A 144,179-nucleotide genomic window follows, 5' to 3' on the forward strand; every position below is an offset into this window, starting at 1 on the left:
TGGGCCTCTAAATAAGCCTGCTGCTGGGTGTGAAGACACAGTTTAATTCACGTTAGAAAAATTAGTTGATATTTCTTACTATGCTGTATACCCAAGATGCCAATGCTATTTTGCGGATTGCAAATGACCAGTTTAAATTTTTGTCGGATAATATTTGTAACTTATGTCATAAAATCTTTCCATAGAAGCTATTTAATGAATCAGTATATCAATGACTTATTTGCCAGAAACAGTGCATGTTCGAAATATGCACGTTGTAGGCTGTTTGCACTGCAAAAGTGGCACAAGTTCCCATACTGACAGGGGGACAACGAAACGACCGTAGGCTACTAGTCAATTGCATCAGCTACAGCTCATTGTAGTCTGAGATTTGAACAATAAAACAAAATAGTGCAAGCAAACCCACAATTTTAGACCCTAATCCGCTTTCGGTGCTTGGCATTAAGGAGAGCACAATTACGGGAGCACAATCAGCTGTGAAGATATCCAAACATTATATCAAAATGGGCTTCGTGGATATTCTCGCATATCGTCAAAGTTGCCTTGTAAAACAGAGACTGGACAGTTGTCATTCAATTTTAGTCGCCGCCATTCAAATGCATGTTAAAGGTTGCGAACCGATTGCGGAAAAATGCAAAAAATAAATTTAACAACAAGTTTGCTAACTGAAACACTTTTTTTGTAGTCTTTGTGCATTTCGACGCAATAAGAAAAATATGAACATATACGCTTGTTTAGACTTCCCCTCGCTGAAAGTTTCGGCTTCCTAAAAACTTTACGTTTCTAAACTTAGTGAGACACCAAGTTGCAGGTAATTGGTTTGCTATGTTATTACATTGGCCTCATAAACGAAATTCTTAAATTGAACATAGTCTATGCACGAATTGAGAAAACTACCAAAAAATGCTTAAAAAAAACATAGACGTTTGTAACTTTTTAGATCAATTTTTGTTTTCATTTATTTATGCTAAACAACATTAGGTGTACCGTGTAGGCTTGCATTGCATTTGATTTTTTTTTTTCAAATATTGTCTAAATGTCAAATTCAAGCTCTGGAAATCAAATGTTTATGTTTACAAATAGACGGATGAATTTCATTGCTCAAATGTTGCAGCAATAACACAGACAGCAAATTAGTAATTTACGTTGATTCAACGTTTACAAACGTTGAATCAATGTAAACAATGACTAATAATATCTTGAATGAAAAGCTTCAGGAAGTGTAAGTTTCAACAATACACATTTAGGTATATGCCGTTTGGTTGTGATTTATATGTTCAAGAATTTAGATACCTGGTTATTCTGCAGCTATGATGTTTGTCTATTTCTGTAGCCTACGGTGTAAACTTTATCTCCGTACGCTGTAGACTTTAGTAAATACAAAACAAAAACGTCTATCCTGTCAATCATAGCTTTTCCAAGATAAACTGTATTTTTATTGTTGTGATTCACGTCAGAACAGTTGACATAAACCATCTGGTTGTCAAAGATTTAAAAATGTCCAACTGATAGAGAAAAGATATTACTCAAAATTATCGTGCTTTTAACCATGTGTTTTATATTGAAACAGTTTAACCGGAATATTCAGATTTAGTATTAATGATGTTGACAAAAATCCAGTATCAGGATCAATTGAGAACAGTCTGGGTGACTGTTGAGTGTAGTAAATTTGAAAAAGTCTTGCAACTTTAACATTAACTAACATCAATTGCTGGATATTGTGATGACAATCTCTGTCACATCATGATATGTCATAACTTTCACAAAAGCATAAATATATCTGTTTGTGTGGCATAAACCCGTTACCTTGCGATAGACGTGTGAAAAACTGTAGGCTCTTTTATAATTTATTTATATAGATGCAGTGCTTTCAGCAAACCCTTTGGACCATAAGCTATTTATTCCATCCAAACCTCGCCAAAGCAGAAGTCACGGCAGAAACAAAAAGTGCAACAAAACAGATGAAAGCTTCCACCAATACAAAAGTGAATCACCTATACTTCTCCGTTTTTCCCCGTAAATGTTATGATTACAAATTTCTCAACTTCTAAAAAGGCACTGGGCAATATACAGTGAACAGTAGGCTATTTTTTGTTTTTTGCTTAAGCTACTTTTACATGTTTTTTTTTACTCTTACAGAATCTTTGCTAGTTTTAAAAAGATCTAAAAATAAGTTGAAAATTAAAAAAAAGGGTTAAATGCTACCTGGTCATTTTAGAAAAACAATACTTGGTGCAAACAACTCGTATTTAATAGATTGAGTTTCGCTTTTAGCAGCATGATCGTTGCTTACTTCACAATTTAGATATTAACGATCTGTTTTAACCTGATGCTGCGATTTTGCTGTGGTAATAGCGAATTGCACTAGCTTTTGGAACACTGTTCCTTAGTCATGTGCTGTGACAAACTCGCAGCATCAGGCTAAAACAGGTCGTTAAAATCTACATTGTGATGTATCGACAGGCAGTTGGCCAATAAACTTCAACTTAAGTTGCTTACTTCACAATGTAGATTCGACCTATTTTAGCCTGATGCTGTAAGTTTGCTGTGGTAATAGCTTTCGGAACACAGTTTCCTAGTCACGTGACTTGAAGCATCAGTCATTAGATCTTCTTGCTTTCCGTTTGGATTTCAAACTATTGAAGGATAGCTTTGTAATACTATCACGTTCATGTCGGTCAGTGGCCACGCTCTTGTTACCAAACACATAGCCGTAGGAAAGAAAAACATTTGGGGCGGACAAACACAATTTTCCAAAAAACAAATTTGTCCGCTGATGGGTGGCAGGCTATCGCCTTATAGCTCCATAAAAATTTGACAAAGAAAGCTACGCTTTATATGTTTGAAATGGTTTTAATGGTTTTGTATTAATATTGCAAAGGATAAAAAAACTATACAACTTTTTTCAACACTGCTCACTTTTGACAACGGTGGCCTTGGATGAGTCAAAAACATTGGAAATGATCTTCCTTTTTTTGATGAAATTTTATCTTTTAACCACACAACATCACAGAATGTCACAAAAACAACTTTTGTTTCACAATGTAAACTTTGCAACGTTTGTTTGCTTATCTTTTTTCACTTTGTTTAATATCTGTGTTGATGCACAAAAATACGCTCAACGGTGCACAGCTGCTCGTGGGGTAGTTTTTGTAGCTTTCCTCATGCACTTAATGTTGTTTTCTCCATTTGCATTGTTTACGAAAGCTTTTAAGAATCGGAATTGCGAAAACAAAAGATGCCAGTTTTGTGCGAAACAACTGCAGCTGGGCTTTTGTGAGTATTGCTAATTAATTTTTGCATAAAATCTTACTTCTGGTGTGTTTTTCCTTTCTAGATCCGTTTAATCTTTAAAGGTCTTAACAAAAGTAGAAAACATGGCTTACAATCAAAACGATATGTCCAATTTAGTTTTCTTATAACCCAGCTATTGTGCATGAGCGGATCTCAGTCTCAAGTCCAATATGGGCCTAGCTTCCCAATTTGCAACCTTATTTCATATAAACCATTTTTTCATAAACAATACAACACAATTTAATTGCTGAAGAAAACGTTTAGTAACCTAAAGTATTTTATCAGTCTGGTAAACAATTTAACCGCTGTATACAGTTAACTACTTAGTCCAAAATGGGGATGGTTGAATCAGGCGATTAAACCAACCCCCATCGAAATGTATATAATAAAAATATCTGTAACACGAACTTTCTACATGTGGAAGACATTTTCATGAGTTAATATGGTTATTGTGTTGTGACAAAAGCAGTCAAGTGCTTGTTTAAAAGCTGTTTGCCTAACGCCAAACAAAAAAAAATTAAAAACAAATTTGTTACTTATAACCCTAAAATATGGGAGTGCTTCATAACATGAAAAAAAATCCAGCTAAATGATTTTCTTTCAGCATCCAACAAAATGGCAATTTAATAAAGTGGAAACACCCACAATATTCAGGTTAGCTGTTTTAGTGTTGAAAAAAGTAGAGTAATTCAACCAACCCCACTTTTCCTACATTTGTTTAGTAGACCTTTTCAAACTTAATTTCTTACAGTTTTGATTTTAAAATAAAACACAAATTTTTCTTGAACGTTCTTTCCAATTGTTAAAAATACTATTTTTTCCATAAATAAAGTTTCTGCTAAAACACTGCACAATGCATGTGCTAGGCATGTATTGGTTTGTCTGCAACGCCGTTGATAGGCTATTTTGGGAAAGGTACTAATAAGAGGCCTGGGTCCTAGATGAAACAACTTGAGAAAATACATTACCCCAAAATGAGAAAAATATTAAAAAGTTTATCCAAGAAAGATGTGGTTTTGAAGCAAAAAAAAGTTGTCACTATAAAAAAAAATTGCGGCATGGATGCAAATTGCAAACGTGCTTTTTATGAGTAGCCTACGTTGACTAGGCGCTCTATTTTTGTCTTCAAATTTTCTTTGTTGCATATTTTATGCTGAACAGAAAAAAACATTTTCCTCTATTTTTCTTTGCTCATTATTTTCAATTCGACTCTCTTTCAATCACATAATGACAACTGAAAATTGTCCTACACCATGCCTACATTTATTTATGTGTTATTAATCACCACTTTTTTCTGATAAATCATTAAGCTATCGATTTTCGAGAAAAATTGAATAGTTTACACGGTCAATTTTATGAAATTTGTACAAGCTCAACTACTTCAATTTAAAATAGATGATCATTTTTCATTTTGGAAGACTGTTCTGTAAAGTTTTAAAATGTTGCTTTTCCCTACTGAAAACAAAAATGAAAACAAAAAAAACTTGTTTTAAAATATGACCACAAGACGATTTTGGTTAAGAACGGAATTCGAAACGAAACCATCAACGCGAAACAAACATAATTTTACTCTTACATCAACTGAATAAAGGCAAAAGTAGGAAGAAAATTCACTCAGATCGAAGGCCAACCAACAGCCGATGCGCAACTGCTCCTTTATAACTCCCAATGACGGGGTTGACGTCAGCAAACATTCATGACGTCAAAACTAAAATCGCAGAAAAGTTCAGCGGAGGAACACATACACATGTTTTTATTATTGAGTTGAGAAGGTCAGTGGAATCAATACAGAATTCTAGCAGGAACTCATGCACAATAAGTAATAAAGTTTTGTTTCTCTTGAATGAAATTAAGTATTTAGTTAGAATAAAGCATTTTATTAAAGTTGAAATAAATGGTAGTTAAGTTTTATTAGTCTAATGAACTTGATCTAGTTTATTTTTTTAACTGCTAGTTTGCAAAATAATTTGTATTTTTTTGTTTATTCTTCTTCGCTTTCCTCCAATTCGTAGCATAAAGGAAAGTAGCATTTGATCTAACGGAAAAGTGAGAAATGGATCAAAGATGAAAACGTTTTTACAACTCGAGACCATATACGCACTACGACGAGAGGTTATCTTTGCATTTTTGTTTAACAATCCTGAGCTGCATCTGATAATATTTGATAAGTTATTTCAAACACATTTCATTTTATTGCTTCACGATAAAAAGTACTTGAGATTTTATATATCTTTCAATTCAAGCCTTTGTCAATTGATTTCTCTGCCAAGTGTCAATACTTTGTTAAATAATTTATACAAAGCAAATAATCAATTGAACTTTATTTTCTAAACATCGCAAAACAAATTATAGTATTAAGTTTAGTCAATCAGGAATCAATTTAAATAATTTTAGATTTGTCAAGAATTTATTTTGTTTGACATCAGAGTTTAAAATTTTTAACACAAACATATTTTTGTTTCAAGTAATTCATGTCAACTATGTCAATTTTTGCGACTTTGAATAAAGCAAGAACACATTAAGGATAATAATTTGTAAAATTGCTTTGCTTGAATAAATTCCTTTTATTCAAGAATGAAAAATGGTCATAATCGTTCTCCTAACGTTCTCTCCTGAATAATAATCCAAGATGGAAGAAACAGAACGCGTTCAATTTCTTTTTATTTCAATTCACTGAACGCATTCAATTTCTCTATTTTATAAACAACGCACGATGATGATGACATTCCATAAGTTGACAGCCTAAAAAAGAATGACAAAAACGAAGCAACAAAACTGAAAACAAAATATGGCTGCCAAAATAAAACACAAGAAGGAAGATTAATATCATTATCCATTTGACTTAAAACCAAACTGTAAGCACCAACAGCCAACCAGATTTCTGCGTCAATTCTTCATTTGAATTTATAAATTTTCGGACATAAAATGCAAAAAAATGTTGATAATTAATTTTAACCTTCTTGAGCATGTTAGAATGATACTTAAAAATAAATCTTGCTAATAAGTTATAAATAACGTAATGACCCTGTTGTCTTGGTGCAATTGAATTACAATTTGTGTAAAAAAAAAAATTATTGTTGATCTAACGACAGCATTCAAAGTGAAAGTGATACAAACTTTCTACAAACTCTCAATAATGTTTGCAGTGGTTTTGATTCGATTTTGAGATGTGAAACCTCTAAATTTATTAAATATAAAAATATTCAAAAATATGAAAACAAATCACTGGCATAGCATGAAATTATTCAAATAATATAATAAACCGTGGCCATGAATAAACTAACGTAGATATTACATTGCAAACTTCTGTGTCATCATCAGGAAATAATCTAACACAACTAAACAAAAATATTAAACTCAGAAATATCTAGAATCATGGTATCGAGTACGGTATCGGCCTATAGCACCCTGTTGCAGGTTGTATGTTGGGGCTGATTTGCATTCTATTACATATCTTTACACTTGTTTTTCGTGAGTTCAGCTTGATTGATAGGGTGATTTATTATATTGATTTTCATGTCACACACGTTTTAAGGTGAATCAAACGTAACTCCCAACTGAATGCTAGTACAAGTGTTGAAGGTGTATAACTGATATCACATTCAGAGTAAATTGTGTAAAAAAGAACCGACTGTTTTGATTCTCGCTCATTTTTTCTCTCGCTTAGAAGGTATCTCTTTTAAACACCATTGATTTTAGGTGTGGAGTGCATTTTCCGAATGAGTATGTGAAGATGAGACATTTTAACCACGTTTTGGATGAGGACGTTGAAAATTTTCGGTTGTCAACATCTTTCCTTTTTTAAAACTCTGCCGAAGTGCCAATGATTTCATATAAGAGTCACTTTATGACAGAGCTGTAGCTGGTACAAGGTTTAGCCCGAGGATTCAGAAAAGTTTACAAATTCATAGTTCAGGTTTAGCTTAATTTTTCAGGGTCAAAGTTTTATTTTTAAATTTTTTAAATTCCTTAGATTTTTAAATTATAGCTTTTAAATTTTTTAGCAAGTTTGAATTCAGTGATTTTCCATCAGTTGCGATCTTGTGCTCACAAAATATGTGATAATCTAGTCAAAAAATCCCAACTAGTCTAAATAATACAACGTATTTTTTTATTGGATGGTACCACTAGGAAGGCAAGGAAATTTTTGCTAAATGTTTTGGTTCAAGGACAAAGATTATTTTTTGAATAGAAGTTCTCTGTTTTAAACCTAACAAGATGTGCAAACAAAAGACACAATAATAATAATTATCGCTCCTTCCTTGCTATTCACTTGGAAAAATTACAGAAGCCTATGAATCGAAATGATTTAAAGGCAAATAGGCTTACTTGTATAAAATGTATTTCATTACGTTTTCTGTAGTTGTTCAATTGGCATTTGCTGTCTTGTGTTGTCAATCAAGATGGTCAAATGAAATAGCCTATCTGTAATGATGTTTTTAATGATTGAGTTATATGAGCGGAAAATGATAAAAGAAAATTATTGATACACTATGATTTCCAGCATTATAATTTACCCTTCTTGCTAAAGACAAAGCACAAAACTCTTATGAATGTAGAATGACTAAAATAAAATCACTGTTAAGTGTTGACATTAAAGGATCATTTTTTATTTATGGCGAGATCTTGTCTTAAAACTATCTCTACCCCATTTTGCAATTTACCTCCCGTTTAACTTTCAACCTAACCAATTCGCATATTCCATTTGCAATGTCTCTCCTGATTTCAGTTCTAAATTAAAAAAAAAAAGTAAAAATAAAAGTGGCCTGTACCAGTAATATAACAGATTTGCTCAAAATGCTTTATTATGTCCAAGTCGAATGAGAAATGTTCCAGAAAAGCAAAGACATTTAAAATTGTATCCTGATCAAGCCAAGAGGTTAATAGATGAAAGTTAATGTAGTCAGTAGTGTTGACAGGGGGGTCCAAGGGGTACTTTTGTACTTGGGCCCGAGATGATTTTACGAGCCAGTAACCTTTGCAAGGGCCTGGGAAATTGAAGAAACCATCGCTTATTATTAGAATATAGTGTGCAATCTTCTTAGAAACGTCTTTATTTGACCCAAGGATCTCACTGGTACTGGGCCCAAATAATCCTCTCAACGGCCTTGAATGAAGTATAACTACGGGGTTGGAAACTCTGTGGAACTAAAACCACTTTTATATACTAGTAGGGTCAATGTTCTTTGTGCGCCGCTGCAATAAAGGTTTTCATAAATTGACCTCAAAGGGCAGTAAGTACGCTAGTAAACGGACAAGCAAAAGTGTAACAATCAAAGCACTCGCAATAAACTGTAAGGTCCGCGCTTGCCTTGCTTGTTTATTTGTTTGTATTCCATTGGTGCAGTCGTGTTGCATTTTGTTAGCTGTTTAAAAATATTTCAAAAAGACTAGGCTTATAGGTTTTAGTTCTCGTGATAATTTAAACGTATTGATTTCGTGATGGGTTGGTCTGTGAACAAGTTGATCACGATACGACAGCACATTTCACTGATTGCTGAACACTCCTCATTTACTTTTGATCCGGTTGGCAGTAAAATGCTACAGAACAACAGTAGGCGATAGATGGATTCGTTGCGTTCATTCTTTCTTTCGATTTGTGGTTTTGTCTAGCAGCGTATATACTCTTTCATGTATCAAGTAAGTTTTAATGAGAGTATACATTTTATATTATTATTATTGTAAAATTGAGTTTGATATATGTTTCAGTTTATTCAAACAGTATTTTGTTTTGTTGATTTAGTAATGTGATGACCCTACGGATGTAGGCTATAGCACTGAATAGAGTTTCCAACCCGCAGTTGATGTAAGTTTTGGTAACACTTTATGAATATTATTCTTATCTCTTGTACACCACTTAAGCAACTTGCAGAAATGAGGATCAATAATAATACTAATCACAGTAGTTTTACTCTTGCCCTGAATAAAATTATAGCCTACTGCTGTGAAATACGACACAATCCCTTGAATAAGAAATGAAACAACTCTCCATCAGTCGGCAACTAGTTGATGGAATTCCATGTATTGCAAATAACAAACTTTGAAAGGAAAAAGTACCACAGCTCTGCAGCAGTTACTCTCTACTTTTTTATTATATTTTCTCACACTACGCATCCTTTTGGATCGTTGGTGAAGTAAAAAGAAGATTATAATGAAAAGTTTAGTGACGAAATTGTATTTCGGAATTTGTAATGAAATTTGAGCTGTCAAGATCCGTTACCGAGCCTACGTCACTGACACAGATATTCTACGGGCATAAAACTACTGTGTCTACGATTCACTTTCAAAAAAGTAGTTTTCTACCTTAGGACGAAATTGTCCCTCAATCACAATTTATAAGTTGGGGCTAAAATTTGCGGAACCGTTTTCAAAACGATTCTTTCACCAATCGCCAGAAAAATGAAAATCCATCAAAGTGGCAGAAACGTTCAAAGGAGCAACTGTTTGTTTTTGCTTTGAATTTAATTGCTTGTGTTTCCAATAGGTTTTGCCCAAGTAATTTATAGATTCATTATAATCCTTGTTGAAAGCAAATTTAAGGTATTTCCATAAAATAGGTTTGTTTTAATTAGGAAAATGCATTCGTCATTTGGTACGGTATGTTGACGATCGGATGCTATCTGTCATAACTCACACCTGGGAAATATGTGCATTTATGAGGAAGAGGTTTTAATCGGATATAATTCCCAGTTTGACTGTCACTTTGCTTCTGAAGAATCTATCTCTAAATCTTGATCACAATGATGATAATGAAAAATTGATGTGGTTTATGAAAATTAGGAAGAAGTCCCGCTTTCGTGTTTGGGTGTGTTCAGTCAGCCTCAATAATCGGCATAACGGATTGGTCACAGAGAGTGAGTAGAAATACTGAAGGGTGGAATGATGAAAGTACGATGCCAAACATCAGTTAAAGTCGTTGTGATACTAATAAGCCATACCTGTCACCGTCCAGCTAAGGGATTCATAGAAGTAGAGGATCGCCAACTCGGCTGCAATATCTGACAAGTGGAGGTCAAAGTGCTGCCAGATATTTTTTAAAGTTTTAGAAAGCATATTATTTTGGCATTTTTAAAGTAGTGGTCTCCCATAACTTTTCCACAAACAACTATTCTAAAGCTAATCTAAGTAATTTTATTATTCACTTATCAAACTATTATGATTTTTGCAAATTTAACCTCTCCTGCGCATTAGGCTACACATAATAACTGAAAAATAATTACCAGCTTCAATACTTAACACACGAAGCTTTATATTCCTGAGATGTATTTTTAGTTTCTCAGTTTTTTTTTTTTGTTCATCAATACTTACTATATTTTTTAAATCTGTAAGTTTTATTCAATTTAAGCTTTGTATATAAATTTGAATTCTTATTGCAAAGTAACCCAACTACAAATTGCTTTAATCTTGTTTAAGTTTAAACTTCAGGTAAGACAGGCAAGTTTTGGGCGACCACTACTTTAAAAATGCCAAAATAATATGCTCTCTAAAAATTAAAAAAAAATCTGGCAGCACTTTTACCCCCACTTGTCAGATATCTCAGGCGAGTTGGTCATCCCGTTATTATATGAATCCCTGGCCCAGCTACCAAAAGGTGAAGAAGAATAGTTGAGTACGAAACAGGCTTTACATTTTAGAAATTCACGATGATTTCACTTAATATTTGATAAGGAAAAGGTTAGTCTAATAAAGAAGGGAAATCCCTCTTGTTGACGGTATCAGCTTCATTAGTCATAAATATAATTTCATTTTTAAAACACAATAGCTGTGTATCTGAAACACAGGGAAAGCAGAAATATCTCTCGCAAACTAATGTGTTAGCCAAAGTTCACATTTCTTAATACTTTCAAAACTTTCATAATTAGCATTGAGACAATAATTCGAACTACGACAAGTCACGGATGCTTCTCGAAAAATACTGCAATGACTGTAAGTATTTGGTGTTATCAAGTTAGAAAAACATACTACAGACCACACCATCGGCAACTGCGCCATTTATGATGAGCCAAACGGTGTATAGGTCTGCGCGAACTGGATGACGAATCAATTCAGTGGCTGCTCGACACCTGTCCCAATATGTAGCCCTAGTCAATTCCACTGCTCAATGTGGGTAAAAAGCAGAGCCCATCAATATATAGAGTGGCGAAGGGAAAGGTTCAAACGAATAGGAAGATCAGAGAGGATACTTGGTTGCAGATATTCATAGACTCAGCTGTGATTTGACCTCTTGTATGACAGCAGTAACGTTGGCAGGAGATCCAGGGGATATTTTTGGACCCGGGCCAAGAATATGTTTAATGGCCTGAAATTTTGTACTGAAAATACCACTTCTTTCTTTTTGGACAGTGCCTTTCCTTTTTGTTCGAGATGCGTGATAAACTACTTACGGTTTTATCTTTTGTTTTTTCGGTGATGTCTTATTTTTACAAATTAGCCTGTTTATTTGTTAGCTAGCCGGCCAAACTTGTTTCCTCCGCGACGTTGCATGGCGGAACCAATTTTCAATCAAAATTAAGCATGAGATTGATTGTTGGTAGTGTATTAGTTATCATGCTCCTCGAAGAACTGTTTATTGAAAACACGTGAGCATTAATTGAAACGCCATTTTGCGTAAAATCTTCAAGAAAACCTATGTAAAATTATTCCCATCCAAAAATAAGTTCCATTGGTCGTTCGATATATTGCCGGTCACAATGGCAAAGGTTAATCGGTAAAGGATACGATTAGAAACTATTTTAAAGTAGTTCAAAGTTTCATATGTCGATTTCACTGGCAATTTCATGGTAACAAAAGCTTCAAAGTAACAAGAGCTAAATCAGATTAAGCCACAAAAGTGTGACAAGTCTGACGTTAATTATTTATGACAGGACGTATTTTACGCCTAAGCATCACGACTGTATTGTCAATATTAAGAATTACATAACTATAATATTTTAGGCAGTCTAGCCTGGACCTACAGTTTATCTTTTTTACTTAATTTATTTTCTTGGTCAGCGCATCAACTTTTTGCGAAATTTTGCAATTTCAAGCATCTGACCAGAATTTCTCTAATAAAGATTTAAAATTAAAACACATGCTATAAAGTTTTCGCATGGAAGTTTCACAATTTTTCACAGTAGGCTACAACAAGATCCCTTCTATTTCAAAACTGATAAAATAGATAGGCCTATATGATATTTAAACTTTGTTGTTTTGGGTAAAGATCGAGACAGTCAAGGTTTCCTAATAGACCTTACTGTGAAAGCGTTTCGTGGAATCGACATCTCATCGTTGGTTTTAACTTAGTTTTTACTTTACTTTAGTTTTTACCTAGTTTTTTTTTATCGTTTCGTTCTCTTTACTTTACTTTGAAATGCTTGTAATTAAAATGTCATTAGGCCATTCCTTGCAGAAAGAAGAGAAGTCACATTGAAGTCGTTATGGTTATTTAAAAATAATTCCTCAGAGGCAAACTAAATACTGAAGGAAGGGGAGACAACAGTAAAGTTGGAAAAATTATAAAAGTAGTTTTTGAATCAAAAGTTACAACTAGGCTTAGCCCATTTTGTTTTCTTTACAACGGTTATTCACAACCTATAACAAAAGATAGTTTTCTTCCTCGCTGCAGGTTCAATGTTTTTTGCACTACTTTTATCTCTTTTTCTTCTTCCTGACCGCCGTACTGAGACCTGAGACTCTTCGATCTGGGCCGGATACCGGGTAGACGCCATATGATATCACCAATCACCATTCCTCTTCACTGGAGTTGGATATTCTCGGTCTTTTATGTATGAGGTCGCAAAGATCTCTCAATCACTGAGGACTACACGGATGCGACATAGCACAAACTGTGGTCCTTTGTGACGAGTATCATCTTCTTGATGACCCTGGTCTGTCATCAATCTTGTGTCGTTTACCAAGAAGATTATGCAATGTTAAGAGATTGAAACGAATCTGATAAAGAACGAGAAATGAAAATACGATTGCATACATGCAGCCAAGAAAATGAATTAAAACCACAGACTTATCACAAAAATTTGTTTCTAACGTGATTTTTTAAGTCTTAGTCTCTTGACAACAAATACTAAAATATTCAGTTAAACAAAGTAAAAAATCAGATAAATTTTATTTCTAAAAAGCAGTGTGCGTTTGGAAACAACAGTAATTTATCAATGTGAACGAAAATGCGAACATTATCGATTGGGTTGATTAAGTTATTTCGGCGTTCAACGGAAGTGACAGCCTGAATGACTCCTAATAAAATTGCATTTACGCAATCCATTGAAAACATTCTTTGCTAAATCAATTATTTTAATTCCTTTTGAAGTGAAGACATTGGATTTCATATACAACCAAACCACTAGCTGTCGACAGGTGCGCTATAGACTAACATGGTTAGGCTACACCTTATAGTCGGCTGCCTCCACAGCTGAGTGTGGTTAGGCTACACCTTATAGTCGGCTGCCTCCACAGCTGAGTGATGAGAACCTTGGTCGAGCACTTGAAAAAAGGCCAGTTCGACACCTCTTAAGAACATGCGGCTGTGTCTTTGGCAAGACACATAAAGGCATGCCTAAAAGTGGATATGAAGATCGGCTTCCTAGTCTTCCCGTCCTCTCAATCTAAATCTTCAACCACCGGGCGTATTTGAACTAAGCTTAAGCTTATTGAGGCTAATTTTCAAACTCTCTCTATCCACCAAGCCAGAAAAGTGAAAGATTTTTATTTAAGTTTTAGTTTAAAAAGTGTTTTTGTTTTTTTTTCAATTTCAAGTTTAGTGATATTCCATCAATTTCAACTTTTTGTCGAGAAAATTTACCTTGGAAAAGCTTTTACTTTCACTCGAGTTAAATTAATCACTCGAGTCAAATTAATAGAAGAAGAAAAAGAAGAATTGTGACAGGCTGTCTGTCAGAAAACGATTCTTTGTTTATCAGTCTTGAACATTTACTATTACGTTTTCAACAATAAATTTTTATTTTATTCTTTTCGCTCTTTATAAAAATATTTTTGTTTCAGCAAATCCAAAGCTTTTTTCTCTCTCTCCAAAATTTCTGATTTCAAAAAGTTGAAAATTCAAACTCAATTGACTTTTTTAGTTGAAGTTGATGTTAAGGTTGAATACTAAACTCCAAGTTTTTTATGAGTCTAATATAAAAACTTCATCTGGGAATAAAGTTTACACTGATCCTACGCCCACCTTTTCAAAGAAAAATATTTTTCCCTCCAAAGACTTTCAAAAATATCCAAATGCCCCTTTTTGCGTATTACACAATTAAAAGAAGTTTGAATGAAAAATATTATTATTGCAGTCTGTGGAGCCAGTTTTATGATATCGGCGGATGATTTCTCTTGAAAAACGTCAAGGTAGCCTAATGGCCAAGTATACGATAGAGAAAAGGTAAGATGAGTCCGATACTTGATCCAAGCATCAGGGGATGAGAAGATAAGATTCCCTGTATACTACGCATTCGGTACTAACGAGAGTAAAGTGGCCAGTTCCTTCTCGGCCGCCTTTCTTTCCGCAACTTCAACCACCCAATTTATTACACCCTGGCTAGAGGTGAGCGGTGTTTTTCAACAAGCTGAAGCCAGAATCGAACCAGGTTCGCATGATTGGAAAGCGAGCACCTTATCCGCTGTGCTTTCCAACCGCTGCATCGATAAATGAGCTAAATCAGATAACTTTTTTTTCATGCTTCTTCTGCAAAAACTTCATTGTCACTGAATTTATGCAATTGCCGCAATTTAGCGCATAAAAATTAGCTACAATGTTGTTGCGCTCATTTTTCTTGCGCAGTAGTCTGCACAAATTTTATCAAAGATTTTTCCTTTCTTTCGGCGATAAAAATATGGTAACTCTATATAGGTCACGAAATGTTCCCAATGGTCACAAGATTAAAAGCTCCTGCTTTTGCACATTACGTCGTTGCGCTGCTGACGTGGTATTTAAATAATACCATATCCATACCTGAGGCGATGTTACAAATTTCAACTAGTAGGCTAGACGTTTTGACGTGGGCCTACTATACAGAAGGTATAGGCTACTAAAAGGTCATTTTATGTCTCAACAGATATAAAGTGATTTTATTTTGCATAAATTTTTGAGAATTCGTTAATTACTATTGCAATTATTGACATGCTAAACATATAATTGCCCACTTTCTAGTACAGAATAGACAAACTACAACTTAAGGTTAGAAGGGGCTCTTTTCTCTGGATTACCAACCTCGCCAAACAAAGTCACACATGACTAGGGAACTGTGTTCCGAAAGCTAGTGTAATTTGATATTGCCAAAAAGAACCCGCAGCATCAGGCTATAACAGATCGTTTGAATCTACACTGTGAAAGTCACAAATCTACTTACCTGCTAATGAATTTAAAAGCAGGTTTAGCCTTTAGCTGTGTTCTTCCACCCTTGATTAACCGTTTTTTCTTCAAGCATAGATATTCCATCACATATTTTTAATCAACAAATTTTTATTATTGGTGTAAATGTCTTCTGAATGAAATTTACATTTTACTTTTAAATGGTTTGATTTAGTATTGTATGGTCGATAAGTGCCCAAACAGTTTTATTTTTCTGTCTGATTATTTATTTGAATAGCGGAATGCGTTTGCACAACCACAAAACCAAACAAAAAGTATTTGAAAACTTCTTTTCGGAATAGCAATTTTAACTCAGTCTATATTTATTGCAGAGACTGAAAATATTTTATGCAAATTGCATATTGTTTTTGCAAATTTTAGGCCTATTTATACTTACAGTATATTAGGTTTAGTTAATTCCAACGTTATTTTAAGACTTGTATTGACCATTGCAACCAACGTACAACTTCTGCATCTGCAATGAAATTAAGAACCATTTGTTCAAGATTCCATTTACTTGTCTTTGCGACTGTCTTCTTCGTACTCATCAATTTCTCTGAGGCATGCGTGTTAGGCAAATGCATTGGAATGCCTGAATGGGAAAGAAAAAGGGGTTCATCCGCTGCAAGTCTGCCGCCAAACTCATTAAAGTTTGAACAATCTTTTCCAATGGTTTTACAAGATGAAATTCATCAGGTAGGCTAAACTTCTTATATTTTATCCAGTCCTAGTTGGTTGATGCTGACGATTGGTAGTTGGAAAAATCAGAGTAGCCTACACTAAGTGGACGGACAGTTAAAAGCGCTAATCTTCGTGTCCACCTTAACCCTTTCTCTACTCTTGAGTTATTATGATCCCAAAGGTGTTACAATCACTACCATCACAACACTGTTATCAAAGTTTTGACTTATATCCAGTTGGGATGGAATTATTAAGATTTGGTGGATAGCTGCAACACGTGTCAGCATTTATTTATCCGCCAAACTTTGTCACGCTCCAATGAACATTAGCATATCTTCCTCTAGGCAAGCAGTAGGTCACATTTGGTGTCAAACCAACCTTTATTTGAATGTAAACTACATAGCCGAGTGGTGACAACCATGGTTCGACGTTTAAAGGCCTCCGGTTCGACACCGCTCAAGAGCATGTGGCTGTGTCTTTGGCAAGACACTTAAACGGCATGCCGTCGATTGCAGAGTGGCGCTGCTTCAACTATAGCCTTTGCTTTCTCTCATGCTTGTGAACAGTAGCTTGAAGGTAAACACAAAGATTGACTTCCTTGCCTTCCCATCAACTTAATCAAAATCTTCACCCACCGTGTAGGTAGCCAAGTAGGCTACGACAAACAAAAACAATACGCTGGTGTAGAAATGCTTACGGCCCTCCTTTCCTTAGGGCAATGGCCTGCCGAACTAATCTGATTTGAATGTTATTTCGTCGCTGTTGTTTTAATTTGATTTCATGTTCGAACGTTTGATTTAACGTGGTTTATTTCAATAAAAAAATTATGTTGATGTTAGCATAGGCTACTTTGAAGAACAAGAACACTCTATACAACAATACAATGATTTTAACTTTTAATACAGTGCTTGCCGGAAGTAAGTGACAGGGCATTGGAATCTGGAGTGTGCTGTGGATTTGGATACAATGGCGCCTTGAAATGTCGGCCAAAACTTCCACCAACACAAAACTCTTTTCTATGTCCAGCGATTAAAAATTCCCTTGCGTCACACTTGCGAGTCTTCATGCAAGGAGAAGGGTTTGGCCTTGGTTTGGAGGAATGTTGTCTTGGCGTCGACTACTGCACTAGAAATTGTGAGTAGGCTGGTTACAAAAACATAGACGACTACGGTCAAGTTAAAGTTTTTTAAGTGTTTGCTTTCAAGGGTTCTGTCAGCTTCAATATATAAATTATGAAAGAGATGATCATTTCACAATTTGTCAATTTAATTGCTTAAACATTTTTGTGCTTGTCTTAAAATTTGTTTCAAGATGATAAATTGCCTAATCGAGTGTTCAATCAGGATGTTATCTAAAATCAACTAAAATGTGATGCACAAGCTCATCAAGGCATTTCTGTGCAAGACAAGTCTTCACTATTATGTCTTTACTAACAGTCAAGCCTATCACAATGCAACTACATTGATTTTTAAGGTTGCAATAACAAAACACTGTAGACCTAATGCACCATTTTCCAGTTAGCCAAATCCTCTTTTTACATTTATTCAACGTTGAAGACTAAAAATTTTGCTAGTTAAGTTTAGGTTTGTTAAGAATATCTGTAAACCCTTTTTCTAAAAATTTTAGTCAGCAAATGTAACAGAAAATCGATCACCATGATGATATGTTGATGGTCTGCTAACCACAAACCAAAACCTAGTAAGCTGCCTATAGGCGGAATGTAACCAAACGGTAGAATGGAGGTAAAGACATCTTATACAAAATTCTAACATTTAAAAACGTTTGTTATATGTTCTGGAAGTAAGAAATAACCAAGAAACCGTTTTTTTTACATTGATTGTACGTTTACCGACTTTGAAACAACGTAAAAAAGAACTAAATGGTTTGTAATCATAGTGGAATCCCCTACTGCTGTATTTTTGATACAAAATCCCAAAATAAAACTTATACTTGGTCTAAACACAAAAAATATTTGAACTCCAAAACAGTTTCTAAAATTCAATGTTCTAAATAAATTAATGTGACAAAATAAGGCAGCCTAGGCTACAGTAGGGGAAGGCGGGAAAAGTTGAGCAGGTTTTTTTAAAATCCAATTTTTTTTTATTTCACTAACTTTTTCGAAGACTCAAGTATTGCATTTCAAACACATGCTAATAAGCCTAGTTTTAAGACAAAAACTGGTTGGTTTTGTTTATTATTTTGCACTGTATTCGAGTTTAAGTAACGATTGTACAACATGCCCCGGATTATTTTTCCGGGCAAGTTGTGCAGCACCATGGGCCCATGGGGTAAGTTGAGCAACACTAGGGGAAAATTAAGGAACATATTACGGCCAGCAAAAACACAAACAATTGTAACAAATCAGCTATTTTTACATCGACTAAACTTTTCCAAACTTTGAAACTATGTAAAAATGGCTAATAGGCAATTAACAAAGGCGGTTTACATATCCTTTCAGCAAAGTCAAAAAAAATTTGAGGCACTCAAAAATTTACAAAAATTCAATTCTCTGTAAAAAAAAAGTAGGTAAAAATAAATACATTGTTGTTGAAGCCGGGGCCTAGGATCACTTTCTGAATTAGGAGAGGGTGATTTTCAGTCAAGCAATGTGCCAAATGAGAGGGGAGGGTAATTTTGTATTAATCACCCTCCATTCAAGTGTGTGTGTGTGGGGGGGGAGTGAACACCCCATCACCCTAGATTCTAGCCCCTAGTGAAGCTTCCGGGAAGTTAAAAATTAGATCTAGCTTTAATCTGATCTGAAACCATTCGTCAACTTGAGTTCAATAAAAAACAAATAATGTTGTGCAGTTGCACAACTTGCCCCGTCATCAATTGCTCAACTTGCCCCATTCACACTTTTTTCAAAGAACAGAAAATTTCAAAAAAACTAGCAAGTGTACGAAAAAATTTTAACTGCGAAAATACAAGTACATCTTATGTCTACTGACCCATACTGCTAAAGTTTGACTAGTTCTACAGTACTATGCATCCAAAAAATCAAAATTTTGTTTGCATCCGATTTTAGATCCTAAGACCTAAACACCTTATGTTGTTGATCACGCCTAACCTGCCCAAAAAAATGATAACTGCGATTCACGTGCTTTAAAGGCATTATGGGTAGAATATAACAATGGCGATAAACATTCATTACGTTCTTTATTTCCTTTCAAACAGGGACTTGCACAACTTGCCCCGTTGCACAACTTGCCCCGCCTTCCCCTATACAAAAGTGTACTAAATATACAGAATGTCATGGCGCAAAGTGTTGTTCGGATATATACTGTGACTTGAGGCGACACACGCCTCGAAACTTACAGAAAAAATCAGATCTAAACAACTGCAATTTTTTATTATCCTTCTTTTTCATCAAGAAAAATAAACAATTGTCCTTAATTCTAAAACTTGATTTTTGTCAAAAATTGTCCTGTTACAGCCAGGTCTTCCTTTCTTTACAGTTGTCTGCAGAAGCAAGGTGCAGTGTGTGGGGCTTCCCGATGACAGAGAACAATACCAAGATTTGAAGCCGAAGAGAGTGCAGCCTTTTCGAACGTCAAATGACATCCCTTCATATAGGGAATACTAAAGCAAACACTAAACCTACGATACACCTTTCAAGCTAGTTTGAAGAAAAATCAGTAAAAGTGATTGTTTTTATTACAATTTTGACTTTACATATGTTGTTCTATTGTAGGCGTGAAACTTTATATATACTGCGGTACGGTAGCACAAGCCTACATACATTTTACTTGATTAGTGTGCAAGCTTAGTCTACATATTCTTGACGATTGTCGTGCAACATTAAATTCGTTTTGTGTGATTAGTGTCTTGGAGTAAAACTGTAGCTTTCCACTATGATTTTTCAGCCACACACTGTATGTTATGCTTACACTCACGCGACGACGACTGTTGACCGTAAAATAAACATTTCGTTTGGATGCAATCACTGACTACTGCAACATTCTGCATCAATTCTGCTTAGCCGTGTTAAATACAACACTATTTTATAAAATTGTGAAAAAAAGTCGATTTTTAAAATGCTTTTTGTGATGCTTGCAAAGAGGACATGTTCAAACTATGATCTTCTAAATCAGGGGTTCTTAACCTTTTTTCCCTTATTACCCATTTCTGTCCAGATCAAAGTCCCATTACCCAAAATCTAATTTTATCTATTTTACCATATTAAAAATATAAAACAGCGTTATTCAGCAAAAACAACATTTAACGTAAAGAACGGCATCAATAGTTTCAGTGAGACATTTGCGCTGTTTTTGTGTACAATCGATGCAATATTGGGTGCGATTTTGGATACTGCACAAAGCAAATCTGACTTCAGATCTAACAGCTTGTTTCGAAGTTTTGACTTCAAAGCAACAACACTTGAAAATGCTGATTCACAGAGATAAGTGGAATGGAACATAGTCAACAATGTTAGTGGTTTTGCACAACTTTTGGATATGCTTATTGCTTTCCCCATCATTCCCCAGAATTTTCTCAAGCTTTCATCTTCAAAAGAATATAGCTCGCTCGTCTCAACACTAACTCTAAATGTACACTTAGCTATATAAACTACTTCAAACAACTGCTAACAGCAACGCAGCCATCAAGCTTGCTCATAAAACAACTGTAACTGAACTGATTATACAAGAAAAATCTTACTAATATGTCACAAAAATGAAATACATAAAACCGGCAACAAAAATGATGCGAAAAATAAATCACTATGACGAAAGAATTCTAAAAATGATAAAATATCACTGTGCTTGTTTGGTTGTTTTGAACGGACTCAAAACATAAAAAAAGCATAAGTAATAAAGCAACTTTACCACTTACAGAGCTCTGTGACATTGTTTGTTACATCTATAATTCTAAATATTCTGGTTCAGCTGATTACCCACCTGCTATCCTGAAATTACCCACATGTGGGTAATTACCCATAGGTTAAGAACCACTGTTCTAAATGCATGCGGCCTTTCAACAATTCTGCAAACGTTATTTTCCATAGAATCGGCAACACATGGAGTAAGCTTAAAGCTCTCTTAAATCTTGGTAGATAGGCTATTTATCCAAAAACCACAAATTGGTTTGATGGGCTCCTTACCAAATGTGAAAAAGCGGCCAAAACATATTCACGAAGTGAAAGTAGGCTCTTTAAGTTGAATTAATCTCTATATTATGAGCAAAAAAATTATTTATATTCAAGGAAAATTTTTTTTTCTTTTCTTCTTTTCTTAAAATTTCCTTCAGTTTGCACAATGGAAGGGTTTGGTTATGAACCATTTATCAATCAAGTGTCGAAGCGCTTCATCAACAAGGGAGTAGCCCATTATTTTGTAGGAATTGTAGGCTAGTCGCTTTTTACAGAGGGTCCTTTTTCTTTCTACTGTGAAGTAAAAGTAGCCCACATAATTGTTATAGCCGGCCTACTTATTCCTATGCAAGGATATGAAATCTAAAATGCACCTTAATATTTTCACCGCCAGCACATCAACCATAACGTTGTGTTGACAATAAATTGGATGACACCAAGTCTTTTCACGGTTAAGATGAAAGTTGTAAAGCTCCGGCATGGAAAAATCATTTGGACGATTTAATCCATTAACTGATTGTTGATTAACACAACACATATTTATTTTCAAACTGCAAAAGCGTGTTATGAAGCTTAATCCTAGTGGAATTGTCGACGCAAAAAATGGGACCAATGACGTAAATTGTGACCTCAGTGTTGTGACCTCAGCACTTATTGATTGGACTGGACTCATGACCTTGGCTATGACTGGAGCGAATTGAGAGTTGACACAATTATACAGTTGGAAGGCACATTGAAGCTACATTCTTCCTAACCAAAGCTAATAAAACACAGCCTGTGAAGATGAAGTTTTACTTTAGTACAATTTTAAAAATATTATCAATTAGTTAAGTTGGTTGTTGGACCAGTGACGTCAGAATACACCACGCCTACGTTTCGTTTCTCCTGGTGACGCCCTTTAAAGTGGTGAGTGGGTTGTGTTGCCAAAGTGATTCATCCTGGACGCATTCCCTCTCACTCTCAGTCATTTTGACAATGTTAATCGTTACTTATTCAAAGAAATCAACAGCACAATTCACATTTTTATGGTTGAAAAACCGTAAGTATTGTTTCTGATGACATTAGCATCAAATAACACCCCAGCTAGCAAAAGTCAATGTGTGTAGCCACGACGTTAAATCAACATAAAAACGTTGACTTTTGGTAGCTGGGACAATGAATAATTTAGTTCGATGATTTTTGAAAATTAAAGACGAAATAATTTTTATTGTATAAAACTGCTACAGATTTTTTATGAGTTTAACATTTGTGTGCCATTGGATTGAGAGGTGCCAACTACAATTTAATCAAAAAATAATTTTAATCTAGACCTCAACCCACTGCGGAGAAATACTTTTATTACAAAGTATTTCAAGAAAGCCTGTAGGCTCAATTGATTTTCTGTAAACTATGAAGTATATAGGGCAGGGGTGCTCAAAGTTTTTTAGCCACTGGCCACATTTTGCTATTCTTAAGTCTTGGCGGGCCGCATTACATTTTTCACTGATTTTTGTCCACTTCGGCCTTGGCTTCAAGACTGTATATTGTAGGGAAGGCAGTCACGAAACGTTTTCAGTTATACAAACAACCCGCTTGATTGACCCACGTTTAATCGGACTACCAGCTTAATCGGACAATTTTTTGCTGGTCCCGAATCTACATTGATTTTTCTGTGCAATTTTCCTCACTTAATCGGACCATTACTTTGCTGACATTACTTAACTGACTACCCTTCCACTAAAAATAGGCTTTGTAATGTTTTTTCCACATGTTTTTGGCGAGATTACATTTCTTCGAAAAAATGATCATTTTCCCACCATGTTTGGAATTGTCTACACTAACTTACAAATTTTTGATTCTTGGGTGCTGCCATTTCTGGTGACTCGCGGTAAAAGTTTTTTGCTGCTTCATTTGTTTAGTAGCGGTAACAAAGCATTGTTTCTATGGCTGGCTCCATCTAGTGTTGAAACTGAGAAGTGCAACAGAGTGGAGCTTGAGCTTCTTGTGCAGGCCATATTCAATTATATTTTCAAAATTTGCCGTGGACCAATGAAAACTGGACCGCAGGCCGTCGTTTGGACACCCCTGATGTAGGGTAACAATATTATCGGCTGCGTGGTGAGAATGCCTGTTGTTCAACTCCTCTCCATAGCACGTGGCTGTGTCTTGGCAAGATACTTGAAAGAGGAGAAGGTTGACTTTCATGTAATTCTCGTCCATCAAATCTTTAACCATGGGTCATTAGTTTGGGCACGACAAGACAAAGCTAACTGGTCATATCCGGCTGTACAGCCAAGCGATTTGTGTTGCATCTGTGATTCTCAGGGTAAGCCTACTTTTTATTGGCGCAAAGAAGGCGAAATAAAAGATGATTACCCGGTATTGATATTTTATATACTATGGAAAATGTTGCACAAAATGCCGGCAAGGCAGTGGATAGAATAAATTGTGCCAAAAGAGAGAAGTTAATATCAAGTTCAATTCCAAACCTGATTTTCGGATGCAACAAAAGATCGCCACTCACTTTTTGTAAAAATTTGACCCACAACCCCTCAAATTTAAAACAAATGACAACAAACAGAGACGCATCAGGGTATTTCTGGGGTTGTAAAAAGATAAACCCTCGGCCCCAAAGAGCGAAAAAGTCAGAACCCAAACATTCTATGGCTTAATGTTGAAGGCCTCACAACAGCTAAAATCGACGTCGTACAAAGAATAACTCAACAACAAAAGGCCCTCATCAATATCCTTCAGGAGACCCACTGCTACAGCACAGACAGACTAGTGATCCCAAATTACTCACTAGCTGGATCCATCTTAAGTGGTTTCCAACCTTTTTAGGCTTACGGTACCCTACAGGAGAAAAATATTTTCTGGCACCTCGTGGCAGACCAACGATCTTCCACCTGGTATGCAGCAGTTCGTTGGAACAAACCACAAACATGTTTCATACTAAAAACTTTAAAAATGGTGTTCATAACTTCTCTGCTAGACTTTCAGCTCCAGTGCAGTGTGAAAAAGTTCGTGCGTTGGCTTGTGCCTTTACAAAATCCAATTAATAACACCTTCAGAAATCAAATAGTAACACAGCAGTTTTACTTAAGAGATGAAATGCCACTCTGAAACGGCATTTAAAAAGAAGCAAATAATTGGACATTTACTTCGAATTTTAATCCAAAACTCATGGAGCACCTTCAAGAGTAAGAGCTTTATATTTCCGATTTTCAGTTTTTCTTCCTCTTTGAGGTGCAAAATAACATGAGTCCGGTGATGGAACGTTGGAAAACAATTCTCAGTTTTTCTACAAAGATTGCAAATGCAGGGCAATCAGTGGAATAATTTCGTTGTTTTTTGTTTTCGGAAAATTTGAAGACAGATAAAAAGTGAATATAAGAAATAGTTTGCGGCACCCCGGAGTACTATTAATGGCACCCCATGGTGCCGCAGCACCTCGGTTGGGAACCACTGCTCTAAATCAATGAAAAATAGATTGATTTTCATAGCTAGGTAGTTACTAGTTAGTGTAGTATCCAGGCTTAAAAAAGATGTTTTCATAACGTAGGCGACATCTTTTAACGTGAAAAGTAAAGTCCTGATAAGCAGGCTCACATGTTTCTACGTCTCAATGACGTAGCCTCTTACATCTGAGTGAAGCTGACGTTAACACTTTTCACATCGGAAAAACAAGATAGGTTTTATTTTTGACATTGTGGGAAGCTCAATGTAATCAACCAGATAACAAAATCCGTCATTTTGACATTTATTCAACTTTAAATCAATGTAAAAATGACGGATTTTGTTGTTTGGGCATATCACAAGCTGGGGAGCCGAACATGCGAAAGGTCGCGTTGAAATAACTAGAAAGCAAATACATTCATAACAGTTTTCAGGATAAAACTTATACATTGACATCAGACTATAAGCTGTAAATATAAGGCAACATACAAGCTAAACTGAAGGTTGTAGTTTTAAAAGCGCCATTCACATTTTGCTAAATTGAAGTTAGTGTTGGAAAAAGTGCCTTTGGCAGTCGCCAAAAGGTTGTTGTAAGATTTCAGCACGAAAGAAGTGCCGAAGTCCATCTTTGAATGTCATTGATTTCACGTCACGCAAAACTTTTCGATTTAAAAGTAACTAAGTTCTGTCAAATTTAAGAATTTGATTTGAAAATTTTTCACTTAGGCACTTTTAAAATTACACTCTTCAACTTAAAATAAGCAACTAAAATAACAATAGGCCTATAGATAAACACAGGCTACCGAGTAGCGTAAAACTACCGAATAGCGTAAAAAAGTGAAGACTCGGAGTCTTCATTTTTTTGTTGACTATTCTTGAATAAGAAAATTCTAAACTCAATAACTCAATAACACTCTTTAACAAAATTGAAGCGTAAGACTGAAGTCACCTGACTCGATCAACCAATCAGAAACAGTTATTCACAGTCCTTTTCTACAGTTTAAACAGTTTTGAAGAAATAAATGACATCAGTATGTTGAAAAAAAATACAAAATAGATCGTGTACTAAATTATCTCGCTTATATGAAGAGACCAGCAAAAGAAAATGTTGTTTTAAGTACTTTGCATTGAAGGGAGTAGAACAAAGTTTTTCAAAAATAAAATCCCATTTGTTGCGTATATTCGACATCACAAACAATTAAATTGCGGCGTAAGCGACAATTGATAAATTGATGCCAAAGCAAGGTGAACGTCGTTGTGGTGTTTTTATTAAACCATCCCAGACAGCAAAGCAATCGTTTTTTATATTGATTTGCTGTCTGGACGATGACATGTTCCTTCGTCGGGTCTACAGCTGATAATTCCGCTACACTGAAACGGTGAAGCAATTTGTTGCGCTTGCTTGCTGAGATTGTTTTCATCAAACGTTGATGGACGTCAACTGACGTAGAATCCACGTCGTAAACTATTAAAGTTCAGTTAAAAACGTGCCATCGTTTGAGGATTCGTCTTGTGCAAATCATGTACGACAAATAACGTAAATGTAATCGATTGTATAAATAAGTTAATTCTATATCAATGTGATGAAAGAGACTGCTCTTTTGCCTGAACAATGAATGACAAAAAGAACAATCATTATAGTGAAATGTAAAAAGCAGTGAGCGATGCCCAAGTAATGATGAAGATTGCTCATAGTTTTTATTTAAGTGAAAAGTTTTTAAATTGAATAAACATTGTAAAAATAACGATAAAAATCCACCACTTTAGTAGAAGGGTCATCAAATCACACCCATACAATACAATTTGTGGAAATAAAGCGTGATATTGATTTAGAAAAAAACAACAGGTACATCTGGAAACGTAATATCAACGTACAAACAACATAATTCTAAACAAGAAAGCCCACACTATCTGCCATATTTTGGTAGCTGGAGACACATACCACAGTTGCTCGAAAGCAAAATTGTTCTAAAAAAAATGCAGAAGAGGCAAAGTTCTGTTATCCGACTTTGGAAACTCAAGATAAATACAATATGGAAGCTTTCACCAAGTCAAAGCATGATAAGTAAAGAACATACCATGAAATATTGAATTTAGTAGATGAGACCAAACAAAATCTTTAAAGCAATTGAGGAGAGAAGTCATTTCACAATACCGCAAATAATATAATTGACCATAAAGTAATGGGATTGAACACCATTATTGAAACAATACAAGAGACTACTCAGAGTGTAAATGTGATATCTCTCATAGTTAATATTATTCACAGACATGTCCCACACAGTAAAATCCATCATTTTTGCATTGATTTAACGTCAGTAGTTTTTTTCAAATGTATTGGAATAACTGCCTGATGAGGGCATAGAGTTTTGCCGGAAACGTTTGGATTATTATGTTTTGTTAGTTTTCTTCTATTGTTTAAATAATGTTTTCTGTTTGAAGCAACTTGATCACTAAAATGTTCAACTATTTTTGTTATTGAACAAAAAACTAAAGTTTGTTGAAGCTATGATCAACTGTCTGGAGCTGTTTTCTTCAGCCAATAATAAAAACGGTGTCGGTTTATGAATTACTTCAAACCATTGCAGATTAGCATCATAGTAACGTGAGGATTAGTGATGGTTCTCACTCTTGCACAACTTCCTGAATTACTTTACTTACCGAGATACTAAGCAAACTGGACTGGGAATAAGAAAAAAAAAATTGCGAAGCATTATATCATACAGTAACAAGCAGTATTTTAATGTTATAAAGACGAGTTTCACATAAAAAAACAAGACAGTGAACATCTTCGATTGGAAACAAAACAGGGACAATCTGTTGATTCCAGGCCTGCAGTTTGATTAGATCTTGGCAGCGTGCAAACTGTTTTGCCGTACCCATGCAACATACGAGCATTTAAATAGAAAGACGAGGAAATTGGAACTAAACAGTTTAATGTAAAAGCGAATTTCATGATTGGAATTGATTGATTACTATTAGACGTGAAAATAACAATATCGACTTCAGTCTAAAACAATTGGTATATTCTACTGGTATCTTTTAGTAGTCTTATGAAGATGTCACTCATGCTGAGTGGCAAAATGTAAGATATAATAATTTTAGACTGGTCTTATTTTAATGTTTCAAAACTTTCCGCGTGTTGCTCTTGTACAGTTGCAAAGTGGAGCAGCACAAAAAAACTATTTTTTTTCATGAGAGGTTTCTCTTTTAGCTTTCACCCAACAATCTCTTTCTTCAGGAGGATCATCAGCATCTCGAAGGATGCATTTATTTGGCTGGGACCAACATCCGTAAGTTGATGTGACCATCAACCCAACTTTCGGGATGATTCTTCATCCTCTTCCAAACATCCATCTCCTCCAGATTACTATCCATCCACGGAACAGGAGTATCAAAACTCATGCCTAAAAATGTTCAAAGGTGATTTGAAAACCAATATTATGCAAACACAACATGTGCATCAAAACAAACACTCAAAAACACTTTTCCTGTTTCATGAGAAAACACGAACCCTTGACATTTTTGCGTGAAAAGCAAAAAAGTAGTGAACTAGTATTTCAGATAATGAAGCTGACATGCCAAAGGTATGACCAAGTAGACGGTAGTTTAGATCAGATAACTCTTGTTCGCCACCTCGTAAAGCTAGAAACTAAATACAGTCGTTCACTTCACAATGTATAATATTTTAGCCAGGTAGAGTATGAAAGATAGAAAAAAAGACGGCCGATAAAAAGCATTTGATGGTCACTGTGCTAAACTGGTACCACAGGTTAGGGAAATGAGTAACGTCCATGTCAAAGTGCGTATGGGAACCACTTGCGCTTTCATCTGTGACGTATAATAAACGCAACTACACCATAGCAAAGAGGAGAGCACGATTAGGGGATGGCAGCTACCAAGCTATAGATAACCTCGTTGATGGATACAACAGTCAAAACCTCCGGTTTGCATCATACGGCGTTGATTTGCTGCATTCTCTCATTAAAACGAACAAAACCACAGACAAAAGTCAACGCAAAGTCAATACAATTGAATCTCACCGTTTCCGCAGCCGATTCTGACACCACCAATCAGTCGGTTGGCGCCGAACTTCTCTTTTTGCCAGACTGTCAGCTCCAAGCACCTCTCATCGAGCTCTTGAGCACGGACGTCAGTGTACATAAACAAATGGTCGAAGCTGATCTTGTCTTTCCCGATCATCAACGGGGTCTTTTGCTTGGTGGCGTGGGCCTTGTCAGGCAGAAAGTAGCTAGAAACACAGTGTTGGACGTTTATAAGAATATTTGTGGTGATTTGCAGGATATTATTAACTCAGCGTAAAATAGGATATTCATTCAAGGAGGTGTGAAGCTGCCTTGACTTGCGTTACAAATGGCACAAACTAAACTTTACTGTAACACGTGTCTTATATCGCCCTGTGTGCAAGTCGCTTATAAACAAACTGCTTTTATTCTTGTAAATAAAAACATGTAACTTAAGATGTTTAACCCTCACAGTTGCCGCAATGACCTTATAAGGATGTTCATAATTGCCAACGCTGCCACTAGACAGTGATGTGACCAAAAATATGTCGCTTACCTTTTCACATAAACCTCTGACGAATTATCGTTCTTGGAAAAGGCAACATTCTTTATACCCTTCAACACAATTTCCAATTCTCCTTCTGCGTTGGGCTGCAAATCATTAAGACGATAATTAACGTGCCGACAACGTCAAATTAAACGACCCGATGGGTATCAAGGTAGCATTGTTCGGCAACATCGACAGGGAATAACGAACACATTTAAAACTTTCCAGTGATAGAAAAAATAAATGTTCGGAAAGATGTGTTGCGAGGTGAGGGGGTTGGCAGAGAATGCCGATTGTGAGTGCTGTGAGGTGCGAATAATCAAGGCCTTCTCTCCGCACACATCTCCAGTGACGAAGACACCAGGCAGTGGCTAACTGACATGATCCTTAATATCTAAAACGACAACACGAGAGAAGCGAAATCTTTCAAGGTTAAACAAACCCTATGCGGAAATCATATACAAGCAATGCAACAGGTGTTTAACATTTGTTTGAGATGTTCAAATTTTCATGGGTTTCGTTGTAGGTCTTGGGTCTATGCACAGGCACAACTAATGCGCTCTAATTCACGACGACTTGTCGTTTTGTTTACATTGCACAGAGCTCCATATACAGTAGCAGTAAAGATTTATACTTCCTTTAACATACCGAGTTCATGTTTTGTCCATGCACGTTCAAGCGAAGAGCGATGTCTATCTCGCCGAGGTAGCGATCAAATGCATCCTTAGAGCTGTCAACCTGCAACAAAAAGCAGAAAGATAAAATGTATGTAGGTGGATAGCGACAGTATATCTTTGTTGGATGCTCTGCTTTGCTGTGCTCGCCTACAAGAAACCAGACAAGTCATTCTAAAATAGAGTGTCAAAAACAGTGCCATTATGAAGATGTTATTCTCAAGCAGATGGCACATGAATATGAATAATGTATTCCATCATCCTCTTTCTTCAAAACAACAATGAACTTTCTCTGATGGCTCTTTTTCGAAATACTCAGCAAGGAGATACTGCTAATTTATGTCAATTATATGAAGCAGTACCTTGGGTTCAAGATAATATTTCTTCTTTGTATCAGGAGCTTTAGAATCAAACATTCCCATGTCAATGTTGACTTCACCCAGGAAGATATTCACCCCGATCTTGTCATGCCACACGGCAACATTGAGAGTTCGGGTTTGCAGTTCTGACTCTGATATGACGTATCTGGATGTATTAAGATCGTTACTGCTGGTAAAACAATTGTTAGCGCTGGTAAAACCTTAACGTTTAAGGTAATTCTGTTTTATTATGATCAAGAGATCATTAATAAGAGACATATTTATTAACAGACGTTAAAATTAACGAAATCTAATCTATACCAAAAAAAAAACTGTATTACTTCAATTACTTCAACAAATTTTATGCCTTAAATTTGTTCGTTTTAAAAAATCTTAAAACATTATTAACTGATTGTAGGAAAGAACAGGACGATTGAATAGATGGGTGCGTGCAACAATCTTTGCCACATGTAGGCTACATTGGGGTAGTTCACTCTAATTGTTGAGGCACAAACAACCCAAGCAGTACTGGATAACCACTTCAACACACAAACAAGGACAGCAGTGCAAGGTACAGGTGGTCGGTTCGTATGAATCATTCCGTACTGAATCATCAAATAGCGACCTATCGGACTTTTAGTTGTTGATAGGTTTACCTTTTCAGCTGAACATTTCTAAACTTTGAATTGTAAAAACACAAAAAACGTTGACTCAATATTTCATTATTTCATTGATAGAATGTTTCTAAACTTTGAATTGTAAAAGTACAAAAAAACGATTTTATAATACATCGCTTTTATAATACATCGCTTATACATATTATGTCTAACTCTACGAGCAAAATAACCAACTTACTTCAACGTTTCGTTGTATTGAGGATTTATTGTCTTCTTCTTTGCTCGGGTCTTTCGTTTGCTGTGTTTGTCAGGAAGCAAATAAGTTTTCACATAACTGAAAGACAAAACATATTATTTTACTCCATCACTTGCGCAGAAACGTTTGCACTAGCCAAAAGTTAAGCAGTAGAAAAACGTAAAATGTATTGGGAAACTATCTTTGGTCGAGAATATACAAAGTTAGTAATCATTTCAAGCTGAGGAAGGTATAAAATAGTTCAAGAATAGGTTCTCAGGTTGTTGAGAACGTGGTTAGAAAAGTATAGGCCTACAGCTGTTGCGTTCGTATAATCAACAAATCAAACCAAACGGCTTATTGCTTGTCCAATGGTTCACTCATTGAGCTCGTTCGTTTGGTTCCAGGTTAAAAACGTACTGTCTTTCTATTGGATTTTTTATTGTCAAAGCTTAGACAGTATTTGTGAAATAATTTGTCTTTTTAAAAGGAGGTGCGCTGCTCATGCGAGGCCAATAGCGATTTACTTAAATCCGTAGTAAAACAAAATAAAACTAGATGCAGTAGGCTACTGAGGCTACATTAAGCATTTAAAATTAATTTATGATATTGATGAAGGTTGTGTAGAAAACAAAACGTTAGATGCACCTTTTTGTTCTATAAAAGCAACAAAGCTAAACTTTATATAGTAATAATGGGCTGCAAATTTCTTATTGTTGCATTTGAATGAGAGGGTTGATTATTCAAAATAAATGAGAGATCTTATCCTAATAAAACTGAAGTTTTGAACTTGATAGATTGATATTAAATTTGAAAAAACTTATCCATTCTAACACTCACGGGTTGCTGAGTTTTTTCTTATCAACAGCAGCTAGATTATCACAGTTCCAAACTTTGATGTCCAGAGTACCGGTTTTGTGGGAATAGTTGAAAGAAAGCTCGATCCACCCAGTGATCTCAATGTCACTGCGAATCGCACCACTAGCGGTGCTGTGCACACTCCAACTGCTTCCAAACTGAGGTTTTAATTTCTGGAAAACAAGGAAAAGTTGGTTAATTAAAGGACCAGAGACGTCATTTGGAAAGTAGTAAAGAAACGCAAAAGCACATTTTCTCAACGAACAAAACTCGCATTTTTATATCGTTCTAACATAATTCGAGATAGAAGCGACATATGAAATGCTTTTCATAGAATGAAGGTGACCAACCTGTGCTGTCCACCCAAAGGTGTCATGTTAGCCTAAGTATTTAAGAGAGAAAACTGGTATTCAAAAGATTACTACAACCATGACTATTAAAGTATAGTTAACATAACAAAAGGTTACAAAACCAGAAAAAGCATTCTTGCGTAAGATAATTTAAAGAAGTAGGCATCTTGGTGTCTGTCACAGTCTTACACCGGGGACCGGGGCTGGTTATAACTTATTGCAGATAGCCTGCATTAATTAAGAGTTCATACAAAAGGGAAAAAAGTATTGCTTTCTTGCATAAGCAATCACAGCGCAACCATACGTGAAGACGAAAACCATTTGACGGTTAAAAAACTGTAGTTGTGTAATGTGTTTCACGAAGACCTCTATCCAAAACAATTTATAAATATTTATGTCATGAGTTCAGGAATCAGCCACTTTCTATTTAGTTTTGGAAAATGCTCCTTTAGCACTGTAGAAAAGGCAATTAAACGTATAATCAACGTTGCTTTTTGTCATGAAACAACCAAATTTCATCTAACTAGAAGTAGAATTTAATCTTACCATCGAGAATCATATCAGTATTTAAATTGCTCTGTACAAATGCTTACCAATGATGAACTTAAGTTAGGTGTACTTCTTCCCAATGAACCTGCAAGAGAAAAAGATTACAGGCTCACGGCACCTGATGAGGTGGTATATCGATGCACTTGCTCAAATTTCAATGCCAAACCAGACAACGTCTTAGCGGCTAACGGCAACTAGGATTTCTTGATACACAAATTATCAAGTTTTAAATATTGCTTGACATCACATACTAGCAGTCTACGTTTACTATATCATTGTTCGTTTATTAGATTCAAACAGAACTGAACAAAAATTCAAAAGTGATCGTGAACTTCTTTAGAGTGAAAAAGAAAAGATTAAGTTTAGGTTTTGTAAAGTCAACTATTATGTGAAACAACACTGCATCATTCTACAATAGCCGAGAGCAATACTTTTGTACAAAACAGATAAATTTAAATTAGTAACTTTCAGTAAGCTTCATGACCTTGAAATTGCATAACACTCACATGATGCTACCATGCCATAATGCACTTATTGTGACGTGCAATACCACGACCACTCCAGTTAACCAACTGATGCTTCCAATGCCTTCTTCGGACGAAAAACGTTATGTACTTTTGAAACGTGACTCAACATAATGATTGTTGAAGTCACTTGCTTTCTCGCTGAATCTCGCATTGCGACAAATTGCACGAGAATGAGTTGTCACTTACAGTATTGAAAATCTTCTTAAATTTAAGTCTTTTGATTGGGCTTTGAACCAAAAAGAAACGAAGAAGGCAATGGAAACAGTCAGAGCTGATAAGGTTTCATGCAAAAAGTTAACAAATATTAAGTTTAAAATAGCAGTTAAAAAATCGCACTCTGCAACACAGCGCACTTATGTTGCAAAGTAAGGATTAAATAGCTGAAATATGATGCGTGGTACGTTCTCTACAAAACCCACAAGTCAAGCAAATACACCAACTGAACTTCACTTAACTCTGGCTGAATTAAAAAAAGTATCGGAGAAAAAAATAATAACATAACGTTAAACTTACCGCAGTGGTGGCAGCCAAAAGTGAAAATATACAGATTTAACAGAAAATCAGTGCTGGTTTGAAATTATAAACAAAAACAAACTGATTTTTGTGTACAAACAACAAGTATCATTATGAGCGCGTGCATTATTCAGACGCAAGATTAGCGCAATCCCAAAACGACAAAAATTTGAGAAGCCAAAACAATTGCTTGATTTTTTTCAATCAAGATTACTGGTGGTAAATTATTTAGTCGTGCTCTTTTACAAAGACTACCCCACTAGTAGTATCAAACCCAAACGCAAATCAACCGTTTTTTACATTGCAAAAATAAATGTAAAAAACGGTTGATTTGCTGTCTGGGAAATTACCGATACTACTGGTGCAGTAGTGCAGCAACACTTGCTTTGCTGCTGTGCTGCTGCAGCAAACTAATGCGGATGAGGAATGAATTCCCAACCAGCACATTCTGTCCTTTTTACATTGATTCAACGTCTGCAGGCGTTGAATCAATGTCAAAAGGACAGATTTTGTTAGCTGGTTTTTAATTAAAATTAAAACACTCTTGGTCAAAGTACATTAAGCCTACTTGTTAAGAATTAATGCAAAATAACTGATTTTCGACATCACTCCAATGCAGTGGAAAAGGTTAATAGAACGAAAAGAAATAAGAAAAGTCAAAATACAACATTAAATAGTTCATTCTACAAGACCACGCCGACACTTAGTCATGCAATCATGCATACAACAACCCCATCCAAAGTAGGAAGATTGAAATAAAAAAACACAAGCAGCACTGCGGTTGCTTCAATGATGCAATAAAAAAGTAACGCATGTTTGGTGGCAATTCAAACACAATTATAAATTTGTATTTGTGTTAAGGAAATAAAGCAATATAGCAATACTTGATTAATTTCCAACAAATTATGTTCCTATACAAAAACTTTTCCCATTCACAGAAACATCCCAGACAGCAAAAGCCGTCATTTTTACATTGATAAAAATAATGAATCAATGTAAAAATGACGGATTTTGCTATCTGGAAATGACAGAACAAAAATTTAAACTTTACCAAACATGAACCCATCACAGTGTGTGGTCAAGCACGAGTGGGAGTCTGTTGTTGCAAAAAAAAAAAAAAACTTTACTAACTTGAATTATTTTAATTGTATTTAGTTTAAATGAAAGTAATTCCATTTTGATCCAAAGATACTAATTGGTGACATCGGTTTAAACAGATTTGAGATTGCTTAAACAAACTTGCAAGTTTGAGCAGATGGGACAAAACTACAACTAATTTTTCATCAGAAAAAAAATCATCAAACGATGTCAGGTTACAAATGAAGAGAATTGTTTCTACTTGATTTGAATATTTCAACTGAAATTATTAGTATCTATCAAGGAAACAAAACAAAGAAAATCAATCAATCAAACGTTATCTAGTTAAACAGTGACCTTATCCAAACACAATAAAAAACGGATAAGAAAAACATTCTTATATTAATCTTTTAAATCTTGATCGTCTGCTATATGTTCTGAAAAAAAAAAAAAAATGTTTCAATCGCAACTAGCAACTAACATCAGCCAATTGTTTAGAAATAACATTGACACCATTTAACTATAGAGAAAGAGAATATTATATTATATTATACATCAAATAAGGATAACACAGGATAGCCTAAACATCAAATCAGTACTTTTGACAATTAATATATAAAAGTACTGGTTTGCTGACTGGGGCAAGTTTTGTCTATTAGTATTGGAAATCAAAAGGAGAAACGAAATAGCGGGCTTTGTTTAGAATGCTTGATGAAACAATGTTGGAAAGCCGACAAACAATAGGGAGAAATAAAAACAAACTGTCAACTAAACTCTCTACGCTGTATGACGCCACTATGTATTACTTGCAGACAAAATTTATTTTTTCAATTTATAAATGTGCAAAGACGGCCATAAAACGTAAAAGTAGATCGACATTTGTACCAATGCACCAACAACTGTTAAAAAAAATAACAACAGCCTTCAGAGCTCTTGTAATAACCCAACAGACATAGCCTACATTTTACTGTCATACAGTACATAAGTCGAAGAGCTATTTGTCTGCAAGCTACACCAAAAACGACTCGTCAAGGCAAATGAGACCACAATTAGAGTTTGTTGCATATTATTTTTCCTTGCTTCAATAGAGTAGATTAGAAAATAAAATAATTTATTGTTATTACACTTCGCAGTTCGCACGCACTAAACTAGATAGACACATGAAAAAGTTGTTATTGAACCAAATAAAACGATTTAATTAGGTGCAATTTTGTTTTTTATCCCGACCATCCAAACGAGAAATAATACGTGCTAAGAAATAGGAGGGGTCTAGAAAAAGGTAGAAGCGACAAAATGTGAGGCAACACCACAAAAAAGAACACAAATGCTACTCCAATATGTGCTATTTAACAAATAATGAATAGAAGGTAAGGAAAAGAATCACTGAAGATGCAACAAAAAGTACAAAGAGAAAATCTCAATCAAAGGTGAGTAACCTTTTTAACACAAGGGCCAGGTATGAAAAATGTATTGCTTACTCAGGAGCGCTTCTTACATATTTCCAGATATTGCTATAAAACCACTGTCAGTACATCCAGATATGAATCATCATTGCAAAATATATGCATGTGTGAACGTTCAAATAGAAGCTAATGAGAAGTGCGTGGTATGTTTGTACCTTTAAAAAAAATTAAAAAAGAAAAAATTCTGAAATGATAACACTCACACAACCTTATTTTGTAGAAAAATAGCTGTAAAAGAAAGGGCCACCCAAAAATTAAATAAGGACCGCACGTTACCCACCCCTGACCTAAATTCTAGGATCATATTTACTTGGCCCAAGTGAAAAGCTCAATAAGCAAAGGAAGTGAGAGCAGTAAAGCTTGAAGCTTCAGCGAGACCATCACTTTGTTGACAAGTGACAACATGATGGTTTAGTAATGTCACGCCAGTTGAAATCTTCAAGACGTCTTTCACATGATGAATTTAAAGCAAGATTGGAACTTATTGTACTACAGCCGTAATCTTAAAATTATCAGGTTATCAAAAGTAATAACAGGCTGAATAAATAATATTGAGCATATTCACAATGTATTACATTTATAAATAACACTGGTCCACTAAAAAAGATTTTTTTTTGCTCCATGAACTTTGAAAACTGATTTAGAGTAATTTTGGGGTACTGAATTCGAATCTGACCTCAAATTTATCCTATCACGTCAGGTTTGTGAGATATGATAATAACAAATTGTTAGTTTTGTCAAAAGTGGAAGATTTGGCGTTGCGTTTGCCACCAACATATGCAGTGCTATAACGAAACGTTACTGTTAGACAGGCCAAAACTACCTAAATAAGATTACTGGAAAAGCATTGCCATAGGCCTGCTTTAATCTTTATGGTTTCATGCAAAACATTGACGGGGGGAGGGGGTCAGTTATACTTTTAGCCTCCCTTTTAGCTTGTTTTTACTGTCTTGTTAATACTGTTGCTTAGAAAACAAATTGATATCACAATAGTTGGTGGGTGTATTTCAGCTACTTATGCACTACATGGCCTGGATTTCTGGATATACCACAATGTGTATGTGCAATAAACGCAACGTCAAATCTTCCACTTTTGACAAAACTAACAATTTGCTGTTATATCTCACAAACCTGACGTGATAGGATAAATCTGAGGTTAGATTCGGATTCAGCACCCCAAAATTACTCTAAATCAGTTTTTAAAGTTCATGGAGCAAAAATCGTGTAGACCAGTGTAATATAATCAAACAGGCAATTTAACTTTTGAGGTTAACAATAAACTTTGCTAACACCACAAATTAGGTCTCACAATAAACACATATATTAAGTTACTATACTCATACAAAAAACAACTAAATTCTCCAATTCACCTAGAGTTTGAAAATTTTTATTTCTTTTAAACTTTAATTTTTAAATTTGTCATTTTTTATATTATGTGTCCTTTATTCTGACACAAAAATGTATTTCAACGACTGTAGAGTATCTGCATTTACAATCAAACGAGTTGAAACTGTCAATACTTTGCAAGTGGCAAAATATAAAAACAATGATATTGAAGAATTTGTTTACGATCAGTGAAAACCGCTCTTGGCAGGGTTGCCAATCACGATGCTTCATGCACTACCTTTTCAACAATAATTCAAAAGAAATCCAAACGTTCAGTCCATTGTGTACGTATTGAATAAGCTCACAAAAAGCAAGTGTGGTTATTTTTAGAATTGATACTGGTGAAAAGCACCAACTTTATTGGCTGGGACAACAGCGTCACCAAATGAACATTTAAAACAAGACGTGTGATGCAGTAGAACTTCCTACATTGGCTTCGTAAGTCCACTCACACCTTTCATTTCAGTTGCAACCACAGCCGAAATAAACTGATAATCTAACTGGTTTGAGGGAGCAACACGTTTCCGTAACGCAGATGCTGGGCAATCTTTGTCTTTTTCAACCAATGCGCCGATGATTGTTTTAATTTGTTTACAGTTTTTAGGACATTGACGCAGTTTGTTTGTCTCGGATTCAAGATTGGTCAACTTGTTTTTACTCTTGACAGAAATCAGGGACAACCGCCTCTTGTGGCCTGGCGTGAAAGCTCCAACCGTCTTTGTGTCATTTTTCCCCAGAATGTTCAAAAGTATTTTCAACGATTCAGACTCGGACCTTATATTTTCAATGTTAATTTGAGTGTTTCGGCCCTGCACCACGCAAGAGCTTGGTCTTCGAAGTAATTCAATAATTTCTTCGTGATGAGACATTTCTGTAATAAACATGCAAGAGAGAGCAAATTGAACATGCTCTTACCCAGACTGCACAATCTGTCATTTTTTACACTGATTCAACGTCTGCAGACGTTGAATCAATGTAAAAGTGATGGATTTTGCTGTGACTACGGTCACTTAAAACACAGCTACAAAGCACAAAACAAATCCAGTAAAAAATTAAGTCGTTTTTGTTGTTTCAAAATCAAGAACCACTGCAAAAGTCACACCGGGTTAAGATAGAGAAGACGAGATAAGAAATTTGAAAATAAAATTTCTTCGTTTTCAACGACATGGCAGTGCTTCAAAATCAACATAATATTTTACTTTCAATGCGTTTTTCACATACGTATTCATACTGAGTACCAGCAAACTACAATGCTGATTGCTGCGGCTAGAATTAGAAAAAGAATTAATTGAAGAAAGCTTAAGCGCAAGCAATGTATTCACAAAGCCAAAGATATAGCTACAAACTACATTACAACACTGGCATGCAGTGGACATGCGAACCAGTCAATACCTTTTTTACTACCCCGTCCGACCGTTTGCAAAAAGTTAATTGAGCTTGACAGTTCTTCAACTTTATCTGTTAAAAAGAGATGAAAAATGATGTAACTAAATGTCTTCACTGCTCTTGAAATTGCGCTACTACATGCACAGTGCACACTGCACAGAAGGTGCGTTCACGTTTCATACATTGTATCAATGACCTTCTTCACAATAAGCTTTTGTATGATGACGAATGATGCAATACACTACGTTAACACCATACGCCAACTGCATATTATTATTTCACAATTGTGCACTGTGAAACACCACCTCTCAAGGACTATTAAAAAAACTAAGGAAAAAAGAAACGATCAAGAAACCGAAATTACACTTAAATCAAACAAAAACGAATTGTTGAGTTAGTGGGAACAAACAAAGTGGATTAAGTGACATTAGTTTCAAAAGTAAAATAAATATCACTGCTTAAAAAGTATTGGTAGCTATTGATAAATAATATGTAGAAAAATAACATGTTTTTATGGAGATGATAATTTCTAAAATCAACATACAATTGCAGGATATTTACGGTGGTGAATACCTGAAGTTTTTGAACTCACAATTACATCACAGGAAGTAGTTTCAAAGTTACGAATTTTTATTGACGATGAATACACTCTAAGTACATACAAGATAAAATCAAAAAGGTAAAACAATACAACACGTTTGTACAAGTGTGCAAGGTGTAGGCTGCTAACAGTGAGAGGCAACAACCCAATCGGTTACTGGAGTTGTAGACCAAAACCGCGCTTCGAAGATAAAAATTTCGAACTTTCGAACTAAATTAAACGATTTCAGACAAAGTATACTGACACGTTTAAATTTTACTACAGTGAATGCACGCACCAAGGGAATAGTCTAACAAGAGCTTTGCTCGAATTTAAGAAAATTTTACCGTAACACAAAGCAGTTGTAATGATATTGCACCTAAAAAAAATTGAAAACATCGGAAAAAATTTATTTGTGTTGGCAAGATGACAGTGGTACATAATAGCCTACCTCATGTTTACTATTATTGCTTATATATTATCAAAAACGTTCACATTTTAATAAATAGATTAGAGATGGCAGGCCAACTCAGTAATCAATGTAAACATCATGAGCTCGTCTCTAAATATGAAATTCAATATTTCCATTCGGCACCAATTAAAAATTTACATTAAATATACACAGCAGTAATAGAAAATTCACTCCATATCGTACCATTCCTTATTTGGTTTATTAAAACTCTTACATAGTCAATAGTCATTGGAAAACCGTTGCGATTTGATGGTATCACAAATTGAGGTAAAACACGTTATGCAGATAAGCGAACATTGTAATTGCAAGTTCAAACCATTCTTACAATAAAAAAATTATGACTAAAATGACACTGTGAAAAATTTGCCATAATTTTAGAATGCCCGCCCCGATAGCTCAGTTGGTTAGCGCGTAACTTCTGGAACGAAGAAGCTTCAAGATCAAGCGGCGCTGGTTCGACTCTCAGGGTGTGCGCTTGAGCAACGCACGTTAAGGACTGTTCTCCATTCAGTCAACACTTCAACAATCGGAAACTTCACTCTGTCAATCTCGGTGACTGGGCCAGCGTCAGTGATTCAAAGCCTCTCCAAGTATGCGAAACTGCCAGGATTAAGCTCTGCAAGAAGCTTTCTTAGTCCGAGAATAAAGATTCAATCAATCAATTTATCAGAAATAATTGAAGATAAATGCGAGCATCGTAATTTTGTGGAATCCAATTCTGGTCGTTCATCGCAAAAGAGGGCACCACAATAAAAACGAATCCGTTGCTTCCAGGAAAAACAGTTGGCAGTAAACTGTCTTCATTCTTTTATCGCAAACTGTTGTGATGTTTGGCATTTTTACATGAATCTATGCCGTAATTCTTTTCCTCTTCATTGGTAAGCTTAATAACATGCCGAATATATATTATAGACATAGAATTGGTAATCATTAAGCCTGAAGGTGGTCACGAAGATTGGCTTCCTTGCTTTCCCGTCCAATTAATCTAAATCTTCAACCACTGGGCGTAAGCCTGGATACGATAAACAAACAATTATCTTCATTGGTTCAACGTCAAAGAAAAATATTCAAACTAAACCGTCGTATCTAAAGTGCAATCAATAAAAAACTAGATGCGTTGAAAAATTTGCCTCATGCATTTGGCGACCATATTTTGTAAAACAATGAATAATTGGCATGGACATAATTCTAAAAAAGCCGTCATACAAAATAAAAAGTCACACACAAGCAGTGACAAACCTGAGTCGGAAAAGCTTTCACTAGACATACGCTCTTTGCCTGAAATAACAAAGTTGCCACAACCTGTCAGAGAAAAGAAGTCTACAACAACAAATATTCTATTTCAAAAAGTGATCTTACTGCACACCAATACCTGCCTCGATAACTCAGACAATTAAACACCGATTCAAATATGAATAAGATACTGAAGAAGCCGGTGGCGGTGGCGAAGCGAAAGCTTTATCAATTAATTACACAAGTTCCCGAATCTGAATATTTTGTTTAATTATTATGTTTAATCATTCAGTTGTATCCTAATGAAAGATCCTTTGATTACTTCTCATCCTCAATAACACCGAGGGACCAGAACAGAGGTTGAGAGACATCAGCTCCTATTTCATTACTTTTGATAACAAGGTACGTACAGTTTACAAATAACCTCCTTTCTATCGGCAAAAATTTTCTTTTCAGTCAAATCAATACTTAGCAGTGTCAGAGACTTGGCCAAAATCAAGAGGGAAATTTGTATCTTAAAATCATCCGGAAACTTAAGAGAAACTCAACACAAATAGAACGAAAGCTCTCCATTTTTGAGCCTTTGAGGATTTGCTAACTCCCATGTACACATTGCAGGTTTGTTGGTACAATATAAGAATGTTAATTCTCACCAAAGTCTAGTATTCACGAAGAAAGGAAAATGGCGCTTGCGAGAATCGATGGAACTAACCAGCTAAAAAAACTCTGCTGTTTTATGATTCAATGTAAATAAAATGAAAGTTTCCAGATGAGAAGCTAAACAGGTGGGATCCCATCCAACGAACAGAAGGATTTCTAAAGATCTCAGTGCTACGAAATCAGCAACGAGTCGTAACTCAATCAAGAGACTTGTCTGCAATGCCGGTGATATACTGTGAGCTGCACAGTAGGGTGATGACTAAAAAAAAAATGTTTTTGCCTGCTATGGGAATCGATGAACTTTTTTATGTGTACCAAGAATGTGAAATTTTTTTTTGAAAATTTTTCAAAAACTTTCCGCACCAATTGATATTTCTGACGTCACTTGGGTACATTTTTCTCCTTTTTTATTCCTTATGCATTGTTTAAACTTGTTACAGACTCCTTACCATACTAAAAAGGTGGCCCACAGTATGGTGAACATTTTGAAAAAAAAATTGTCGAAAAAAGTCAAGGGGGTTCTGAGATTTTACCCTTTTTGTCATTAATTTTCGCAACAGCGCCTCTAGCGGAAAATTTTTAATTAGTGTAACTTCAAGAATTCTTAAGCGATTTCGGTAAATTTTTTTGTCAATAAGCTCATTTTAAATGCTGAGGAGGTTTATTGTTACTTTATTTTGATATATTTTTGTCACTAGAGGGCACTAGTGCTTTATATCTGAACTGATAGCCTATAAAGCTAGACCAGACATGAGTTTTTAATAGCATTGGAAGTTGCTAATAATTTAAAAGAATAATTGAAATCATTTGATCTGTTAATTATTAGCAGCTTGTTGCACTGTACATAAAATCTTGAAAGTGTAGCCTAGTCTATTTAATGGGCCTATATCATGCAACTTATCATGCAATTGAATTCAAGTTAGCCTAGTTATCGGGTTAGTTTTTTAGTTACCAGTATTGGGTTTTGGAGTTGGGGCTGCTTAACTGGTTGTTTTGGATTGCATATCATGAGTCCAGCAAAGATGGCGATTCTGAAAGTGACAGGGCCTCCAGTTATTTCGAGAGCACAATATCAGAAGAAGAAGAAGATGGGTTTGAAAAGAAGATGAGATCGTCAACATTGTCAGCAACAAAAATGGTGGTTCGCCATTCTTTGTCCACGCACGAAGCATCGGGTGTGTGCTCCACTCTGAATGAAGAAGGGGTTACTCTCCCTACTCCATCGCAGTCTGGCGTGTGACGTAGTGTTATAAGAGCTGGAAACAACGAAAATGATAAAATAAAGTTGCTGTTGAAAGAAGGAAAATATTACTGTGTCCATTTTGATGAAAAAAGGTTGTCTGGGGAGGAGTTTCAGGTGGTTTGCCTCCAAAGAGAAACAAATGAGGTCAAACTTGGAATACTAAAGTGCAAAAGTGGATCTGCTCAAGATATTTATAATGAATTGGAACGAATTTTGAATGAATATGAAACCTGGTCCAGTATCAAAATGATTATTTGTGACACAACCGCTGTGAATACTGGTCGACTAAATGGTATAGTGGTGAAATTACAAACAAAAATGGTAGAGATGGGACTGGATCGACCACAATATATTGGATGTCAACACCATATACTGAACAGAATTCTGAAGCATGTCTTGGATTTCTTTGTCAGCAAACATTCCACCAAACCAACTCTGAATTACAAGTTTATTGATGATATTTCCGAAAGATATGAAGAATTGCAGAGAAATTACAGTGGAGAAGTTTGTGTCAACATCAATGAAAATCCTGGTTGGAGAGATGACTTTAAATTCTTATATGAGCTGCGTCGCTCTTTATAATTGTATAAGGTGAGCTAAAATTTGAACATGCTGTGCTGTAAGATTACTAAAGAATTTCTAATAAATCAATTTAAAATTCATAATTTTACAGTTGCATCATGTTTTTCCTCAAATAAAATGGAGAAAACTATCTTCTTTGCACAATGCTAGATGGAATTCACGAGCAATTTATACTTTAATTGCATACTTCTTGATCCCACAATGGAGAGGAAAATTAGAAATCCCATGTCACTTTATTGTTAATGGATGGCAAGAGCAATGGTTTTCTAACCAAAGATACTCAGAGGAGGCATACCCAAAATTGTTATTGGCTGTTGAAGGAATCAAAGTAGGTAAAACTAGTGTTTAACCTTATTGAACCGTGATATTTTGAAGTAACTTTGTGGTACCGGTACTATTTATATCATAAAAGCATCATCCTCGTCAAATTTGTAGCCTACTCTTGAATAGCCAAAACAATGTTTATGAAATAGTTCAAGGTTATACCGGACTACCAATACCAACAGTAAATTAGGCTTTAACAAATATGTTTTATGTTAAGTGTAACGGTGCACTGAAATGCTTGAAAACACATTGGAACCAGGATTGCTCTGTTCTCGACATCCTTCGCTCGAATATGATTGCTGAAAGAGCTGTTAAGCTGATAGAAGAACTCCATAAGTGCACCAAAGAAAAATATTTGAGTGTGAAATTTGTTGCATGCAACAAATTGTAAAGCTGTTAAGGACAAAGTATTGTGTGTATTAATACTTTGTGCACCTGTACTGCATCTAAATGATTTTGTCACAATAATACAATTTGCCATTCATATTACTAAGTAACTGATTGTGAGTCATGTGTAGTAGTGTAGTACATTAGGAAAATAAGTAGAGTAATTTTTACTGATTATATTGAAACATTGCAAAAGAACTTGGAAATATACGATAAATTTGGGTATCATGCAGTCGATTTGAGGATTTTGCAAGTTTTACACAAAAAAAACAAATTACTGCCATCTAGTGATAAAAATGCAACAACTAACAAACTACCAAGTCACCCAGTATCAAAAATAAACCATCTGACAAAAAAATTTGTCGAAATCGCTTAAGAATTCTTGAAGTTACACTAATTAAAAATTTTCCGCTAGAGGCGCTGTTGCGAAAAATAATGACAAAAAGGGTAAAATCTCTGGACCCCCTTGACTTTTTTCGACATTTTTTTTTTTAAATCTGCACCATACTGTGGGCCACCTTTTTAGTATGGTAAGGAGTCTGTAACAAGTTTAAACAATGCATGAGGAGTAAAAAAGGAGAAAAATGTACCCAAGTGAAGTCAGAAATATCAATTGGTGGGGAAGGTTTTTGAAAAATTTTCAAAAAAAAATTTCACATTCTTGGTACACATAAAAAAGTTCATCGTTTCCCATAGCAGGCGTTTTCGATTTCCTCAAAAAAAAATTTAGTCATCACCCTACTGCACAGCCCTCTTCTACTAACCGCCACCACCATCAAAAATAGTAATGGTCATTCAGTACTCTAATCACTAATTGCCAACCAAAATAGGGCAACATTATAGCATTTTTGAGCCATTAAAAAATCTAAAAAAAAATAACTTCAAAACATGAGCTGCAAGGCTATACAACAATACGTGCGGTAAATCTGTACGCCAATGTGCGGTAAGACGTAGCAACAGTAGGGAGTATAACAGCGTACCATGATATGTACGCGAATTAAAATAGGATAAAAAAACTGCTTTTTAGATAGGCCATCCGTCCATCAAACTTAACAGCATATCGACAAACAAATACAATAGAATTTTTTTACGATTTAACACTCACGTTGATGCAACTTCTGCTGACGTTGAATCGATGTAAAATAATTAATTTGCTGGCTAGGTCAGTATACTTAAAATTAAAACTGAGTTTGAGCAACATATCCACCTGGTTTTGTTTCTTTCACATTGGAATCATCAACTTCAAGGGACGGAATGCGGCCCGGCATACCGGGGGCTTTATGCGAGTGTCGAACCGGGCTCGGTGGGGCGTCTAAAGAAACAACTGCTCATAAGTTCCTATACGACAATTTACTAAAATAGTATTAGAACAAGCAACAAGACTAAGAACAAGCAACAGGATTAAGTTACTGAAAGTTATGGAAACAGTGCATACTTGCACCTCATCGCAAAATACATCTTACGGGTACGGCACAGTAGCAAACAATTGTTCGTAAACAGTTGTTCGTAAAAGTAATTCTTTGTAAAACAATTCTTCGTAAATCATTTCTTCGTATACATCAATTCTTCGTATAGGTGAATTGTTCGTAAACAGGTGATAGGTCAATTATTCAGTTGTTACTCAGGGGCGCCGGAAGCGGGGGGCATCATGGAGGGGAAGGGGGCAATGATGCTCTTTTAAGGTCATGTAAGCTACTGCACATTTTGCAATATAACAATTTCTGCTATGCGCTTTTAGCCTAATTATAATTTCATTTTTGCCTCAAAGTAATATTTACAGCTCAAAATTCTGCAACACAGTAGGTTAGCCTACATCATTATAAAATAGCATGATTGATGTCCTTCATTGTATACCAGACACTTGTATCATTACTCGATAGTGAGCTGATAGATGAGCATTATCGCTATATCTTATCTTAAAACTTTTTAAAAAATTGACCTTTCAGCAACAAAAGTGCCCGTTTTCATAATACTGCCCCCTAGCCAAAATCGTTTCGGCGCCCCTGTTGATACTCGTGCAGGACATTTCCTTTGAAAATCCTCAAATTTCCAATAGCCCAAGTAGTTTCTTGCCCTTGTGCGTTAAGTGCACTATAATCTTTGTAACAAAGCTGGCCACCATACAAAAGTTTTGGTTTTTCTTTTTCGCTGCGCACAAAGTGCAATGCTATTCTGAATCATGGAGTCTACACTATGTCTGCTCGTCTACAGTACGTCACATCTTTAGCATAGGCTATACGCTACCCTAATTATTATTGTAACTGTTTATTGTAACTAATTATTGTAACCGTTTTACGAACAACTAGTGTTACGGTCAATTGCATCCACGAAGAAATGCTTTACGAAGATTGTGTTACGAAGAATTAATTTTACGAACAAATGTTTACGAAAAAAACGTCGGACACCCAAAATAATGGAGCACAATACAAGCAGGCTGAAGTTTATGCATAGGTTTCGACTTGGCAGTTCTTAGTTGCGTCAAAACGTTTCAAAATTCCGTTGCAAGCAAAACAGAACAAGATACTGCCAAAGAAAAGGTGCATCTGCATGTGGAATTATGACCACTTGCTACGAGCACAATCGAATCATCGTAAACAGAAAGGATCAAAAAATCTTACTTAAGTTTTGGTAAAAAAGTGAGGTGCGCAAGCAGATTTCAGTGATGAACGATGGTTGTCAAATAATGGTGCCATCGTTCATTTAAAAAATTCTTTGTAATAGTTAAAGCTCTATGAGTTTCGTAGGCTATAGTGTATTAAATACATCACAAAAGCAGTCTCAAATATATTGCAACTTGTAAGGGTGTAGTTGGAAAACAAAAAAATAAATTCAACATAACAATAGTGATGTAAATTAGTCTCTGACAAGTCAAACTGCAGCCGAATCCTGATTGTTTGCTTAATTAAGCAGTTAATTAAGGCTAAAACAGGTCGTTAATATCTACATTGTGAAGTAAGCAGTTAATGTGCACAGCAGAAAGAGTTATTGGAGTTTTCTGTAAAGTAGGTCGTTGCTCAAACAATAAACAACGTCTTTTCTACATGCTTAAAGCGGAATGGTCCGATTCGGTGAGTCCAATCCTTTAACGGGGGATTTTTTTAATTTTTTTTTTAAATTATCGGGTACCGTAGCCTAATTATCATTGCCGTTTTAGAGTTAGGGGTTAGAGGTTAGGAACTCACCGAATCGGACTCACCGAATAGTAGCAGACTCTGTTTAAAGACTGTTTGTGTAAGCCTCACACCATAAAATAGTTAACAAATCAAAAAACTAACTTCATCTATCTCCTGATATATCAACCATCACCAACTGAGTGTGTGCAATCAAACGTTGTAATTACAAAACAAAAATTACAACAGCAGCACAAGTTAGTATAAATGACACAGTGATGAAAAAGCAAAAACGACACCACGAAAAAGAAACGAAAGCAACTTAACATAAGCCACTACCTAGACAGCAAATCAGTCAATTTTTACATTGATCCAAACAACGACGTCTGCAGACGTTGAATCAATGTAAAAAAACAACTGATTTGTGTCAGAGTAACTATAATGCTAACGATTGACGACAAATCTCAAATTGTAGCATTTCGTCTTTAAACCATCTTTGACCAAAACTTGCAAGTTAACGAGCAGCAAAAGTCTCTTCAAATATTCGGTGTGACACCTTAAGAAGCCACTTCCAATAATCCTTTTCAACACAAAAGAACCCCGCATCCAGGTCACCATCACCAAGGTACATGCAGAACTCAAGCATTTGTTACCAGTACCTGGCTCATTTAGTTGGGAAATGCTTTTTTCAGCATTGATCTGTGATTGCTCAAAATGGCTCTCTGCAACAGAGGAATCAATTTAGAGCACATCATCAAACTATTTCGTTTCTGAAAGAAAAATGTTTAAAAGCATGGGTTACTGAGAATAATTCAGATGATTGGAGGCAAACAAACCTAGTAAGAATTTGAATTGCAAGGAATAGCAATTCCTTAAGTCAAAGCGGCAAAAAATCAACATGACAACATACCTTGACTACATGCAGGTTCTGCTTGTATCGAATCATCGTAAATCTGTTGATAACTCTGTTGAGATTGAGATTTCTGCATGTATAGAAGGTGCGTCTTTTTAAACTCTTCTTTGGATACATTATTAACTGTTTTTTTGTTCTCTAAAAAGTGCCGAAAGAATTTCACTTTGCTTCTTACATTGTCTTGAGATGGAGCGTCCGAGTAAGCAACAGCTACAGAATGGCTGGAGCCAGTTGATCCCTTTCTGAACCTTTTTAGCATGTTTTTAGTATGTCTAATTCGATCATTCTCACTTTGAAATTGATTAATTGAATCAGCATCGGTTTGAGGTGGTTCTCGTTGAAAACTGTCAGATTGAGGTGTAACCACTTGACCTTCATCAGAGTGAGATGGACTGGCTTGAACATCATCAGAGTGAGATGAACTGGCTTGAATATCATCAGAGGGAAGTGGACTGACTTGAATACCATCAAATTGAAGTGGACTGACTTGAATACCATCAAAGTGAGGTGGACTGACTTGAATATCATCAGAATGAGGTGGACTGACTTGAATATCATCAGAGTGAGATAGACTGGCTTGAACATCATCAGAGTGAGATAAACTGGCTTGAATATCATCAGAGTGAAGTGGACTGACTTGAATATCATCAGACTGAGATGGACTGAATTGAACATCATCAGAGTGAAGTGGACTGAATTGAACATCACCAGAGTGAGATGAACTGGCTTGAATATCATCAGAGTGAGGTGAACTGGCTTGAATATCATCAGATTGAGATGGACTGACATGAATATCATCAAAGTAAGGTGGACTAACTTGAATATCACAATGAAATGAACTGGCTTGAATATCATCAGAGTGAAGTGGACTGACTTGAATATCATCAGAGTGAGGTGGACTTTGATTATCATCAGAGTGAGATGAACTGGCTTGAACATCATCAGAGTGAGATGGACTGACTTGGATATTATCAGAGTGAGATGAGCTGACTTGAATATCATCAGAGTGAGATGAACTAGCTTGAATACCATCATAGTGAAGTGAACTGGCTTGGTAACCTTCATGTGATGATGAATTGACTAGATATACTTCAGAGTGACTGTCATTGACTTTAGGGTTGACTTCAAATGCAATTTCTTGAAGATTTCTTAAATAACTTTCATCAAATGCGGTAGAGTGGCATTCGTCAACCTCAAACGAAGAAAGGGAATATCTTTCGAGTTCAAATGCAGCTGTGTTTCTTTCCTCATCTTTCCTTTGTTGATCTGAAGAACAGTACGTATAATGCGCACTTCCATGCGAGCGTTCAAATAAAACAGAGTCACAAGCAGATTCTTCATAATAACGAGCGACTGGAAATATATAATACTCACCATTTTCATTTGGAAGTGACTCATTTTGAACACCAACGGCTCGAGACCTTCCAGAGTTATTTGAAACATCCTGACTGAAACTACTTGGATTAGATCTTGCATCACTTGATTCAGTCACAGTATTTTCGTCCGTATGTGGGGTATTCATTTGGTTTAATGAAACGCCATTCAAAAGTACTTTTGGTAGATTAGTATCGTTTTCTAGTTGTTTAATGTCCATTGCGACTTGCAATTGCTTTTGCTGGGCAGCCTCCCTTGCAAGTTCATCTGAAATAAGAAGATATGGTTGACAGGATATTGTAGCTACAAGTTTGTTTAAATTGCTCAATTGATCAAAAATTTAGACACGACTGAAGCGATGACAAACTATCAAAAATAGCTCATTGTTTAGGAGAGAGCAGAAATAAAGACTTGACAAAAAAACTAACATAAACTGATTACAAATGAAAAGTATAATATAAGCTATTTACAGTATATAGGGATGCGTCATTGGTTCAAAGCCTCTACATAGATGAAAACTGCTACGACAAAGCTTTAGAAAGAAGAGAGGTTTTCGCAGTGAGAGCATACATATCTGTTCAACCAATCAATCACTAGTGCTAGAAATATCTCTATTAATAATAAGTTAAAATACTTGTCAAAAAAAAAACGTTTGAAAGTGCAATAAAACGATTTATGATGAAAATGACGTACAACGATAAGAAATCAAATTCAATCTTCGATGCTAAGTGAATAGAAGAAAGTTTATAGCACAGAAGCAATCAACTTTTCAAAGTAGGGAGTCAACTAAAAGTGTAAATTTTAGATATCAGATCAACCAAAAAATTCAAACCAACATGGTTAAAAGTTTTTCGTCAAAAATGTGCAAAGTAAATAAAACCTTGTTTGTAAGAACCATGGCGACCTTTTTACAAATGCCATGACAACGTGCAAGCTTCAAATATGACTGCAGGCCGATGAGCTCAAAGACAAAATCGCTAATATAAGTTGATAGTTTGAGTAGTAGTTAATAAATGTAGTCTTTTTGTATATTTTGTGTGATTTTGAGCTATTTTTGTGCTATTGTTACCAAACAAATAATGGACTGGATCTTGGCACTTGTGCTGAAAATCGAAAACGTATCTGGTAGCACTGATAATAAGAAAGGATTTGTCAGTTATAATGAAAATTAGGAGTTTTGCAGTGATTTGATATTTAGTGATCACACTTTCGCAATTTGGATTCTCAAAACTATCATTTCAAAAAGGTACACAGCAGCGGTTCTCAATCGGGCATCCGCAAAGCGTTTTCAGGGGGTCCGTGAAAGTATTCAAACTTCCGGCATGATTGATAAATTACAACATTTAAACATTGTTTGTTGTGTATTAAGCTACAGTGATTCTCAAACGTGCGTCTTGACGCTCTGGTGGGTCGTTTACAATTTCAAAGTGGGTCGCACAAAAGTTCAGTTTCCTAACTCACCAAAAATCATTCACATACAAGGAGTTACGGTAATTCTTTTCATAAGGCTATATTTATGTTCAACTTCATTCTGTTGAAGTAGCAGATTGTTGATCAACGTTAGTCAACAGCCTACTACCACTCACAGTTTTGCCATAACTGTGATTACAACGAAATATTGATCACAAATGAAAAAAGGAAAACTCTTTGTAAGGGTCACAAATTCTATCAAATTCCAAACTAATTTATAGAAAAACATTAAATCAGCATATAAATTACTAATTTTTGATTCTTTGTCCCAAATCAGAGTTCATAACTTTGTCAATGTCATCAATCATCAGAAGTGCGTCGCGAATTCAGCTAATTCTTCTCACTGTGTCGCTTCAAAGCTTATGAAAAAATTGTTTCCGTTAGGAGACGCAATGTACTAAGCTTTCAGACAATCTTTTTAGAGGTCCGCGAAATCAACGGCACTTAAAGGGGTCTGCCAAGACAAAAAGTTGAGAACCACTGACATAAAGTTAATTCAGCTTAGAGTTCAAAATCGAAGTTACAAGGGCCTGTTTTTTCTCAAAATGTCCCCAATTCGATTTTGGCAATTCAAAGTTAGGCTGTAAGAAGAGACATACCAGTCGTACGGGTGCCATAAATAATGCAGTCACGGGTTCCAATTTATGCAAAGACACCTGCCGCGTCTTCGTAATTGTAGCTACGTGGCAGCCATATTTGTTTGACCATATTCGTTTAACCAAAGATCATCATCATTTTCAGCTTGTGAGAGCCCACTGCAGAGCGTAAGCCTTCCCCTTTTCATGCCAATTTACATGATTATGTGCTAGTTGGTACCAATTGGTTGTATTGCATTGTTTGTCAATGTCGTCCCTACATCTCACTTTTGGTTTTCCTTTCTTTCTTTTGGCTTCTCGTGGTGTCCATGTTGTTAATTTTTTAGTCCATCTATTGTCCTGATATCTTGCTATATGACCTGCCCAGGACCATTTTAGTTTCTTGATTGTGCTTAATATATCTCGTAATTTCGTTTGGTTTCTGATCCATTCGGCAGTCTTTTTATCTCGCCATGTTAAACCCATCATGATTCGTTCATGTGCTCTCTGCATAGTTCTTAGTTTAAGTGTTAATTTCTTTGTAAGGTTCCAAGTTTCTGCACCATATGTAGCGGTTGGAAGGATGCATTGATCGTAGACTTGTTTCTTGAGAGAAAGGGGCAGTTTTGACTTAAATATCGAACTTGCTCTTCCGAAGGCTTGCCATCCAAGTGATATTCTTCTTTTGATTTCATTTTCTTTATTGGAGTTGGTTGCAATTTTTTGGCCAAGATATATATAGTGATCAACTTTTTCGATAGTCGCTCCGTCCACAAGAATATTGCTGCCGATGTCTGCCAGTTTGTTAAACATAACTTTCGTTTTGTTAAGGTTCATATGAAGGCCAATCTTTTTGCTTTCTGTATTGAGTTCACTTAGCATTGTTTGTAGTTGTTTAGGTTGCTCAGATATAAGGATGATGTCATCAGCAAAACGTAAATGGTTTATGTATTCACCATCAATTTTAATTCCTTTTTTTTCCCAGTTAAGTTGCTTAAAAATTTCTTCTAAGGTTGCTGTAAAGAGTTTTGGAGATATTGTGTCACCTTGACGTACCCCTTTTTTAATCTGAAATGGTTCAGAGTCTTTGTGCAGTCGAATTATAGATGTATTTTTCGCGTAAATGTTTTTGAGAAGTTGAGTGTATGATTGGTCAATTCCCTGTTTTTCCAGTGCTGAAATAACAGCTGATGTTTCAACAGAATCAAACGCTTTTTTATGATCTATTAGTCCAAGGCAGAGTGGGATGTTATATTCGTTTGTTTTTTCAATTAATTGGTTGATAGTATGCAAGTGGTCCATGGTTGAAAACCCTTTCCTAAAACCTGCTTGTTCTCTCGGTTGTTGGTAGTCCGAATCTTTAGCAATTCTGTTGGTAATTACTAGGGTAAAAAGTTTGTAAATTGTTGGAAGAAGACTAATCGGACGATAGTTTCCCAAGTCTTTTTGGTCTCCCTTCTTATGAAGAAGTATGATGATAGCATTCTTCCAGTTGGAAGGAATTTGTCTTGTTTTAATGCATTCCGTAAACAGATGGGCAAGAGGTGATGAAATTGTTTCTTCTGCATAACCAAAGACAGCAAGCCGAATATAAAATTAAAAACTTTTGAATCTGAAAATGTTTCAATGAAACCAAACCGCGCGTTTGTACGTTGTTGGAACGTTTTTTGAGGTTGATTCAAAGTTATGATCGTTAAAATTAAATATTTGTTTGAGCAGGATTCTCACCCTACTTTGTTGACTTTGGTGGGCCATGACAGAAAATTGTTGTTTTACAACGAATGGTTTTACATCATTGAAGAACCTTTTTACAATATTAACAAACATTGATTAAACATAAACTCAAGAATTTCATTGGCTGGCAACCACACACATCAGATAATGTTCTGGTTATTAATATTTCGAGTACTTTTACGTGACCACGCATCAATTACTCCGCGTTCCACAGGCTTCAATTAACAAGAAGAGAATTCCAATGTTATGTTTTGTCATTTTAATTCCTATTATTATGTGAAGTAAGGGGAAGGCCTTCACTCAGCAGTGGGCTACCACAGGCTGAATATGATGATGATTATGTGGAGAAGCTGTGCATTAAATAAAAAACACTAATGGGTGAAAATTTAGAGAAATGATCTTTAAGTTTAACGGCGCAATTCCAAGGGTTCGATTAATTTTTTTTACATGACAAAACTTTGAAAACGTTTGAGTTTCGCTGTACAATACTTGATTATTCCAGTAACCAGCATAATACTTTGTTTTTGTGGATAGTGTTAGTCCTTATACTTGGCTGTCTGCTCGAGGCTAAGGCCTTCTGAAAGTCTCCTGTAGCACCCCAGACAACAAAATCCATCATTTTTACATTGATTCAACGTCCATATACGTTGAATCAATGTAAAAATGACGGATTTTACTACCTGGGACACAAAGTATGACCGCATGATGCCCACCACACGTTTGAGAGGGCGTTTGTAAGAACGCTGGCTTCGACTGATCACACAGATTGTGGTCAAGAAGAAAGATTCGTACGACAAACCATTGTCATCAATGAAACCGTAGTTGGTTGAGTATAGGATGCATTGCCGATCAAACAGCAACAGTTTACCGGCCTCATTCTACTGCAACGAAGAGAAATCGATTTCGCTACAATAACATCTTCACTCTTCAGTCTCACAACGTAATAAAGTAGTTGGTTGACTTCGTAGCTTGTTTTTATGATTGTAATACCACAGACAAAAATTTCTCTTGTCTTAAGTTTAACCTTTAGTAAACCTTGTTGTTTGATATTTTTGCACTATTTATAAGACGTTCATGGCCGTCAAAAACAACTATCATAAAAGCAGAATCATTTTGAAAAAAAGCTCTAATGAAGAAAGCGGTTTTGTTACATAAGTTTCAAATGCAAAATACAGTATTGTATAGTCAAATATTACAAGACTCACTGGGTGAGCTGCCTGTTCACATAAATGAATACCGCGCCACTGACAACGCTTTAAAATTTCAAATATCGCCAACAAAGATCAGAGGTTTGATTAAGAGGCAAATGTTGTTGTAATTGAACAATGTGCGCTGACATCCATAAGAGTTGGACGACACAGCCAATCAATCCACTGTTAAGCTGAAGCCCAGCCAACAAGTCAGTCCTTTTTTACATTGATACAACGTTTACAAACGTTGAATTAATGTAAGAATGATGACCTATTAAACTGGAAGTGAATCGCTTCATGAGGCAATTGGGACATGTTGAAATGATGTTATTTTGTGTTAAAACATAAAGCGATACAATGGGCTAACTAAGCTAACACGCAACAGGCAAACGTATTATGTGATGCGCACTGAATAAATGGATATATGTCAATCACCTGAACGATTGTTATATTTAAACTTGAACCTTTAAGAAAACCTGTTTACCACACAGACGCGTCCTGACATATTAAGTGAAGGTAACGACCTTAGTGAAAGGCAATATAATTTATTTATGTTGAAACTATGTGATTTATTAAGCTGTGGAAAAATATACGGTTGAACGACCAAAACAAGAATAGCCGTTGTGATTGGCACGATGATAGGCCACACTGTTTGTTGGCAATGGAAAAAACTGTTTGCTTGCTTAAATTATAATGAACTTGCAAAATGAAGAGTAAATTTTTATTGGCTTAAGAATCTATAACAAAAATCCATTCCCGCAGCAAACTGAAGATATTGAAGTTATTTTCGTTTGTTGAAAGAAAGCCAAAGTGAGGTTTAATAACTAATATACAGTGTATGGTTGCCGTGGAATTTGCATCCCAGGCAGCAAAACTTGGCATTGTCTATGATTTGTAATGTATAGCAACGTCGAAACAACGCAAAATAATAAATTTTTCTGGCCAAGGTGAAACACCCATTGACTAAACAACACTTGAAAAGCGCAAACAAACAGTAAACGCTTTGAAATGTTTGACGTCTGGTAACGTTGAATACACGAAAACAACTTGTGCTGCCAACTTTGTCCGAACAACTACTACCGTGAATTAAACACAAAGTCATTGACTCCAACGAATTTCAAATCATTCCAGTGTTGTAAATTAATCAAAACTCACTAGGTGCCCGAAAGGTCAAAAATTATTCACTGACCAAACGGCCAGCAAATCAGTCCATTTTATATTAATTCAAAGTCTGCAGATATTGAAAAAATATCAAGAAGGAACTGGTTGTTGGTCAGGCAAACGACCAGTTCAACAAAGCGGATCAGTCTTCAAAGGTTCAGCTGCAAATGTTGAATTAGAAGTTTCGATGTGAGTTAAAAAAAATGGAAGTGATTGTTGGTTCTCGCGAGCATATTGATACTTCAATTCATTCTTTCCCCATAACATCAATTCATTTCAACCAAATTGTTTCAGCTGATAAAGCACAAAAGGATATTATACTATACCTATATCTTCCTCCTCTTCATTAGACTCTGTTGCGTCACTTTCAGATGAGCTACTGGAAACCACACCAATGTCTTGGGGTTCTTTTTTGTCAAATGTATCTACACATATCGTATCACGTGATAATTGATTTCGGTCCTCATGCTCTTGTTCATGAGATTGTTCGGCAGTATATCCCACTGCAGTGTCTCTGTTTGACGATAACCCTACAACAAGCAAAAGCGTCATTACACAAGTAATGCAATCTATCCATTAGTGTGAAGGTAAGTTTAAAATTAATACATTTTGAATTGATGTAATAACATTTCAGTGGTAAAAATCTATAAATCATTTAACAACCACAGCAGAGAAAGCTATACGTAAAATAAAATGTTGAAAACACACGAAGCATGTGCATGCGCGATCACACATTCAATCAAATAGAATCACTTCTTTAAACGTTGTTTGAATGTTTGGCAAGGATCGTATGACACCAAACAAGTGTTTGTTGGCTCCACAGGAAAGCATCTCGTGCAGAACTAGTTGCCATTTTTACGTCGTTTTAACATCTAGCAACGATGTAAAAACGGCAACTTTTTCTGGCTGAGATACAGACATCAAGCAAAAAATAGAATGAATCAAATAGGCGTAATCACTGATCAATCGACAGCGGAAATACAGCGCTATCCCACAACAGTGTTGCGGCGGCAACATGCTTGAAATTATGAGGATGTTGTGACATGCCCAGGCATAAATAAACCACTCTCTTGTGATGACCAAGCCAGCAAAAGCTTCCTTTTGTTAACTGGAAATGTACAAACACAAAATAACACGAAATTTTTAAGAAATCCGTCATTTTTACATTGATTCAGCGTCTGCAGAGGTCGAATCTATGTAAAATGACGAAACTTGCTGACTGGGTAACGGTTGTTATGAGGTCAAAGTATGGGTCGGAGCAACATAAACGAAAATGCAGTTTGTAAAAAAGATCTTACTTTATTATTTCGCCATTTTTGAATTCTTATGACGATGTAAAAATAAGCACTACATTTGAAAACACGGTTTTGTAGCGCTGGTTCAAACTTCGCCGTAAAGAAATTTTAACCAAGTTAGATACATAGATATATAAATAACCATTGCAATAATGCTTCTTCAGTGACTATAACCGAATATTAAAATGATGACCAAGGAACTCTTTTCTACTGAAAGAAACAACTTTGATTTACACAAAGGCAAACATGTTTGTGGTTACAACTTACAAGTATTGTGTAATATTATAACAACGTTATGGCGTCCGATTTGAACGCGCACAATCTCACAGTCCCAGGCAAGAGCAAACATTTAGCCACGAAATGTCGCACTAGTTGTGCATGTAATAATAGCAACACTTTTTTTAATTATCTTATGGTGATTCAAGATATTTTACAGTATGTTAACGCTAGACTTTACCAAAAATGAGCGTTTTGATGTGTTCATGCAACGTAAATGATGAACGTTTTACATGAAATACAATAAGCAACTCCCAATTAAACTGTTGAGAAGGAGCGATCTTCCTGGCGTCAGCACTACCTGACTACTCACTATAGAACAGCGAGCATTGTGTTTCGCTAACCATACCGGTGTAGCCTTCACACTAGCCAGTAAGATTTTTCCAAAAACATGTGTTTCTCGGCAGTTGAGTGTAGCATGGATTGACAGCGATAGACATGTGTTTCGCCCATGACGCTGAGCTCATCACCAGTATCGCACCACTAATTCATGCCATGTAGTTCTCAACCGCTGCTTTTGTCACTCAATTGAATCCTTACCTTTGTTGTTTTCTTTCCACAAAGGTAAGGATTCAATTGAGTGATTAAAGCAGCAATTGAGAACTAAGTGGTATGAATATTGGGGTCTGCTACTATTCGGTGAGTCCGATTCGGTTAGTCCGATTCGGTGAGTTCCTAACCTCTAACCCTAATACGGCAATGATAATTAGGCTAGGGTACCCGATAATTTAAAAAAAAAATTGAAAGAATCACCGAATAGGGATCGGACTCACCGAAACGGGCCATTCCGTGAATATTGAATAGTGGTGCGATACTGATAAACCCAGCCTCATGGGCGAAACACGTGTCTATCGCTGTCAATTCTTGCTACGCTCGACTGCCGAGAAACACTTCCAAATTAAACGATACAATCTTTACAAATTGAAATTGTTTGTGAAATAGAAAATAATATATATATACGGTACAGTAGATTTTGGAATAAACTTTTTTTTATCAGATGAACATTAGAACTATTGCTAAAAAAGTGCAACACCAATAGGAACCCAACAATGGTAAAATGAAACAAAGAGAAACACAAATGGCAAGTTGCAACATCTCAGCATATCTGTAGTTTTTTGCATTGGTTCTTCTGCAGACGTTGAATCAATGTAAAAAGTGACGGCTTTACTGTTTGGGATATCCTGCAGGTATGATGTTAGATTCTTAGTAGACGAATACCAATAGTTACAAATATATTAGGCTGGTACTTTTGTGAGTTTCTGAAAAAGCATTTAATGCCAGTGAAAGAAACGAGCAAAACTTTCAAGATAAAAACTGAAGATATCTTATTTCAACTTGTCAATCATATTTCAGTTTAGAAAGAGTTGATTTCAACTATTTAGCGATACCCGTAGCTTCAATATATGCGTAGTAAGCCTTGTCAGTAGGAATATTTTTGAGATCAACTGTCTCAGATTCTTTTGTGATTTGAAAAAATAGGAGATTTTCAAAACCAGTGCAGAACAATACTGTACATAGCACACTGCTTCCAAATGGCTTAACGATACAACAAACGCATAGCAGTGGAATAGTAAACAACACAAGCTTTACAAGTAATTGTCGGTATCTGGTGAATAGTCCAGGCTTAGTTTATAAGGTGTCGCAACGTTAAATTAGTCATTGCAAACTTATATATACTTGTTTAGTGGGATGCGTACCTTGTTGACGAAACCACCTCATCATAAATTTTTGGTTCGCAAACAAATGAAAATAAAACAATAGAAAAAATGGCTAAGTATGGCGATACGATGAAACGCGACAATCTTTAGCAAGATAAAAATATTATTACAAAGGATCTTTGTTTTTGTTTATTAATCTTGAAATTCTACAGCCAAAACATCAAGTACCGTAGTCCAATATAAGCTAAATGTATCAATTGACAGCTTGTCTCTTGTACATGAATGATACCTAATTCTGGAAGACAGGACAAAACCCTGATAGAAAACGACAAAAATTCACCTTTTTGGCACAATATAACCCAGCTAGCAAATCAGTCTTCGTACAACGTTTTCACGACTGCAGACATCGACGAGTTTCTCTAGTTGGAAAGTTACTACACTTGCATGTAGCAAATATGCTTCCTGGTGGCACTAAGCTACCAATTTCAATAATGGTTCAGCAGAGCAACAGATCAAGCATTAAGCTCAGTGCTTAAAAGCGCGGAATGGCCCGTTTCGGTGAGTCCGATTCGGTTAGTCCGATTCGGTGAGTCCGATCCCTTAGCGGGGGATTTTTTCAATTTTTTTTTTTAAATTATCGGGTACCGTAGCCTAATTATCATTGCCGTTTTAGGGTTAGGGGTTAGGAGTTAGGGTTAGAAGTTAGGAACTCACCGAATCGGACTCACCGAATAGTAGCAGACCCAAATGGAAAAGTTTTAAACCGTGTACATCAAGATAACGAACTATTGAGCAGCATAACTCAAGGCGACTCAAATTTTTTAGTCACGTCATCAGGAAAGAAAAAAATTGAAGATCTCCGTCTAAGCGGTCGCCTTCTCGAAAGACGAGCTCGTGGCAGACAACACATAACATTTCAATATAATTTCCAACAAAATAAACCAACCAACCAAAAAAGCTTTGGGACACTGCACAACATAGGGAACGCTGGAAAAATTTACTAACTCAGCCTCTGGCTCATGTAAGGCTGTATCGGCCAAGATACAAACACAGTTAAACTTTTTTACGACAGTGCATTCACTTTACAATGGTCGGGATAGATGAACCTAGCACTTGGCAGCTTGGTAGCGTCTAGCGTTAGTAGAAAAGACAAAGTCGTGGAAAAAAACTTCCTCTTCTCATGACCAATGACCATAGGAGGTTAATTACAGCACGAAAAGTACCGAGGGGACATGCACTGCAGAGCTATTTTAGATATCAAATACGAGAAGTTTCAAACCAACAAAACACAATCACACTCGCAGTACAAACACTTAAAAGGTTTTGATAGCAACGTCACTGCTTTGCAACTCATCGGAACAACGTTCGGCAAGTAAGTTTACAATTTAATGATGAAAGAAAAAAAAATATCACTACCGAGCACCATTCTTACGCAATGCAATGGTTGATGATGATAATGGAGAAACAATGCTGAACCCTCGCATACGACAACATTTGCATCAAAATCACTTTTCTCGTAATAGATAAAAGAAAACAGAGTAATAAAACAACAATAAAATACTCATAACATTAAAACCTTGATCGACAGTTGGGTGATGCAGGTGGACGGACATCTCCTTTCCGGGCACGTCACCATGATGTGATTCTACGTTTAAACAACCAACATAAACAACATGGAAGAAAGGTAAACAAATAAATTTGGTTGATAGTTGAAGAATATGCTGCATTTGTGCATGCATCACAGTCTGACGATAATATAACACACGCTTTGGTACAGCGAGAGCCGAGAGCGAGGCATCAAAGCTGAGCTAAACAAGCCAAACAAGGTCATAAAGTTGTAGTCGTTGTTGCCAATGACTGCTATTTATTTTAAATGGGGTAAATGTGAAAAAACACAGTGAATGACAACCAGGCAAAAGAATTTGAAATCTAGAAATGCCAACAATAAGGAAAAACGAAAGAGCAATCGCAGACAGTTCGTCGACCTTGATGTTTCAGGATGAAGACTATGCTTCAAGAAAATGACAAGACAGAGATGTTTTTGGAGCTCTCATGTATTTGAAATCCAACCTGACCATTGAGAACAAGCACGTACCGTGAGTATCTGACGAAGTAGTTGATGATTGACTGACTGATGACGAGATGACGGATGAATGTTTGACTGATGATGAGGACTCCTCCGGACCTTCTCCTGGTGGATCTGTAGAACAGCGAGGATAACATTTTTTTCGGAAGAGCAAATTAGAAGCAAGTTAATTTTCAAACAAATTTTATGATCCAAACGCTTCCTTATACTCAGTAAAAAATGATAATAACTTCTATGATACAGCAGCCTTACAGGCTGGAAGAATGTGTTATTTAGCATTTACCAAAAATGGCGCTGTTTATAAGATACGAATTGCTGGGTTGTTTCCATTTTTATACCAACAAGGTATATAGCTTAATAATTGACTTAGTAAAATTGTAATAACAAAAATAATTGAATTTTTTTAGGTGAAGCAAATTCATACAATAACACTGCAACACCAAAAGGTTGCTTTCAACGACACAAGCTTATTTACCTCGAGTATTTTTATGGTTATCTTTATAATTTTCCTGATTAGCAGAAGGAATATCGCTGCCGTTTTCGCTTGGCGTTGTATCAGGAACAATCTCTATGATCACACGCGCTGTGCTGTCTTCATTGTCGGATGATGAAGAATGGTCGGATTCAGCACTTTTCGTACCAACTTTTGCAGGGGAAACTTCTCTCTCTTCAACAATTTTTTCTAATTTTTGAGAGCTGGTGTCATCTAAAAAGCAATAAAATACTCACAATGATTAAAGTATTTAAAGTTTTGATACAGAGTTCGCTTTGTTAAACCATACGGACAAAACAGAGTAGCTTGAACGGGTTCAACATGTTTTATTACACAAAGAGACCTAACATAATTAAAATAAACTCAAACGTTTTCGACACGTACTTGTGTCCTCATCAGGAATTACTTTAAATCTGCAATATATTGCCAAAAAGTTTGAGTTTATTTTAATTATGTTAGGTCTCTTTATATAATAAAACATGTTGAACCAGTTGAAGTTACTTTGTTTTGTTTGTTTATTAAAGTATATTGCAACAAACCTGTTTGTGAAGTGACTTAAACTATTTGAAAATTTTTATACATTCCAAATAAACGATGGATTTCCCCATCACCTACTAAACTATGTCTGCATCAGTGATACAAAGTCACTGCAAACATGTCAAACTGCCAGGATCATGCATAAGAAAATACTTTCTTATATTTTACGAACAGTGAAGCTACCAAGGATGAAAAATGTGCAGAATGGGTGCAAAGCAAAAAAGTTTGTTAGCTCATAATGATGCATGTCAAACAGTTAGTGTTCTGCGCACAATGAGTGTGCACATGATGGAATAAGTACATCAAATATAGTTATTACTTTCTAAAACCTCTACAGCTTGTTGCACCCTAAAATGGGGATCATCAGAAGGTGATTATTCAAACAGAAGGATTCTATTATTCTGTTTGAATAATAACATCTGCTCTTACTAAGAGTTATAATGGTGAAAACCTAATGTCACCGAGCAAGTTTAGCAAAAGGTTCTACACTCCCTCACACGACTGGTTAAGCTACTGCATGCTTAAAGTGAATGCACGTTAGCAGTCCAAATTTCTAGGCTATAAGAAGTGAACTTTCAAGACTTGCTCAGGTATCTGCCGTTCTCCATTCATGTTAAGACTGCAGAAAATGAAGTGTACAGTAGTTCTGTGCCAGCATGTGTTCAATAGAGAAATGTACTTGCCTGTAATGGGACTACCAGTATTTAAAATACATCTCTACACTGCACAACCAATAAGTTATGTTTCACATTTGCATATGCTAGCTAGATCTATGATTAGCTGATTATGAATGACGCTAAACTAACTACAATGTTTTACTTCAAAACAACACAAATTTTTTGTTGAATTGAAGTAAGCTACGACTCTACAAGCAAAACTGTATCTTCAGCATCACCGTATCCATGCCAACAGAAGCAAAATTACTTTCTACCTGCATGGCTACATCGTTCACTAAATATGTGGGACTGTTGTTGTTCATGGAGTGAATTGAAAATTTTCATTAAGTGGAAAAACGGTGTGTATGATCTGTGTCAACGGGATGATCAATCAATACAATAGCTGGTCGATACTTGCCTAACATCTAGCCCGAGTTGCCGTCACTGCTCAAGAGTGGTAAGAGACAGAGCTCTTGGGCTCTTATATTACCAAAAAAAGATTCAAACGAAAAAGAAGAATAAAGTAGAAGGCGAAAATCTTGAACATTTACATTTATCTTCTAAAATGGTGAAAATTACAAATAATGATTAATGGTGGATGTTTGTATTCAATGAAGTCTATACTTCCGCATGCTTTTTTTAACTTAAACTAGACTACAAATTACATGGCAATAACAATGCAGAAATACAAAATGCACTACGCCACAATAAGACGTTACTTCAGCTCTATGAACGCTGAAATGAGAAATTAGTACAATAGGAAATTAATCTCCATAAATTCAATAGACAATTCTGACTTGATTCGCAGGGTTTAAAATCAAAAAGAAATTGTCGACACTAATTGCATGCCATGTTTTGTGAAGCAACCCTGCAATTTCATTCGATATTATGTTCTTCATTTTGAAAACAAATCAGCTTTCAGCGAATCATATAATAGGCTTTGAATAATCACTTGCTGACATAACACAAGCATAATTAGAACATGGCAAATTAAAGTTTTCAGTCACAAACCGATATCTAATATCCAGTCAAAGAGATTGCATATAATTACTGCGGACAGGCCATGCGTGCATTGAATTACACCATTGCATAGAATTAGCTGAGAGCGGATATTCAAAAAGCCACGACAGTGGAAATGTATCTCTTGCAAAGGTTTTGTTTTTGGGTAACGGTTAAGATGTGTTTATTTTTTTACAAAACACCTAATCCACAATATTTATAACTATACTATGCCAGTTAATAAACCTTTTCAAAGTTAATGGCGTGTCTCGATATATGTGATTTTAAACAATGTTGCTGAGTATTACGTAGATAAGACAGAGTTATAAGTTTCCTCTAGACTTAGAGCGAATGGCCTTAAACCGTGGCGTCTTAAACTCTAAATTAAACCTGTGTTGTTGCAGTGCGTGTGTATTCAGTTTTAATCAGATGTTTCCCCGTTACCGAGGCGACCGATTCTCAGGCTGATTGAAAGCGGAGAGTAGCAAAGGTCAAGCGGAGCAATGTCGCTACGATGATTGTTATTGGTGAAAAATAGACATGAAATTAGCTTTTTGATGAACTTATAATATCGAGTGATGATGTAATATCGCCGGATGAGCGATGAATAATCAAGAAATAAAAAAAAAACGACACATCTAAACAACACCGCTGCTGCAGACTTATAATGATATACCATGGCTTCACTATTGTCATCCATGATAAAGCACAGGACACCGGCTATTTTATGCAATTTTATTTCCATTACTAAATGTTAATAAACAGAAAAACAATTAACAGGCAAACGGTACATGCAAACAAAATCAGCTATTGATGCGACGGCAATGCAACGTTTGATTGCCCATGAAAGAACCAACACAAAATGATCAGAGTTGCTACAGGTCATATTACCAAAGGTGACCCGGTCATGGTAAAGAGGATGGAAGGAGAGGACTGGTCTATCAAATTGTCCACCATCCATTGTATGCATTTTGAGTTGTTGATCAACAGCAGCTGGAACGACAGTTGGCAAAATTACCGGCTTGCAAATTCAGTCTTTTTTACATTGATTCAACGTCTGGTGACTGTGAATCAATGTAAAGTGGACTTTTTGTTCGCTGGGTAGTCATTGCAAGAGTCCAGGAAGTAAACATAAAAATGTTTAGAAGTTGTGACTAAAACGACTACAAATTCCTTTGTTCCAGTGATCTTTTCACGAAAACGTATTCATACATAATGCTTCGGATCAAAGATACGCCCTTCTTGGCAAAGTTATCAACAGAAACAAATATTGTACGCATTGACAAAGCTCAATTGTCACTCAGCAAACAAATAAAGAAAAGGTAGGCCAGACAACTGTTGTAGAGTTACCTAATCTAATCGGTTCGGGACTTCGGGTGGTTTGTTCAAGCTAGTTTCTCAAAATGTTGCTAAAGCAAACCAAATTGCTAGTAAGGAAAAATGCCTCGTGACTCAATCGCTTTGTTATAAAAATAAATCTTCACACTAAAAACTTAACGCATTAAAAATAGAAACGTCAGAAAAAATAGGGCACTCACAATTAACAGTTGCCATTTCCACGATCTTTTCATCGATCACTTCTCCGTCATTATTCAAAGTCTTTTGTATCAACTCAAAAGTAAAATTCAAACTCAACACAGATTGCGGATCATCGTCTTGGCCATCTGCAATCATCACTATATTTCTGCCATCTAAAGACATGGTACGCCTATAACGTTGACACACAAGATATTGGCACAGTGAAGATGATGAACACGAACTTTTAGACCGATGATGACAGAAACTGTTAACAAACAAAATTGCTAAGATTCGTGACATGCGGTAACCATAGATCAACTGAAGCTGCAAAAGCCACGCATGGTAGATTTACAACCAGGATAATATAACACAAATTCAATGAAAAGCAATATATATAGTACACAGTAGAATGAAAGTCATAAACTCGAAAATAATTTTAAAAACAAAGTGTTTTTCTGGGTAAAGTAGTGAGACATACCAAAGGAGTGGACTATCTAGTGATATCAACAAAGGTGTTAAGCTTTTATAAACATGCGTTGTGTTAAGTCTTCAATAAAACGTAAAACTCACCCAAATAATGCACGTCAACAAATGTGTTGCACCCCGGTACTTGTTAGTAACAAATTCCTCAATGTTTATGCAAAAATTAGATGTTAGTGATCGTATTTTCTGCAAAAGTATCTGTCAAAACAAGGAAAAAAGTAAGGAACTAAACAATAAAAAAACAAAACAATGACACTATGACAAGATGGTAAACTCACCTAGAAGCCTAGAAAAAGCTTCCATTTCTCTATGCTTGTGCTGCACTAAAATATGGCTTGATTTCAATACGTTGCAGAGAGAGCCACAAGGCCGAGTGGGCTGTAGCTGCTTCGGAAAAGTAAAGAAAAATTCTTCCGGTATTAGTTTAAGCTTTAAGATAAATGCCAAGTTCACCGTTCCTGAAAAACTTGAAGCTTATTCTTGACTTGCCAGGCTTGGATAAATTTGAAAAAATTTAGCTGGTTCAATTTAGAATACCAAGTTTGTGAAAGATCAACTTAAAGTCAAAATTAGATTTAATTAAATCTGGACAAGACAAACGTTTACTGCAGTTGTACCTTTAGTAACTCAGAAATAACAAAATTGCATATTTCATCAAACTCTGTGGTAGTGCTGAATTTCTACTAGATTTTAATTCTTTCAAAAGGTAAAAAAATGCGCATGACATATGGTCTATAAGACGTGGCATTGGGAAACACCCTCAGAACGCACATTCTAATCCTATTTTTAGATCAGCAGTGGTAGTAAAGAACAAAAAACAATTTTTCCTTATGTGTTAAAAATGTGCTTCTTAGATATGGTGATATGACGTAAGCAAGGTAAATAATGCATCGCATAAATAAATACAATGTCTTTAGAATGGAACTTCGGATTCGCCTGCTAGGTACGATACTTGTACAACGTTCTTATTTTGCAATGACTTCTTTTCATCGCGTTTCTGCAAGCAGGCGCCAAGCAATGTCGGTTGTGCGTTGCGTTATGTCAGCTTAAAAGTTTGCACTTTTACGATCACAGCTCAACCTTTGATTTGAAACACACTGAGAATAATTACATAACAGTATTCAATTGCTAAGGATCTTTGAAGTAGAAATCGTTTCGATTTTCTGCCTTCGGTAGGATTGATTGAAATTGCCAGCGTAATATTTCTACCTTACAATCGCAAATCAAAAAGATAGATAAGATGTAAAATACTTTTGAAAGGTTCACAAAAATCAATGCGCCTAGCTGAGTCAAACGTCTGTCGATGTTGTATGCTTGATTGCTAGCCAACAAGGCGTCAATTGCATACAACTCTGTCTTCCGGCTTTTTGCGATGTACAACTTGTAAGAGCGCGAGCAATGGACTAACAACAGACAAAACTTCAGCCAATTCATTCCTTTCGTTTAAAAATAGATATCAACAATGCACCTAACACTTGAAGAAAAAAAGCCCTGCTACTGCTCAGTGCTCATAAGCTATTCTGCGCTAACTACAACAAATTAGCTTCGATAATATTACCAAAGCAGATTTACGCATAGAAAGTACATGACGAATTTGTTAAACTCCGTTAGAACTTCTGATTTTTTTGTACCAAAACTTACCTAGATTATCAGAACTCCCTCCAAAATAACTGCTTCTTCCAACCATGTCCCTAACAGTAAAAAAAACATCATGTGATTACCAAAAGTATATGGTAAGTTGCGTCAAGTAGTGTTTGGCATACTCGAGTGAGATAAAAGTAGGGCAGTGGATTCGGGCAAAAAACAAACGACTCCAACTTTAGTAAAACAAAAAAGAATAAGAACAAACACTTGTATTACCTCGTAAATTTTTAAAACGAAATACGAAGAAGAAAAACAATATGATATTATGAAAAAAATGCCAACAAAATTTTATTAAATTCATCGTTTTGTATATATCAAGCAGGAATCTGCTTTTTTTAACGACTTCGGACATGTCAAAATCCATACAACTTCGATTCCACAGCCCTGGATGCTGCAAGTCCTAACAAAAAATAATAATAATAATCCGATTTGGATTTTCAGTCGCCATTTGGTACGATACTGTCAGCTGCCGTTACTGTTGCAAAAAGACAATGGAAACATCAGCTCTTGAGAGTTGGAAGATATTTGTACAGACCAGACAAGTTGCAGAGCAAAATCATTGCAACAATTTAAGCAAAGTAAGTTTATAAACAACCACACCAGGAATGAAACTACTGAAACACTGATTCAATTTCTTTTTTCATCATATACTATATATATGAATAGAAAAAAAATCATAACAACAGAAAAGGGATTTTCATGGCAGGGTTGTAATATTTTTTCACGCAAAGGATTTTGCAATCAGGTGACTCGTCTCTCATCTAGCATCAGGCTCTCACATTCATGTCAAATAATTGCATAATGGTAAAAAATTCTACAGTTTTTATGGAAAAATGTGCATTTGCTTCATATAAATATTGGGTGGCAAAAAAGTTCAGAAATAAACTGCAGACCGCGTCATGTTGTGCAAAAGATGCAACCATGTTCTCAACGCTATTAGGTAAACTGCTCTGTTGCTTTAAACGATTCTTAAATGTATTCCTGGAGCATTTTACGTATATATATTCATTATTCAACTAATTAGAACAGTTTACGTGAATAAAACAAAACAATTTCAATTGCAGGTTGGGCGTAATGTTCCTTAACAACTCATTCAAACAGAGCTTCAACATCCGATAGCGTTCAGCGTAGTTGAAGGTAGGTTTAATAAGCATGAGTTCAGCGTAGTTGAAGGGATCTGCTACTATTCGGTGAGTCCGATTCGGTGAGTCTGATTCGGTGAGTTCCTAACCTCTAACCCCTAACCCTAACCACTAACCCTAAAACGGCAATGATAATTAGGCTACGGTACCCGATAATCTAAAAAAAAAATTGAAAAAATCCCCCGTTAAGGGATCGGACTCACCGAAACAGGCCATTCCGTAGTTGAAGAAAGGTTTAGTAAGCATGAGTTACAAGCATTCGTCAAACCTCAAAGCAGATCTAAACTTGGTCAATCAGCTCGTCCAACATAGGCTCAAAATGTTACGCAAGGGGATAAACGTTTAAACCCTGTGGTTTCTAAGATATGTACCCATGGTATAAACGTTATAGATTAAAGGATTTAACGGTTTACGGATTTATGGATAGAAGATAAACGCTGAATGTAGAACCTTGTGTCATGTGAGCTGTAGCACACAAAACACAAAGGCACTTTGAACATGTTTTCGACTAATAGAATAAAAACACTGCATAATACTTTGTAAACTCTACCTGCTATCATCCATAGGTATGGGGTCTGTGCTTAGACGAGGTCTGGAGTCTCCATACACATTCTGTGACAAAATTAAATTAGTCAAAAATTTGTGCGACTTTGAATAGTTCATACCGTACGTCATTGTGACTTCACTTACAAATAACATTAAAGCTTTTTGTTTCTACTCTGACAACATAGAGTACATAATATGATATATATATAGCTTCAAATCATTGCAAGGAAATTACGATGTTCGCAAGAAAAAAATCAAGAGTTCAGTTTTAACCACATATCAGATCAAAATCTTCTACAGCTAGACTCATTTCTAACATAAATACGTATTGAATTTGACATGAGGCCAATTGATTTCTGTGATCAAAGATATTGTGAAATTAAAAGAAGCTTGAACTGGAGAAAAAAATTGTCATGAGAAAGTCAAGTAATTTTAAGAACTTATTTTCGCATTTCAGAGTTTTCAAAAGTTGAATTGATACGTCACATGTATTATTTGCATTGGAGTCTGGAGATAATAACCACTCGAATGACAAAACCAAATGTTTATTTGGTAAATTTATTGCAATAACGCGGGAAAAGTACCCACGGTTGCTCTGATAACCAACCTTTTGAGAACCTTCTTGGCACGATGGAGTGCCACTCCACTCAGATGTCCCTCCTTTGGAAGAATTACTTTTTCGAGAGTCTAAAGCAGAAAATAATTTAGAAACCGCATTTTTCTTATGTGATTATCGTAACGAAACAGCCCAAAATGTAACGCCCCAAATTGCTCCACAGACCATCTCATATAAGAGTGTCCAGTAACCAAGCTTCAAGGAGGATACCACACAGCCTACTAATGCAACAACGTCCTCGTGGATTGGTTAAATGAAAACTGCTTGAACTTATAACGTCATACGAAACAACAACAACAGGATTTTAATACCAAACGTGTTAGTATTATACTATTGCTAGTTGTTACGGGTATACGTTCCATGAACATAATAATAAAATACGCTTACGACTATATGCTCAGTCAAAAATGAGAAGGCGGTTCAACGTTTGGGAAAGCTAGCATTTTAAGTTTGCTGGGGATCTTTCTCTATTTGATATTGCATCAATCAAACTACCTTTTTTTGGAAATCGGAGAGATGCTCGGACTGTGGCACTACCAGTCGTGTTGCGTTTTAATCCACCTTCTTTTTCAGCAACATCCCAAAACCACTCCCCAGTTCTTAGCATAATTTTCTTTTTGATGGTTAAGTTGTTTGTTCTTCGAGCTTTATTTTGTAGCCGCCTGAAAGAAAAACGGGCAGGAGTTACATGAAAAAGCATGACCCGTACCTATTCAACCTTAGTGAACACTGTGGTAAAATCCGGTTGACCAATATGTGGTCCACGTGGATGAGGCCGACAAAATGCTATGGCAGATTAAACACTGACTTGGCCTATTCTCATTTCATGCCGCCTATACTGTCGTTGTAAACGTCCAACTAGCAAAACCTTCCTTTATTTACATTGATTCAACGTCTTGAAAACCTTTCATTATATTCATTTTCTATTTTACGACCCCACACCTACAACATTAGGGTCGGAAGACGTTGGTTACATCAAAGCAAAGAGGACTGATTTGCGGGTGCTTGTGCTATTGTCGGGAAAACAAAGTAGAGGTTGATCCAACAAAACACAACAATTGAATGCGAGTCTCCAACATTATAAGACGAGAAGGTCCACTCAGACGAAGCAATACACTAAAGCAGTTGATTTAAATTTCGTGTAGAGCTTTCGATGCACACATGAAGTTTTCATAAAAAATGTTTAGAAATTAAATATTGAAATCAATTCTATTCAAATAATCATTTCCGGGGATACCATGTGTGGGGAAAGCTCTACACAAAATCTAAATATACTAAGTGTCACTTCTGCTATTGATATTATTCCAACAAATCCATTTTGCACACCCAAACACAACTGGGGTTACTTCAAATACCTTTGTCCTTTGTGGTAAAAACGTTTTCATGCAAAATCAAAAGTAAAAAAACGGCACTATCTTTAAGAGAAAGAGTTTTATTTAAATTAAAGACAAAACCTACACAAGTAGACCATATGATATAATACACTTTTTTCCACAGTCTATTGTTGAAATGTCAATAAACATGATTGAGTTATGAAAATTATATATAATAATAAAGTATTTTTAGCACCGTATTCATTGCAAGTATGAGTTGCTTATAGCACTACATCAGTGTAACCGTACAGCATTGCCATTGTATTTGTACAAGGGTTTGTATGAATAATAATATCTCAAATTATTTGGTACCTCACTCTTGCATCCTCCAACTTTTGAATACTTTCATCTCTCTTGAGGACTTCTGAAATGCGCTCTCGCTCCTCATCAGTCAGGAAGGATAAATTTAGAACGGTCTGCTTCTTCATTATTGCGTATTAAACAAAACCCTTCACCCAATCTAGACTATGCCCTGTCAGATATACACAATCATAATCTAACCAAGCTAAGTTACCCAAAAATGTCCTGCGATAAATTGAAGTTATTGTTAATACAAATCATTACAATACCGATACGGTAACTATTTTGTTAAATTGTTTCATTAGATATACACAATTCCCAAACAAAGTATTACCGGTAAGTATCTTCTTAAATCGGTAACTTAAACTCAAGAAGCAATATGGCCTACCACCAATGCTCATTCTACAACACCGACGCTATGGCCTTAAAATAAAGCTGCTGCAAGGTGCCTTTTCGGGTTAACAAAAGAGAAGTAGGTTTATTTAATAAGGCAGTAATTCATAAAATTTAAACACTTATCAAAGGAAGCTGGTTAACTCAGGAAGTAACGCTGCCTTGCAGAACACAGTGTGGTTGGTGGCATACGCACACAGCGCTCTTCAGTGAAATTACTCATTTTTTCCTGTTTACCCTTATCGAAATGACTTCTGCTAATGGCTATATGATGTAATTAATACACAGTAACGTTCTAGAATGAATACTAGATTTCTCTACCATGCATATGACTTTAAGCTGAAATTGGCAAAGTACCAATATAATTTATGACACCAAAAGTTGAACATAAGGTTAAAATCAGCACGAATTTGAAGGCTTCCTAACATTCATCTCAAGCTCTTTGAGTCATTTTTTGCGCAACATTTTATGAAAGCATCAATTCTTGTGCAATATGGCTTGCTTTCACCACGTTAAAGACATCTAAAAAGCGAACAAAAAAAAGTAAAAAGCGTGCATTCCTACACATCTGATCAATTTAATGCGAAGCCTGTAGGCTATATATACTGCTCAGTGCTCAAGTACACAAAAAGCAGCAGTAAGAACTGGAAGTGACCTCACCAAGTGGTTTTTTAATTATACTGAACACATAATGAGAAACGTTTTGGAAAATTTTGATGGCTCTGTGAAAATTGGAGGAAAAATGGTAACCAACTTTTGATATGCTGACGACATATATACAGTAGTGTTGGTCGGTGGAAGTGTAGCGGAACTGCAAGAACTTTTGAATAAGGTCAAGTCAAGAAGTGAAGAACATAATATGGCTTGCAATTACATCCCACAAAAACAAAAATGATGGCCACAAGTAAAAAATATGAAATTTGTCCAAGCTTATACATTGGTGGTAATGTTGTTGAAAATGTAAGTAATTTCTGCTATCTTGGCAGTGTCATAACTGACACTATGATGACAGCACGGAAATCAGAAGGCGAATTGCTATGGCAAAAACAGCTGTGACATCACTTACAACGGTGTGGAAACAGAGGTCAATTGGTAAAAACACAAAATTAAGATTGCTGCGAACTTTCGTTTTCCCAATTGCCACATTTACGGATGTAAAATTTGGACATGCAAAAAACGTGACATTAAAAAGTTTTGAAATGTGGTGTCACAGAAGACTATTACGCATCAGCTGGATGGAAAGAAAAACATATGAATTTGTTTCCAAACAAACAAACGATATAAGGAGTCTGATTAACAACATTAACCTCAGAAAATTGAGATATTTCGGACACATAGCAAGAAGCAACTTGTTGGAAAATTCAATGTTGACTGGGATGGTGCAAGGCAAGCGAACAAAAGGACGACAAAAAATGAAATATTTTGACAATATCAAACAAATTACGGGAATAAAAAGCATACCGGAAGCACTAATAAAAACAAAAGACAGAAGAAAATGAAGGTGCCAGTTCATAAGGGAGATGACAGCTGGTTAAACATGATCAATCTGTTGAATAAGAAAAAGCGTAACCGTTTTCTAATTAAATTTAATGAATCTTGCTATGATGCACACAATTAAACAAATAGTGCAAGTAAATGAAATCACTATTATCAAAGTAACCTTTGCTGCACTGTAGGGACTAACCATAGCTCTAGTGTACAACATTACTATGAAAGCACACTGGACTTATTCACCATGGACCCAACTGACTCCAGATCCGATAAAAGGATAGACACTCGGCCTCAGATGCTCAAACGCAGAAGATACCAGGTCATAAATCATAATGATATTTTTTGTGTTGAAAAATGAGGAGTCAGTTGGGTCCATGGTGAATAAGTCCAGTGTGCTTTCATAGTAATGTTGTACACTAGAGCTATGGTTAGTCGCTACAGTGCAGCAGGGTCTGCTACTATTCGGTGAGTCCGATTCGGTGAGTCTGATTCGGTGAGTTCCTAACCTCTAACCCCTAACCCTTAACCCTAAAACGGCAATGATAATTAGGCTACGGTACTCAATAATTTAAAAAAAAAATTAAAAAAGTCACTAAATAGGGATCGGACTTAGCAAATCGGACTCACCGAATCGGACTCACCGAATCGGACTCACCGAAACGGGCCATTCCGCCTTTTATCACCTCATTTTCACGATCTTTTCCAGACCATAGCACAAGACTACTAAAAAGCAGCTGGTTTTTTGTTTCTTTATCTAAGACTGGCAGGCCTTCCGCTTTGTTAGGAGAGTTGAATATGATGAAATCGTTGATTATGGTCTGCGGTTGGCTTCCCAGTACCACATTCGCAAGAGAAAATTCTACTTTTTATTGGTGCAATGTTGAGTGGAAAAACTTAAACTCACTCAGAGAATTGCCAGGCCATCTTCGGAAGACTGTGCTAGGCATGGTCGTGGGTGTAAATAGATGTTAAAGATTAACAGAACCAGAATAGATCTAGAGATGTACCGATACCAATATTTGGGTTGATACCAATATCACTTTTTTAGTCCGATACCGATATTTTGGCCGATACATTAGTGTTACAAAAAGAAGCAATTTTAATATTTCAAAGCAATTATATCAAATGCTAAGTTTTACCTTATTTGCATAAAACTATTAAAAAAAGCTTTCAATTGGAATAATTTATTAAAGATTCAAGAATCCAATCTCAACCGCATTGTTGTGTCATAATAGTAGGCTTTAGTAATGAAAGGCCACCGTAATTGAGGACTGGGGTATAAGGGAAGAAACATTACATCATAATTGGGGTTTCTGAAAAATTAATAAAGTGTTTGTGCAAACTCTCCAAATAGGCTATCATGATGGATAAGATGTAAAATGTAAACCAAGTCATTTGTGCAGTGTACAAAAACTGTTCGACAAGTAATGTGCAACCTAAGGGCGCTTGTCGTTTGGTTGAAAAGCTTTTGCGAGGCCAAGACTACCCAGGCTTACTAAAAACAACCAAGTTACATGGGTTTTTTAAACGTTTAGCAACGTAAAAACGATGCAAAATTATATATTTTTGCTACCTGGGTAGTCTTAGCCTGGTTTTATCCTCTGTTGAGAGTAAAAAAGAAACACAAAATGATAAATATTGGAGAAATTGAGTCTCCTTCACAACTTAAGAATCGAACAACGCAAAATTGCTGAAACAAAACGTTTTGTTTTCAAGAGTGAAAGAATCACTGCAAGCAAACAATGCCAAAAGGTGCGCGCATGAAGTCATGGGAGTGTGAGGTATCAAAAATTTGAACAGGTTGTTATTTTTCTACATCAATGTGACGTTAGTTACTACTTTAAAAAAATCTATATCTTTGCTTCTGCAGAAAATCCGCAGCAAACGCCTTTTTTTACATGTTTAGTATCGGCCAAATTTTGCTGATACCGATACTCAAAAAATGGCCAATATCACCGATACTGATGCCGATACCGATATATCGGTACATCTCTAGATCTTACCATTTTTATGCCATCAATAGTAGGGTGGAGTGAAAAAAACTTTTTCTGTGATATTAATGAAGAGGGGTTTTAAAACGGTGTCATAAGGTCTAATATTGACTTTAAAAATATTTTTTTGACGTGGCACCCAAAATCAAGCGTGCCACCCAGCCCCATGGGTCACGCAAAGGTCAAAATCCATGAAAACAGCATAACTTTTTTTATAATGCTCCTAGAAAGCTGGGAGTAGGCTTAAAAGTTGCAGAACAGCTATGTTTTTATATGCTCTAATAGAACATTTTGTTCTAAATGCATCTATTGGGCAGATATTCCAAATAAACGGATTTTTTCCATTTTCGGGGGCAAATTCAGATGAAATAGCATTTATTTGATGCTTAAATACATTTTTTACTACACTTTGTTCAATTATTTTGGGTGTTATTACGGAGTCTACATAATTGGACAGATGGGAACCTTGGCTATTTTAATTGAATGGTTATGGTTGGTTACCTAGTTTGTTGGTAGGTAGGCCTACTATACCATACCGTCCTTAGCATTAGCATATTGTAGCGCACGTAATGAAGCAAGCGAATACTATCTTTTAATTTGATATTGTTATACATTCATTAATATTATAGAGAGTTACTTATACATTGAACAGGATATTTAGAAGAGCACATATCTAGGTATTTAAATTAAAATAGAAATGCTCATCAAATCATAGCTATGCCACAATTCAACCGACCTGCCACCATCCCCAGTCCACAATCGAACAATTGTTCAATCTGCAGGAAGTTTGATTTGAATCAACAGCAGCCAGCTTCGAGGAAATGCATGCATATAAAACAATTGTACTACAGTAAAACCATAAAAAAGTGTTACAAGAATAGTAGGTATTTAAATCATCATAAGATTAGTCCATTAAGAAGCAAAATGTTTCTTAGTGGCGAAGCGTTTCATTAAACACCGAGGGTTAATTTTTTGTCTGATCAATCTGTCATGTCTTTCATAGCCAGCAACTGAAGACGATGCCTCAGTAACAAGTTTAATAACTGGCCAATCAGATGCACTTCCATTTAACTCTTTTCCAATTTTTCCAGAAAAGGAATCCAGGCTTTTGTCGTTCCATCCAAAGCCATAAAAAAATGACGTTGTGGCAACTCAAAATATGGATATGGGTGATTTTGAAGGTGGATTTGTTGATCAATCAGATGGTGAAGACGAATCAAGCAACGATAATGTTGATGTGCGACGATTCTTGGTGCCAAAGCTAAACTTTAAAGCAAAAAAATATTTTAAAATGGTCAATTTAAACGTGGCTGATATCTCTGATCCTTGGGCAACCACACATTTGAATAGTGTTCAGCTTGAAGAAGTAAGATTCACCCCATTGTTTCTTCAACATCCATGTTATAGTCAAGCTGTTGAAAGGCACATTAAACTTGTTACCGAGGCATCGTCTTCAGTTGCTGGCTATGAAAGACATGACAGATTGATCAGGCAAAAAATTAACGCTCGATGTTTAATGAAACGCTTCGACACCAAGAAACATTTTGCTTCTTAATAGACTAATCTTATGATGATTTAAATACCTACTATTCTTGTAACACTTTTTTATGGTTTTGCTGTAGTACAATTGTTTTATATGCATGTATTTCCTCGAAGCTGGCTACTGTTGCTTCAAATTAAACTTTCTGCAGATTGACCAATTGTTCGATTGTGGACTGGGGATGGTGGCAGGTCGGTCGAATTATGGCTTAGCTATGGTTTGATGTGCATTTTCTATTTTAATTTAAATACCTGGATATGTGCTCTTCTAAATATCCTGTTCAATGTATAAGTAACTCTCTATAATATTAATGAATTTATAACAATATCAAATTAAAAGATAGTATTCGCTTGCTTCATTAAGTCCGCTACAATATGCTAATGCTAAGGACGGTATAGTATAGTAGGCCTACCTACCAACAAACTAGGTAACCAACCATAACCATTCAATTAAAATAGCCAAGGTTCCCATCTGTCCAATTATGTAGACTCCGTAATAACACCCAAAATAATTGAACAAAGTGTAGTAAAAAATGTATTTAAGCATGAAATATATGCTATTTCATCTGAATTTGCCCCCGAAAATGGAAAAAATCCGTTTATTTGGAATATCTGCCCAATAGATGCATTTAGAACAAACTGTTCTTTTTGAGCATATAGGAACATAGCTGTTCTGCAACTTTTAAGCCTACTCCCAGCTTTCTAGGAGCATTATAAAAAAAGTTATGCTGTTTTCATGGATTTTGACCTTTGCGTGACCCATGGGGCTGGGTGGCACGCTCGATTTTGGGTGCCACATCAAAAAAATATTTTTAAAGTCAATATTAGACCTTATGACACCCTTTTAACACCCCTCTTCATTAATATGACAGAAAAACTTTTTTTCACTCCACCCTAATCAATAGTTAGTGTAAAGCTTCTGTTATTCTTTTGCTGACAAGTTCCATAATCATATGACCCACAAATCTGTCTGAAAATAGGCAAAGCAACTTGAAATAAAGTCTATGGTGCTATACACCTCCCAGTAGCGCACCCAGCATGGGGCTAAGGGGGTTCAAGCCCCCCCCAAACCCACCATCAAAATGAATTTTTTGTGTGTTCCCCATTTATACCTTTTGCTAACGGGTTATATACGAATAAGACACAACAATACAACAGGGCTGAGCATTATAACAATATATAATATTTTACATATTTACAAATAGTTTTAACAGTCGAACGTTCTCTGTTTAACTTAAACCCTCATCAGAAATCAGAAAATATTCAACTTCTTGAAGGTAAAATTACATTAGGAAAAGGCGACTACATAAATAACTACAAAAAAATTTGCACCACAGGGAACGTGATAGGCTACATCAAGTAAATGTTGAAGAGAATGGACGCGCCTCCAGCAAATAATTGTTTGTTTAAATTTGGGTTGTAGCGTTTGATTAACATGCTTCCTTTCATAACAGTGAATTTTGGTGTCAAATTGGGATTTGCTTTTGCGTAAAATTTTAAATGAGTCAGCAGAGAATTTTCGACCAGTGCAAAATAAACACTCCATAGTATGGTCTTTGATGGCACTTTTCTTTTACTCCCTAAAGTTCAGATGTTCCCGTACTCTCGTGGTCAAATGTCTGGTGGACATACCGATGTACCGTAGGCTACGTCAATGCCGAATCACACGGACCTGTAAAACTGTAGGCTATACGACATTTGAGCAGAGAGACGAAGGCGTCTGGGACTTTAGTTGAAAATACGAACTAAATTTGAATGTTTTGTAAGTAGGAAAAACGTTCAAATTTACTGTTTGCAAAATTAGTGTTTTGTTTCAAACTGTTGTCGCACTTATTTGTGTTGGCAAACGGAAAGCTAATTCTATTTTGTCATACATGACGAAAAAATCGAGATCTATAGAAGATTGCGAGAATGGATGTAGGGATGAGGTTGCTGATGGTGCTAGTAGCATGGGCAGGCGCGGATTTATGGGGGGGCAAGGGCCCCCCCCAGAAATTTTGTGAGGAATTGTTGAAATTGTATGTTTCCGTATCAAATGGTTTGATATGCTTCTAAACAGCTGATATTAGCCCCACGGCGAACTAAATTTATCTCGGGGGGGGGGAGGGAATAATTGTTTGTTATTATTATGGTTGAAATTATCCATCGATCAGACTCCGTTAATTTCTTTCATACAACTTCGAGTACAATTTAATAGCAATATTTGTTGGAGCTGACTCAGCTACCGACGTTGAACCAAATGACGTCAGTTGAAACAATCTGAAACCTTAAATAGCTGTTTTATAGTTTTTAGTCTTCATTAGTGTGGTGGGATGGCGCGGTAAGGCGCTCGTTTTCCTACATGCAATCATCTGATTCGACTCCCGGCTTATGCTGGTTGTTGACAAAACACCGCTCACCTCTACCCAGGGTGTAATAAAGTGGGCGTAGTTGCTGAAGTAAAGGTGGCCGAAGAGAAAGGAACTACTCTCGTTAATTAGTGCTGAAGGCTTAGTATTATGAGAACCTTATCTTCTCATTCCACGATTCCCAAGTATTGGGATTCAAGTATGGGACTCACCTTTACCTTTTTTAGTCTTCATTATAATTTCAATCAATTACCATATAAGCCTGCAAACATAAAAATATTCAATTGGTCATGGACACTGTATACTGGGTTTTAAACCAGATTTTAAGTTTACTTTGCATGCTCAGCAATATTTATTCAAGCAAATTTATTTTTTAAACATTCACAATTGATGAAAATAGCTGTTTTAATGTCTATTTTATAGCATATCGTATATGTCGTAGTATCATTGTTCATATCTGTTTAATCTTTTTCTTTCTTTTTAATTGATTATTAAATTTTCTGCATCCCCCCCTCCCCCCCAAAAAAAACTCCTAGATCCACACCTGGGCATGGGGTTCACTTAGCCTACTTCTAGTCTGATTGAGAGAACGAATCCTGGTGTATCGGCAACCGGTGGATTGTAAGTGTTTTTAAATACTGTATTAATCAAAGGGATGGGCATTGGCCTATTGTCACTGTCACTATTGTCGCAAATCACTCGGCCTGCATTTCTGAATTAGCCCCTCCTAATTTTTTTCTGGGTGCGATACTGACACCTCCCATACACCACCAGCCTTATTTTTTAGTTTATAAGCAGTCCTCAATTTCCTGGGTCAGAGAGTGACCCGACTCGCAGTGGATTCTTTGGGTCAATAGGCCTACCCAGTTTGCTCTTTCAAAAGAAATGGTTCATGATCAGGTTGGCACAGGTGTAGATCAGTCATTTGACAATTTTGGAAGGAGCACAGAAGTTGGATGGTAACTGAAAGCTCCTTCTGGTGATTGTGAGGCTAAGGAATTACAACCACTAAAGTTTTCCAAGATCTTGAGGTGGTGCAAGCAGGAAAAAACGAATATAAGTCACCGAACTTAAGGGCAAGGCCAGAATGGCGTAGCCTACAAGCTTAGGGCAGATCTTATCTGGCCGTGGAGACATGCGTGGCTTCATTAGGCGGAGATGAACTTGTCTGGAGTGAATTGCCCAGAGATGCTTTGGCCTTGTGGTGTTTCAGTCGCTACAGAACAGATATATATAATACTTTTTTTACTACAAAATGAGATGCTTTGCTGTTCTTCATCTTGAAGACTACGTTTTGCATTAGCTGGGAATCGATAACATTTGCAGAAACGGGGCACTGATAGCATGAGTTAAGCACCCAGTGAGGTTGTTGATAGAGCTCCATTCTTTGCGACTTGAGCGTAAGGCGTTGACGGTTTGGAAGCTTCTTTTCTGACCTGGTACAACAACATGACATTCAATCATATTTGGCTGATAAAAAAAGGTTTGGAAGCAATCTTCTTCATCGTGTGTCACACGCCGTAGCCCAGAGCATCACGCAGGCTCTTGCTCTATCGTTGAGCTCGGCCAAATCCTGTGCAGAGCGCCTTGCTTTTAGGTCAGGGCATTCGAGTAGATGTTGCATCGTTTACTCCTGTCCGCATTTGCAACTTGTGCTCCCCATGGAATATCCCCAGTGTCTCATTAAGGTTTTACACCTGCCAATACCAGTTCTTAAGCGGTTGAGGCATCGCCAATACTTCCACGGTTCACGTTTTCTGGGAGGAAGGCTCTCCATGGGTGTGAGCTCTATATTGGCAAATGTCAGTCCGGCTGCCAGTCCCTCCTGTCATAGTTGAACCCGCACATTGGCGGTGACATCGTCTTGACCTAATGAGACAACTGAAGCAAGGAAACTTTTTCTTGACTTTGACAGACGCCTGTGTGCTAGAGTTTGGCCATACAGTGGGTGTCTCAAATCTATGTCCTGACAAGATCTTTCCTTTCTGCTGGTCACGCTTCTTCTGATGTTGGGGGGAGCAATTCCAGACAGAATGTGCGGCGACGTGATCTTGGTTGGTTTGAGACAACCTGTAATCAGACGGCAGCTTTTGGAAGCAATGTAGCCACCTTGTTTCAGCATACAAAATTAGGAAACGCTTTACATTGTAGTTAGTACTAATTATGAGACATGTTGAGCAGAGAGATGTGGGTCTACAAAAACAATAAATTAAAAGGCAATTAAATTAAACAATAAGATAACCAATAACAAAAATCCTACAAAACAAATATATATACCATAAAACAAAGTTAAACTAAAATAAAATGAATAATATGATGTTTTTGACTAAACAACTCTGGGGAAAACTCCAGCCTACAATCAGACTTGGCAAAGAAAGCGTTTCTTTTGTAGAAAGAGTTAAATACCTTGGTGTTATTCTTACCAATAACTTGTGTGATAATGATGACATTGCAAGGCAAACCAGATCTTCATACTGCATAGCGAACATGCTCAGATATAAATTCAACAAATGTAGTGTTCTTGTAAAAAATATGCCTTTTCGCACCTACTGTTCTGCATTTTATGCTTCTCCACTTTGGTGTAATTATTCAATATCAGCTATTAATCGTCTGAAAGTTGCATATAACAACTCATTCAGAATTCTGTTCAAATTGCCTAAAATTTGCAGCATTAGTCACATCCAAGTAAACCACAACGTGAACACTTTTTATGCCCTGCTACGGAAGAGCATTGCTAGCTTTGTAAATCGGTGTTGCAGCTCTTCTAACTCCTATATCAAAGCGTTAATGACTTCTGAGTATTTCGCTCGTTCAATGTATTTAGAACATTATAACCGTACAATGCTTGTTGTTTGATTTTCAATTATTTTATTTGTATGCGTGTGCTGGCTTGTTTCTATGGAGCTCTATCTTCTGGTCTGAACCAAATAAATAAATAAAAAAATAAAAATTAACCGGGATACATTAAACTTCTCAACAATATACGTCATTCAAAAACACAATGTCATTAAATATATATGATATAAAAGTTATACCGGTACCTGATTACACGGTCAGAGAAAACTACAAAAACAAACTACCAATATGTCATACTGAAACCAACACAAGTTCGAACAAAGTAATGTTATTTATGTACGGTATAATACATGATCAACAAATACTATTGTACATAACATATGTGCCACATTGTATTTTCAAGTTTTACAACTTTTGGGATTTGCTTGACATCTATCAGCTAAAAGAACTATTGAACGCTGTATGGTAAAAAAATTCTCAAGTGAGCATCAAGCATATAATATTGAATGCCAATAAACTATGATACATACCATGCCCATGGCAATTAATCAACATAACTGATTTTATCCAGGTCGTGTAATGTTTAGAACACAGGTTCCCAACCTGGGGTTCGCAGAGCCCTTGGGGAACTGTCAGATAGTGTAAAGGAGTCCATGAGTGTGATGGTATTGGCTGCATGGTGGCTAGGCCTACTTTATTTATTGTTTGTGCAACAAAAGACAAGAATCGTAACAAACAAAAAAATCAACACTGATGCACACTGCACAGCAGCTACATACAATTATTATATGGTGTTTGATATGCAATGCATTATAATAAATTTATTGCGTTATTAGCAAAAGAGCCTGAGATGGAAATCGACAAAAATCTGTGATGGAAATCATCAACCAGTGTACGTTCACACTCATGCGCTCCGCTCAGCAGGTCATATACCTTTTGAAGGGCCATAGGCATTTCTCTAGAGCAGCAGTGTACTGTTACTCATATTCGTAAGTGAAATCAAGGGTTATTATAGTCAAAGGGGTGCCACAAGCCACAATCGACGACATGCTGTTGAGTGTCCTGCCAAAGACACAGCCACATGGCTCCGGATGGAGCAGTGCCGATTGGTACATGTTATCACTCTGCTAACAGCCTGCAAGAAAGTCACTAACAACACCCTGAATAAGCAAAGTGCTGTATATGTAACACTGTTTGAAGCCTCTCAAAACCACTTTATGGTCTGGTTCCGTGAGCTACAACAGAAAAGGCCACGTGCAAATTTTGTTCCTCGTTGACCCATTTAATTCTGTGACGGGCTGTTTGAAAGTTGAACGCTGATCCAGTTCGTTGAGCGCTAACCAGTTCGTTAAGCGCTAACCCAGTTCGTTGAGCACTGATCCCAACTCTAGTCAATTTTCTTGCAGCATTTCCAGCTGAACCAGAGATCAGTGATGACGATAAACTGTGATGTTTGATCGCCCACGTTGGTAAGGATGTTTACAATTAGAGCTCGACCGATATATCGGTCAGCCGATATGTATCGGCCGATATCAGATGTAGCCAATATATCGTATCGGCTATTTTTCGCCGATAAACATCGGCCAGCAAAAGCACACTCAAAACCAGCCATACATGCCTTTATTTAGAAGAAACACAAGTTGCTCAAACGTGCTTGCATAGCACAAACAATTGCTGTGAGAATATAATTTCCCGCCCATTCTAGTGCGCGCATCTAGAAAATGTTAATACTGTATCCCTTAGCTTCCATTCAAGCAGGAAAAATATCGAGTTTTACGTTGCTTCAACGATTGATGACATTGAATCAGTGTAACAAAGGTGAATTTTTCGCAAGAATCGATGGGAGTGCGGGTGTACTTCTACACTAACCACGCACAGCTTATTTCAAGTCTTACGTCACAATGCCTGGCTTTGATCTCCGAGTGATATTGATAAGGCAAGGTTCGTTACAAAATTAGATCATACGAGTAGGCTATCGCAGCAAGATGCAGCAAATTTTGTCAAGTTTTGGTATTACAGTAAGAAAGAAAAGGTCCAGGGAAAATTAACTTTCGTTCACATGACATGCAAAAATAAACCCAAAGAAAAAATCCTAGTGAAACTTTGCACAGAAGAAAATAGTAGCGTCATTGTAGAAGTTGCAAAAACAAAGAAAAAATTCTGGTGAAACTTTACACAGAAGAAAATAGTAGCGTCATTGTAGAAGTTGCAAAAATAAACCCAAAGAAAAAAGCCTAGTGAAACTTTGCGCAGAAGAAAATAGTAGCGTCATTGTAGAAGTTTTCCGATTCGTGCCCAGAGCATTGTGACGCAAGAAGCCACATGACCTCTTTCGGTGGAAGTTATGCGGCGTAATTAAGCAAGCAACCACCTGCGCCGAGTCCCCACCAGATTTCTGTCTCATTTACATATTTTGGTAAAAGTTTGTATTAAAACCGTGTGAATGCAACATTTTCTCGTTGGCACGGTTGGTTCATCCTCTGCCTACTGATCAGGAGAACGGGGGTTCGACGCCCGTCGTAGTCAAACTTTTTTTTTCTTTAAATTAATTTTTGCGGTGCACAAGAGCTTTTCAAAAAAGTAGGGTTAGGGAAAGCTTATATTTTATTATCATTGCACAATTTCATTGGCAAATAGTTATTTCGCAATCTGAATCAACCAATCTCTCAAAACACTTTCGGAAAATCTTACTTTTAGAGTGACTAGAATCAATGAGACAAAAATCTCGTGGGAAAAAAAATTTCGCCGCCGGCGAAAATTTCAGGAATTAAAAAAAAATGTAATTCAATTTTAAGTCCAAAATTTCTGTAACCATCTGCCACCTTCTAATACTAGCCTACTTCCCTTATTCGCAAGGTTTTGTCGCCATATGATAGGCCCTACTAGACCTACTAATTAAGCGATTAGTTTTCGTCAATTATTGCCATGTTACATTCATGCAACGTTAAACAACGTTGATTTGCCGTTAAACGAGCAAAAGTGTCCAGCCGCGCCGTTTGTCTCCACTCTGCCACTCGTAAGCCCAGTGCTATAAATCAAGTAAATTGCCCAAACCTGTGAGGAACTTCATTCGCAGCAAAAGTCTGACCGCAATTTCCACTGCTGTTACATCGTTTTAACATCGCCAGATGTTAAATCGGTGTAAAAACTGTAGCATTGTTCTTCAAAGGAGCCTTGGTGGTAGGAAAACAACAGTGGAGTTCTACATTATTATTGGTGATCACGACGTGACGTGACAGTATGTGTTCGTCCGCCCAGCTATTTTGAAAACTCGGCGCCTATGACAGCAACCAATGCATACACTTTCTTGGACTGGTTTGTTGGTAACAAATTTTTCGTAGTTGATATATATCGGCCAATATATATCGGTATCGGCCTAAAAATTTCATAAATATCGGTATCGGTCTGAAAAAGTGATATCGGTCGAGCTCTATTTACAATTACATCAGTGAATGTAATACTTATGAACTTGCAATAACAACTTTAGAAAGATTATGCATGAAACCAAACAATCTCATATTTGCCAGACATTTGCTAATGACATGCAACAACAGGCAGAACAGTCATTAGATGCTTATGTAGCTCTATTAAACTTGAAGCAGCTATCTCGAGATTGCAATTATAAAGCCGTAACCGCGGAAGTTTGCCGCAATGAAGCAATTTGCGGCGCTTTTATATCAGGGATATTGTCTGCATCAATACGTCAAAGACTCTTGGAAAATATTAGAGAAGAGACCATAACCCTCGATGCTATTTTTAATCAAGCCCGCTCATTAGATATTGCTCAGAAAAATGCTGATGCCTTTCTAGTTTCAAATCCACAGCAAACCTGCAAACCACAGCCAAGAAAACACATCAACATTTGCCAAAGCAATACAGTGTTCTCAGAGAGAATCGGCTGAACAATAGATTTCCTTGCGTGAAAGACTTCTGTTAAATGAAAGTTGTGCTCAAGCTGACTTGAAAAAAAAATGCTCCCACTGTGGCTGTCCTGACAATCATGGAAGAGAAAGATGCCCTGCGAAAAACAGTACGGTAAGTGCTATAAGTGTGGTTATCTTGGTCACTATGCAAGAGAGTGTCGTTCTCGTAGAAAACAAATTTCACAAAATCCGTCTAGTGCTGCTTTATTCTCCTTACATTCTTCTCCAAATAAAGTTACTTACCCTGTGTGTATTAATAGTGTCACTGCAAGAGCACTTGTGGACACGGGTTCTACATTAAGTCATGTGAGCAAGCATTTTGCTGAGAATGCAATTCCTATCGAACCGGAGTTTAATAAAATTGATTTGGCCGTGAATAAAAAAAATTCACAAAGCAATGGATTTTCTACTGTTATAGTTTGCTTTCGAAGACATGAATACGATAAAATGAAACTTATAGTGCTTGATAATGATGATGTGAAACGATTACCGTACTCAACATACTCGATAGATGATGTGAAAAGATTGGTCACAAATTGCAAAGTTTCTTGCGAAGTGAAGCCAAGGTTTTACAAACCTCCGAAAGCTACATTGATTAAGGCAACGCAACCATTTGAACGATTGAGCATTGACTTTAATTAAAGGATCATTGCCGTCAAATACTAAAAATCATTTCTTTTTAACTGTTGTTGATGAATTTTCGCGTTTTCCCTTTGTTTATCCTTGTAGTAACACTACTTCTCATACCGTAATTACTTGTTTGAAATCTTTGTTCAACATGTTTAATATGCCAGCCGTAGTGCATAGTGATAATGCAAAATGCTTTATATCCAAAGATATAAAACAGTTCCTAAGTGAGAGAGGCATATCTACAACACATTCTTCAGTGTATAATCCATGTGGCAATTCACAGTGTGAACGTTATAATGTGAACGTTATAACCAGCAGACCATAAACTGTACCACCATCATAAGCAATTACATTTGAAATACAATTTTAAACTTCAATTACTAGAGTAACAACAAAACAAAAGATTAAAACATGTTCAATCATTGTATGCATCCACAACTTATAAATATTTTAGCATTTACTTAAAAAAATTTGCAGCCTATACCATGTCCGTAGTTTCTAAAATAAAATAAAGTTAGAAAAACTGATAAATTTTAACAAAAACAACATTGCAAAGACACTAATAGCATAAAATGCCAAAATTTAAAGCGGCACTGGCGGCATCAACTATAATCTAATAGTTTTCTCAGAACCTGCCAAGTTGTCTAAATTCATAGCGGTGGTGCTGTGAAACATAATTGCAGTTTCATATCACTGTGGTATATTATACCTAAATATAACGCAACGCAGCACATAGACTGTCTTACCACAAGTATAACTAGTGTCCTGCTCATCCAACAGTACTGTAGTGTTGGTTACGGATCATCCGCTTCAAAATTAACTCAGTAGGCCTAACTCTTTGCTGACACAAATCTTACTTAATATAATAAGCAATTTTAACACATTTTTTTAATCAATACTTTCAAATAGAGGTGAAAAATAAGTGTAAAAACCTCTAGAAGCATTTCCCCCATCCATGGTTATTGGTTACCCCAAACAAAACTCTCCACTCATTGCAACAAACCAAATCATTTCCACTTGCGTTTGTTGTCACAGTCACGCACTAATTTTCTCGCTACGCATGATAAACAGAACTCTTTGAAGCGAAACAGACCTTTGACATGAAAAAGGATCAATGTCGAATTTTATTTTGTCACATGGCCAACGAAAACCGAAAAAAAATGCATGCAAGGGTTACGTTTTAGCAAAATTGTATCAATCGCTTCACAATACTTCATTCTCCTAACCGATTTTCTTTGCTCGGCTTGCGTGTTTTCAACAGTGGGTATAATTATGTAGAAATTGTTGTGTTCCTTAAATATTTGAGAAAATAACAATGCATTGTGGCACGAAGCAGAAAATCCGTTTTTAGTCTGAGCGTAAAATGCGAAAATATAGGGCCGCCTGGAATAAATTACGACCTTAACAAATTTAATATCGTTGGAAAGCTTAATTCATCTAGATTAGGATTATCACTCTCCTCCAACCAGGGACCCTTGGCAAAAGAAGTTATGGTCGTTTTTTAAGCAGCACCTTGCGCCGCTAGTGGCGCAGCTAATCTAGCTATGCTTTCAGCAGAAACATGGTTGAAACTGTAGCAGAATGATTCAATTCAATTCAATTTTTTCTTTGTCGGAAAACAACAGCAATGATAAAGTTACAAATAGTGAATGGGAACAAAACCAACAAAAGGAAAAGGTGGCAAAACTACAAAAGTTTAAAACGAAGGTTACGTAGCCTACACGAAAGTAAATTAAGCACGGCCACCAAACCTAACAGTAAAGTAGATGAATTAGTTGGAAGAACCAGTTGGCTCCACATACCTAAAGCAACTGGAGGTGTGCCAGTTGATGAAACCATGCGGGGACGACTGAACCTTACAACCAATATAAAAAAAAGAAAAATCAACAACACGAGCATTTAAGAATAAACAATGAACATACGGCATATTATTACATAATTATTAAACATATTACATTTTATTTACATATTAAACATATTATTCACATATTACATATACAAAATACTATATACAGTGCATCGTTAAAATGGAGTGTTCGCAGCAACGACAGTGGTGTGATGTTGAATAGGAATTGATAACTGATGGGTACAGGAATTTAGATTAATTAACTTATTATTTGAGCATGATATTAAACTGATGATCATGAATGATGAAAAATGTAGTGAAGATGATATGAAAATGGTCGAGATGGCATGCGGGTGACTTCGGTATCGGAGCAGGATCGAGTTTCTTTGGAGTTTTTTTAAATGAATTTCCAACCAAACTTCTGGAGAGTGATAGGCCTACAGCTTCATTGTTGAAGTACCCTTGTCAAACAAATCTACACAACAAAGTAACAGAGAGTTATAAGGTTCTGTGAACAAGTATATTATACGTAGCCTAGTTCGGCTAATTAAAGGCGTATTGCATTGGTAATATATTAGCATCTAATAGCAGAAATAGCATCATTGAAATTGAACAGTTTTAGGTGGTGATGGTAGATGTACGACAGTGACAGCTGTAATAAGCTAAGCAGATACTAATAGGTGTCAAACAGCAGCAGCCTACTTGAAAGATTAAATGTACAAAAGTGGTATCTATTACACAATGGACGTATGCTAATCGGTTTGATTTTTTGTTTGCAGATGGATTTTCAGCTTGCTGCTGAATAATGAAAAGGTTTCGATTTCAGTAATGTGTTTAAGGAGATCGTTCCAGACTTTAACTCCACTAAATTGGATGGATTGTTGGGTTAACTTTTTCGAGTAATAGGGGAGAAAAAATCGATTGCTACTTCTAACTTAGTTGATATGTGATGCAAGATGCTGTTAAGTTGAAATAGTGAGTTAAAGTTTTTAGGCAGTTGATTAGCCTATGTTTTAGTTTAAACATGAATTTGCCAGTTTCAATGGTATAAAGGTTATCAATTGTGAAAAAACTGTCAATATTGTATTGTGGTTCATGCTTAGTGATCATTTTTATGAATTTGTTGCAAATTTTTTGCAGTTTGTTTACAATATCCGCCCCGATAGCTCAATTGGTTAGCGCGTCACTTCTGGAAAGAAGAAGCTTCAAGATCACGCGGCGCATGTTCGACTCTCGGGGTGTGCGCTTGAGCAACACACTCACGATGTCCTCGATGCGGGGGATGGGGTAAGCATCGAGTTCATTAAATAGGTGGATGGAATAGTTCTCAGGCAACAAGACTTCAACAATCGTAAACTTCACTGTCAATCTCGGTGACCGGGCCTGCGTCAGTGGTTCAAAGCCTCTACAAGTATGCAAAACTGCCAGGATTAAGCTCTGCAAGAAGCTTTCCCAGTCCGAGGATAAAGATTTAATCAATCAATCCAATCCAATGGTAACATGACCATGCTTCCAAGCACTAATGCAATATCTTAGATTGCTTTCAATGAAAGAACGATACAGAGAAATCAAATTCGCAGTGTTTAAGTAAGCTTTAATCTTGCAGATTATTCCAAAATTTTGTCGCAGTTTTTGTAGCAAGTGAATCATATAAGATTTCCATGACAAATTTTCATTCAGTAAAATGCCTAGGAAACTAACAATGTTAAGACGTTCAATAGGTTGATTGTACACAGATAATGTATGGGTGAAGTTAAAACACTTTGTATTATTATTATTGTTAAATAAAATGTGCTTAGTTTTATTTACATTTTACGACAGCGTATTTGCTGCCAGCCAGTCTGTTACATTTAACATTTCCATATTGGCCAGTTCATAAAGCTCGGTGATACTGTTACCACATAAAAACAAATTGAAGTCATCAGCAAACATTACAGATTCAGAGTGTTGTAAGCTGTTACAGAAATCATTTATATATATCAAAAACAGTAAAGGTCCTAGAATTGAGCCCTGGGGGACCCCGAAACATATTTTGCGTTTAGTAGACATTGATTGAGATATTTCTACTACTTGAAATCGGTTTAGTAGGTAACTACTGAGCCAGTCATGGGCTGCCCCCCTGATACCATAATAGTAAAGCTTGTTTAACAAAATTTTGTGATCAATTGTGTCAAATGCTTTAGACAGGTCTTAAAATATACCAAGGGTGGTTTCTTTTTTTTCAAATGCATTTGAATTTTTACTAACAAGATGCAAAACTGCGAGGTTAGTTGAATGATTTTGTCTGAACCCAAATTGTTGGGGGTAGAAAAAGTTATGGTTTTCAAGAAAATTATACACTCTGTTGTACATTATTTTTTCAAGTATTTTAGAAAAGGAAGATAATAGACTGATGGGGCGGTAATTACTACAGTCTTCAGTTTTGCCTTTTTTGAATATGGATATTATTTTAGAAGTTTTAAATGCCGTTATAAATTCACCGTTAGTTAAGGATAAATTGAAGATGTTGGTCAGTGCTAAAATTATGTTTTGTGGTACAACTTTTAATATCTTTGTTGGTGTTTCATCTATTCCACAACTAAGTATGGATTGAAAAGAAGAAAGAATTTGTTTGACTTCATCAGCAGAAGTGGGGCGCAAAAAAATGGATTCACTGATAGGATTTGAAAGATAATCTGAAAATTTGGTACTTGTATTAGGAATTTTATCCACCAGATTTGATGCTATTGAAGAGAAATATTCATTGAAGTATAGTTAGCCTTATCAATATTCTGTATAAGTAGCCTACTTCATCACCTTTGACAAGATGGGACTGTTCATTGCATCTGGTTTTACCTAATAATTGATTTAAAATGTTCCAGGTTTTTTTCAGGTTATTTTTGTGCTTTAACAGTAAAGTTTTAAAATAGTTTTGTTTTTTCAGCTTTAGTGACCTGGTATAAAAGTTTCTTAGAGCATTGTAGTTAGATTTGTTTATTTCAGAAGATTTTCTAAGATATTTTTTGTATGCCAGTTGTTTCATTCTGTGAAGATCACTGAGTTCATGATCATACCAGCATTTTGTTGTTACATTTCTTACAGATTTCACTGGAAAACTGCTTTTAAATACTTCAACGTAATTATTGAAAAGCATGTTAGAAGCTACATCAGTGTTGGTTTCATTCATGATGTTATTAATGTTGAGCTTAGATAATTTTTCTACAAAATGACACATGTTTATGTTGCTGTAGCATCTTTTCTCTTTGTTTAATGAAAGTTCTTCTATTGAACCTAATTGAGAGCATTGTATTACAGGCAGATGGTCAGCGATGCAGTCAACTATTATACCAGCATTTGTTTTGGCATTATAGACATTTGTCCATATGTGATCAATACATGTGGTACTGGATGAAGTAATTCTAGTTGGTTTAGTTATCAATGGATGGAAGCTGTGTTCAAACATAGCATCAGCATAGTTGCTGGTGTGACAATTATTATGGTCCAATAGATTGTAATTAAAATCTCCCATTATGAAACATTGTGCATTTGATTTTGATATTGTTTTTATAGTAGGAAGGAGTGTTTGTAGAAACTCAGAGTTGGCAGCAGAAAGTGATTGAGGAGATCTATATATAGTACCACAAGTTAACTTTTTCTTGTTTACAAATATATCAACAAAAAGAGATTCAAAATTTTTTTCTTTCATAATAGTCAGGTCATTTCTTACAGAGAACATAATGCTATCTTTTATGTACACAGCCACTCCTCCACACCTTTGTTTACATCTACTATTTGCGAGAAAAACATACCCTTCTAGGGAGGTAAATTCACCAGTTTGGTTTACTTTAAGCCATGTTTCATTAATAGATATAATATGTGGTTTAACTGTCATTGACGTTACAAGTGCCTGCAATTTTGAGAAATTCTTTGGGTTTGATAAAGATCTAATGTTAAGATGCATAGTTATTAGGGATTTGTTTATTTGCATATTTGTTACGAAAAAATGTACTTTGTTAGAATACATATACACATCATTAGCTTGAAAACAAGGTTCAAGTTTTTCAGTATTTACAACTTCATTTTCAAGTGAGGATGAAAAAAGTTCATTAAGCAATGTAGGCTCTTGGTTGAGAAGTTGTGCTGTTTTGATTGAAAAAATTTGGGTAAATATAATATCACTACAGTTGAAAAACGGTAAAGAGTTATGTAAACAGTTTGTACAGAAATAAGATCTATCAGTCTGAGTTAAGTTTGTGCATTTAAAATGATTAGACAAATTACATACACTGCAGGAGATGGACTTCTGGTTGCTGCGAACAACTTTCTTACAGATGTTACATGTAGGCATAGAAAATATGGACTTACCTGTGTAGCTGTGAAGAAATCAACTGAACATGATATTTAAATACAGCCTACTGCTGAGTATACAAATAAGCAGAAAAATATGCTAAAAATTGAACAATAGTTAAAAGTATATTATCAATAGTTTAAAGTAGTTTAACAAGGTAATTAAGATAATGTAATAAAGTTGAGGTTGACTGGAGGTTTTAAAGTTATGTCAGCATACTGCAAGCTGACTTTAATAAATGCTATATCAAAAAGCAGTACTTTTCAGTACTGCATCTAAAATAGGTTTTAACATTTCAAGTCTCAACAGTTATGGAGCTTAATGTATGGAAGAAATCATTTAAATAATTAATATTAATTGCTTAACTTTGTTATGTCATCTTCAGTCTGAAAACCAATGCTTTTTGTCGTGGACATACGCATAAATTTTTCCATTGAATGAGAACACATTACTTTTTTCCAATTTCTCCTTGGCCTGATTCAGCAATGTTAGCCTTCTTTTGGTGAGGGACTCGGTTATGGCCATCCCGTTTCCTTTAAGTTTGCGTTTTGAGTTGAAGATCAGATCTCGGGTTGACCTTCTAGTAAATTTCACAATTATCGGTACATTTTCAGTTCTGTTAGATAAAGGGTGGCAAGTACTTATGTCTCAATCTGTCTTGTTTAAATCTAACTTCTCATTTATGGTTTGAATTACAAAATTAGTAAAAAAAGAAGGAGAGCGACTGATTGATTCCTTAGGCATGGCTGAGCATCCATGAAGAATCAAGCAGTCGCGTCTGGTATGCATACTGTTCTTGGTCATCCATTTTGTTTTCAATTTTCTTCATGGCAGAAGACATCATGTTGAATTTATTGACCAGATGGTCAATTCTTTCGTCGAGTCGTTCCACATCTGGATTTTGTTGTAAATCTGCAAAACAGGATGTACCATTAGATTAGGCCAACGGTCAGCAAGCCGTGTAAAATTCTTGCAGTCAAAGTTGCTGCGGTGACCACTGACCAGCTTATTAGGTAGGCACTTTAACATAGGTCAGTTTTCCTTGCGAATCAGCTGATTTCAGTCATGCGACTCAGCACGTGATATTCTGGCCGATCTACTCGTAAGATTTTTGATAAAAAGAAAATTAAGTGAATGTATCGCCACAAGCAGCGTGGCCTAATGGGTTAAGGTTAGGGCAAGGGAATAATCATTTCGATTGCGTGGGTTCGATTCCCACCCTCTGCTAATGTTCTTTTTTCTTCTGCAACTGAACTGAGTGCAAGAAGGATCTTAATGACTGGAATCAATTGAGTTGATAAGGAAAATTGTCCTACCTTTCTTAACCAATGTGCCGCGGCGCAATGGTGGTAGCTGGTTCGCACGGAAAATTGTCCTATGTTAAAGTGCCTACCAGCTTATTAGCCATGATATGAGGTTTGTAAGTAACTAGGCAGTAGGCCTACTGAGTAGGTTTGGGACAGCAAAGATTCTTGATCTACCACTCTGCACTGGTTGCAGTACTAGCCTAAATATCACAGAACTGAGTATTAGGCAAGCCTATAGCCTAGTTTAATTTGCTTTGGGAACTGTTCGCAAGAACATCATTATCAGTAAGTTAGGCCTATGTCAGGTTATTCATTTAATTTGGTTTGCAACAGAAGTCAAAACGTTAGGTGCGGTACCGGGCAGCAGGCGACACACAGGTGCACTAGGCCAGAGATGTACGTATACGCCGTAAACTTGCGGCGTAGACTTTTTGTTTACGCTAACACTTACGGCCACATTTTTTGGATAGTTTGCGCTTGAGGCTACGCCGTAAAGTCAGGGATATCTAGAACAACGGAATTGCTGACTCTGTTTTGAAGTGGACAATAGGAGGGTTACTGCATCATTACTGCACAAACTAAAATGTGGATTTCTCAACATACAACTCATTTCTTGTTTTTAAAATGATGCTTGAAGATGAAATAATTTAAAAAAAGCAAAAAAAATTGAAAATGTGCCGTTTTTCCCCAAACCGCCACCAAGTGGTGAAAAATACACAAATTTTAAACACAAATATTTTTAATACCACTTACTGGATTTGAATCAAAATTTAACATAATGCTTACAAGTATCAAGACTGAAGCTCTATGGATGGAAATGAAGATATTTTGAAAAAATAAAAAGTTATTCGAATTGTTGCACTTTTTCAAAAATTTTTGATCCTTGGACATGAAACAAATGGGTGCCGACAGCATCATGGACAAAATTTCCAAAATTCGTTAACCAGAGGCTTTGCATGTTTACTCTGTCAGAAAGTGTTAAAAATTTGAAAGCGGTTGGCAAATAAATGAAAGAGACATTTGGGATTAAAATTTGGTACTTGGTCAAAAATCACATTTTACGAAAAACAACAATAACATTTTCAACACCTTAAAGCCTCCTTTATCATAAGTAGACCCTTTTTTTTGCCTCTGCTTGGGTTTGTAATTTTTTCTTAAGTGCTTTTAATGTTTTTCTCCTGGCCTTGGATGTGTCAAAGCTTCTTTTTCTTGATTTGTCAAGCCAAAACTTGTCGAGTATTTGGCAGATTTCTGAATATGCAGAGATTTTGCTACTGTCTTGTTTTCCTAATTTTTTTTGCTAAAGTAGAAGGTTGGCAAAAATAGCTTTGATCTTCTGTTGTTGGATGGCTTTCTGGTGTTACAGGAAAGGTTACACTTGTGTTACAGTTACAGTTCATCAAGTCTACCACCATTGTTAGACTTACGTTACAACCAACCTTATCCAACTTTCTTTGTTTAGTAATACCACGAAATTGAATTTTCTTACTTCTTTTCATGTTTTTTTTTTATTTCCTATTTTTGATGACTAAAACTTGCCCAAAAGTGATGCAATAATCAATTAAATATGAAAACTAAAGCTGTGTTCAATACTCAATAGTCTTGGATGACTAACAGCAAAAGTTTGCTTTAAAATGATGATCTTAAGTTATAGACAAGGCCAGCCATTGGTTGTTGCTATGGGCGTTGCTATGGAAGATACCTAGGAGTGCCCACTTTCAAGACCTTATTTTAGCTTGACAGCAGGGATATCTAGAAAAGGCGACTTCTCAACAGCGTAATTGACACGCGCTTTCGCCTTTTTCATTTTCGGGCGATAACAGCGCTGACCTTTCTAGTGTCCATCGCTTTATCGAAATTTGCAAAGTCAGCAATCCCGTTGTTCTAGATATCCCTGTGTAAAGTTTTCGCGGTTTTTTAGCGCATAGCGTCAACTAGGGATGCGAAACTTCATCCGCTTTTGGCTTATCCGCAACATTAGAAGGGTTACGTTTTTTTCTAATTTACAAAATATTTTACTTTTTATGGGTTATATAAGAAGAGTTAAGTTGGTTTTAAAGTAATTTAAGGTTTTTAGTTGAAAGCAAGCCTGCAGTAAAGCGTAAAAAAAATGTTAAATTGGCAATTGACCCTTCTAATGTTGAAGGAACAACGGAGTTGCGCGTCCCGTAATGTACCGTCCCTAAGCGTCAACGCATACTTTTTAATGTATTTTTTTTGCTACAACACACCAATAGCCTACCTTCCAGCGCTGCAGTTGAAAGAATGTTTTCAATGGGCAAAGACATATTGGAACCAAAACACAGCAAAATGTCAGATGAACACTTTCAGATGCTTGTGTTTTTTCGTGGAAATTCAAAATAAAACTTGTTTGTTTCGAGTGGTTTATACCGTGTGAATGTTTGGCACCTAGCAAACAAAATTAGTTTACGCTAGTGTATGCGCTGACGCCGCCAACATTTTTTACAAGTTACGTTGACGCATACGGCGTGTGGTTTATTGAACGTTTGCGTTTACGCTGACGGCGTCAATATTTTTTTGTATGCGCGTACCACATCACTGCACTAGGCCTATAACAGTGTATAGCCTACTAGGCTATGATGAAAGTTAAAGGAAACAGGTATAAATGTTCCTTACATGCAGCATGTCTAATCGTCTAGCTTATTTTAAATGATGCTGATACTCTGATTGTGAAGTGGGTGTTACAATTATCTACAATCAACACGGTGGTTGTGGCTGCTGATGATGCAGACACAGGGCCTCTGAGAGAAATTTTCACTAGGGATACGAAGAGTCATTCCGGGCCCCCTTCTCACTCCGGGCTCCCTTCGTCTTGGTCAAAAAGTGTGATGTTTGCTTAGGCTTATTGCACAGCGCACACTATAGGCTACAACATTTTACTTCAGAATTGGACATCTGTGCGCAATAATAGGCTAGTATCATACAGCAATAAAACTATTATTTAGTGTTTTGTGTTGTGCATATCATGTGATCTGTCCCTCGCCAATTTGTGTATCCTGCCCTGCATTGAATTCGTGTGTCAGTTGTTGATGGTGCTGTTGAGAGGTGTCGCTTATTGTAGCCTACATCTTTAATGTAAAATTTTTAAATTCATTTTTTTATTTCTCTTAGATGTAGCCTATAATTATTTCTGAAGAGGACACTACGTGGTGTCGAAAACGTTGGATTTAATAGTTTTTTCATGTTTTTTTGTGTGTGTTTAATGTTAAATCCGATAACGTTACAATATATCTGGTACAAGCCAAGCTCTCTACCACAAGGCTCAAACATAATATCTTGTTAAAACATAATCAAATCAATCATCTGACCAATCCTAACCTTTCTTCATTAACTTTTGCTTTCATCACATGGAACATGCCCAGCACTAGTAGAGGTGACGAGAGAAGTCACTTTTTTTGACTCCGGCTCCGGTCCTTTTCTGAAAGTATTCTCCGGCTCCTGCTCTAACTCCAAAATTCATTTTGAAGTGAAATAAGCGTGAAACTACCTTTGTCAAATGGTTTTTAAAAAACAAAAAAAAAGCACCCAGGCTTTTTGACTGGATTTTTCTCAAACCTGCACTATGCCCCTCCCCCTCAAGGACAGGAGAATAACTAACTTTTATGATTTAATTTAGGGTGCTTTTAACAGAACATTTTTGCACGTAAAGCAATTAATTACCACTTTGGGCCCCTAATTTGCTCGCAAAGCACTCAATTACCTTTCTGGGATCTTTTGCTAAATTACAGGCCCCCCAGGACTAAAGAATAACAACTTTATGCTCGAAATCAGTTGTTTAGGATGGTTTTAACCAAACATTTTTGCGCGTAAACTATAAAACCACAATTTTGGGGCCCCCAACAAACACAGGCCTGGGCCCTCAAGGGTACGCCGTACCCTCCGTACCCCCCTCTCATAGGCCTTGTACAGACATCTTAGTTCTTTTATGTCATCATTGGAGTGACAAAAAAACACAATTTACTTCAGTAGCCTACTGATCGGAATAGTGATTCTAATCAAAGAGAGCTCAAGTTGCCTACTGGAAGATTTCAGACATTGTCCAGTCACTAGAGGTGCCAAATTACTTGCTGTTTGCTCATGCTTGGAATGGATGTGATAAGCTTATAACTTCTGCAATATATCAACAAGGTACCAATATAATTAATCAACTGTGGTAGCAGTAGCCTACATTTTAATGTTGCTTTCAGTATTTTCTGGATTTTCCCCACTCTTCATTCCTGAATAGGGACGGTACATTACGGGACGCGCAACTCCGTTGTTCCTTCAACATTAGAAGGGTCAATTGCCAATTTAACATTTTTTTTACGCTTTACTGCAGGCTTGCTTTCAACTAAAAACCTTAAATTACTTTAAAACCAACTTAACTCTTCTTATATAACCCATAAAAAGTAAAATATTTTGTAAATTAAAAAAAAACGTAACCCTTCTAGTGTTGCGGATAAGCCAAAAGCGGATGAACTTTCGCATCCCTATGATCTACAATCCCTAATTCCTGAACTGCTTACCATGCTTGTCTGAAAGTACATTTTAACCATTTTCTGATCAGCTTTTAAAAGATTTGCAAGAATTCAGATGGCAGTCATTACCAAAACCACTAAATATTATTCTAATATTGTAATACTTTTACTTGTAAAGCCAAGGTATGGAGTGTATGCACACATTATTTGGTGACGATGATTAATTATTTCATCTGTCTTGTTGCGAAAGCTAAAGATGTTCAATTACCTGAAGAAGGAAGAATTTCAACAATCTGCTGATGTATTTGGTAGATTAGATTCTACACGTGAGCAAATAGCTGATGCTGGAAGAGATTTGTTATTGAAAAGGTTGGTTACTGGGACTGTATTGGTGCACAGTTAATTAAATAAGAAGAAATGAAAATGTTGCTGAGTAGCCTACCAGTCTGAATGAGATTCACCAATAATAATGCAATGTTTTGTTGATCTATCAAGCTTTAGTGCAAAACCTGCAGATTCACTTGGCCAACTACGGTACGTCAAGTAGGCCTAGGCTACATGCAGATGATTGCAACAGCTTCCACTGTTCATCCTGAAAGATTGCCACCCACCGAAGCTGCAATTCGTTTTCATTCCTTCAGAGTAGGCTACATTTGCAGGTGAAATAATAGTGCGTAGCCTAATGGTATTGTAACACAATACCGGTAATCATTTAGTAAGGTACCCTTCCCTAATAAGGCCCGCCTTTTTGATTTTGTCGCAAATTCATCATGAAATGGAAAAAGCGGGTACCAATGTGTGTTTTATTGTGTTTTAGCATCTTTAAAGCACCTCTTTAGAATAATTTTAATAACATATTGACCACGGTTTTAAAATTATAGTTGATTTGCTAATTACTTCTGAGTGGGCCTTAAAAGGGCACCATTGCCTTAATAAGGCCAGCCATCTAAACTCAATTGTTTGAACCATAAAGTGCGGAAAAAAACAATACACAACATCAAAACCTCAAAAAATCCCAAAAACAATTTCGTTACCATAGTTTATTACAAAAAGAAATGTAAAACTTCACGTAATGAGTTCAAGTAAGTTCTTTTCCAATCAATCGTAAGTTCGTGCAAACAAGGTTTTTTTCAATCACAAGTTCAAATAAATTTCTTCAAAGAAATTCTTTTTCAACAATAAAACATTTACATATCACAATCAGGGCATGCAAATTCATCATCATCTTTTGTTAAACCAACGCAGTCTTCATGGTTGCCTACCACATTTTGCAACTTTTACGTTGCCTCATGTCGGAGACTGTATTTTCTAAACATACTGGGCAACACCAATTTCCTACACTTGGACGTCTTTTCATAATTACTGTTTTCTCCTTTCGTTTTGCCTTTTCTCTCCCTTTTCCATACGTGTCAAACAGAGACTTCGATACAGTTGTTGCGCAATAATTAATGTTCCTTTTTCTTTGCCCCCGCTTCTTGCTTAGAGTATTTTCTGACGGTGTAGCCATAATGCTATGACATGGTGTTGATATGGGGGGCTGTGTTGAGATCCCATGACTTGTTGACGGTTGAGGAGAGATCCCATGACTTGTTTATATTTGTGGAGACAACTCATGACTTGTTGACCGTTGGGGAGACATCCCACAACTTGTTGGTGGCTATGAAAACATTTCATGATTCGGTGATGGCAGCTGAGATTGGTCACCGACTGTATGGTCAATGTTGGTGACATCACTTGGAGCAAAGACATGGTCAGCAGTAGCCTTGTTAGCAAATGGAAAAATTCCAAATCCTAATAAAAGCGAAACCCAATTTTCGCAAAACTGGAAACAGGTAAGTTATTTTGTGCCCTAACCACATGGTGGTGGTGTTTTGATCTGAGGTTGTACTTGTTAGCTGCCAGCAAGGGAGTATCAACTGCACTGTCTTTCTCCTAACAGCCCTTACAAGCCCACAACTGAATGCCAGGGGTACCTACCCTAATAAGGCCCATGGCTGATTTTGATGGGCCTTGTTAGGGCAAGTCTTCACAATCAGTTTAACATGAACTACCTAAATACACTATCCAAGAAGGTTCAATATGTCAATACATGTTGAAACTTTAGACCCTTTAGAGTATCCTGAAACTCTAACAAAGGTAGAAAACAAACACCACTTACGAAAAACGCCGATAGATTAAGAACTGAACAAAATTTTACTCCTGCAAGATAGCTTTCAGAAATTTACAACTAACTCTGCTGGCATGTGGTTTCTTCTAGGAAACCAAATTACTTTTCTGTTCATTCACATGATTATCGCAGCCAATTAGATTACAACAGATGTTCCGTGCTTGCTTTGGTTTTCCAGATATGAAAGGGTGGGCCTTATTTAGGCACGGGCCGTATTTGGGCAGGGTACCTTATAAAAGCGTCTTTGCTCTATAGATTATACCACTTGAAGATATTTTTCAAGAATTATTCATTGTTGGTAACTTCAAAATATTACAGAAAATTGCGCTATTAAACTGCTGTAAGGAAAAAATGCAAGTTAGCCTATAGCAAAACAACTTGCGTTATAACATGTCTAGCATAAACAAGTGGTGTACTACAAACCAAAAAATTTTATGGCAGCACGACTTGATTTATCTCAGTTGATATAAAACTGTTGTTTCAGGTATGTCAGTGGAAGCATCTTGACACTGAAATCTTGGATCTCGCACAGTGGAAATAGAAAGCTGACACAGCAGGTGCAGTTATGCCAATAAAGACCAATTTAAATCCGGCACCAGAATGGCTATTGAACGTTGTACGATGCAAATACAAAGAAGGAACAAAAAATCAAAATGGCACAATGTCTTGCAGCTGCAGAAAACATGGCTTAAAGTGCGTAACAGCATGTGGAGAGCGTCGTGGGGAAACTTGTTGCAATCTCAGTTATGTATAAGAAGACTGCCCTGAGGAATGAGGATTGCGACATTTTGATCATGTTTCAATAAATGATTTCATAAAAAAATGGAACGTTTTCCCTTTTGATCTTATGAGCGACTGAGCATAGAAGTTCACACCAGTTTAAGTGATTGGTCACAATGGTAAACCATAATCTCTTCGTGGGAAAATTGTAACATAAATTTCCCGGATCTGTTCGTCTGTATGCAATGACCGAAAGAAACACTCTTCTGAAAACGTCTATTCAAGAATTGTATTTCTGTAAAAATAGCCTCAAGGCTGTCGAAGAATGGGGACAACACTGTACCCACTAAAACTTGTCACTACAATACAAATTACTGAGATAAAGACGGAAATTTCGCTAGTTGGTAAAGCACAAGCAAAACCGTTTTAATATGTGACCAACTTTTCAAGCAACAATTTTAAGAATGAGAGAATAGATTGCAATATTCCAAACGCACTAACCATCTGCTGTGACGTAATAATGATAAGCATTATGAAGCTATTCAAGCACCTGTTCAATTTGGCTTACACCATATCTCGTAATTCAAGATTTTACAATGATGTAATGTTTCACAGGTGTGACAAAGGTGATGCAATCTTTGCTTATTTCTAGCAACAGTCCATGACGTAAGACGTCAGGTTCAGTAGACAACGGTTCTATGTGACGTTTGATTTGTACAGAGATTGTCCGGAACAGTGATATAGGAACGTTACTGCAAAGGTCGGACTGAGCCTGAAAATGAGCCTAGAAAACGTATGAAATTTTTTTCTTAAGTTTGCTTATGATAATAAAATATAAAACAATATCAAATGAAAACAATTGTACGGTACCACATAGTTTATGGTGATTTTTATTCTCCTATGGAAGGAAGGCGCCTGCTGCCTTAATACATAGGGTAGTTGCCCAGACCCACGCACGATTTGCCAATTTTTCTTGTTTGATGGATATTTGTGTATTCCCCAAATTTTGGGCTACCCGAAAGATTCCACTGGATAGTTGAGCTTTACTCCTCAGACATGGCATATCCATTAGCAGTGTGAGTCGAATTTTTACCGTCGACAAGAACAATAGTTCCACGTAAAGTTTTAAAAATTTCGCACTTTTTGTATAATGCCCATAATATACTCTCGCCACTTGTAGCGCTAAGTTTCGTCATTAAACCGGACCTGGAGTCAAAATGCCTCCTTGAATCATCATATGAAGCTCCGTTCTGCCTAAAAACAATCTCGAAGACTATATGTCTGCCTAAAAACAATCTCGAAGACTATATGTCACTTCGCTGCTTCCTGTCGTCTGTTGTATCGCATCTGTGATCGCAGTGTACTGTGTGTTATCGCAATGGGCGCAAATAAAAATACGATTATTATTATTATTTTAGAACAAATGTATTGGATCTGCAATTATCAATGGGCAGGGAGTAATAGGTAAGAAATTTTAATTTGATGACGTCAGAGTGACGTCATTTAAATATGAAATATTTTGTCAAATGTGAGTTATCTCTTTCTTATACACGTAGGGAAAAAAGTTGAAAATGAGACTAGAAACTTGCGCAAAAGGAAAAATGCACTTTCGCCACTAGCGGCGCAAGATTCTGCTTAAAAAACGGCCATAACTTTATTGCCAAGAGTCTCTGTGGTTGGAGGAAAGTAAAAATCTCAATCAAGAGGAGTTAAGCTTTCCAACGATACCTAATTTGTTAAGGTCGCAATTTATTCCAGGTCAATACGTTTTACGCTCAGACTATTTCAAGATTTTGCTTTACTTCGATACGTACAACAAACCTAAGTTGTTTCTGATAGACCACAAGGGTCGACTTGCCTTCACTGAGCAACCCAACATCAGAAGCTCCCACTTTCGCATTTAAGGCAACATTACAGTGAACACATTGCTCTGCACCAAGGGCAAGAGAAGTAGGGGTGCTCAAAGGGCTGCAGCCTCCCCTAGTGCAAATTCTGTCCACCCTGGAATTTTCAATAATTTCTTCAGCCCCCCCACCAAATTCTGACAATTTAAGATAGACCTACATAACATATTTTCAAAAAATCATTTGAACAATAATTGTTACGATGAATCGAGTTCCTGTTACGTGTGGTCGCGCTCATCATTCGCAATAAAGAGTCGTCAATCACAGGGAGCTATATCTCAGTTCAGTTCAGTTCAGTTGTTTTTATTTCTGACCATCATATCAAAACAATACATGTCAGCATAGCAAAAGTCGAGAAAAGGGTAGAAGCGACAAAACGCGAACGTTAAAACGTGCTTGAGACCGAAGTAAGTTATTGAGTTGAAAGAAATTTGGCACGGTCGCAACACCTTCAGAAAAAATTAAGATATAAAGGGAAAATAAATAAAGAAAATGTTACAAAAACAACATATATTTAGGCTATAGCTTTATTAGCCCACATAGCTTTAGCTGATATATTTAAGATTGTATGGACAGTTGCTAAGAAGATCGGCCATGGTGCGTTATCAAGAGTGCTGATGGTCGTAAGGGGAACACGTCTTGATGCGTTTAGCTCATAGCAAAGAAGAGCAAGGCAGGCAAAGAAAACCCCACAAAGAAATCCTACCACGGGCAAAGCCATTTCAAGCGCAACGCACCATAGGCCTTGCACGACTCACAAAACAGATAGGCTATAACTTGACGACATGAAAACAATGACAAAAACAAATAAAACAAACTAGCAAAAACAACATCATCATCTTGCGGAAATTCAATTATACCCAGAGAAGTTAGGCTATGTCTTGAAGATATCAAGCGTGCTTTGATAAAAGTTGCGTTGATAAAGCAATAATTTTAGACCCCAGTCAGCTAAACTCGTCACCTCCACACTGATCCAACGTTAGCAAACGTTGAATTAATGCAAAAACGACAGGCATCGCCAGCTGGGATGTAGCCTAATAGTGGCATGTCACAGTAATATGATAAATTTGGGTTACTGTATGTTTTACACGTTAAACCATAACAAAAGTGAAAAAAAAAATCCAATTCGGCATGTTAGAAAAATAGATAAACAATCAGACAATAGCATGACGATCCAGTCCAAGATATTGATGTAAAACAACTGGTAGGAGCACATGGCCACCGCTTCACCGAAAGATGGCGATTGGTCGAAGAGGATGGAAAAACTTCTGCAGACTCTGTAGAACTTCTGTGGACAAAAAAACACAAGAACCAGAAAGCCAGTAGGAGTACTTACAACCTTACTATTTTGCTAATAAATCTACACACATTGGCCTATCATTTCTGGGCAAAAAAAATATATATATATTAGTAAGTTTGGTGCATGTAATACTTAGATAGGATTATTTCAAGGATGATTTAGCTTGTTCATTTTTGATATTAAGCCTTTTACAGTTTTGCATTCATTTCTTATAGTAGGGGGAAGCTTGTTCTAAATTGTTGGCCCCATGTACCGTATTGATTGTTTGCAAGTGTTAATTCTGCAATATATCGGAATATAAGGAGAATTACTTCTTGTTGTTAGGCTACTTGATTGTTTACACATAATTATATCATTGAATGTTGTGTGAAGTAGCTTTTTTGAATATTTAAACATGAAAGTTGTAATCTCTGTATTTTTCATGTGGTTAATTGATTTTAAATTATTGAGTTCCATTTCTCACTGCTTTTACACTTTCTCACCTCGCAGTAGCGGTACTAGACTACTAGCCACCCTCCCTACTAACACGGCGGTCCATCGTTTATGCAAAATCATTCATCATTCTGCAATATTTACATTTCATGCGTACTTCTGAACATTACAACAATGCATGATATTGCTTTTCATATCTGACCGACATGACAGAAGATAGTGCAATGAAAGGAGGCGCACGCACGCACGTGCAAAGATAATCAGCTTGGTAAAACAAGCAAGCACGACGCGACTTTATTTTGCGATTACCTGCAGCGGTGAAGTTTTTCAGCCTGCAGAAGACTTCGCAAGAAAGCTCCGAAACAAGAAGATCTTTGCTTCTTCAGCTTTGGAATCAATCACCTTTATCCACGAACGGATCAAAAATGTCAGAAAAGATGAATCCGTTTCCAAGCTTATGGAAGTAGCGAACGTCTTTGCGTCTGCCAATAACCTAAAGACGCCAAAGGATCCCCGAGTGAGCAAAACTCCAGCAAGATTTCGAAACACAGAGGAATCGAATGCTTTGTCGTCTGCGGGAGAAGGAGCGTGGAAACGGCAATACATCGAAGCCCTTGATTTGGTTCAAGCTGAGCTTGATCGAAGATTTGACCAGGCAGATCTGCTTACAGCAGCCAACAGAGAGAAGGACCTTTTGAGCTGCACAAACGGTGAGAAAAGATCTGATACTGATGAGATCAGCTTACCCGATGCCATCAGAAAAGATCGCCTGAAAACGGAACTTACTTTGCTCAGCGATGTTGTAAGTGGAAAAACCGCAAACTCCGTTCAAAAGGTTGCTGAGATACTATCGCAACTAAAAATTCAAACACTAGATTTTTTCAAAGAAACGCGAAAATTCGTGGAGCTCTGCCTTTGCCTCTCAGTTTCAGCTGCATTACCACAACGTTTTTTTGCTGCTCCAAGATGCCTGAAAACGTGGATGAGAAGCTCAATGACACAAAAAAGACTTAGGCCTAGGCCATAGCCGTACGAGGCCAAACCATTTTTGGGGGGCAGAACGTAAATTTGCCCAAATCTGCACGCTTTTATAGAAATTGCCCAAATATAATGTATGCGGTGCATGATAACAGTGAAAAACTAACATAACAAGATCACCAGGTAGCTAGAATTTCTTACCAAAGTAATCAAGATAGAACAACTGAATTCATCTTTGAATATACCTTGCTTGTGCATTGCTCGATGCTTCTGCACTTTGGTATGGTAGGAAGGAGTAACATTTAGGAGTATTATATATTTCAGCAGTAGCATTTTAAATGTTGGTGAAATTAACATGACACAGTTGCATATACAAACTAAATATTTATTTTTTATTTTGGGGCGCAACTGCATCATTTTAATTTGGGTAGTTTTATAAAAGTAACCAAACAAAGCTAAGCAACACCACAACATTAACATGACATTTAACAGGTGTAACATTTTTTTGTTAAATGTTGTGGTGTTGCTTATAGCTATATGTCCGTTTATGGTTGAAAAAGTACTGTAACTTCTCCACCCGAATTGTTTTATAAAAGTATTCATCAGACTTACATAAACTCATATTTTGTAGTTGCCCAAATCAAGATGATGCATTTATAGATATTTTGAAAAAAATTAAAGACTTTGCAAATTTTGATGCCGAGGCAACTGCATCATGCCAATTTGGGCAGTTTTGTAAATAGACTATGATCAGATAATTTCATATTTTTTGTTGCCCAAATCTAAACGATACAGTAATGCAAATGGGAAAAATTAAAAATTTGTTCATTTTGCGGAAACTGCCTCACACTAATTTGGGCAGTTGCATAAACAGACTAAGCAGTTTCATCAGATAATGTCATGTTTTCAGCTGCCCAAATCAACACGATGCATTTGTGAAAATTAATAAAATTAGCTATATAGCAAATTTTGTGTTTTGATTTGGGCAGTTTCACAAAAGTATTAGAGACACAATTATTTTGGTGGCTGCCAAAATTGGCATGATGCAGTTGGTTAAATGCATTTCGTACTACAGTTTTATCACCATACAATACATCAATACGGGTGTGCCAAATGAACATTTTGCGGCACATTTCTTGTGCAAATAAGAGGCTGTACCGTACATAGTTTGATATGTAAAAGATATTAATTCGTAGTTTTTCTTAATTCATGCAATTTTGAAGCTTTTCATATAGCAATTTTGGCCCTAATAATTGCAAGATTTTGCCCGAATTCGCGACGTTTTGAAACAACAGGGGGGGAAGCTGCCCCCCTGCCCCCCTGGCTCGTACGGCTATGGCCTAGGCTACTCATCTTGCGTTGACGCATGTCCACTAAAACATTTTGGACACTGTCGATGTCAAAGAACTCATGACACAGTTCGTAGAGAAAACAACTGAGCGAAAATCAATCTTCGGAAACGTGTGAGAGCTCACTTCCACAAATTGTCGTTTTCATATCACTTTCTAATTAATATGTTGGTTTTCATTTTAATTTCTTGAACAGCTGGTTTGTTAAGGGATACCACAAACAGAGAACAAACACCACGAAAAAGGAGTCAAATACTACCTGATGTATATTATTACAATTTTATTGCAGACAAAACTTTGTCCATAGTTACCACATAAAAACGACAAAACAAGCAAACCAGAAAGTATAATCAATTGATGATCAAGATATAGAGCCTGCTGATCATGTTTGAAGTAGTCTGATCTGTAAAAACGGTCAGAATTCATAAAAGACATTATCAGATTATTGCCACATAGCGCTGGATAAAGGTAAACATGTTCTTTGTTAAAAAAGCGTCAAAAGTAATAATACTACAATCAATTTGATATTCACGAGCGCTCACATAACGTGGCAAATTGTTTGGCAAAGATTTTGTTTATGCAACCATTGCGAAGCATAAAAAGCCGTAGACCTACTACAGTATGAGAGAAATGGAGTAGCCTAAGCCTATTCTTTTAACAGTTGCTGAACATTTATAAAAATCTCGATTTTAATTGGTTGGCTATGCAGTAAAGTGAGTGCAAAATATTCGGTTTATCAGATAAACAGTTATGAATATAAACACCTAAGTACACCGAGTCAACAAAAACAATTTTCTCAGGCCCAACCGAGACCTATTGGTGTGAGTCTCGAGAAAGTTTGATATGTTGAGGGGAAAATAACAAACCAAAAGATTTTTACATAAAAAAACAATTTCATGTCTGGAGGCATCATCGTCACAGCAGTTGAAAAGATCTTGGAGACAATCTAAACTATGGGAAAAACAGCAAATAGGTTATCATCTGCAAATATAATGTTATTAACACATACATTGCCAGCATATCATATCATCTAACTCAGAGGTTCTCAACATGGGGCCATAGCCTCCTAGAAGGCCATGAGCCTTTTTCAAGAGGGCCATGGAAAATTTTGAAAAATGATTTTTTTTTTAAATTTTTTTTCTGTAAGTCCACTCCAACACTATATAACAAAAGAAATAAATTAAAATTTAATAGAAAGACTAGGCTAGTAGGCCTACATTTTGCCCAAATCATGAAATGGTCTTTAATTCCTGGTTGTTTCAAAAATAATAATATAAGATTTCTATGTTAAGTTGTACTGTTACTAATATTCCAGACAAAAACGATGGTGCGCAAAGCGAATTCTTGAAGCTGCAAGAAGAGACGGCACTCGATTGAGCTTTGAGAAAGATAGTTTGACCGCACTTTGGGCAAAACTAAGCAAATCGTACCCTAAGCATAATGAAATTGTCATGCCATTGCTGTTGCCTTTCCCATCAACATATCGTTGTGAATGTGGGTTTTCAACAATGTTATTTCTGAAGACAAAGCAGCGCATTGTTTTGGATATTCAATATGACATGCGGCTGGCTCTTTCCACCACCAAACCAGCAATTAAGACATTGTCAGGGCAAAAACAAGCTTAACCATCACATTAACTGCATATGTAATAACTAATTAATGTACTATCATGTTGTTTATTGTATGTTATATTTATATCATTTTGTCATTCTAACTACCAGTTACTGTATAAACAAGTTTTTTACTTAAAATGACGTTTCTTAATTTTTTCAAAAAGTTGAGAAAAATAGGGGGGCCATTGATTTTTCAAAATTTTTAAAGGAGGCCACGGTGTAAAAAAAATTGGAAACCCTTGATATAACTAACAGTTTATGTAACTAATATAACCTCCTGATAGTGCTCAGTTAAAATTCTCTGTATGTCTAATTGTTCGCGTTATAACTTGATTAATTGAATCTTTATCCTCGGACTGGGAAAGCTTCTTGCAGTGCTTAATCCAGGCAGTTTCGCATACTTGTGTAGAGGCTTTGAATCACTGACGCAGGCTCGGTCGCGAAATTTTTTTTCCCACAAACTTCATTTGCATATTTCTGTTAGTGTAGCCATTACTGGTTAGCCTACCGCGCGGCGCGCGTAAATGTTTTTACCGATTTTCGCCCTCACAGCAGCCTATACTCATTACTCAAGGTGCATCTACACGACGACTGTTTTCTTGCTTAAGCTAGCCAAGCTTCTTGTTTGTTTAAGATAAACGCACTTTGTGCCGCTTACTTTTAAGAAAATGAGCGAGTAAGCGAGTGCACGAGAAAAAATACGCTCCAGAGCAAAAAACTGAGTGCTTAAGCGAGTTCTCTTGCTTAGAAATATTTTGGAGGCAAAATCTCAGGTCTACACTCAGTAGTCTGGCTGCTAGTCAAGCAACTGGGAAGTTTGTGCTTGTTGTTTTGTATTTGATGTACCCAGTGTTCTCTTGCCACACCTGTTTCTAACTTTTTGACTTCACTACAAGGTGTCTGAACACTTCTTTCTGAAGTAAATTGCGTGTTTGCAATCTTATATTTTTGCAGCATTTTTTACGCAAGTTGATTCAGTTGCTTTTATTTCTGACCATGACCATCACAAAAAAATTTACACATGTTAACATTTGAAAGCCATTATTGAATCATTGAATGACTGCAACAACTCAAAGTGCCAGCTCACTCCGACTAATTGTGAAAGAACAGTTGGTTTATTTCTTGCTTTGGCTCAAACTTTTTGAAACGTGACGTCATTGTGGTTGAAATACTCACGTGACCGCGGTTCAAGCAAGCAAAATCTTTTTTCAAGATTGTGAGTGTAGACCAGTGTTCTTCAACGGGGGCGATATCGCCCCCCGGGGGGCGATTTTGGCCATTGCAGGGGCGATTTGTACAATTTTTGAAATTAGGGGGCGATATTACTGTGTAGGGGGGCGATTGGTAAGGCCGAGCGCAATTATCGATCAAGATCGTTCTGGATCCTTAAACTACTTTTTGGTTTGTTCGACTCAGGTTTGAGTCGTTTGTTGCAATGCAAATGCGTGTGTGCCTGCGCGATTTTGAGTGTGCTCTGATCAAGCACGTGGTAATTTCGTTCGACAATCGGTAGCTTGCAAGTCGGACGTTTATTTGTCGTAGGGTACTGCACTTCAAAAACTAACTGATTTGTGCAGAGCAGATTGAAGCCATGACCTGAAACGAAGAATATGTCAAGTTTGCTGCTTATAGCGTTAGCGGATGGCTTATTATATATTAGGGAGGGCCGTCGGAAACAAATCGCTTAGCAACTCAAGGTTCTTAGGAGGTTTGTCGAGTAAATGACGAAATCGAAAACCATTTTTAAATTGAACGCCATGAAGACGGTGCACAATACAGTCCAACTAATCAGTAAATCACCCTATTCCACCCTATTTCTGAACCCTTCGGCGGCCACGGCCGCCGTTAATTTTGAGGCCTCGTTTGAGGGGGCGATTTGGACCCGCACTTTCAACAAAGGGGCGATTTTGTAAAAAAGGTTGAAGACCACTGGTGTAGACGAAACGAGCTTAAAAACTAGCTTAAAGGCATACTAAAGGAAAATTTCAAACCGGAATTAGGCATTAAAATGAGTAAACTGAACATTCAAGAATACATTTCAAAAACAATTACCGAAAAAAATTTGTTTTCAATGGCGCTGGCAAGGCCCAAAGTCCAGAGTTTCATTTATTTTCATTTTTTTCAAAATGACCAAAACGTGCAAACACTGCTCGAGAATACGTCATAAAGGCCAGCAATAACAAAAGCCATGTTACCAATCTGATGTTTTGAGCAAACTGTCTGCTGTTTTGATGTTAAAATGTGCTGTTTTGATGTAAATACATACATAGCCTACAGTCAAATCGCCCGCAGTAACAATTATTGCGTGATCGGTTGATTGCTAGCCTTTATGACGTAGACTGCACAGTCGCACGCTTCGTTGCTCAGGCTCAATCTCATTTTGAAAGCTCTGACAAAAGCACGCCCACAATGGTGGTCAGACCGCAATGGGGCAAAATTTTATTGAAAATCGTTTTATGGTAGCATGTTAAACACAAAGAACGTGGAAAATCGCCAAGTCAGGTTTTTCCTTTAGTACCCCTTTAAGCAAGAATTTCTAAGCAAGAACACTTTCTCGTGTAGACGCACCTTCACTCTCCAGGTCCGAATGTAAACCTGGAGATTCACCTAATCTAGTCAAGTTTTAAAAAGTTAAGAAAATAAATTGATTCTGGTCACTAGTCTAAAAGTAAGATTTTCCGAATTGATTAAGAATTAACCCTAACCTTAACTTTTATGAAAAGCTTTTAAAAAATTGACTTCGATGGGCGTCGAACCGATGTCCTCACGAATGTAAGTCCAAAGACGAAACCACTGAACCAAACAGTCAACGAAAATGTTTGCATTCACACGGTATAAATAAAAACTCTATGCGAGTAACAGAAAGTTCGTGGCCCGGTCACCAAGATTGACAGAGTAAAGTTTCCGATTGTAGAAGTCTTATTGCCGTGGAACTATTCCATCCATTAGATTCCTCTGAATGGAGAGCAGTCCTTAACGTGCGTTGCTCAAGCGCACACCCTGAGAGTCGAACCAGCGCCGGTTGATCTTGAAGCTTCTTCATTCCAGAAGTGACGCGCTAACCAATTGAGCTATGAGGGCGGATTGTACCGGATTATTGTTGCCGATTACTGTTGCGTATTCTAGGGGGTCCGGGGGCATGCCCCCCCCCAGAAAATTTTTGCAAAATTACACTCAAATATTGGATTATAGCGCTTTCTGGAAACACTTTTAGGGTAATATTTGTATGAAATTTATTAGCAGATAAACAACTATTAACTTATTTAAGGTAGCTATTACACACGAACGGGCAAAAACTGCGGCTAAAATTAGAGAACACCAAAAACTCAGCTACTCAAAAACTACACAAAAATCCAACAGAGTAAGCGATTCTGAAATTGCTTCCACAGATTAGTTAAAAGAAGCGTAAATCGCGTACTTTGAGCGATTTACGATTTGCAAAATTTATTGGTGTATTTCTGTGTGTCTAAAACAAGTCCTGGGAGGTGTTAATAGCCAGATGTCTTGGAAAACGACATAAATTTCTACAAATTTTATTATATTTTTTACAAAGGGCTCAACTTCAGAATCCAAACTTTGAAAATTTGGGGGGGGGCCATGACCCACTTCGCCCCCCAATGCTATAGCCTAGGCTAGCCTAGTATTGTATAGTCGAAATTGTCGTGATAAAAAAAACGAATGCATTGTAAGTAAAAACTCAAAAAAAATTTCAAGATTAAGAAAACAAAATTGGTAAAACCGTTCTAAAATAAGTGTTGCTCGTTTAGAATAGGCAATTACACTTCATGCAAGAGAAACACTTTCAATTTGCAAATAATTTCAAGTCTTCAGGAAATACGCTAGAAAAATTATTGAACTCGTCACTATGTCTTTGAAACTACACAATCGTCAATATTTCACAAGTGTAGATACAAACGATCTGTTTTTGTCTACACTATATTTTATATTTTGATAAAAACAGATCGTTTGGATCTACACAATCATGTGAATTTGAATCGTTAGGCATACAAAGCCGAGCAACGTGACCAAGTTTAACATATTCAAGCTTATTACATTTACAGAGACACAAAACTAGGCAACAAGTTAACTGAATGAGATATGTACAATTTAACTACATCTGAATAAAACACAATGGTTTATTAAATCTATAAACAGAAAAAACAAAAACTGCACAGTAGCCTACTTATGACTAGCTTAAACTCCACGGTCAACCGTTTAGTTTAGAATTAGTTTGTTAGTTTTCAACTTGTGACTGGCTTAACCCTATACTGCCAGGGTGGCGCCGATAAGAAAATGGGGATGCTAGGCTTAGGCTATGTCGATACATAAATTGGGGGATTTCTCGACAGTTTTTGTTTAAAATATTTATTCCAAGGAATCAGGATATTTTTCCATTGAGCATTTCCTAATTGTATCAGAAGGAACTCCGCAAGAAATATCAACCTCAAAAGAAGGTCTTTCAAGAAGTTGAAATCTTTTGACAGAAACGCCAGTGAAGCAGACCCAATGCAATCAAACAGGGCGCTAATAACTGCTATAATAAAGTTCTTCCTTACCATTTCCATCAAACTCTTTTTTTTTGATGACGGTTTTACGTTCTTAGAGGTTGAGTTTGCAACTTTAGAACTACTCTTGACGATTGGATAACCAAACAGGAAGGAACAAATCAGATGGAACAAACCGGCATTCACTGCCAACATAATACCCAAATGTTTTCGTACTTTTACACCATTGGTGATATAACAGCCACTATTTTCATTGTGCGTATAACGCACGAAGACATATGTTGCAATCAAATATACCAATGGAATTACTGCAGCTGACAATAAAGTGATCTTGCTCACAAATCGTGTGATAGGAGACGTTAAATGCTTCATTAATTTGCTGGCGTAAAAAGATCTCTGTCGAAACCAAATTATAGAATACACTGCAAAATAAGCCAACACAGTGTGAGCTGCTTTAATATGTTTGAATTCATCACAATTTGGTAGCAGATTTAACTCTACTAAAACATTTGTTAAAAACTCTATAAATGCTCTTTCTGTTGACCAAATTGCGGCAAGAAGAACTAGAACTCTTTGAAGATTGCTCTTACTTTCATTCGTCAGTTTCCATTTGTTGAAAACGTTAGCCGAAGACTTGTTAAAACCACGCACTCTCTTTTCATGAATGCTCAAGACTACAACAAAATAAGCAAATATCCCAATATCGAAAATATGTAAATAGAACAATTTGGTGGACACGTATCTAAAAGGCTGCAAGAGATTAGATGAGTTTAACTGAAGCAACTGAAATGAAGCGTTTTCCGATGAAACTGTTGACATTTCTGCAATCTGTTCAAAATCTTGAAATTTTAAAGTTGTAATCTTCATTAAGTTCACAATTTCTTTTCAGTGAATGGATCTGTATACGTAACCAAAGCTTACCTTTTAACTTCAGTGCGATATTTGCTACGAGCTTTTATGCCATTTGTCATTTAGACATGTGTTTCCAAAAAAATGAAAAGTGTTAATGTTTGTGTGTATCCTACTCTATTTTTGGTTGGTTGGTAAATAATTGATTTTTGCAACACTTAAGTCAATTAATAAATTATGTTGCTTTCTATTAGTGGTTCTGTTTCTTGACAATGATTTCTAGTGAGTTAGAAATTATAGCAAATACAATTTTGAAACTTTAATTGCAATTCAAAACAAACTAGGTTAATAAGTTTTATCTGTTATTTTTGACACATAACACTACTACAAGACACATAAAAAGTACGGTATGAAAACGCTTTGTTTCTGTCAACAACACCTTGGCACCATATGTGAAAAATGGCACAAACATCTAAACTACAACTAACACGCCACCCCAATAGTTCAGTTGGTTAGCGCGTTGCTTCTGGAGCGAAGAAGCTTCACGATCAAGCGGCGCTGGTTCGACTCACGGGGTGTTCGCAACGCACGTTAAGGACTGCTCTCCATTCAGCGTGATCTAATGCAGGAGTCACCAAACTACGGCCCGCGGGCCAGAACCGGCCCGCGAACTGATTTCATCCGGCCCGCCAAGTGCTGCGGAAATTACAGCTGCACTACAATTCTGTACATGTGCTTCCCTTGGCATTAGCAACCGTCTTTGGCTTTGCCTTTTTGTATAATAGAGAGACCTTTGTTAAAATTGTTCGTTCTTATAGTTCGTTGTTGTATGTTGAATTTGTACATTTTTCCACCTGGCAGCCTACATGTTGGACTGTTGGTGTTTTGTTTTTATCATTAGGCCACCATAAATGGGGACAGCCTAAGCCAAATTTGGAAAGATGTAATGTTTTTTCAAGAGCACGATGCCCTGTACTGTATCACAGCAGGGGATAACTTTTCCAGCCACCTTGCGGTTTTCATCACAACTTTGCTATTCCACCGCTGACTTTGTTATTTATTGTGCTCAATTCAAGTCAATGGAGATTCTAAATAGTTGTATATCTTTTCGCAATTTGCATCCGGCCCGCAGCTGTTAATCATGCAGCAATCCGGCCCTCAGAGAAAAAAGTTTGGTGACTCCTGATCTAAAGGATGGAATAATTCCCCGACAACAACACTTCAACAATCGGAAATATCACTTTGTCAATCTCGGTGACTGGGCCTGCGTCAGTAATTCAAGGTCTTTACAAGTATGCGAAACTGCCAGGATTAAGCTCTGCAAGAAGATTTCCCAGTACGAGGATAAAGATTCAATCAATCAAAACAAAAGCACAATAAAACAGCAAACAAAATATACCTGTAAAGATATACCTGAATTTACTTCATAAATAAGCGTAATGCAATGATAATATATATTATGATAACCACGATTACAACAGAAAATTTTAAAACCAAAAAAAACTTAATTGTAGCCTTGTAAGCCTAACAAACCAAATAAAAGCCTTGAGAACTGGTCAGCTGCAAACTTATCTCTCTTCATTAACCTCATCGTGTAGGCCAGGACTTTCAGAACTAAGTTATTGGTCGTAAATTCAAACTGGGTCGTAAATCTTACTTTTAGGGTCGCTTACGATTTAAAATCCAATCGTAGCCTACTTAGGGGGCCAGAATGGGTAGGCCTAACCAAAGAGTTGAATAATAATAGACTGATAGCAATTTATTTCACACCAGTTGCTGGGTGTAAAATAGTGTCAATTAACAGTCTCCATAAAAGGCGATGATCAGCTAACTATTGCAGTTCTTCAAGGCTGTGTGCTGTGAGGGATCGAACCCTTTGTGCTGTCTTCCTTTGTTTCCTTGGATCAGTTTTAATAATAATAGGAGAGTTTATCATAATCATCATCATTAAGTTCCTTCCTCTCGTCGAGGGTTCGATCGAGGCAATGAGGCGCCAAGTTTCTATGTTGTGAGATTTTTAGAGAGTTTATAGGAAGTTCATAATAGAGATAGGGGTGACATACAAAGTTGTTTTTTTAAATGGGATGGCACGACAAAAACTGATTGATAAGGCCCCTAGACAGCCACTTTATCTGGTCCAGATCTGAGAAAGATCCGTACCAGATCTGGTAAAGATCTAGACCAGATAAATTATTTGTCTTGGCCTAGTGTAGACTAATATGCAGTTGTAGCAATGCAAACATTTGCTTTAGTATGGAATTCAACATAGTCACGTGTCGTAAATTTTGATTGCAAGTTGCCAGTGTTGGCTGGGAAATATCATACGTTGTTGGCTGGGAAATATCACCATGGCTGCAGTTGCGTCTTCGATATGTTTATAGGCCACTATAGAAAGTTAAAGCATCATCAGGAATTGCACGGCGTATCTTTGATGACAGATGTGGGTTCAGCTGCAAGCTTTTCCTGTCACAGTTAAATCAATACATTTATGCATCCTTATTTTGATTCAACAGTGTAAGTGTGTCAAAGAAACAGTTTTCTTAATTTTAATCGTTTGTATGCTAAAATTTGATTGACGGTTTAGTCCTTGAAAGTTTGCATTAGATGTTGTTTCGGGTGTCAACTTGATTTTTACTTCCAATGGGATTCCAAAGTAAAGGATTCAACCTACCTAGTTTAACAGTGCGGTAACACTAGATATATGTAGGATCGGCAGTCTATAGGCCTAATGCTTCGATTTTCTTTCATTCCAAGAAATGTGTAGTTGTGGTGAAGCGGCTCGGGTTCCAAATAGCGACTGTCAGAACAGCGACTGTCAATAGAGCGACCACACGACAGCGATTAATTAAAAACAGCGACTGTCAATAGAGCGACTACACGACAGCGATTCATCAAGAACTCGATTAATTAAAAACAGCGACCTCGAAATTTGGCCTCCAAGTCAAAACCTGCTGACTGGCATGATATAAATCCAAAAATTATGAAGTCGCTATTATGAAGTCGCTATTATGAAGTCGCCATTATGACAGTCGCTGTTTTGACAGTCGCTATCCGGCCTGGATGCCTGGTGAAGCATGTCATGGTCTACGTAAGGTGGAACGCAAGATGCTGGATGTTGCTTAGGTGAACAGCACGCAGGGATTTCTGGGCATGATTGCCAGTTTGTTTTTGTTTTGTTTGTTTTATTATCTTTATCCTGCATTGCGGGAAAGCGGACTTGAGCGCTATGCATCGGTGTACGCCTTCCGACGTACACCTGACCCACGCTGCAGCCGACTGCAATGTCTGTTTCCGATTGTCTACTCTATTTATGACTTAAATTTGGTATTACCCATTACTCGAAATCGATCACTGGGTAGAGGCAATTATCGTAAAGTTTCTTGCCCAGAGAAACAACAGCAAGTGCGGGTGGCTGGAGTCGAACACGCAGGCTCTCGACTGCGAGCCCAACGCGCTAACCACTCGGCCACTCCTGCCGACGAGTTGTTGTCTAGCGTGTTGGTCTATTGCCTACGTGGCTGCGAAGTGTTTACAATGCGTTGCTATGCACAGATCATCAGCGGATAATAAGCTCTCATCAGCAGACAATAAGATCACAAGGATAAATATGTTGCTAATTTGTATAAGTGATGTATTGAATAGACCTCCAGTGTTGCATCAACGTTTTACATCTGCTAATGCCAATTCTTAGGCAGTTAAGGCAACGCCAATACTTCAATGGAACATAGTCACCGGGAGGAAGGTTGTCTGAGGGAGAGAGCTCCATATTGCTTGATATCTAGTGAGTGGAGATTCTCCACTGGAGAAGCCTGATTGTGTCGCCATATTCTGGATTTGCTACGGTCACAAGCCACAAGTTATTCTTTTGTAACATTAAACAAATTTAGACTGTTTTAATTTTTTGAAAACTTGTTATGGAACGAAGTTAAATTTCAAAGCATTTGGGAGTAGGCTATTACAAAACGATGCAGCTAAAGATCTTTGCCTAAGCAGCCAGAACAACGTTCTTAAAGTTGCCATGTTAAAAAGTTGCTTTGTAGTCGAAAACGTTTCATTGTTTGAGGTCAGCTAGATTGATTTATAACAAGCTTCTTGTGCAAACGCTTTATGAGATTCTCTACTTGTAGTGTAATCGTTTTTTACTTCGTTGCTAGGTGCATCGCAACACAACTCAAACGATTGATTTCGCGAGCATGTCGCACGGTTAAAAATGATTAAGTCGCAATTTTGTAACATTTTCTCGGTTTCTTAATGCTTTACAACGTTAGATGAACGTATTTTTATACAACCGGTATAATTAATATTTTTCATGAGTAATATTTCGAAATAATGTTTACTTATAATCAAATATTAACTAGTCTATTCCAACAAAGAACGATTATTATTCATCACCAAGACAAACACAACAGTCCTTTTTGCTTTGCTAAGTAACACAGTACACTGTTTCAACTTACAGTGCAAACATATCATAGTCCTTCTTGTTAATAACATGGGTGTTTCCTCATTTACTTCTTTTATTGAACAACGGCGTAGGGCGTAAAAATGTACGCAGAAAACTTTTTTCCAATAAAAAAGCGTTAGTAACAAGTTCTAAGAACAAATCGAGCATGTTGTTCTTGGAGAAAAACGCTAAAAATGTGTGTGAAGTTTTGAAAATAAACAGCAAGTGGGTAGCCTATTTGGCTGCGTTTGTAACTCTTCAGATGCTCTTTCAGACTAAAGATGGAGACAGTAAAACCTCCTTTTCATAAATTTGACAAAAAGGTCTCAGTGCTAACGCAGTCCGCATATAGCCTATCAGGACGAGGCAGTCAGTTTCTCATAAACATTACAAGTTTATTCGTTTTAGTCGCTAAATCAGCTTACAATAACATATATGACTAAAGTGAAACTTTATATGAAAAAGGGACCCTCACCTTGCAAAATGAAAGAGATGTAGCCTAATAGATGAATAAAAAATTAATTTTCCAAATCCTGAATAAAAAAGAAGTTTTTCAAAGGCATTTTTGTAGGCCTACAGTAGGCTATATCTGGCAAGCTTACTTTGTTTTTTTGCAACTTTTCTACTGATCTAATTTTCCTACATCAGCAGCCTAATTGTCACTTCATTAAACGTTTCCTAAAAATATTTTCCGTTTGTTTGAGAAAACCAGTTCGCAAGGTAAAATATAAAAAAAGTGTCTGACGGAATTTCAAACGTTTTGCTTTTTGTTCGTCCGTTCTTTGTGTGCGCACCATTTCCATCAAAGTGATTCTACGCTGCTTGCAATTTACTTTATTAACTTGTTGAATCAAACTGAATCCCATAACAATGAGACGTAATGGTTGAGATGATTGTATTTTACATTACTTAAACTTTACCAGAAACTAGAAACAGCAAAGATGTTTGCATAAATCGAGTAGTGTTTGTAAATAAGATTATTAAAAAAATATAACCGTTATTGTGATAATGTAGGCTATGTTTGATTGATTGAATCTTTATCCTCGGAATGGTAAAGTTTTTTTGAGAGCTTAATCCTGGCAGTTTCGCATATTTGTAGAATGTAGAGGCTTTGAACCACTGACGCAGACCCGGTCACCGAGATTGACAGAGTGAAATTTCCGATTGCTGAAATGTTGCTGCCGGGGAATTATTCTATCCATTAGATCCTGCTGAATGGAGAGCAGTCCTTTACATGCGTTGCTTAAGCGCAGAGTCGAACCAGCGCCGCTTGATCTTGAAACTTCTTTGTTCCAGAAGCAACGCGCTAACTAACTGAGCTATCGGGGAAGGTTTAATGTAATTAGACACAAACCCATCCAAAGAAGAAAAAAAGAATATTTTGAAAACTTTGGACAAGTTGTAGGCTACTTTAATTCTCGTAGCCTATCAAACTTACACTTTGCCATTTTGTCTAAGTTACAAAACGTTGCAATTCTCTGAGGATGAAGCATGAAAATTGATCGCAGAATAACCTACTCTATATATGTTATACAACAAATAACTAAATATAACGACCAAATTCTGAATGAAAGTCAAACACCACCAGACTCTACTCATTTGTCTCCAATGCCGACGCCCATCCTGTCCTACCAAGACAGGCGTGTGTGCGCATCAACTGTCTCCGCAAAGGCGTCGGGCTGTTTCGCTATACCATGTGCCGATGGGGAATGGCCTCTTACTCATCTTGTGAGTGTGGTGCAGAGGAACAGATCGCAGACCACATCATGAACGACTGCAACATCTTCAGCCCGCCTAATGGAGTGGAAGGTCTGCGTGTATTGAATGATAAAGCCAAAGACTGGCTGCTCTCTAGCAGCCTTCCAGTGTAGTCCGGGAAAATCGTGAATCAGGGGTGGTAAAAGAATAGACCTTTGGCACCAGTTGCTCATACGACGACGACCACAACCATCAGGCTCTCATTCACAAGAATTATAGGATGGATCATGGCCACCTGGAGATGCGGCCTGATTTGTCACATTTTGCAGATTTTGATTACAGCTACTGCTAGTGCTTGACTGACATTTTTTGAGATGTTTTTACTTTATGCGGTTTACTAATGACATAAAACTTTTTTGTTGCTTTGGGGAAGCAGTAGCAAATGAGAAAAAGTAAGTTGAAAAACGCTAAATCAGACTGTTATTGAAAATTAACAGTCTGACTAAAATTTACAAAATCAAATTTTCTTTGTTTTTCAACATGTGAGGATGTTAAAACCTATTGTGTCATCTGAGGAAAAGAATAAAGAAAGCGTAAACATCTAATTTTTAGAAAAACCTATTTAAACGTTCGCCCAAAGTTAGAAAAATCTGGAAATTTCTGCAAAATGTGACAAATCAGGCCGTATCTTTAGGTGGCCATGGATGGATAAAATAATGAACGGAAAAATCAAGAAAGTGATTGTATGCCAACATCTTGGTTTTGAAAATAATAAACTTTAAGTGTTGCCTTTTTTTAATTTTCAGGTTAAGCAAATTCATATTTTCAGCTTATTTCAAGCGTAAATTGCGTGATTACTGGTAGCTGGTAGGCTATCTTTTATGTGGTTTGTTTTCACATTAACAATTTGTTTTATGAAAAGTAAAGACAATGTATTGTAAGGTCCAGCTGTTGATTAGATTATAACGCAATTTAGATGCTAGGAGAGAACCACAAACGGTCATCTAGTCAACCAAATTAAAACCTATACAAGAAAGAGTCAGAGTACGGTAACAGAAAACAAGAAGGGTAAAAACAACATTACTATTAGTTTTGCAATTTGTGAAAAGTGCAGATAAAAATTACGTACGAATAAGAGAAAGTTTAAACTTAGTGTAAGCTTCTGAAAAAGTCCCTTTTATGCAGATTATCTTTGGCAATATCACGATGTGCTGTTGTGATAGCGACTTCAACACACATCTTGATATGCAAAATCTAATCTGAGTTATCTTCATCAGAACGAAGAAAATCACAAGAATGTTTACTGGGAGCTTTCATCTTGCGGAGATATAAAATTAGAATTAAGAATAATTTAGCTAGAATTAAGCTGCAGAGATGTGGTTTTACCGAAGAATTAAAAAAAATTCACAGACAGCTTTTCGGACTATTGATTAGGCTATAATAATTGTTGATTTCATAATCTCATGCTCAGTTCCGATTTAATCATAATTGTTTATGCCTGCTTTCTGACCCTTTACGAAGCCCTTGTTTACATGGCAAGTTTCGGTCGACTGCGTTGCCCTTCCCAAAATAGGCTTTATGCACATTCCCGGATGTTGTCACCGCGATGATGTTTTGACGGCGAGGCGGAAGATTCGAAAGCAGTTTTATTTAGGGTTTAAATATTTATTATCGTGGAAGTCACACAGTATGTAAGTACACTCTTAAACTAACTTAATGTTTATATTTCTATTCTTTGAAAGGGATCAGTAACTAATTGATATCGGATTTGTATCATACTGAAAGATCAATGTAGATGTAATTGCCTACTGGATTCGTAAAAACTAAATGGCTGCTGGTGCTACTGCTCAGTAAATCTTTTATCCCTTTCCTCTGCTATACCCCTATCCTGGCCTAGTCCATTACTAGCGCTCAGTTTATAAATTCGTGACTTTGGATGGTGCTTAACTAGCCCTCTTATTCCACGCCCTGCAAGCTCCCTGGTCTCAGTGGGGCTAAGCCCTGTTTTCTAGGTTTTGCTGTGTGTTGGGTCCCCTTTATTGTATTCTCTCTGTTTAATGTATGTGCGGTCCGCATAACAACTATTGGTCGCCAAATAGAATCAGTAACTCAATCTGTGGTGGTTACAATAATTATTATTGAAGCAGTTCGCTCCAGCAGATGGACAAAAACTTCAGCAACTGTCCAGTTCAGTTCAGCTGTGTTGTGTATGTTGGTTTGTTTTCGTACAATCTAGGCTACTTTGCTTTCGTTCTCCTTAGGTCTTCTCTTTTGCGTTTTTGTTAATCAGCGCTTCTCGTTTTGTTTCACAGTAGACTATATTTTGGTGACACGCCTTTTTTGGTAGTAGACTACAGTTTCTTTCTTATGGTTTAAAAATACAAGAGGAAAACTTTTGTATGACTCTGGTTGAATGAGGTAAAAAAACAACAAGTTGTTGTTATTTCTGACCGTCACAATGAAAAACAATATATGCCTAACGTAGCAGAGGTCTAGAATTGATTGATTGGATCTTTATCCTCGGACTGGGAAAGCTTCTTGCAGAGCTTAATCCTGGCAGTTTCGCATACTTGTAGAGGCTTTAAATCACTGACGCAGGCCCAGTCACCAAGATTGACAGAGTGGAGTTTCCGATTGTTGAAGTGTTGTTGTCGGGGAATTATTCCATCCATTAGATGCCGCTGAGTGGAGAGCAGTCCTTAACGTGCGTTGCTCAAGCGCACGCCCCGAGAGTCAAACCAGCGCCGCTTGATCTTGAAGCTTCTTCGTTCCAGAAGTGACGGGCTGACCAACTGAGCTATCGGGAAAAGTAGAAGCGACAAAACGCAAACCTTATAGCGTGCATGATACCAAAGCAGGGCTATCAGTTTAAAACATGGCACGGTCGCAATACCTCAACTTATTGAGATTCATAGAAATGCGGCAGCTGGAGTTTTGTGGTCACATTATAAAAAGGCCATTCGAAAATTTGTCTTCAAGTGGAAAATTTTCTGGGAAAGGCAAAGAGTTCAAAGATTAATATTTCTGCACAATTCAACCATAACTTAACCGAACCAACCAATTCAACCATTATTATATCAACACTCTAGTAAACTTTGGCAAGCTGCACCAGATCGATCAAACTGGAACACCATTGTACATTGAGAACTGTATCAGCTATGATAATCGGATCCATTTTTTTTTAGTCCTGATTCAACAAGATCGCACCCTGCCTTGATCGGATGGTTTTGGAAAATTATTTGATCCGATCTGGTTGAAGATGTGAGGAGGTGGAAGATTTAGATTAAGTGGACGGGAAGGCAAGGAAGCCAATCTTCATGTCTTCCTTCAGTCATCTTTTTTAAGTGTCCTGCCAAAGACATAGCCGCATGCTCTTGAGCGGTGTCGAACCGGCGCTCCTTCGATTGCCGTTCCGGGGCTCTCACCACGGCTATGCAGCTGACAATCGGATGTTGAGCTGTTATACTTGTTAACATAAATGAGCACTCTACCGTCACTTTTAATTTGTTTTATCATGGCCACCTGGAGATGCGGCCTGGTTTGTCACATTTTGCAGATTTTGATTACAGCTATTGCTAGTGCTTGACTGACAGTTTTTGAGATGTTTTTACTTTTTGCGGTTTCCTAATGACATAAAAGTTTTTTATTGCTTTGGGGAAGCAGTAGCAAATGAGAAAAAGTAAGTTGAAAAACGCTAAATCAGACTGTTATTGAAAAATTAACAGTCTGACTAAAATCTTCGAAATCAAATTTTCTTTGTTTTTCAACATGTGAGGATGTTAAAACCTATTGTGTCATCTGGGGAAGAGAAAAGAAAGCGTAAACATCTAATTTTTAGAAAATTTTATTTAAACGTTCGCCCAAAGTTAGAAAAACCTGGAAATTTGTGCAAAATGTGACAAATCAGGCCGTATCTTTAGGTGGCCATGCTTTTATCCCATTTTTATTCAATAGCCTTCGATATGTTGTACAAATGCCGACAACTAAACTAACAATACCAATTTAACATTCGCCACGTCCCCAACTACCGTACTCCAAACACTCAACAATATAAGTTACTTCTTCTTGAGTTTGAGGCCGCCGCAGGTCACGTTTTTACATCCAGGTGCAACATCCAATGGATTATGTGCTCATCAAGGAGGATGAGTTCCTGAAAACTGCATGTGCTATACACATAGCCGTACGAGCCAGGGGGGCAGCCGCCCCCCCTGTTGTTTCAAAACGTCGCGAATTCGGGCAAAATCTTGCAATTATTAGGGCAAAAATTACTATATAAAAAGCTACTAAATTGCATGAATTAAGAAAAACTATAAATTAATATCTTTTACCTATCAAACTAAGTACAGCCTCTTATTTGCACAAAAAATGTGCCGCAAAATCTTCATTTGGCCACACAATATTGATGTATTGTATTGCATGATGATCAAACTGTAGTACGAAATGCATTTAACCAACAGCATCATGCCAATTTGGGCAGCCACCAAAATATGTCTCTAATACTTTTGTGAAACTGCCCAAATCAAAACGCAAAATTTGCTATACATATAGCTAATTTTATTAATTTTCACAAATGCATCGTGTTGATTTGGGCAGCTCAAAACATGAAATTATTTGATAAAACTGATTAGTCTGTTTATGCAACTGCCCAAATTAGCATGAGGCAGTTTCCCCAAAATGAACAAATTCATTAATTTAAGGCAGTAGCTTTTTCGTGAACAACCACAGTAATGTAGGTTATATATGATATCGTTCATATAGTGTTTCAGATTGAAAGACTGGAGCCGGTTAAATAGTGTTTCAGATTAAAAGACCAGAGCTGGTTATAAATAGTGTTTCAGATTAAAAGACCGAAGCCGGTTAAATAGTGTTTCAGATTAAAAGGCCGGCGCCGGTCAAATAGCCACTGCCTTAATTTTTCCCATTTACATAACTGTATCGTTTAGATTTGGGCAACAAAAAAATATGAAATTATCTGATCATAGTCTATTTATAAAACTGCCCAATTGGCATGATACAGTTGCCTCGCATCAAAATTATCTTTAATTTTTTTCATAATATTTATAAATGCATCATCTTGATTTGGGCGACTAGCCGACTACAAAATTTGAATTTATATAAATCTGGTGAACACTTTTATAAAACAATTCGGGTGGAGAGGTTACAGTACTTTTTCAACCATAAACAGACATAGCTATTAGCTAAGCAACACCACAACATTTAACAAAAAAATGTTATAGCCTACCTGTTAAAAGTAATGTTAAGGTGTAGCTTAGCTTTGTTTGGTTACTTTTATAAAAGGGTCTGCTACTATTCGGCGATTTTTTGAAAATCCAACGACGTCTTCTGCAGATCCGACGATTGAATATTATTCAATATTCAGACATTGAAAATGTAAATACGAACTGTTAGACTAATTGGGTTCTTTGAATCCTACGTCACCGTCTGTATGCAACCTTAGAATATATTAGTTAATTTTTGTCATCAAATTACCTAGCCTAACTATATTTTTAGAAGTAGTGCTGCCAGACCTTTTTATTTTTTGTACTAAAATTCGTATCATCAAAACTACTTTAATTGATTTCAGAACAAAGTTTATTTGAACAGAAGTAGTATGTCTGTGTTTTATTACATTTAATTAAATTTCTCTATTGTTATGTACTTTTTTCTGAATCCGTATGGTCACACTGAGCAGGTTTCCTGCAATGTTTATTTTTCTGAGTCTTTTATGACATCACAACTGAATATTTAAGTTGGGTTGTTTTTTATTTGTGGTGTGTAAAACAATATTTGTTACTCTTATCTACCATGCCAAAGTGCAGAAGCATCGAGCAATGCACATGCACAAGCAAGGTATCTTCAAAGAGGAATTCAGTTCTTCTATCTTGATTCCTTTGGTAAGAAATTCTAGGTAGCTGGTGGCGTAGCCAAGGGGGGGGGGGGGGGGTTGGGGGTTGCACCCCCCCTTTGGCACGTGTGTGACGTCACGATATTGAGAATGATGCTTTCAGTCTATGCCTCTAAAACAAAGTTTGCCTAATTTTAAATGAAATATGCAAAGAGCGAGTTTTGCCATTACAAAACATTCAAATATCTCAGCCAGGAATTAGCAACAAGAAAACATAGAGACTTGTAGCTTTATTTCCGAAAAATGCCGAAGAAAACATGATCTTATCCTTTTGCTATGCCACCGGACAGCACCATTTTACAGGAATATTCATACCCACATTTTTGTTGAAAATATTCTCAGAATGCACCAAATTCAAAGTAATTTTTCAAAATTTTCTGGGGGAGGCCCCCCAGACCCCCCGCCGATGGGTGTCGCCATAAGCGAAACACGTCATCAAATCCCCCCCCCCTTTCAAAAATTCTGGCTACGCCACTGCTGGTGATCTTGTTATGTCAGTTTTTCACTGTTATCATGCACCGCATAGCCTACATTATATTTGGGCAATTTCTATAAAAGCGTGCACATTTGGGCAAATTTACGTTCTGCCCCCCCAAAATGGTTTGGTCTCGTACGGCTATGGCTATACACATTTTTTGAAATTTCTCAATGGGTCTACTCAAGCACAAAAAAAAATGAGGTTCATTTCAAGGCGTTATACTTTTCCGTTAGACTAACTAAACCCATTGAAAACATTCAAAATATGTGTATAAATTGCTTGAAATAAGCAAGATGCTTTTTCATCATTATAGTGGCAATAAATGCTGACCCTTAATTTTCCTTCATACTGTAGTTTAAAATAACTGAATACTGAGTTTAAAATAAAATAACTGATCTACACAATAAATTGAAAACGAAATGCATAAGAATGAAACGGCAAAGCAGAGGAGAAAGTCACATCACATGGCGGTTAATTCCGCGAGGCAAACACTCACGATATGATGCCTCGCAAGCATTTCGTTTTCAATTTATTGTGTAGATCAGTTATTTATTTCAATGTAGATGTAAAATCAGTTATTTTTTTGTTACTTGAAAAGGGCTAACACGTGTATGGCCGAAAACGTTCGTAGTTTATAGTTTATGTTCAGTTTAATATATTATGTTTAATGCCGTGTGGTTGCTTGGTTTTATCTGTTTATGGTTGAAGAAAGTTACCTCTTCACCAAAATTGTATTTTACAACCGATCAAACAACTAAATTGACAACTGACATAGAGGATAGTTTCGAGAAGGGAATTAAAGCTGGTGTCATATTAAGAGACTTAACGGCTGCTTATGACACAACGTGGCACCAAGGCCTAGTGCTTAAACTCCTACAAAAGATTCCTAACAAACAACTTGTTCGCCTTCTCGCTAACACTATAGCAAACCGCACATTTGTGTTGAAAACCAGCGACGGACAATCCAGCCGCCATCGTCGTCTAAGGAATGGAGTTCCACAAGGATCTCGCTTAGCACCTATGTTATTTAATGTTTATGATAGCGACATTCCCCAGACAAAGTCCACACAGTACAGCCATGCAGACGATTTGACCCTACTACAGTATCTCTCTCTGTAGGTATCATGGCTGATACAGCCCTCGATGTACAATGATGTTCCAGTTTGATCAATCTCGTGCGTCCTGCCAATCTCGTGCGTCCTGCCATACTACAGTGTATACAAACAAAAAATTGGATCAAGGTAGAGGATGTCTTCACCGAGGATATGAAGCTGATCTCACAATATATAAAATATTGGAGACTAAAACTCAGCACAGCTAAAACCACCAATCACACCATTCCACCTCAACAACAAGGGAGCTGGCCGTCAATTAGCCTACAAGTCCCTCTAGAGTCTATAGAGCATCCATAATCTCATCAAAACCTGCGTGAAGGGCCTTTACAGCAGCGTGATGTGCGCTCCATCGCGTATCAATCACTCGCTTCAGCGCGATTGGCGCATGCTTTAGAAGGACATCCCATGTATGAGTAGAGGCAGCAAAAAAAACATACAATCTTTCTAAAACAGCGAAAAATCTGTCGCTTAATTGCGACGATCCGATGACATGAACACCTGCAAGATTCAGTGTGTGATTTCCACACGGTACGAATAGTGCTTTTGAATTTATGTTTTTGATTTTTTGCTGAACTCCAGTATGAATTCCCGACATACTGTAGTAGATGCGTTGTCGTAGCCTTGTCCTCTACACATCATCACATCTAAGTTGTTTAGTTCAAGTTCATCTAGAATAGATTGAGAAATTTCAACTGCCGTTTTTCCGCTCAACAGAAAGAAATTCAAAAACGATTCCTTCAGTTGGGCAATAGCCTACTGTTTTTGATTGTTACATATCTGACTATAAGAGTCATTTGATCAGTATGTGATATGTCCGGAGTAGTCTACTGTCGCACATAATCACAAAATATTTAGCTTCGCGCACTTCTTCAAGAACGATGTTTTTGACTTGTTTACTGAGAAGCAAAATAAGCTCATTTTGAATAGTGGGAGAAAGATAAGTAGTTGTCATCTTCTTAGAAATACGAATATCTGAAAGGTGTTTGCTGAGTACGGGACTATATTTTGCCAGAAGCTTCACGGTCTCTAAAAAAATCCCTTGGTTGTTGGATTCAAAAGCTTCATGATGTCCTCGAAAAGGAAGGTTTTGCTTAGGCCTACTTAGAAATAATATGACATCAACAACGCTTTCTAAAATTTCTTTCCACTTTTTTTGCTCTTCGTCCATATGTTTCTGCATGTTCTTGTCAATTGCTTGTTGCAATTGTAGTCTCATTGCAAGCTCTTCCCATTTTTCCATGCATTCTTTGTGGATTTTGGAATCCTCATGCTCACATATGCGTGGATTTAAATGCCAAAAGTTATTGAAACATTTTGTGATAAATAAAGCATAGCCAGTAAAGTGGAACAACTTACAACAATAACAATACAATCCAGATTCCTTTTTCGAATATAATAACCAACTTCTCAAAATTCTGTCACCGTTTTTGAGTATTTTATAGAACTATTTTTGGAAACACTTCTTCGCTCAAGCTTAGTGCTATCTCCAACTTTAATTATGTTGCTGCAGGAAGCAAATGGGCCATTCTTGTTTTGATACTTTTCTGGTCCTGCTTTGACTAGCTCAACTCTCAAATGGTAATCTATAACTTCAGGCCAAGAGGCCACATCATTGGGCAAATTGTTGACTACTGCAACTGCTTCGTCGTTATTTTCACCTTCGTGTCCATATAAAACTGGCAATGCATAATTGATTTCATTGGTATTACTTTTGATAGACCCTGTTTCTTGCGTTTCTGCTGATAAGCTGATCTTTTCAGTATCTCTCTGGAGCTCAGCGTTATTGTCTGGGTTTTCATTTGAATCGTTCTCTGGTATTGTTAAAGAAACATTTGAACCAGAAGAGGTTACAAATTTCAGCATAGCTCTCTCGTGCTTTTTTAATTCTGCTTTTCTTGCTTTCTTCTTCTTTTTAATAAAAGCTCCACTCTTTTTGACACGTTTCATTTTCAAGTCTAAATTAACACTTGTATAAATTATTAAACGTTTACAATTAATAACAACTTAAACGTTTAAATGCCCAGGACTGGTTCACCTTCCACAGTTTTCTTGGTCTGCGGGACCAAATCGTAACTAATTAGTTCGTGATTAGCTATCTCTCCGGGCCCCCCTCAGTCCCGGGTACAATGTCCCCCCCCTCATAGGGCCAAACGTGAGAGACTCGCTAAAAGCGAGCGTCAAAAGCCAATAAGAGCCCATGGCCGCCAAAAGTCTTCTAAGTAACCGGAAGAGTCTTTCCCAACGACACACCGGTAGTCTACCTCAAATCCTAAATAAACATAAACACCTAGCTAAAATTGTGATGCTGGCACAGAAAACCTATCCTGCCCTAACTAAACTGAATCTGTAGTGCTAGCCAACTCTCAACACTATGTCTGCCTTCCCCATCTAACTGCGCTAAAACAATAAAATACACCAGTATCTCAGCTTTACTGCACACGAGGTCTGACTCAATGTTGCCACTCTTTTGTCATGGAAAAGTACTAGATTTGACTGAAAAAAACACTAGATTCATAAAAAAACACTAGTATTATAAATACACAATCATTTACATGCATAATGTACAAAAATGACAACCATGGCGTTATTGAGTGTTAAAAATGTTTAAATTTCAAAATAGAACTGAATTTCCTTGTAAGTGAGAGCCCTTAAGTCATAGCCGTAGGAGAGTAAAACATTTTGGGGGGCAAACCAAATTTACTCAAATTTTTCCCAAATTTGGCCTTTAGGCCTACTGATATAGCCTACTACATGATTTTCCATTCAGGCACATTTTAAACCTTTCAAGGTTTTGCCACCTTTTCCCGTTCATTAACGTGCTGGTAGGTCTATATCGATTTCTGTAGTTAGTATCTTTTTCGTCCCGACGCGTTAATGACAAAAAATAAAATGATTGATTGATTGATTGATATTGTCAAAAACGCAATATTACTCACAATCTCTGAGGTAGTGTAGTCTAAGAACTCCACACTCATCACATGTAAGCCGACGAAATGTAGGTAGGCTACGCTACCTACTTTAGTCTACTTTGAACACTTTTCACAGTCATTTGTGTGTATTTTTTAAAGTATTTATGCTAAATATCTCAAATTTGGTCATCATTTGGGTGTAACCAGACAAAAAACGTGCTGTCCACTTTAAAAAGTACTACAAACACTGTTCTTTCTTTCTGATAACAGCTATATATGAACTGCTATCCAACCTGCCTTCTTCCTAACTTTCGACTCAAGTTCCACTACTTCCACATGTGTTGAGTTAAGATGGTATATTGTTAAAAAGAGACGGGTTCAATTGTGATGTGGAATAGTCACTTCACACTCTTATTACGTCCGTCCGTTAGATTTACACATCGTAAAAGAAAGACGAAACACGTTTGGAAAACACAAGTCAGTAAAAATAGAGAAAGAATGACGAGAGATTGTCGCTCAAGCGTGACAGTGCATCGCAATGATGACGTCACGATTGCAAGACAATTTATGTCACAATACGGAGACAGATAACTTGGCCATAATTTCGTGAACAAACACATTGATGCAGCCAAACAAAAAATAGGTGGGGCTACTTTGAACATTGTCCAAACTTATGCACACCAACATAGCGCTAAATCACTAAAAAAAAACACTAGAACACTAGATGCAACCGAAAAACACTAGATCTAGTGGAAAAACACTAGGAGTGGCACCAGTGGCGTAGCAGCCACTTGGCGGTTCTGGCTCTGCGCCAGGGGCGGCAGGCTGCAAGGGGGCGGCAAAATGAGGCTGCACAGTGCACACAGCAAGAGAAATGAAGTAATGCAAAAATAAATAAAGACGACGAGGTAGGCTTTTTGGAGTTAGCTGTGGAAATTGACAAACTTAAGAGGCTGGTGCGAAGCAGTGAAACCACGTTTGATCGTAATGCAACAGCGTTTGATGTTTTACAGTGGTTAGTAGGGTGATGACTAATTTTTTTCTTGAGGAAATTGAAAAACGCCTACTATGGGAAACGATGAACTTTTTTATGTGTATCAAGAATGTGAAATTTTTTTTTTGAAAATTTTTCAAAAACCTCCCCCACCAATTGATATTTCTGACGTCATCTAAGTACATTTTTCTCCTTTTTTACTCCTCGTACATTGTTTAAACTTGTTACAGACTCCTTACCATACTAAAAAGGTGGCCCACAGTATGGTGCAGATTTTGAAAAAACAAATTGACGAAAAAAGTCAAGGGGGTCCAGAGATTTTACCCTTTTTGTCATTATTTTTCGCCAAAGCGCCTCTAGCGGAAAATTTTTAATTAGTGTAACTTCAAGAATTCTTAAGAGATTTCGACAAATTTTTTTGTCAGATGGTTTATTTTTGATACTGGGTGACTTGGTAGTTTGTTAGTTGTTACATTTTTACCACTAGATGGCAGTAATTTGTTTTTTTAGTGTAAAACTTGCAAAATCTTCAAATCGACTGCATGATACCCAAACTTATCGCATATTTTCATGTTCTTTTGCAATGTTTCGATATAATCAGTAAAAATTACTCTACTTATTTTCCTAACGTACTACACTACTACACATGACTCACAATCAGTTACTTAGTAATATGAATGGCAAATTGTATTATTGTGACAAAATCATTTAGATGCAGTACAGGTGCACAAAGTATTAATACACACAATACTTTGTCCTTAACAGCTTCACAATTTGTTGCATGCAACAAATTTCACACTCAAATATTTTTCTTTGCTGCACTTCTTATGGAGTTCTTCCATCAGCTTAACCGCTCTTTCAGCAATCATATTGGAGCGAGGGATGTCGAGAACAGAGCAATCCTCGTTCCAATGTGTTTTCAAGCATTTCAGTGCACCGTCACACTTAACATGATAAAACATATTTGTTAAAACCTAATTTACTGTTGGTACTGGTAGTCCGGTATAACCTTAAACTATTTCATAAAAATTGTTTTGGCTATTCAAGAGTACAAAATTGATGAGGATGATGCTTTTATGATATAAATAGTACCGGTACCATAAAGTTACTTCAAAATATCACGGTTCACTATGGTTAAACACTAGTTTTACTTACTTTGATTCCTTCAACAGCCAATAACAATTTTGGATATGCCTCCTCTGAGTATCTTTGGTCAGAAAAACATTGCTCTTGCCATCCATTAGCAATAAAGTGACATGGGATTTCTAATTTTCCTCTCCATTGCGGGATCAAGAAGTATGCAATTAAAATATAAATTGCTCGTGAATTCCATCTAGCATTGTGCAATAGGGTGGGCCGTTTTTGACTTTTTTTCGAAATTCAAAAACGGCTAGTCATAAAAAGTGGCACAAGCATGAAAAAATTACGTGTGCAAAATTTTATCAGTTTGGAGGTGCATCTTCTGCACCCGCAGGGGGGTCAAACTTTCAATTTTTTTAAAAAAAAGGGGAAATTTCACTTTCCGTTTTAACATAATTTTTTTTTACAATTTTTCTACTGGCTAGTTATAAATTGTAAGTGGGATGTACCCAGAACTTCCTATGTAAAGGCATGTTCGAAGCTTAAGGTTTACTGCCTCCGCATCGACGACCAAAATGCTGAATTTTCACCAATTTGCAATGCTATTTTGTCATTGCTCAATAAACAAACTTGTCGCAAAAGGGCGAGATGGTGTTAACGCTGTACGCTCATTTATGTTCTGTCCATTAACTTTGTAGGATGATGCGAACTGACAAACTATAAGACGTGGTCTTGCTTAAATTAAAAGCAATTGTAGCATACGTTTGATCAGTTGCAGCTATAAAACGCAACCTATAATTTACTTCAGAATAAAAGCAATATGATCTGCAGGTTCCGTAAATGGAATGCACTGTACAGTTCCACGTGAATTGTTATCATGATCTTGTTTACACAAATTTGTCATTTACAAACCATTAAACGTTCACTTGATAGGCTACTACAGAACCACATACAAGAGTAAACTTTGTTTGACAGCAATGTAACGATAAAAAAGAACTTGTGTTAACAAAAAAAAAACGAAATTGTGTCAAAAATACAACAAACAACAAGGTCTTTTAGCCAGTTCCCCAGATGATTGCTCAAATTTAGTTCTGGCTAAAGTCTAATGAATCATAAAATCTTGTTTCGACTGGAACCTAGGAATTTTTTTTCCTTATCTCTTTCAATGCTGTTCACCACATGTGATGAGCATCTGTTGTATGTGGCAGAGAAAACGTAGAAAACAACTGTTGTGAAGGCATCTTTGTTTTGATGTGCTCTTTTATCACATTGCTATCAACACCACGCATCGCTGGGGGCTCCGTAACTGGAATATTTTGCCGGTCTATCATCTCAAAGTAACGTTCGGAACTGAACTGCAATATTGACAGGGTGAATTTTTGCTGACGAGTGCTGTGAGATGATAATATTCTTGAATTGAAAATTCTTCTCCATCTTAGTTCCCTTACATACTCTTTGATATAACATATGATTGCAATCAAAATGTTTTCAGGATGGGCATAAAACGCATTCCTCTATATTACTTTGTTGAGGATATTGCGAGCTTTATTCGATAGCTTCTGAGCAGAGTGTAGAATTTAAAAAAATGTTTTTGGCCATTAGTGAAATTGCTTTCCTTTATAATGGCAAACCATACTGGAATATAAACATTCATAATATAGTCCACACGTTCCACCAATACAGCTGAGGCGTTAGATGCAACATATAAACGTAGAATTCTATTGGCTGTGTTCAACCATCTTGAGTGGTTCATCATACCTGGACTCCTATATGCAAAGCGAATTGATATATCTCCACTTTTCACTGTTCTGTGCATGTGTAGAAGATATTTTTGGTCAGTGCTGAGGTCATTTTCATCACTTTCAATCTCTGGTGCTGGAACTGCTTTATATGTTACAACATCTAGTTGTGTGACAGTGGCTAGCTGCTTTATAATGGGCCCAGAGAAGCTACCAGGTCTGCTAGTATTGCCATATCTTTTATAAGATGCCTAAGAGGCAATTCAGTACTATGGAGTAGGCATATTAACCATTGAAGTGGCTTTCGGAAACGATCTTTCAGGAGCTTTATCACGACGCCTTTTTGACCTGTGTTTATTGCGGTTCCATCGCATCCAATTGCCATTACATTGTCGTAGCTAATTGTATTGGATCCAAGATATTCAAGAATCCCGGTAGCTATTGACACACTACTGTAGATCCGTTGGCTGCAGTAAAATGACCAATGAAATGATAACTTGGCTCCTCAAGTAAAGTAATGTGTTCTTCAACTGCGAAACGTTTACGAAGTTGCCCACCAATTTCATCTTGTTTGATGGTTTAATCTTTTTGGCCATCAAAATATATGCTTTACAAATTTATGCACATGATAGGCCTACTTTCCATTTGAGTTGTAAACCTGATTTATTTTTTCTTTCCTCTCACTTTGCTTTTACCTATGACTGATTGACAACTCCCGCATCTTGTATAAATGATGAAGCAATAAGTGCTGCAGACCTATCTGAAATACCAGTACGATCGCATGATTCAGCAAATACTACTAAACTGGAAGTAACCTTGCTTTTTCTGGGGTTTTCCGAGGCAAAACTGGGTTGATAATCAAACTTTTCGCAGCGTTCTTCATTGCATAACAAAGTTTCTGAGCTTGAATAAGAAGTTAAAGGTGTTTTAACCAAAGCGCTACTTGTGCCTGCTCCGGGGTCTTCACGTAAAGAACGGAATTGTTCTGATCTTGCGAGGGTCCTCCGAAAACGTTTAAAATTAGATTTTGTGGCCGATTTATCATGTTTATCAATCACCATTATGCGAGTTGTTCTGTGATCAAGAAGGAACTGTTGTTCTGTAACAGGGACACGATTTTCCTGCGGTCAAGTACATTGCAGAAAATTGGAACACTTAGGCTACAACAACCGATTTCAAATATTTTTGCTTTGCAGATTCTTTCATTTGGTCCAAATTTTGCTGAAATTTAGGCCCACTTCTAGAATTTGACTTCAAAAGGTTATTCATTTTTTTTTGTAACTCTTTATCATAAATATGTAGGCTACTGATGTTCGTACCTCATTCGTATCATCCTACAAAGTTAATGGACAGAACATAAATGAGCGTACAGCGTTAACACCATCTCGCCCTTTTGCGACAAGTTTGTTTATTGAGCAATGACAAAATAGCATCTCAAATTGGTGAAAATTCAGCATTTTGGTCGTCGATGCGGGGGCAGTAAACCTAAAGCTTAGCTTCGAACATGCCTTTACATAGGAAAGTTCTGGGTACATCCCACTTACAATTTATAACTAGCCAGTAGAAAAATTATAAAAAAAATTATGTTAAAACGGAAAGTGAAATTTCCCCTTTCTTTTCGAAAAATTGAAAGTTTAACCCCCCTGCGGGTGCAGAAGATGCACCCCCAAACTGATGAAATTTTGCACACGTAATTTTTTCATGCTTGTGCCACTTTTTATGACTAGCCGTTTTTGAATTTCGAAAAAAAGTCAAAAACGGCCCACTCTATTGTGCAAAAAAGGTAGTTTTTTCCATTTTATTTGAGGAAAAACAAGATGCAACTGTAAGATTATGAATTTTAAATTGATTTATTAGAAGATGTACCTTTAGTAATCTCACAGCACAGCATGTTCAAATTTTAGCTCACCTTATAAAATTGAAAAGAACGACACAGCTCATATAAGAATTTGAAGTCATCTCTCCAACCAGGATTTTCATTGATGTTGACACAAACTTCTCCACTGTAATATCTCTGCAATTCTTCATATCTTTCGGAGATATCATCAATAAACTTGTAACTCAGAGTTGGTTTGGTGGAATGTTTGCTGACAAAAAAATCCAAGACATGCTTCAGAATTCTGTCCAGTATATGGTGTTGACAACATTGTGGTCGATCCAGTCCCATCTCTACCATTTTTGTTTGTAATTTCACCACTATACCATTTAGTCGACCAGTATTCACAGCGGTTGTGTCACAAATAATCATTTTGATACTGGATTAGGCTTCATATTCATTCAAAATTCGTTCCCATTCATTATAAATATCTTGAGCAGATCCACTTTTGCACTTTAGTATTCCAAGTTTGACCTCATTTGTTTCTCTTTGGAGGCAAGCCACCTGAAACTCCTCCCCAGACAACCTTTTTCCATCAAAATGGGGACAGTAATATTTTCCTTTTTTCAACAGCAACTTTATTTTATCCTTTTCGTTTTTCCAGCTCTTATAACACTACGCCACACGTCAAACTGCGATGGAGTAGGGAGAGTAATCCCTTCTTCATTCAGAGTGGAGCACACACCCGATGCTTTGTGCGTGAACAAAGAATGGCGAACCACCATTTTTGTTGCTGACAATGTTGACGATCTCTTCTTCTTTTTAAACCCAACTTCTTCTTCTTCTGACATTGGCCCTGTCACTTTCAGAATTGCCATCTTTGCTGGACAATTCAGCTATTGTTGAAGCAGGAGGAATTTGTAACTTTAGCCCTTTTGAAGGGTGTATTGCAGAGAGTGGGGAAGGTTTCAGAGTGGTGTAGCCAACTTTTCCACGTGACTCAATTTGCTTTTTGTAAAGCTCTTTATCTTCGTTAGACAGCCACTTTCCATCACTCTTAGTAATATCAAAAATGATAGGTAAGTCTTCTTTAAATTTTTCGTTTAGCCTTCGTTTAGATTTTTCGTATTGTGAAACCTACTTGTCTAAACGGGCAATGATTGCCTGTTTACTGAGAACTGGAAAACTAAATTTTTGCCCCAAATGGGTCAGTTCTTCTTTCATTGTTGCCATTCTTACTGTTTTTTAGCTTTTCAGCTTCCAGCAGCACATGATATCGACCTAAAACCTGGTGATTTGATGGCAGCCGAACACAGGTATTCAAATTCTCAACTCTTGGCAGGTCTCGTCGTTTGGTGTAGCTGGAGGAAGGTAGATTTGCAGCCCAAATTCCTTTGTCCTTGGATACAGCAGTATTCGATTTCAAAAACGACATATTTTTAAAAGTATGGTATAGGTTACAGGTAATTCCTATCAAAACTAAAAATGATAATCTTTATGCCATATAATTACGATATTAACTGCTCTGGACCACATTTACGACTAATTAACAATCTATAGGCCCATTATTCAATTTCGTAACAGTTGCATGGACAAGGATTAACGAAACATTGGTTCACCATGTTTATTACCATCAAAGTACATAAAGAATGAGCTACCGCACAAATAAAAAAGGAGTGGCAGAAATCTATCTCACTCATGATATGCAATCCAAAACAACCAGTTAAGCACCCCCAACTCCAAAACCCAATACCGGTAACTAAAAAAACTAACCCGATAACTAGGCTAACTTGAATTCAATTGCATGATAAATTGCATGATGTAGGCCCATTAAATAGACTAGGCTTTACTTTCAAGATTTTATGTACAGTACAACAAGCTGCTAATAATTAATAGATCAAATGATTTCAATTACTCTTTTAAATTATTAGCAACTTCCAATGCTATTAAAAACTCTTGTCTGGTCTAGCTTTATAGGCTATCAGTTCAGATATAAAGCACTAATGCGCTTTAATGACAAAAATATATCAAAATAAAGTAACAATAAACCTCCTCAGCATTCAAAATGAGCTTATTGACAAAAAAATTTACCGAAATCGCTTAAGAATTCTTGAAGTTGCACTAATTAAAAAATTTCCGCTAGAGGCGCTGTTGCAAAAAATAATGACAAAAAGAGTAAAATCTCAGAACCCTTTGACTTTTTTCGACATTTTTTTTTTCAAAATCTTCACCATACTGTGGGCCACCTTTTTAGTATGGTAAGGAGTCTGTAACAAGTTTAAACACTGTATGAGGAATAAAAAAGGAGAAAAATGTACCTAGGTGACGTCAGAAATATCAATTGGTGGGGGAGGTTTTTGAAAATTTTTCAAAAAAAAATTTCACATTCTTGGTACACATAAAAAAGTTTATCGATTCCCATAACAGGCAAAAAAATTTTTTTTTACTCATCACCCTAGTGCAGTGGTTCCCAACCTTTTTGTTGTCACGGACCCCTTTAGACAAATTATTAATTTTGCCGACCCCTACCTAAATTTTGACTGAAACTCAATTAACATACTATTGACTATTATAACAATTATGCTACTCAACTACTGTACTGTGTCATATTGCACTCCGCTATGACTCCTGCGGAAACTATCAGGCTAAACCAGCAGTGGTTCCAAACCTTTTTTTGGCTGTTACCCTAATTTCCACCCTGAAGTGAGCCAATTACCCCCACGATCAATTTTCAAAAATAAAAGTGTTTATTGCTATCAGGGATTTGCTATGTGTTTCAAAGGGCTAACTATGACAATCAAAATGCAATACAATACTGAATACAAGATAAAAATGCGTGGTAAACATTGAATGGGAAGGTTGGGCCTGGACTTCAGCTGCCAGCTTTGTGATCCTGGTCTTTGTGGTACTGAGGGCGATTCTTGCGCCGCTTTCGACATCCAGGCGATTGCGCTTTTTTGTCTTCATTCCCAAGACAGTTGAAAATCTTTGTTCATGACCATACATTGTTGAAAAAGATGTCAGAATATTTAATACCTGTGTCGCTAATGTTGGTGTGTCCTGGAGTCTGCTAAACCAGAAGGGTTCCAACATTTCCCCCTTGAAATCAAGTTTCAACTCCTCGTTAAGTTGGAGAGTGATAAATTCTTCTTTAGTCGGAAAGTCGTCATCATCCACCTGGCTGCCATCACACGTGAAGGTCTCAGTGTACCATTGGAGACTAGCCGTGTCCAAATCCATCTTCTTAGCTAGCTGGCCTAAGTGGTCAGCTATGTCCTCCTTCAACGCTGCTGTCAAATCAAGTCCATTGCCTTCGAGGTAGGCTACATGTCAAGCGTGTGAAACTGTTCCTTTTCCAACTCGTTTTGTTCCACAATTTAACCTTTGAGATAAATGCTGCTACGTTACTTTGGTGTCGATCACAATTAGCTACATTCTTGCCTTAATTTAAAAGATTGCCTTTGTTCAATTCACCAAAGATATCAGCCAGATACCGTACTAGATAGCACAGCTGGGAAATCCACTGTTGGTTAGAGAAGTATTCAGCCAAGTCGGACTTCTCTTTTATCCAAAAAACATGGGCAGCCTCACGAAGTTCGACCAGACGGGTTATCACTTTGCCATGAGACAGCCATCGTAAGTTACTTGTGGTACAGTAATCGGTAAGGCGATCTGTGTGGTACAGTAATGCTTCGTATCTTTCTTCCATCTTCTTGCACAGTTTCTTGAAAAGACGGCTGTTCAATTCTTTCGCTTTTATAAAGTTCACAACCTTCACTTGCTTCACTGTTTCTAAATCGGGTCTCGTTACCCCCCAAAAACAGGAAAATTACCTCCCGGGGATAATTTACCCCCAGGTTGGGAACCACTGGGCTAAACAGTTGCTCAAATAAGAAAATTAATGAATTGTTCAAGAAATGGCAGCAGCATTTTAATATTAAGGTGACCCAAAGTGCTATGCCGAAACTTTTTCAACGTAAGCAAACTTAATGAGAAGGTTGCTGTTGCCTTTCCTGAACTAAACGACTGAACTGTGGTTGAGTTTTTGACAATGCAACACGCATGTCATCTTCAACGTCCAGGCGATTTGTAATCGACATGCGTTGTGGTAGATGTAGTTTAAGGTCAATGTAGCCTACACACTATAGGCAGCAGCATAGATTTATTTTAATACATACCGGTAGGCTACAGTTTATTCTCGCGGGCTTGAGCTTGACACATTTGCATTTAAAGAGAGAAATGAAAGTAAAAAGATCGCTTTTCGTTTTTTTCCAAAATTCGTCAAGGTAATCACGGACCCCAAATGCTTTCTCACGAACCCCCAAGGGGTCCGCGAACCCCAGGTTGGGAACCACTGCCCTAGTGGTTAGCTAAATCACACCTGCTTGATTCAACACCATATTTATGCTTGTGTCTGAAACTTTATCTTACCATTGGTGTTTCAATTGCGAGCTGTGAAAGGAGTTTCTCAAAGCTCAAAATGATAAAGTCGTATTTACGTTCTACCATGAATGATAATCGGCTATCAGCTCTATCGATTCTTTCTATAGAAAGAGACTACGTTCAAAAATTTGATTTTGAAGATATTATCGCTGATTTTACTTCGGCGAAAGCTCGAAAAGTTCAATTTTGAGGCGGCTATTGATCTTTTATTTGCCTAATACATTTGTTGTCCATTTTTTGTCTTTTATTTTTGGCCTTAGCGCTGAGACAGTGAGGCTTCTTTCTCAAGCAATATAGAACTTCTGAGGCGCGGCACATTATTTGTAATTATTTTAATTGAAAACATTGCTTTAACATGAAACTATTTCAAAATTTGCTGCAGTCTACTTAGGGCGGCATTTTCAACGAAAGCCAGGGGCGGCAGCATATGCTCCTACGCCACTGAGTGGCACTACTGGTCTGACTATGAAGAAACTACTGCTGAGATCGAGAAAATGAATCGTGATTATAACAACAGATTTATGACGTAATAAATGTTACTAAGAATGGAACAACAGACGGAGTACAGGCTACAGCTATCCAACATCACGCAAGAAGCAACTCGAGCTTTTTAGCTGTTGTTCTATCCTTAAATTTTTTAAGGTGTGCTAACTGTCTCTTTGTAAATCATTTTCTTGTTTTACATTTTATTTATTTTTGCATTACTTAATTTCTCGTGCTGTATGCACTGTGCAGCCTCATTTTGCCGCCCCCTTGCAGCCTGCCGCCCCTGGCGCAGAGCCAGAACCGCCAGGTGGCTGCTACTACGCCACTGAATGGGGATTTGTTTTGTTTGTTTTTGTTTGTTTTATTATCTTTATCCTGCATTGCAGGAAAGCGGACTTGAGCGCTATGCATCGGTGTACGCCTTCCGACCTACACCTGACCCACGATGCAGCTGACTGCAACGTCTGTTTCCGGTTGTCAACTCTACTTATGACTTAAATTTGGTACTACCCATTACTCGAAATCGATCACTGGGTAGAGGCAATTATCGTAAAGTTTCTTGCACAGAGAAACAACAGCAAGTGCTGGTGGCTGGAGTCGAACATGCAGGCTCTCGACTGTGAGCCCAACCTGCATGTTCGACTCCAGCCACCCGCACTTGCTGTTGTTTCTCTGGGCAAGAAACTTAACGATAATTGCCTCTACCTATAGTGATCGATTTCGAGTAATGGGTAATACCAAATTTAAGTCATAAGTAGAGTAGACAACCGGAAACTGACATTGCCGTCGGCTGCAGCGTGGGTCAGGTGTATGTCGGAAGGCGTACACCGATGCATAGCGCTCAAGTCCGCTTTCCCGCAGTGCAGGATAAAGATAAACAAACAAACAAACAAACTCGGCCACTGCTGCTGCTGGATACTTTTCACGCTACTAATGCTTGGACAAAGACAACACATGTCATTAGCATACAGTAAATAATGTTGATTGAATTACCAATAAAACAACTGGCCTTAATGTTGTATGAGTGTGAGAATACCGAAGACATAAATAAACCATCAGTTTGCTGTATTTCATCTCTCTCACTTAAGGAACCTTTGATGATGTTATTAATAATAAGTAAATTTGACATGAATCCGTTGGCGGCTGCGATGGCCGAGTGGTTAAGGCGTTAGACTTGAAATCTAATGGGATCTTCCCGCGTAGGTTCGAACCCTACTCGCAGCGATTTTTGTTTGTAACTAACGATTGGTTCCTTTTTTTTTTTGCATATTTCGAGGCCAACTTTTGTGAGGCAGGTTCTATTTTGTATTTTACCACATTCATAAATCTAAGGTTAGCTTTCATCGCTTTCATATCCTAATCATTTTCTTAAATTTTATTCATCACATTTCAGTGGAAGTTTGGAAGAAAGTTTTGGTTGGTTTTGTTCTTTAACCTCGGACAAAGATTGCCAATTGTTTTTGAAATTTCCAGCCCGATTTCCAGCAAAAACTAGGTCTAATCTCTTAATTATAAAATTGCCCCGAACTAGGCCACCATGCCGGTTATCGAAGGAATTCACGATCTCGTTTATTTTATTCTGTATCAGTGGCTTCTTATATTTCATACTGTAACTTTCTTATCTCAACTTGTGCAATGTGCCCGCGTATGTTGCTTTTAGCGATGATGGTCAGAAATAAAATTTAACCATAACGTTTTCGAAGCAAAAATTCGCTGCGAGCAGGATTCGAACCTGCGCGGGAATATCCCATTGGATTTCGAGTCCAACGCCTTAACCACTCGGCCATCGCAGCGCCGCCGAAGCAATGAGCTTTGTATGATAATATTGCTGACTTTTCTTTTCAAAGGACATACTGCACTCAGTGCACTGTATTTTGTTTGGTAGCCACTTTATTTAACAAGTCGAAATTCTGCCACTAAAAATGACTAGACTGAAACCGGCAACCAATCATAAGCTACGGTTTAAGTGACGTAAAAATGGCGAAAAGAAGATGTTACAAAGCAAATTAAGTGATGGATTTTTTGTCAACTGGTTGGCTTAGGTGTTAGGGTTAAGGCTAGAAAGTAGTCATCTCATTGACGCGAGTTCGATTCCCACCACTGCTATTGCTCTTTTTCTTCTGTAATTACCAAATAAAGTTCAAAACA

General features: G+C 36.7%; 3 protein-coding genes and 2 non-coding genes across 6 annotated transcripts; 2 read left to right on the top strand and 3 right to left on the bottom strand.

The window, feature by feature from the left end:
• The first annotated feature begins 16,107 nt into the window (after nucleotides 1–16,107).
• LOC145776614 (uncharacterized) lies at nucleotides 16,108–20,181 on the top strand. Its single transcript, XM_082587845.1, has 3 exons — nucleotides 16,108–16,336; nucleotides 17,227–17,455; nucleotides 19,780–20,181. Exons 1-3 carry the CDS (start codon nucleotides 16,121–16,123, stop codon nucleotides 19,905–19,907), a joined length of 573 nt encoding a protein of 190 aa, XP_082443971.1. The 5' UTR covers nucleotides 16,108–16,120; the 3' UTR covers nucleotides 19,908–20,181.
• Nucleotides 20,182–25,087: 4,906 nt separating this feature from the next.
• On the bottom strand, nucleotides 25,088–74,128 carry LOC145777782 (synaptotagmin-like protein 2). 2 transcript variants are annotated; one of them, XM_082589230.1, is made up of 20 exons: nucleotides 72,054–74,128; nucleotides 70,864–71,030; nucleotides 70,360–70,439; nucleotides 69,757–69,818; nucleotides 68,062–68,111; nucleotides 62,210–62,440; nucleotides 61,744–61,848; nucleotides 61,225–61,293; nucleotides 56,746–56,949; nucleotides 50,290–50,556; nucleotides 46,100–46,204; nucleotides 39,418–39,483; nucleotides 33,104–33,144; nucleotides 32,143–32,333; nucleotides 31,306–31,401; nucleotides 30,454–30,616; nucleotides 30,066–30,155; nucleotides 29,427–29,521; nucleotides 28,889–29,097; nucleotides 25,088–28,252 (listed from the first exon to the last, which is right to left on the bottom strand). In XM_082589230.1, exons 1-20 carry the CDS (start codon nucleotides 72,167–72,169, stop codon nucleotides 28,116–28,118), a joined length of 2,544 nt encoding a protein of 847 aa, XP_082445356.1. In that variant the 5' UTR covers nucleotides 72,170–74,128; the 3' UTR covers nucleotides 25,088–28,115. The 2 variants fall into 2 exon arrangements, with proteins under 2 accessions (XP_082445356.1, XP_082445357.1); XM_082589231.1 differs by lacking the exons at nucleotides 68,062–68,111; nucleotides 69,757–69,818; nucleotides 70,360–70,439; nucleotides 70,864–71,030; nucleotides 72,054–74,128 and adding exons at nucleotides 65,311–65,412; nucleotides 65,958–66,089.
• On the bottom strand, nucleotides 48,104–49,042 carry LOC145777783 (uncharacterized). The gene is made up of 2 exons (XM_082589232.1): nucleotides 48,913–49,042; nucleotides 48,104–48,724 (listed from the first exon to the last, which is right to left on the bottom strand). Exons 1-2 carry the CDS (start codon nucleotides 48,989–48,991, stop codon nucleotides 48,447–48,449), a joined length of 357 nt encoding a protein of 118 aa, XP_082445358.1. The 5' UTR covers nucleotides 48,992–49,042; the 3' UTR covers nucleotides 48,104–48,446.
• Nucleotides 74,129–143,173: 69,045 nt separating the features above from the next.
• Trnas-uga (transfer RNA serine (anticodon UGA)) lies at nucleotides 143,174–143,255 on the top strand. The gene has a single exon. It is a non-coding gene; the product is annotated as a tRNA-Ser (tRNA).
• Nucleotides 143,256–143,742: 487 nt separating this feature from the next.
• Nucleotides 143,743–143,824, bottom strand: Trnas-cga (transfer RNA serine (anticodon CGA)). The gene has a single exon. It is a non-coding gene; the product is annotated as a tRNA-Ser (tRNA).
• Nucleotides 143,825–144,179: the final 355 nt, after the last annotated feature.

This window comes from Aplidium turbinatum, chromosome 9, assembly GCF_918807975.1.
Source record: "Aplidium turbinatum chromosome 9, kaAplTurb1.1, whole genome shotgun sequence".
Classification (NCBI taxonomy): domain Eukaryota; kingdom Metazoa; phylum Chordata; class Ascidiacea; order Aplousobranchia; family Polyclinidae; genus Aplidium; species Aplidium turbinatum.

What these genes read in the sequence shown, in the direction of transcription:
- LOC145776614 (XM_082587845.1), top strand. Translation starts at nt 16,121, where the DNA reads ATGAAATTAAGAACCATTTGTTCAAGATTCCATTTACTTGTCTTTGCG. An exon ending in TACAAGATGAAATTCATCAG is followed by an intron (nt 16,337 to 17,226) that starts GTAGGCTAAACT and finishes CTTTTAATACAG; the next exon opens with TGCTTGCCGGAAGTAAGTGA. An exon ending in CGACTACTGCACTAGAAATT is followed by an intron (nt 17,456 to 19,779) that starts GTGAGTAGGCTG and finishes CTTTCTTTACAG; the next exon opens with TTGTCTGCAGAAGCAAGGTG.
- LOC145777783 (XM_082589232.1), bottom strand. Translation starts at nt 48,991, where the DNA reads ATGCAGAAATCTCAATCTCAACAGAGTTATCAACAGATTTACGATGAT. An exon ending in AGAACCTGCATGTAGTCAAG is followed by an intron (nt 48,725 to 48,912) that starts GTATGTTGTCAT and finishes CCTCTGTTGCAG; the next exon opens with AGAGCCATTTTGAGCAATCA.
- LOC145777782 (XM_082589230.1), bottom strand. Translation starts at nt 72,169, where the DNA reads ATGAAGAAGCAGACCGTTCTAAATTTATCCTTCCTGACTGATGAGGAG. An exon ending in TCTCCGATTTCCAAAAAAAG is followed by an intron (nt 70,440 to 70,863) that starts GTAGTTTGATTG and finishes TTTCTGCTTTAG; the next exon opens with ACTCTCGAAAAAGTAATTCT. An exon ending in AAGAAAAAACTCAGCAACCC is followed by an intron (nt 31,402 to 32,142) that starts GTGAGTGTTAGA and finishes TTTGTCTTTCAG; the next exon opens with TTATGTGAAAACTTATTTGC.